At 50.6% G+C, this 118856-nt stretch overlaps 7 protein-coding genes across 15 annotated transcripts; 2 read left to right on the forward strand and 5 right to left on the reverse strand.

The window, feature by feature from the left end:
- Positions 1-18176: 18176 nt before the first annotated feature.
- On the forward strand, positions 18177-22234 carry MANEAL (mannosidase endo-alpha like). The gene is made up of 4 exons (XM_035120411.2): positions 18177-18749; positions 19740-19849; positions 20374-20450; positions 21037-22234. Exons 1-4 carry the CDS (start codon positions 18269-18271, stop codon positions 21671-21673), a joined length of 1305 nt encoding a protein of 434 aa, XP_034976302.2. The 5' UTR covers positions 18177-18268; the 3' UTR covers positions 21674-22234.
- Positions 22235-22662: 428 nt separating this feature from the next.
- On the reverse strand, positions 22663-26537 carry YRDC (yrdC N6-threonylcarbamoyltransferase domain containing). Its single transcript, XM_035120413.2, has 6 exons — positions 25734-26537; positions 25228-25342; positions 23968-24087; positions 23573-23715; positions 23170-23237; positions 22663-22920 (listed from the first exon to the last, which is right to left on the reverse strand). The coding sequence occupies exons 1-6, from the start codon at positions 26126-26128 to the stop codon at positions 22874-22876; spliced, it is 888 nt and encodes a 295-aa protein (XP_034976304.1). The 5' UTR covers positions 26129-26537; the 3' UTR covers positions 22663-22873.
- Positions 26538-27616: 1079 nt separating this feature from the next.
- On the reverse strand, positions 27617-43789 carry MTF1 (metal regulatory transcription factor 1). Of its 2 annotated transcripts, none has more exons than XM_035120073.2 (11): positions 43414-43789; positions 42261-42721; positions 38791-39029; positions 38122-38253; positions 36904-36977; positions 36336-36469; positions 35214-35291; positions 34850-34952; positions 34158-34669; positions 33908-33971; positions 27617-32213 (listed from the first exon to the last, which is right to left on the reverse strand). In XM_035120073.2, exons 2-11 carry the CDS (start codon positions 42669-42671, stop codon positions 31744-31746), a joined length of 2217 nt encoding a protein of 738 aa, XP_034975964.1. In that variant the 5' UTR covers positions 42672-42721; positions 43414-43789; the 3' UTR covers positions 27617-31743. The 2 variants fall into 2 exon arrangements, with proteins under 2 accessions (XP_034975964.1, XP_034975965.1); XM_035120074.2 differs by having other exon boundaries at positions 43531-43595.
- Positions 43790-45445: 1656 nt separating this feature from the next.
- On the reverse strand, positions 45446-67659 carry INPP5B (inositol polyphosphate-5-phosphatase B). Of its 6 annotated transcripts, none has more exons than XM_035119877.2 (22): positions 66916-67193; positions 66732-66802; positions 66283-66380; positions 65775-65804; positions 64869-64985; positions 59854-59968; positions 58493-58663; positions 57896-57997; positions 57054-57168; positions 56626-56742; positions 55521-55708; positions 54369-54480; positions 53764-53873; positions 51795-51930; positions 51098-51208; positions 50291-50453; positions 48049-48284; positions 47581-47697; positions 47166-47250; positions 46527-46654; positions 46294-46405; positions 45446-45941 (listed from the first exon to the last, which is right to left on the reverse strand). In XM_035119877.2, exons 1-22 carry the CDS (start codon positions 66970-66972, stop codon positions 45817-45819), a joined length of 2616 nt encoding a protein of 871 aa, XP_034975768.2. In that variant the 5' UTR covers positions 66973-67193; the 3' UTR covers positions 45446-45816. The 6 variants fall into 6 exon arrangements, with proteins under 6 accessions (XP_034975768.2, XP_034975769.2, XP_034975770.2 ...); XM_035119878.2 differs by having other exon boundaries at positions 66701-66802; positions 66916-67191; XM_035119879.2 differs by lacking the exons at positions 66732-66802; positions 66916-67193 and adding an exon at positions 67383-67659.
- Positions 67660-68352: 693 nt separating this feature from the next.
- On the reverse strand, positions 68353-73849 carry LOC118086767 (uncharacterized). The gene is made up of 7 exons (XM_035118759.2): positions 73810-73849; positions 72807-72910; positions 72339-72437; positions 71343-71508; positions 70998-71062; positions 70409-70504; positions 68353-68886 (listed from the first exon to the last, which is right to left on the reverse strand). The coding sequence occupies exons 1-7, from the start codon at positions 73847-73849 to the stop codon at positions 68620-68622; spliced, it is 837 nt and encodes a 278-aa protein (XP_034974650.1). The 3' UTR covers positions 68353-68619.
- Positions 73850-80025: 6176 nt separating this feature from the next.
- SF3A3 (splicing factor 3a subunit 3) lies at positions 80026-88340 on the reverse strand. The gene is made up of 17 exons (XM_035120575.2): positions 88155-88340; positions 87988-88035; positions 87309-87361; positions 86923-87028; positions 85614-85686; positions 85280-85371; positions 84793-84875; positions 84358-84496; positions 83858-83926; positions 83410-83477; positions 82782-82889; positions 82469-82538; positions 82203-82367; positions 81985-82095; positions 81598-81688; positions 81168-81223; positions 80026-80280 (listed from the first exon to the last, which is right to left on the reverse strand). The coding sequence occupies exons 1-17, from the start codon at positions 88248-88250 to the stop codon at positions 80203-80205; spliced, it is 1506 nt and encodes a 501-aa protein (XP_034976466.1). The 5' UTR covers positions 88251-88340; the 3' UTR covers positions 80026-80202.
- Positions 88341-92449: 4109 nt separating this feature from the next.
- On the forward strand, positions 92450-115622 carry FHL3 (four and a half LIM domains 3). Of its 3 annotated transcripts, none has more exons than XM_035119866.2 (6): positions 92450-92543; positions 111302-111489; positions 112529-112703; positions 112877-113046; positions 114068-114254; positions 114381-115622. In XM_035119866.2, exons 2-6 carry the CDS (start codon positions 111334-111336, stop codon positions 114530-114532), a joined length of 840 nt encoding a protein of 279 aa, XP_034975757.1. In that variant the 5' UTR covers positions 92450-92543; positions 111302-111333; the 3' UTR covers positions 114533-115622. The 3 variants fall into 3 exon arrangements, with proteins under 3 accessions (XP_034975757.1, XP_060131867.1, XP_060131866.1); XM_060275884.1 differs by having other exon boundaries at positions 92456-92539; XM_060275883.1 differs by lacking the exon at positions 92450-92543 and adding an exon at positions 92595-93021.
- Positions 115623-118856: the final 3234 nt, after the last annotated feature.

A 118856-nucleotide genomic window follows, 5' to 3' on the forward strand; every position in this document is an offset into this window, starting at 1 on the left:
ATCAGGGCTGGCTCTAGGTAGACCCCCAGTGGCGCGGTGCGCCAGGGCGCCGGGCCAGTAGGCCCGGCGCCGTGCGGCGAAGCCGCACGGAAACCATGCTGTGCCCTGCGAGGGCGGGGGCACCTGAGCGATCTCCGCCCCTCAGCACCAGGGCGCGCGACCTGCTCGAGACTGCCCTGAAAAGGATGCAGGCATTTTTAGATCCCCTCAGATCTAACAGAACAAATAACTCAGACCAGAATAATAAATTAAATTGGGACAAGGCAAAGAGCATCCAAAACATATTGGGAGGCCTCTCAGTGCTACAGATCCAAGGTGTATATGGAGCCTGGATTAAGCTTCCAGAGAGATCCAGATTTTTCTCGGAATTTTTGGTGTTCATGCCCCATTTTCACTTACTAGGGAGTTGCCTTGTGTTCTCCACCTGTTGTAGCTGCATCCATCCCAAAATAAGACTCAGACTTTTTTCTCCCTGGGCAAATGGCTGACTGGTGCTGCTTCTGATGAATCAGCGCTGATTGAAATGAAGAGAATAAACCTCTCTGGGAAGCTCTTTGCCCTAAGAGACATGAGACAATGGAATCCCCAGACAGGTAATTGGTATCTGAGAAAAAATTGACAGGGATTAGGGGTAAACAAAGGGAATCAATTATCTGATAAGAGGGTTTTTAGGTGCTGACACTCAATGGAATCAAAATTATCTGTGTCATGGATCAAAGAGAGAATTCCGTCCTTACCTGAGACAGCTCCTGCCCGCCCAGTATTGCAGAAAGCAAGAGGAAGGAGTTATCCGTCAGAAACTGGTACCCTGACTGTTGCCTTATGGGACTATTATCAGGAAAGACAAAATAAAGTCCTTCTTCATGCTGTGTGTGTAGTTAAGCTATGAAACTGCCTCCCGCAGGAGGTAGTGGTGGGCACCAACCAAGATGGCTTGAAAAGAGAATTGGACAAATTCATGGAGGAGAGGGCTATCAATGGTTACTAGCCATGCTGGCTATGCTTTGCCTCCACAGTGGGAGGCAGCAATGTTTCTGAATACCCAGTCGCTGGAAACCACAGGAGGGGAGAGGGCTCTTGTGAGAGGGTGCTGCTTGTATGTTTCCCATTGGGGCATCGGATTCGCCACTGTGAGAAGAGGGTGCTGGACTAGATGGGCCAAAGGCTTGAGCCCACAGGCTCGTCTTGTGTTCTTAAGACTAACACAATTTAGACAGGAGCTGGGATTCTGGGCTACAGAACTCTCTCTCTCTCTCTCTCTCTCTCTCTCTCTCTCTCTCTCTCTCTCTCTCTCTCTCTCTCTCTCTCTCTCTCCCAGCCTATACAAGACACCTGTGGGGACCATAGCTTAAGAGGGATCTGCCCCATGTCCCTACAGCTAGTGACCTTAAGGCTCCCTCCCAAAAGCAACTTATTGCAGTTCTACATCTTATTGGGATAACAAATTTAAAGGGCAGGGAGATCATGAAGCACAATTGCAATTGCTTCCTGGAATTACCAGTTGATGGTTGTAAGGATTTCCCCCCTCAAATTGTCTTTCCAAATTTCAGGTGAACCTAACCTGTTGAATGTCAAGGGATAGTGATGGGCATTCCCCACTGAACACTGGGGGGTGCAGACACTACCTTAAACTGAGCCGGGCCATCAGTCCATCCAGTGTAGTAATGTCTATTCTCACTGGCAGCAGATATCCAGGATTTCAGATGGAGCCATTCCCAGTCCTACCTGGGGATGCCAGGGATTAAATGAGGAACCTTCTGCATACAGAACAGGTGAGATACGACAGCCCTTTCCCAGTTAAGCTTTCTCAGCATCTGAAAAGTCAGCCTGCGGCAGGCATTGTGACCTAGAGGGATGGGAGGGGGGTCCCTAAGCAGCAGACAGCCCCAGTGGATGCCTAATGAAGAGAAATAATTAGCACCCGCACTTCCTAGGTCTGGTGGGCCTTCCTCCCTTCCCTTCCAAGAGGCTGTATTTACATTGCCTTTGCATTCCTTTGAATCTTCCTTCCTGTATGTCTGTGAGTTAGGAAGCCTGTGGCAGGTTCGAATGGTGGTTTTGCAAATATAATGCTAATTGCTAGCTTTTGCAATGAGAAGTGCAGCGCGCAGCAGTACTTATGTGCCCAGCTGAGCTGCTTCCTACAGGACTCTTGCTGGAGCTGTAAACACTTGGAGCCTGAATGGTGTTTGTTGGCACAAAAAGACCCAGGAGAGGGGGGCTGAGCACCATTGGCTTTGATAGCATCAGACAGAGCACAACCCAGGCTAAAAGGAAAGTCAGTGTTGGGGCAAATCAAGGGGAGCAGCCTAGGGGTGGGGTGGGCCAGGGGGGCATTTGATGTGTGCATATAAAACACATAATTAAAGACATTGCGGCAAGAGCAGTATTGCCAGAATTTGTCCCAAGGTAAAGGCAAATGGACCCAGGTGGCGCTGTGGGTTAAACCACAGAGTCTAGGGCTTGCTGATCAGAAGGTCGGTGGTTCGAATCCCTGCAACAGGGTGAGCTCCCGTTGCTCGGTCCCAGCTCCTGCCCACCTAGCAGTTCGAAAGCACATCAAAGTGCAAGTAGATAAATAGGGGCCACTCCGGTGGGAAGGTAAACGGCGTTTCCATGCGCTGCTCTGGTTTGCCAGAAGCAGCTTTGTCATGCTGGCCACATGACCCGGAAGCTGTCTGCGGACAAACGCTGGCTCCCTCGGCCTATAGAGCGAGATGAGCGCCACAACCCCAGAGTCAGACACGACTGGACCTGATGGTCAGGGGCCCCTTTACCTTTATCTAAAGGCAAATGACAACAGCAGACCTAGAATGAGGGGAGGGCTCTGATTCCTCATGCCCTCATCCAGGTAGCTCTCCAGGAATCAGCAAAGGGACCTTGGCAGGTCGGCAAGTGAGCCTGCCCCTGGGCAAAGACTTGCTTCTTCACTATGGCTACAATTCCACCAGAAACAGCAGAAGGGTGACTTTAGGGAGATACAGTTTCCCTCCACCACCTATAGGCCTGGACCACATCCACCTGCAGCTGAAGCATGGAGCATCTGCCTGGAGTGACAACAGGGCACAGGGTACCCAAGCAATCAGGCAGGTCCCTCTCTCTCTGAAACCTTCATAAGAACATAAGGAGAGCCTGCTGGATCAGGCCAATGATTCATCTAGTCCAGCATCTTCTCCTCACAGTGGCAAACCAGATGCCCATTATGGAAAACCCACAAGTGGGATCCGAACATAAAAGCAACTTTCCCCTCCTGTAGTTTCCAGCAACTGGCATTCAGAAGCACTGCTGCTTCCAGCTGTGGAGATAAAGAGTAGCTATCATGGCTAGCAGCCATCAATATCCCTCTCCTCCATGAATTCATCTACTGTAATCCTCTTTTAAAGCCATCTGAGTTTAGGGCCATCATTGCCTCCTGCGGGAGCAAGTTCCACAGTTTAACTCTCTGTTGCATAAAGAAGTCTTTTATTTTGTGTGTCCTGAATCTTCCAACATCCAGTTCATTGGATGTTCATGAGTTCTAGTGTTATCGGGGGGGGGGGCCTTTTCTCTTTCTGCTTTCTCCATGCCATGAGTAATTTTATAAAATGCTGCCTCTTAGTCACCTTTTCTCTAAAAGTGCTGTAACCTTTCTTCATAGGGGAGTGGCTCCACTCCCTTAATCATTTTGGTTGCCCCTTTCTGAATCTTCTCCAACTCTACAATATCCTTCTTGAGGTGAGGGGGCCAGAACTGTACACACTTTTCCAAATGCAGTCACACCCCATAGATTTGTAGAATGGCATTATGGCATTGGCAGTTTTATTTCCAATTCCTTTCCTAATGATCCCTAGCATGGAACATGCTTTTTTTCACATCCACTGCACACTGCGTCGACATCTTCACTGAACTACCCACACTGACCCGAAGGTCTCCAGCTCCTTCAGCTGCATTTTATTGTTTTATATAGCATTTTTCTTTTTTCTTTCCTTTTTACCAGGTTATGTAATATGAATCCTTTGTTGCAATGGCCTGTAGGCCACGCAAATAAATAAAGTTTTACTACTTACTCCTTCAGCTGTTGCCTCCTCCTTCCTTCTCACCTGCAGCCACCTTTAGGCCGATGAAACCCTCAGGAGGGCAAAATCCAGTGAGGCGCTGCAAAAGTGACATGATCTGAGAGCTGAGTTTTTTTCTTTCTCCCTGCTTTGCCAACTGGGAGATGATCCAGTTTTTTAAGCCTGCAAAAGAGATAGTAATTAACAAGTCTCTTTCTTCACTCGCAAGGGATGTCAAGGAGGTTGGAGGAAAAGCGGGAGTATCGGTGATGTTCTCCGCAGGAAGGCAAAGGTCAAGAGACGGGGCCAGGGAGCTGAGCTCTTCCTCCCCAAGAGGAACCATTTGCTCAGCTCTCTCCTTCAGAGATGAGAGGCTGAGTTTGACTTTCAACATCTGAAAGCCAAACCAAGGGAAATGTTCCACATTAATGCATTAAATCCAGAGAAAGTTTTGCTAATCTGTGCACACTCCGGAGCTGAGCAATGTTGCTGTGGAGCCACAAGTCTCGGAGCTGATTTCTTTATTTAAAACATTCATTGCCCTACCTTTCCTCAATGAACCCAAGGTGACTAGCTGCATACCTTAAAACAATCACTTTATCTTTCTAGCTACATGCTTCTCATTTTTTTAAAAAAGCATTCCTTACTATTTGTTTGCATGTGGGGTTTTTTGGGGGGGGGGCGGGTTGCCTGTTTGGGTGCCTTTTTGTTTTCCTCATTTGGGCCAGACTCTCATTTGGTTTTGGAAGGAAGCCTTCTTGCCTCTAATGACTTCTTTGATTGGTATCTTCGCGGCCTGGTTGTCCCCTTCCTGATCTGAGGTTTACATTCCAGCTGAGATTGTAATATTGTGTATGTATGTATGCATGTATTTTTATAAAATAAAACTCCCAAGCGCTTTTGAGTTATTTGACCCTCTTGACTTGGCCTTTCAGCTTCCTTTTCAGGAATCCACTCAGTTTTGAGAAGCTTAGTTGTTTACAGCAGTGAATTGCAAAGCAATGCCTGAGTTATTTATATTTACTATAAAAAGAGGTCCTGTGACATTTAGTTAGTTAGTTAGTTAGTAACAGTATTTATGGCCCACTCTTAATTGTATGTTTTCAATCCCAGGGTGGGGAGGAAAATAAAAAGATAAACAAACAGAGAATGTACAAAAATTACAAAATTGTATAAACAGGATTAAGAAACAGCAAAATGATTCTGTCATATGCTAAGCAAGCAAAACTACAGCAGCAAAAATTAATATTTCAAATTTAACCAAATACCCAGGTAACAACAAAAAAGATTCACGCAAATTGAAATAGATTAAACAACCCCATGGGTTTGGGAACCGTTCCTACTGGAGGATGTATTATTACTAGAGCAGTCAAGTACATCATTTTCCTGCTGCCTAGAATGGACACACAGGAGAATGTGGCTCCAGACAGGGAGGACTTCCTGTCATACCTGCTCTGGAGCTTCCTCCCCTTTTTGTGACCAGGTAGATGGGTGTGACCCTAGCTGACCAAATAAAAGGGCTAGCCGCTAGCCACACAACCAACTCTCTCTTGGTCTTGGATTTTCGCTCTCCTGGCTCTTAGCCTGCGCATGGCTCAACCTTCACATAGGATGGAGCCCACAAGGAGAAAGTCTGAGATGCAGCTCAGACTTCTTTTCACTGTTACCACAAGATAAAGCCTGCCTTCAGATTACTGCTGTGAACTGAATGTGAGAATTTTTTAAAACTTGATTCTTACTTTTAAAGAAGACTGTGGTGTGTTGTTATTATTTTAAGAGGGAAATAAAAGGGAAACTTACCTGGAACAAGCCAGAGTGGACAAGCCAGACCAGATCGCTTAATTACAGTATCCTAACAAATCATCAACTTGCTTCCAGTAAGTTGCAAAGGGAATGTGCTCTGCTGTTTACTCACTGGCATGAGTGAGGAGGGATCATATCAAAACAATACATCCTCTCCTACCTTCCTTAACATGCCCACACCTAGCCCATATTTCACTTATGGCAGACAGAGTTCCTCCCTCTCTGTAGCAACAGAGCAAAAAACATATGCAAAGGAAAAGAGGGGCTGTCAGGGGGAAGACAAAACTAAAAGCCTTGCACCTAGCTCCTTCTCTGTCTCTTTCTCTCGGAACATTATTTTCTGGTGCCAAAAAAAGAGCACCATCAGTCTCCTCCCCCAAATGAGAAAGCAAATAAGAAGGAATAGCTTTGTTCCAGGCAGCCTTTTGGGTGCCAGAACACCCCAAATTCATGCAAAAATGTGGGTTTAACTAATTTGTCCTGCGCCCCTTCTCCGCATATTGCAGTCTTGGGGTAACAGCCATGACCCAGGGGGCTCTTTCTTCTTGGCACAGGGCAATAGGACCAGGTTGTGGCGTGGGGTGGGGTGGGGGCATGTTAATCCATTTTGCTCTGCTCCCTTTCCTTTGCTAAGCTCTTAATCCCCTCCCTGGCTCTGCTACCTCTGATAGCTGCTCAAGATGCCAAGATGATGGAAAGTCACTCCCCTCTTGGGATCCCTGCCTAAGCCAGCACCGGATGCTTTGCCCTTTGAATCTCCTGCCACTTGGAGGGGATTAGATGCAATGGCTCGCCAAGCCCTTTGGATATCCTCCCAGACTGAAGCTGGCAAACCCAGCAGCACCAGCCCCACCATCAGCCCGGACAGGGAGAGTCTGCCAGTCCTTTCCCTGCTGCTGAAGGAGACGTCAGGCAGCCTCTACCTTGTGACCCCCACTTCAGAGCAGCTGCCAGATAGAGGAGCTGAAGCAAAAGGCAGGAACAGGAGAGGGGTGGGGAGGCCCTTCATAGCCAGCTTTTGTGGGGGACCCAGGAGGGGGACATCATCAGAAGCAGAATACTGTATAGACAAATCCAGTGAGGAAAGCTTTTCCACACATGCCAATATGATATGAGAGCCATCTCTTCAAATAGTTCCAGGGTTACCACATGGAAGATGAAGCAAGCTTGTTTTCTGCTGCTCCAGAGAGGAGGACCCGAACCCATGAATTCAAACAAAATAAAAAAAATTCCTTCCAGCAGCACCTTAAAGACCAACTAAGTTTATTATTTTGGTATGAGCTTTCGTGTGCATGCACACTTCTTCAGAATTCAAGTTACAAGAAAGAATTCAAGTTACAAGAAAGGAGATTCAGACTAAACATCAGGAAGAACTTTCTGATGGTAAGTTTGACAGTGGAGGTTTTTAAGCAGTGTTTGAATGGCTATTGGCCAGGGATTCTTCAGCTGTGATTCCTGTACTGCAAGGAATTGGGCTAGATGAGTCTTGAAGGTCCTTTCCAACTCTACAATTCTATGGTATTATGAGATGCAGAAAGAGGAGGAAACAGCCACTGTGGAATTCCTGCTTTGCTTTTTATTATAATCACTCAATTTTAAAAAAAATGTTTTTTTACACTATTCTGACAGGTTACCATTAAAACACACACATACACACCTGCAACAACAACATCTAGTCATTATAGAAAACAACTCAGCCTAATAAAACATTACATAGACTCATTTCAGTTTGGTTTCAGACGTGGTTTGTGGACCAAATCAGCCTTTGGGATATCTTTATTGGGAGAGGGACAGGGGGAGGGGTGACTTTGCTGCTTCTGCTTGATCTCTCCATGGTCAGGGAGTCCTCCAGAAATGGCTCATTTTCAGATGTCGAACCCTGTTTTACAGTGGTTGCAGTCCTACCTGTAGTGTCAGTTCCAGACAGTGGAATTTGGAAATGTTCCTTATCTCCCTGGCATTTCTGCCTAAATCTGCAGCTATACCATTTTATTCAGCATATGCAAATGTTATGTAAATTTATGTCCTCTTCTTTTGCCAATGCGTGGGAAGAAGCCAACCTGATCTCAGGAGGTGCTGGGGCCAGGGTGGAGAGTCCAGCATTCAAGGCCCTGATCCTGATTCCTGTGCTCCAGATCATGACAGTTCAGTGCTCAAACACCCTCTACCCAAAGGCATGAAAGCTCAGCAGAATTGGTCCCTTGGTGCTTCACACATCCTCTTCCTTCACCCCTCTAATGCCTGTCTTGTGATACTAATGAATTGACTTCCCTTCTGCAATAATCCATTAACAGACAACAGCTAAAAGTGAGGCTGGCAAGAATTATTGTTGTGCAAGAACAGCTCCAAAAGGGGCTTTGGGGAGCAGGAATTTTAATGGGGTATTGACTGACAATATCCCACCTGATATGCCAAACTGGATCGGGAATGCCTCCATGATAACTCTCTCTCTCTCTCTCTCTCTCTCTCTCTCTCTCTCTCTCTCTCTCTCTCACACACACACACACACACACACACACACACTTGTTCCACCTTTATTAAAGACAGCTGCAATCAACTGCTCAGCTGAACGCTTTAGATTTCAATTAATTTCCATTAGGGGATATATTTGCTTCCCAGAGACAATAATGCTGCACAATACATTCCGCTTTTCCATTACATTTAAACAGAAATTCTACAGCCAATTGGAAGAGCCATCTCTTCCTTAGAATGGCAGAGTTGGAAGGATTATCTAGTCCTACCTTCCCTACTCAATTTGAAACCATACCGGACCCTAGCTAGCTTAAACATGCTAGCAGTTTTATTGCTGCACCACAAAGATCTTACTGTTTTGAACCCATTAAATTAATGAATGTCCGAATCTAGCTAATATTTGGGATATATTCAGAGTGGTAAATACAAAAGGAGATTGTGAGGAAGGAACTCTCCAAACTATGTAACTTCTTATAGCTGATGTATAACAATCCCACCTGGTGGTCATTCAAGTAAAAATTCTGTAGCTTATTTTAGCACTTGGGCAGGTTCATACAGGTGATGTGGTTGCTCTGTGCTTCTGCAAAAAGTGCTATTGCTCTCACACACTCATGTGATAATTCTGATAGCAGCAGGAAGCCCTGGAAAAGTGGTGAGCTGGCAATTTGGACAACCAGGTCAGTCGGATGTAGACCTTTGAAGATCTTCGCTGAGGACTTCATGATTCATTCATGAAGCTATGCAAAACCTGCTTCGTCCATTCAGCAGCTGTTCCCATTTTGCTGCATGTCTCCCCTGGAAGTCTGAATAAACCACTTGCCAGCACAATGCCTGCCCACAGTGCATTACATAAGAACAGAGGAAGAGTCTGCTGGGACAGGCCAATGACCCATCTAGACCAGCATCCTGCTCCCACCACAAGATGCCCCAAAGGGATGTCCACAAGCAGGGTTTCCATCAACTGGTATTCAGAAGCATTGCTGCTTCCAACTGTGGAGGCAGAGCACCACCATAATGGCTAGCAGCCATCAATAGCCCTCTTCTCCATGAATTTGTCATTGCAAGCCATCCGGGTTGGTGACCATCATGGCCTCCTCTGGGAACAAGTTCCATAGTTTAACCATGCACATGCACAGCCTGAGAACTGGTGAGCACGGCCTCCTGCGAGGTCTCACCCACCCTTCTGTTGCCCCATCGCTTTCACCCAAGAAAACACTGTTTTTCACTGAATCAGACCAAACGTCATTTGGGTTTTCTCGGGATTTATGTTTGCTCCTATTTAGTAGTAAAGAATGGCTTTTCCAGGGGAAAGCATTGAGAGCAAAGGCAAAACTGCTCAGACCATGCCTAGAAAATATGGGGCAAGCATGCGACCACTCACACCCATGCATGGGAAAGGCCTTCAATTTTCAGGGGCTCCATAAGGGAGAAGGAAAATCCACCTTCCCCTCCTTTAGACTCATCATCTTTCCTGACTGGTTGGGAATATTATATGAATCACTAATTCCTAATACCTTGAAAACTGTGCAATGGGCTTTGGATAAGAACAGATTGATGTTTCAGAAGCAATTCATGATCTAAATTACCAAGTATAAATCACATCTCTGCGATGCGGACAGACTTTTAACAATCATCAACAGCTCTCAGAGGACTGCAGCAGACTTCTGGATTCATATGGAGGCCGAGGAAACTAGGCACAGTGCAGAGCACAGAGACAAATGGTGCACTCGCAGCCCACCTCCCAGCACCAGCAGACCCCACTACCTGCCACCTCAAAAGGACACAAGAGCTGCCAGGCTGGGCAATTTACTACCACCAGCAAACTTGGCTGCCTCATTGCTCATTCCTTACTCCAAATGGTTTATGAACAAGCCGAAAAGTCATTTTACAGTACATTGGTACCTTGATTCTCAAACGCTTGGTACTCAAACAATTTGGAACCCAAACACTGCAAACCCAGAAGTGTTCTGGTTTGCGAACTTTTTTCGGAAAACAAACATGCTCCGTTTTGAGTGTTACGCTTCCGATTTGAGTGCCACACTTCTGTTTGAGTGTTACACTGAGGTCTGTCTATTTTTGCTATTTATCTTGCGTTTTTGTTTTTGCGGCTTTTTTGTTTTGTTTTTGTGACTGTGGAACCCAGTTCCGCTACTGTTTGATTGATTGTATGACTGCAGCACATTGTTTATTGCTTTGATTTTATGTATCAATGGCCTCGTTAGATAGTAAAATTCATGTTAAATTGCTGTTTTGGGGGTGGTTTTTAAAGTTTGGAATGGATTAATCCATTTTGCATTACTTTCTATGGGTAAGCATGCCTTGGATTTGGAACCCTTTGGTTTTGGAATGGAGTTCCGGAACGAATTAAGTTTGAGAACCAAGGTACCACTGTAATGGGCTGCCAGGTGCTCCTATGGAGTCTCCAAGAAGAGCAGAGCCATTCTCTGGTGCTTGCCTCCAGAGATGCAAAATCAGAAGTGCCTCTGAACAGAGGGTCCCATGTGGTCCTCATGGGTCACGGCTGCTGAGGGGCCCTATCCTGCATGAACAGATGTGGGGACTAGAAGCCATGAAGACAGCCCTCACCTTGGCCCCAGAGCAGGCCTCCTTCAGATGTGAGCTGTAGGTGCTGTGAAAAAGAAACCCCATTTTCCTTTACCTGGGAATGTGGACCTTGCATGGCTCTGAAGAGCCACCTGGGCAAAAATGCCTGTTCCTAGCATCTCCAAACTGAGATTTCCATAACTGTCCTCTGTTGAACCAGGCGTATAAACATTAATTAATTCTAGGGCAAGTAATTAAAAGATGCAAAATATGACCAACACAATTAGATTAGGTGCTCCTACCCCCCAACAGCCTCTAAAAATTAGATGACAGACCTGCCAGGCACAATCAGCAGCAGCCGAGGCCACGAGCCCGTTTTGATGCTTGTCCACCTTTGGCGAAAGTCCCAACCTGCTGGTTTTGCACTACTAATTGCTAATCAAGCAATTTCTCCAAGTTTCTTTTGGAAGAAAGTTCCTGCGGCAACTTAGCCTGGAGCTCACAAGGGCCTCACTTGGCCAACAGTCAATTAGTTACAGGCTGTGGTAGATAGATGAAGACAGAGGCCTCCGTTGCATGGGAAGTGATGCTTCCAACCATGCAACATGCCAAAATGTGGGCACAGGAACCAAGGAAGGGGTTTTTATAAGGCCTTTGCGCTGTGGCCTCTCTGAATTGAGTGAATGGGCGGTAAAATGGCAAATGAGCCTCAACAGAAACAAGTGTGAAGTGATGCATGTTGGGGCAAGTAGTAGTAGTAGTAGTAGTAGTAGTAGTAATTTCCCATATACCTCATGAAATCTGAACTGGTGGTGGTAGATCAGAAAAAAGGCCTTGGAACTGTAGTGGGTAGCTTGATAAAAGATGTTGAGCCAGTGTGCAGCAGTTGTGGCAAAGGCAGATTCCATGCTAGGGATCATTAGGAAAGGGGTTGAAAATTAAACTGCTGGTATCTAATGCCATTATAGAAACCTGTGGTGTGACCACACATGGAATACTGTGTACAGTTCTGGTTGCCTCTGAAAGAGCTGGAAAAGGTCCAGCAACTAAAATGATCAGGAAGAAGAAGAAGAGGAGGAGTTTGGATTTGATATCCCGCTTTATCACTACCCGAAGGAGTCTCAAAGCGGCTAACATTCTCCTTTCCCTTCCTCCCCCACAACAGACACCCTGTGAGGTGAGTGGGGCTGAGAGACTTCAAAGAAGTGTGACTAACCCAAGGTCACCCAGCAGCTGCATGTGGAGGAGCGGAGACACGAACCCGGTTCCCCAAATTACGAGTCTACCGCTCTTAACCACTACACCACACTGGCTCTCAGGAAGTTGATGCAAGTCCCCTTAAAAGGAGAGGAGACAGCATTTGGGGGAGTTTTTAGTTTAGAGGGGGGAAAGGGAATGAGAAGTTAGAGAACATGATGGATTAAACTATAGATTATGTGGAGACACTGGACTGAGAGAAGTTTCCCCATGTCTTTTCATAATGCTGGAACTTGGGACCATGCAATGAAGCTGTACGTTGGCAGATTTAGGACAAAAGAAAGAACTTATTCACACAACAATGGAACTCTCTCCCACAGGAGGCAGTGATGGCCACCAACTTGGGCGGCTTTAAAAGAGGATTAGACAAATTCATGAAGGATAAGGCTATCTGTGGCCACTAACCAGGATGGCTACAATCTCCCTCCATTGTCACGGTGCCTCTGAATACTGGTTATTTATTAATTTCCAGTTGCTGGGAGCTGTAAGAGATGCACTGAGGTCCTGCTCACAGGCTTCCCTTTGGAGCATCTGTCTGGCCACTGTGAGACCAGGAGGCTGGACTAGATGAGGCCCCCTTGGCCTGTTTCTTATGTTCTTAATATAGATTGCTGCGGAAAGCTTCATTCATCTCTGATGTGCCTTTAGAAGAACATCTGTCAAATGAAACTCAATTAACTACAGTGTAATTATGCTTCCATTGTGCGCGTGCTCATTCTTATCACTTGGCTAATAGCTCTGATCCCCATGTTGGAAGTGAGTATCCTTAGAGAGCTTATTTGAGCCACTGAGCAGAGAGAGGAGGGGGAAGCAGCCTGGCCAAATTCAGGGAGGGGGAAGCAGCACACAGAGAAAAAGACATTCCATACCCTCCTCCTCTGGTGATGTGGCCTTTGCCACACCATCACTCCTGGATCAGTACCACGCAGAGCTGGAGGGTATCTTGTAGGTCAGATTGAGAGCGATGCAGCTCACTGTTCGATGCAGGAGTAGCCCCAGCTGGGTGGCTGTCCCTTCCCTCTTAGGAGCCCTCTAGACTAGAGGGAGAGAGGGGTCCACACTAGGAAGGTAAGGACCTGTCATTTGTGGATCTCTTAGTTTCTCCTTTTTCCAGTCGTAAATTCAGCAACAATCTTTTGCACTGCCCCTTGTATCAGACAATTCAATCTACAGTAAATTCATTAAAGTTGTTTGTTAGTAGGGAGTGGCAGTCAGATGACTGTAAGGTGGCCTTTCTAACGTTTAACCGGGATGGGGATAAGATGAAGACAGTAGCCAGGTGAGGATTTGTGAATGTTATATACAACAGTATTTCGATTGTTACATTCAGGTTTTGATTGCATTGTTTTATTGTACCGAACCTTTCAGGATTTTGTCTATATGCTGATAAAGGGTTGAGATTGGAATTGAAGTTCAGAAAGACGAGTTGTGGGGCAGGCTTGGATGGAGCATTTAAAGAGTGCTTCAAAAACATCAGTCCAAAATTTGGGTGCCGGGGGGGCACCCCCACCATAAGTGGCAAAATGTCCCCCCCCCCTACTGTAACTGAGCTACAATGTGGGGGGCCTCTTTGATGTCATATGAGGCAGCTGCCCAGGATTGGAAAGCAATTTGTGAGCCCTCCAGGAGCAGGCAGGCAAGACATTTCCCATTAAAATGTAAATGCAGTTAAGTTGCATTGGCTTCTCTTTCCCTCCACAGAAAAAAGAAAATGAGCAGGGAAGTGCTGGTTTCTCTCCAGCTCCCATCAATGCGATCTCCTTTCCTGTCCTACGCTAACTAGCAAAGGCCACCTTGGAGGTGCCTCCTGACAATTAACCTCAGATTGATGCTGACAGTGGGATGGCTGAGCAGCCAGCTTAGTTAAGAGGAGTCATTTCCAAAGGGAGCAGAGCCGCCTCTGCCTCCAGCCCCAGGGCACTCCATCCCTGCCATTGCAAGGGATCAAAGCAAAGTGATTCTCAGGATTACTCCTCCTTCCTTGAGCTGCACCCAGCTGCTTGCTTACAGAATCTGGACCCCACAGACACCAGCAGTCCCCGGAAGCACAGCAAGCGGTCCACACAGGCCTCTTTGCTTGCCCCACAGCCTTTTATTCCATCCCTATCAGGTGGAAAAGGAGATGACAAAGGAGTGGGGGCATGGGGGGGAGATGGGCAGTGTGGTGCAGTGGTTAGAGTGTCAGACTCTGGGAAGCCAGGGTTTGAAATTCCACTCAGCCATAAAGCTCACTGGGTAACCTTGGGCCAGTCACTGCCTTTTGCCCTGACCTACCTCACAGGGTTGTTGTAGGGATTAAATGGGGAGACTGAGATCCACATACACCACCTTGCGCTCCTTGAGGGAGGGAAAGGAGGGTGTAAATAATAATTTCCTGGAGTTGTAGGCTCCTCCAAGGTCTTTCTCCCATTCCTTCACTTTAAAGAAAATGAAAAGAAACCCTAAGCAGTCTGACGAATAGTTCTGTGTGATTCCAAGGCTCTAATTCACATAAGCCACTTTTAATAAAGTTACTACTTTACTTTCCCTACAGTCACCATACAAAAGATGCAGAATTTCCAAGCTGTTGAAGAGGTCAGGCTCCCAGAAGTCAGCCAGATGCAAACCTGCCCTGCTCTTCCTTACCTTAATGAAGGCAGAAGCCCAAGCAAGAGAAGCATCCTTCTCCCCACCTATCTCCTCCTGCATCTGACTACAGAGAGAGCAAGCCATTGGGGTCAGGGGCTTGGTACCTCCAAATGAAGGCATTTGGGAGCTTTGAGGTGAGGGGAATGGCAACTGTAGTGATCTGTGGACAGTTTGACATTCCTGTGTTTTATATATATAGATCCATCAATTACATGTGGTGCTGGAGGGAGGAGATCCCACAAGCTAGCTGCTCGCTCCCCACCTTTGCTCCATGGGCCCAGTTTATACCTCCCTTATTCACAAAGGCTCACAGATGCCCTCCCATCTCATCTCTTACTCATACCAGGATGAATGTAAGCCAAGCAGACTCCGAGTCAGAAATGAAATAAAATGTAGTCAACCTTAGCTTAGACAAGGGGAGAGAATGCAACTTTCCTGCAAAGGGGAACAGGGGTCAAGTGCCTGCACATGCTGTGATTTCCTCCATAAAAGCAGGCAGAGGTATTATGGTAACTCTTCCCAAATCCTAGATTAATTCTGTGGCAACCCCTTCCTCTGATGTGACCTTGATGAGCAAAGTGTCAGAGAGGAGTTGTGGGCTGGTTGCATTTAGGATAGCAAGCATTAATCTAGATTAATTTTCCTGTAGCTGATGGTTAAAAGTTGTTAACTTGGGGGCACCGAATACACACACATTTGTGCTCCCCCATACTCTACACAATCACAATTTGACAAGCACTTTCTTGAGGAGAGGAGGGTGCCTGGGTGGCAGCTGACTTTTCACTCACTCTGTGAGGAGAGTATGAGGCGAGCTAAGCTGAGCTGAAGAAGCAATGCAGGTGCATTGAGGCCCCGTGAAAGCTAGTATTTGCAGAATGGCCCAGTGCCAGCTGGAGGATGCAGTGATTCATTAATCTGTGCATCTTTGGGGAATCATAGAATTGTAGAGTTGGAAGGTACCCCTAGAGCCATCTAGTCTCAACCCCCTGCAATGCAGGAATCGAACCTGCAACCTTGGCATTATCAGCGCCACACTCTAATCAACTGAGCTAACTAGAGTTTCTCACTAGTCAAGAGAGTCTCAGGCTCGCCCCCTTCCTGCTTCTCATTATGCAGCAAATGGAAAGGCTGTATTCCACTTCTAGAAAGTTCTAGAAAGAGTTGAACATCTTCTTGATGTGCCTCTTGCGGGACAGCACTCTGGAGGGAGGGGCAGCAAGGCATTCAATGAGGAAGCAGAATCCCTGGCAATGGGGGGGGGGGTTGCTTTTTCCTGTCTTCTCTCCCCACAGTGGCAAAGTGCCACCTGCTGCCCAGCTACCCAACTGCAGCCAACAGGAAGATATGCCTCCACCGGCATCTACTGTACTGTCTTTTGTCTACTGCAGTGGCAAAGGGGGCTGCCTAAGGGGATTTTAAAAGGAAGGGGGTCAGGTTCATTAACTTCATTGAATTATTTAAACTAAATAGTTTTAATTGGATTTTGAATAAATGTGCAATTGTTACTGCTTTAAATTGTGATCACACTGTTGATTTCCTTAGTAGGTTGTGCTTGTGCAAACCACCATTCAGAACGCTTTTTTATAGGGAGGGTAGCAGGTACTGGGGGGTGGGGGTGGAATTATGGAACCAAGGAAGCAATGACCTGAAAATGTTTGGGAGCCACTAATCTGGTGAACTCTGCTAATCATGTAAAGTGAGGTCCAGAACTAGAGGAACAATGGAGTAGGCAGAAGATGTGCAACAGCGTCACCCAGCAGACATTAATCTGGCAGGGAATCCCTTGTGAGAACAGAACAGAGCCCCACTGCACACAGAATGGCAATAGTAAGGCCCAGGTTTCCCTGGCCACCAGCCTCAAAGGGAGTGGCCAGTGAGAGAGACCTGTGTAGAAGATTCCCACTATAGCAGACCTGTATCACAAGATCCGGCAGACGATGTCCTCTCCAATATCATGCAGGGAAACTGATAGGGTGTGTGCCTCCCAGCAGTCCAGCTCCAATTCACTTTCCTCCTCTGGCATCTCCAGTTCTCTGCATGCAATGCAAGGCTGCCAGGGCACTCATTCAGCTGAGTCCAAGCACCACACCTAGTAATTCATCCCTGGAAAGACCCAGACTGAAACCTTGCTCCTCCTCAGCCCAAGCAATTCATATTTCTTCAGAGGACCTCATCACCCCTGGAGTGGAAGGAACTCCTCTTTATATGAAGACACTCTCTGCTAATCTCTTGTAGGGGCAACTAACATGGGGCAGGTGTGGGGGACAACTAGCAGCACTCCTCAGTGACTGGACAGGGATTTAAAGGTTCCAGTGGTCTTCAAGTTACTCTAAGCTGAAGTATAACCATGCAACGAAATAGAACCTATGGGCAGACAGTGTTGATATTTTTGTAGAGGGGTCACACCTGCTGTCCACTGGCTGCTCGCCAGCAATCCAGCCACTGCATTCTGCACCAGTTAGAACTTTAGGACCAGACTCCAGGTGGTGCCAGAAGGAACAGGCAGCGTCGGACCACATGCCCACGCAACACCGGGTGTGAGGCACAGAGGGCACCCTCCACGTGCCACAGTTCAGCATGTGCCACAGTTCAGGGTTAGGAGTGGGGCGGAAAAGTTGCTTCCTTGCAGCGGGGGTGGGGTGGGGTGGCGGCGGCAGCATTGTCGTTGGCTCTCCTGCTCTCCTCCCCCAGGTAAGGCCTGACCTGGGGGGCGGAGCTGCACCAGGGCTGGGAACAAGAGATTTGCTATCCTGTTGTCCGTCAATGCAATGTCCAAGGCAGAGGAGCTCTCCAACAGCTGCAGAATTGACTGGCAAACCTGTACTGTACTTGTGTTTTGCCCTCTTAGAATCTCTTGTTTCCCCGCTTTTTTAAAAAAGCATGTTCTTGAGAAGAGCGAGCTGCACCTATCTCTCGCTTAAGCAGCGCACCCACGTGAATCCAGAAGGCCCAGGTAGGGATAGGGAGCACCTGTCAGCCAGCACCACCAAGACTGAGCTAGATGGCTCAACGGCAGAAAGAGGCTTGCTGGGCTCCTCTGGCGACATACCGGTAGCAGCCGAATAGGGCTTATACAGTTCTAATGGGTATCCTTACTGGTGCAAGGGAGCTGTCTGTTCAGCATTTCGGTCATCGCTGCAATAACTGCCATCAGCCCTTCTTTCCGAGGCTCGCGGCCTGCCCGGTCCTGTCGCTCGGGCGCCCTGCCCATCCTTTCCTGAAAAAAGCTGCCCGTGCCTGGAATAGGAGCTGCCGTGCCTTAACCCAGGCCCAGCGAAACAGTCTGGCTGGACAATGAAAGGTTAATGCCGGCCTCCTCCCACCCCGCCCCTATTCATGGACCGTACCATCCAACGGCCGGGAGCGGGGGGGAGAGTACGCGTCGCTCGGCCTGCCGCCCGTTGGGCTCTTCCACCTGGGAGGGCAGGGCGGGAGGCAGTCGGGCCCAAGTGCCGCGCCGGCGCCTCGCCTGGGCCGTTAGCGGGGAGGCTGCCCGTCCGGGCCGGCGGCAGCTGGGGCTCAGGGCCGGGATGGTGCGCCTGCGCCGCCGCGCCTGCCTGGCGCTCTTCCTCTGCGCGCTCTTTGTCCTGGGGGCCCTCCTGGCGCTGCGCACCCTCAAGCCCCCCCTCGACGACCCCCGGCGCCGCCGCTTCCCGGGGCCCTGGCCCGAGGAGAAAGAGGCCAAGGAGACCCCCGCCCAAACCGACTCCCCCGCACCCCCAGTTGGGGCGCAGCATACGCCCAACCTGGACCCCCTGCCCGTCTCCTCCTCGCTGCACGTCTTCTACTACACGTGGTACGGGACGCCGCGCTTCGACAGCCGCTACCTCCACTGGGACCACGTGCTGGTGCCCCACTGGGACCCCCAGCTCGCGGGCAGCTACCCGAAAGGCCGCCACAGCCCCCCCGAGGACATCGGAGCCAGCTACTACCCGGCCCTCGGGCCCTACAGTTCCCGCGACCCGGCCGTCCTGGAGGAGCACATGCGCCAGCTCCGCGCCGCCGCCATCGGTCAGTGAGAGCGCGTCCCCAACCGACCGCGGGTTAGGGGTGCGGAGAGGAATGAGGCCGGGGGAGGGGTGGCAGACTGGCCGCGCTGGCGAGGGCGATCGAGAGACCGAGCACCCCTACAAAACCCCGACCCCCGCTCAGAAGCTGCCCCATAAAGCCTCTCGCTGCCCCTTGAATTAGGGGCTGCTGAAATCTCTGGGAGCATCCAAGGCCGCAAAATATCCCTCATATCACAAAGGGGAAGCTCCTCAAAGGATAACAGCCTTCCCTGCCAGCAACTGGTCTGGCTTTGGCCGGTGGGAGGTGGGGTTGGAAATGCCACATCTGCGCTAGCGGCATCCAAAGCCAAAGACCTCCCCCCCCCCTCTGGGGTTTCCAGGCAACCCCGATAGGCTGGAGTCTGAAATTTTAGCATCTGGACCTCAGATGAAATTTCAGCACCGCCTTGTCCTGGACAGCTCCCCCTCCTCCCCCCATCACCACTTTTGCTGCAGAGGCCAAATGTCTTGCTATTGACAGGCACGGAACAAGGGATCAGGAAAGAGACCCAAACATCCTGTTCTCACAAGAGCCAATAATATGCCTGTGGGAAACTGCAAGCAGGATTCGGGGGCAACTGCTATACTGGACAACCGCTATAGGCAAGCATTGCTTGCCTCCAGCTGTGATGGCACAGCATAGCCTCCATGGCTAGCAATCAATAACCTTCTCCCTGAATTTGTCTCAACCTCTTTTAAAGCCATTCAAGTTGGTCACCATCACTGCATCCTGTGGGAGGGAGTTCCATAGTTTCTATGCGTCAAGTGAAGAAAGGGAAGGTTAGTTATTTGAGGGCTGGTAGGTGCAATGGTTTTGACTATCTTTTTGGCCTAACAGGCTTTCAGCATCCATATTTAAGGGGGGCATCATCATCTTCAGATTGTAAAGCGGCCAGATGTTGAAGGCAGTCTTAGCTCCTGCAGGTGGGCACAACCCTCTCTGTCTCTGCAGGAGTCGTGGTTCTGTCCTGGTACCCCCCTGGCCTAGCAGATGACCACGGTGAGCCCTCTGAGAGCCTGGTGCCCTTCATATTGGACGCCGCACACAGATACGCAATCCAGGTGCCTGTTGTTGCCACTGCTTGGGGCTATTAGGCGAGTTTTATGACAGCTGCTTCCAACTATGTGGCAGCCAGGGTTGGCGGGGGTTCCATTCATGAGCAGTCATCCACAGTGCAAAGTGGAACTACAGGGGGTCCCTGTTAATTGGTTAGCTTCTCCCTGATTGAAGCCTTGTAATGGAGTGGGGAAATCTGGAAGTTCATGGAATAAAAATAGTATTACAGAGCCATGCCTGCCTGTGACAGTTCAGTCTCTTCTCTCTCCACCCCCAAAACTGATTTTGATACATAAGGAGGAACAAAGAATGAATCTTACATGACAGGTGGCTGTCCAACTTCTGTTTAAAAATCTCCAGTGAAGGAGAGTCTACCACCTTCCTTTAACAACTTTTAACTGTTGTGGTGAAGGGATAGGACTTATGTAGGTGGGAGCAGGGGTGGGAGATTACTCCTGCAGTTGCTGCTGCCCACTGTGTGGCTGGGGGTGCCACATAACTGCTGCTGCCCCGTGTTCCTTTTCTGCAGGTCACCTTCCACATACAGCCATATAAAGGGCGTGACGACAACACTCTGCACAGCAACGTGAAATATATCATAGACAAGTAAGTATTCAGAGGCCCAAAGATGACAACAGCCAGAGTCCAAATGACAAGAAAGTGGCCAGTTTGGAAAGCAAATGGTTAAAAAGATAGGTGAGGCCATTCCTACCCTTGAGAGGCTTGCATAGAACAAAGGGCCACTTTTGCCTGTGTGAAACCCAAGAACTCAGCGCTGAAGATGAGCGTTGCTTATTTAATAAATAAAGAGGGTTTAAACTGCAAGTTTTAAATGCTACTTATTGAATTTGTGGCAATCTGCTCTTTTGGTTGGAGAAAAAAGGCCCTCTCATATGAAAACCTAAAAACCTTCAGATATTGATGCAGGCTGGCTGGAAGGGGGAGAAGCTGGCTCTTTGCTCAGTCTTCCTGTCAAAGGACCCCAGTGCCGGAGCTCAGCTTTCACTGGGTATCTGTTGGCAGACAGAGAATCAGAGAAACTGGAAGGGAAGAGGGTATTGATGCAACATTTAGAGCAGGGAAATACCAGGCAACCTGCCTTCTCTGTTAAGAGCAGGACCAAGTTTCTCTAGGCTGCTTGTGGACTTATAAAGCCAAATGTGGGGCATTAAACAGCCTGTTATCTTGGCAGGTATGGAACACACGATGCTTTCTACAGATACAAGACCAGCATGGCCCAGAGGCTGCCTTTATTTTATATTTATGACTCGTACCTTACACCACCTGAAGCATGGGCAAACCTGCTCACCCCTTCCGGCTCCCACTCTCTGCGCAACACCCCCTACGATGCCGTCTTCATCGCCCTGCTGGTGGAGGAGGGGCACAAGCATGACATCCTGTCCGCCGGCTACGACGGGCTCTACACCTACTTTGCCTCCAACGGCTTCTCCTACGGCTCCTCCCACCAGAACTGGAAAGCCATCAAGGCCTTCTGTGACTCCAACAACCTCCTCTTCATCCCCAGCGTGGGCCCTGGTTACATTGACACCAGCATCCGTGCCTGGAACAAACACAACACACGGCACAGGGTAAACGGCAAGTACTACGAGACGGCCCTGGAGGCCGCCCTCATGGTGCGCCCTGAGATAGTCTCTATCACGTCCTTCAATGAATGGCACGAAGGCACCCAGATCGAGAAGGCCATACCCAAGAAGACCCTGACCCGGCTCTACTTGGACTACTTGCCCCGCCAGCCGGACATGTACCTGGAACTAACCCGTAGGTGGGCAGAGCACTACAGCAAAGAGAAAGAGCAGTGGCTCATGTGAGCAAGCTGTGAAGGGTTGATTCTCCAGGGCATGAAGAGGCCCAGAGAGAAGCTAGTAGCCATTCAGGTGGAGGAAGCTGCTCTCAGAGCTGTAAGTTTCTGGAACCTGGGTGAAGAGGGATGAGCTGTGTTTCATGTTGAAATACCTCTTGAGAGGTTTGCTATGCTCCTGCAGGGCAGCACACCGATATACAACTGTGCAAAACTCCCCAGATATAGTTGGGCTAGTGCACTTGCAATCCTCCTCACTCCAAGCCCTCAGCTTTCCTTAAAATAATAAATATCTTTGCCTGTTGCAAGCCAAGAGGACAATTCATTTCAAATCTGAGTTCTGCAGGGGGTGCTAAACTGAACAGCACATCCCTGTTGCTATTCAGTTCCAGGGATATTTATTCCTTCTCTGCTGCCACTGCTACTTAGACCTCTACCCTGTTGCTGCTCCCAGCAAACATAACCTAATGGAGCCCTACCCTTATTAAAAAAAAAAAACCTAGACAATTTGTGTGTGCATGAAAGTTCTCAGAAACCACATGCTGTATTATGTCTTTGGAATTCCAATGATCAAAAATGCCATAAAACAACAACCTCACTGGTGTTGGCATTTATTCCTTCAAGACAGGCAGCAAGAAGAGAAAAAGTGATGCCCCGGTGACCTAATGGGGCGTGGAGTTTTGGCGTTTGCTTCCAATGGAGACTGCTCCTTAATATCTTGTTGCAGACTCTACTCCAGCCTATGAATAGTTTGGGGGCTGGGCTGGAAAGACGAGCAAGTGTGCTGTTTGGGCCCCTTGCCTGCAGTTCAGGCAAAGTTACTAAGGGAGCTCTACAGTGGTTGCATGGGGAAAATGAGCTAGATTCTCATTTTGCCATTAATCCTACACCACTATGATTATCAATACTGCATGTCACCCTCCAATAGGTAATTTCCCCCCAGTCTTAGAATTCCCCCCCCCCCGGCATACTAAAAAACATGGAGGCCAACATGCACCAGGTTTCCATTTTAATGATATTGGTCAAAAACGCAGCCTGTTGCTTGCCCATTAGTGGCTGGTCTGGTCTTTGTTTTCAGTAGAGCTGGGTTCAAGGCAGCTTGGTCCCCCCAGTCACAGGCAAGCTCCACCTACGAGGATCCCTCAAAATGCATCTTCCTGCTTTTCTATACACTCCATGATTGTCAGCTGCACTGTCTTGTTCAAATGCTTCAACCCCTCCAGGCCAAGTGTTCAAGGGATAGAGAGGACAGACTTCCTAAAAGAGAGGGATACTTAGGCACAGAACTGTGTGTCCCTCCCTAAATCCAAAAGGAAATGCCAGGAAGGAGAAAATACTTCACCCCCAGCAGGGCCAGATCCTTCTGGAGTCACATATGTCAACTGGGAAAGAGGCTCCCTTTGCATCCAAGAAGGGCAGAGTTATACTTTCCAGAACAAGGCTCTTGCAAACAGCTTCCTGATATGCCACACACCATTTACTTGCCCAGAGACTGTGTGAGTTTACCACATATAGGCAGCTCAGTTGTCAGGCCATACTTGACTGCCAGGATCTCAACGGTCTGAATAAGTGCACTGCAGAAAAGAAAAGAAGGAGTAAGATGTTGGGGACAAAATCTGCATTGTTTGCACCTTAATATTCTCGAAGGCTAATTTAGCATCATCTGTTTGGTAAATGCAAAGTCAAAATAGGAGGTTTGACCCAATTGATAAGGCACTCCACCTGCAGGAGTAAGCAGGTGTGCTTCTGGGAATCATTTGCAGGAGGAGCCCACCTCCTTTAAGACCACCACCACACACACCCCAAAGACCTTTGTCCTGGGACTAAATAGTTCCATCCTATTCAGAGGAAGACAACTCTGCAGCCTACAAATGCCACTCAGGTGGAGAGGAGGCTGTCTGAGGCTTACCATCCTCCCCGGATGATCTTGAACTTTCCAGGAACAGAAAGGTCAATCACGGTAGAGCCTAGGCGGGACTCTGGTCTATGGATGTCCCCAGTGGGGCCCCCATCAATTATAAGTGACAGGTGAGGCCAGAGCTCTTGGAACTCCTGTAATACAAAAGAAGAAGAGCATAAGAGCTCAGCAGGCTCCTGAGCCAGTGTGCGCCACAAGATGCTAATAGCCAATAGCCACAGAGAAGAGGGTACCATTAGCTCCTGCTTACACACAAAGTGGCTTTACCCTCTGAGGGGAGCAAGCCAATTAGAACAAAATGGAACATAATGCCCTTCCCTGGGGACTTAGAGAGCCACCCAGGCTCACATTATCATCCCGTCCTGGAGTTTTCAAGCAGCCCTTACCGTGACTGTGAGGGAGCTCTCCCCCTGACTGATGTTTGCGCTTGTTAAGGCCAGAGGACCAGCACACTCCCTGGCCAGCTCCCTGATGAAACAGTGACTGGGGATGCGGACACCAACTAACTGTGACAAAAGCAGGGTGGGGGAGAGGAAGAGATGAATGAGTACCACTACTTACTTTTAGCTTTTATGTATATATACTTTTAAAAGGTAGGATATTTATACATGCATGTATATGAAAGCATGCATACATATACAGTATATGCCCCACTTTCCACTGCACATACAGCATTCAGGATAGCTTATAGTGAAGTCCAAAACAAGTTAAATTCAGTAAAAAAAACACTAAGAGGGCAGGTGCAGCAAATAAGACAAGACGTTCACCTACCAAAACACAGGGAAACCCTTAGCACACCAAATTAAATGCCTGCTGGAATAATGATATAAAAGGCTAGGCAACAGAAAGGGGGATCAAGACATTTCCTAAGGCACAGGCACAGAGAAAATCCTAACTAGTCAGGCGTCCACTACCACCAGGTCATGAAGAGCATCCCTAGCAGATCTTGTGCGCAGGTTGGTATGGAGATTTCCCCACTCTGCACTGCGAGAACAACTCGCATACACCCCCGCTCATTTGGATAGGACAGGAAGAAGGAGTCTGTTGCACCTTTATCCCACCCATCTCAGAATGCAGCCACCCCTCCCAGGCCACATAACTTAGTGAAACTAAAACAGGAAAAGAAGCAGCCATGCTTAGCTTCAGACTTGCAGTCCTGCAATAGCTTTAAAAAAATAATCACGAGGAAAATAAAAATCTCCATTAATATTCCCAACTAATCAGATTTGCCTTTTAGCCTGGAGTGGAGGAAGGTCCACTCTGATGTCAACCTAAGAGCACAAGCACAACACCCAACTGGTAAGCACCCTATTGGGAAACTGAGCTCTCCAAAAGGTAAAAGGGTCTCTATAGAATTTGGACAGATCGTGAAGCTGAGGCTCCAATACTTTGGCCACCTCATGAGAAGAGAAGACTCCCTGGAAAAGACCCTGAGGTTGGGAAAGATTGAGGGCACTAGGAGAAGGGGACGACAGAGGACGAGATGGTTGGACAGTGTTCTCGAAGCTACGAACATGAGTTTGACCAAAATGTGGGAGGCAGTGGAAGACAGTGCCTGGTGTGCTCTGGTCCATGGGGTCACGAAGAGTCGGACACGACTAAACGACTAAACAACAACAACATAGAATTTGCTAGCCAAGACTCACTGGGGTGAAGGGGTTCAAGTCTTTATTGAGGGTGTCCGAGCGCTCCAGAACCAGCGTCACTGGCCCAGGAAGGAGTTCCTGCAGCAGCTTGTCAGGCACGCAGACGTTGCAGTACCTACAGAAGGGGAAGGAGAAGAAAGTATGCACAAGGTGAGCCCATCCCGTGTCACGCAGCCAAAGGCAAGCAGCAAAACAAAGGGGTGGGCTGCCAGACTAATACTTAACTGGAGGCGCTCGTTATTTACTCTGAAGGAAATAAAATCAGCGCTTGTGTTTTTTAACTTAAAAAGCCGCTGGAAATAAAAAGATTCATCAGCTGATACACCTTAATGCCAAAAGGTGTGGGGGCCTTGCCTAGGTTTCTGCCTTCCTGGAAGGGGCAGAAGCGATCGGGGGCCCTATCCACCGACTTCCCTGCTTCGCCAAAGGAAGGAGGAGGAGAGGCGGAGGGAGGGCCACCCCCCTCAATTGCAAGCCCCCCACCTCCTTCGCCGACCCCGCCGCACCTGTAGACGTGCTCGACGTCGGCGAGACAGATAGCGAGGGGCTTACTGGCGGCGCGGCCCTTCAGGCGGTAAACGGCTCCCAGCGCCCGCGAGTCCTGCGCCAGGCAGGCCACGCCGTAGACCGTGTCGGTGGGCAGCGCCACCAGGCCGCCCTCGCGCAGCGCGGACGCTGCCGCCAACAGCGCCGACTGACGGTCCGGCCCGGAAGCCGGCAGAGGCATCGGCAGGGGGACCCTCGCCATGTCCGGCAGCCCAGGAGAGGAAGGTGCGCCCTCCTCAGAAGGAGCAGCAGCCCCGCCGCCGCCGCGCCAAGGTCTGACCGGGAAGGACGAGGAGGAGGAGCAGCACCAGCAACGCCGGAGCCTCAGACCGAGCAGGAGAGGCGCTCTGTACATGCGCAGAAGGAAGGGCGGCGGCGGACCCTCTCCGCCCAGCGGCTCAGCCAGTCAAGCGAACACGACGACGCTCGCCGCTTCGCCGATCCCCTCCATTCGCCTGGCGCTGCTGTCCCGCACGGGGACCATGGCCATGACGCAACTTTTGCACCGCGCCGGCTTTCGGGGCGGAAGGACTTGCGCCGCCTTCCAGGACAAAGCCAAGAGAGGCGATAGCCCTAGAGAGTCCCGGGCAAGCACTGCTTCCGCTCCTTACAGGAAGTTTAGGCTCCCGGACGCCAATTGCAGATCATAGGTGTGTGAAGTGGTAGAGTGATCTCGCCTCGGCTTTCCCATGGGGCGGAGTCCGCCTATGTGTCTCGTTGCCCGATGCGTGCTAAGGGGCTCGCCACTTTGCGGCTGCGCAGTTGCTTTCTTCTCCTGCTAGCCTGGTGAAGCTCCGAGAACCGGACCGAGTTGGGGGGCGGCGGAGGCACGACCCCTCCACACGCGTCATCCTGGACAGAGGGGGTGGGGGGACGTGGAACCGTCTGAGACACACCCGCGCCCCAAGCGGCCGTTGTAATTAGTAACATAATAGTTGCTATAAATAAGAGGAGGAGGATGCTCGGTCGCAGCCTAACACCCCAACATTTGCAGTTGTGATTAACTATTATTATTAGTAGGTGCTAAGAATATAAGTACTATTGTTATTAATATTAATAGTTATTAATATAATCATAAGTGTCCAAAGGAGAGAGCAGCCAAGCACCTTCCATAAACAAGCAGCAACGGAGGCAGCTGAGAGAAGCGTTTGCCCCCTTGGGCTCATCCTAGTGCTTGGGCAAAGCGTCCCCCCCCTCAGTTTCACCCAGGTTCCTCCTAAGCACTAGTCAACCAGGAGGGAGAGGGAGCATTCTCTAATTGGGGCGCCACGCCACCACAGAGAAGGCTCCACCCTGTCTCATCGACTGATTAGGTTTGCCTTCGCAGGACACAGTGAAAATTAAGAGCCCATCTAGTCCGGCATCCTCTTCTCACAATGGCCAGCCAGGTGCCTGTGGAAGAAGCCCTCTACAATACATTACAGTAGCCCAGTCAGCAGCTTTCCAGGGCATGGGGCATTGTGGATGCACTAACCCTGTCCACAAACTAAAGATGGAATGCCTCACTTGGGGCAATGTCACTCTTCTTCAGCTAATTATTGAATTAAATCCCCAGCTACCACTTCCTCCTAGCTCAGGCAGAATGGAGCACTGCATTCTTGCCTTCTCCAGTAGATTGAAACACAAGTAGCTGCATTATTCCAAGTCATACTTTTGGTCCATTTAGCTCAATATTGTCTAAGTGGGTCTTCGGAATCTCAGGGAAGCCTTTACTTAACTTCACCTGAAAATACCAGAAATCGAACACCAGGGACCTTCTGCATACCCACTGCATGGGTGTCACTAAGCTAACACCCATTGAAAATAATTCCCATCACCTCCAGAAATGATTCCTCCAAAGGCACCAGATTTAAATAAGCATTTAATTAGGATCCCAGTGGTATTAATATTGCTTTCAATTAAAAAATTAATTTCCACTTCCTTGCAGGTATTTCAAAGTACAATATTAATTTATACAAAATGGAGCAGTTAAGCAAACACGGTTATTTCACATTTTACATTCTTCAAAAATACAAATTCATGTTTATGCTTCTGGGGTTTTGGAGAGGCTCTTCCTTTGGAAGTACTGTACCTGTAACATCTTCACATCACTCAATGCAAGGACATTTGTTCCCATGTTTCAGTTAAGTTAAATTTGTTTAAACACAAAACACATACTCCTGAGAGAACCTGGCAACTTCAAATGATCTCCGCTTCACTCCTTGCATAGCTCTGGAGTGGAGCCATAGCAATGCCATGTGTTGTTGTGGAGGAAATCCAGGCTAGGAGGGGAGACCCAGAAAGGCACTTTGCAAAAGTTACCCGAGAGCCTTTGGGGGCCTCCAATTACATCGCTCTAGGGCACAAGCCCACACCACATGTGGGAAGGTGGCAGTTATGGGAAAGGGGCTTGAAATTCCCCCTTGTGCAAGGTTCCCCCCCCCCCCGCCCACACACCTCTATCTCACACATGCAGTGTTACAGATGGTGACGTCTCCCCCTACCCGCAATGACTGGGAAAGAGGCAGCCTAAACCCTCTCTCAGGTACCCCAGGAACCTTAACTTCTGTCTCCGCCAGAATGAATAGCAGCTCCTTCCCATTTCCCCACAAAAAAAGAGCATTTGGAAAGACGCAACACTGCAGAGCAAAGGAATGAGCCATTTCTATTAACAGATTGCAGAAGAAGAAAAATTAAAATATCTCCCTGGGCTTTACCAGTGAAGTTCATATGAGGGGAACAAAAAGCCAAAACACCCATTTGTTAAGGAAAGTAGAAACTGCATTTCCTTGAAAGTGTCCACTGCATAGAAACCATTTTTGGCCAGCATGCATACGACGAAGAAGACAGTGTGGGCTACACACTGTTTCCATAGACAGACAAACACACACACACACACACACACACACACACACACCCTACATAAATATCCAGTTTCCTTGGCATATCTCAGTGCAGAACCAGAGTCCAAACCTCCAAATGAAACAATGTAAGATGCAAAAAGTTGAAAGGTCAGCCCTCAACCCAGCTGCACTGGATGCTTATTTAAACAACAAAAACCCAAAACCGGAGACACAATTTCTAAAAGACATAAAGGAGAAATAATACTCTGATAAAAAAGAAAGAAAAATCCAGAGTGTGTAAGGTTAAAGAGAACAAGCTTTTCCTTTTGTGGTTTTGCAGAGGGTAGCTAGCAGGCAATGCAGCTGCCTCCTTCTGTGTCTTATTTCTCAATAGTAGGTTTTCTCGTTGGCACCTTTAGCATTTTGAATAGCTCACTTCTGCAGATCAATCACTAGCAATGTGCTTGGAGAAGGTGCCAGAGGAAAATACCAATCCTTTTTGGGAAATGAAGGGTTTTTCCAGTTCTGCAGTAGAGACCCTTGCAGTGCAGTAAGGCAGGAATGTGACATCCACCCTAGAAGGTGCTACATGCCAATGTAAGGACGGCTTGCATCTGCCTCCCTGCCCTCCACTTCCCTCTCTGGGGCATTCAGAAGACGAGGATGGCAGCTGCGACCCAATGAATGTATCCAACTATAACTAAAGTCACCTCGGAATGAGTGAGTGACCCAACCTGATTCCATTCAGTTCAGGCTCCTAGTGGAAGTTTTGCATAGACTGGACATTTGCTTAAAACATGCATAAGTCTGAAGGGGGCAGAGCACACAGCTTAGCCAGTTCCCACATCAATTCTGTTAATCTCACACGCACGCACATGGACACGCATTGGACGCACACATAACGAGCGTACGAGGACGCCACGCCTAGCTACACATATTGCACGGAGGTTAAGTGCTCTTTTTGCGTAACCACATTTAACTTTTACTCAGAGGGGGTAAAGGGGGGAAGAACTGTAATAACTTTGTGAAAAGTTATTTACAAAAGAAAATTGCAGCAGTCGGTTTAAAGAGAACTAAAGTGCATTTTAGAGCCCAGCATGTTAGTGTCATTGGAGGAGCCCCAGCAAAATGTTTCCTTCTCTAGACTCCAGCAGTACCGTAGCAGCAGCTTCCAGCAAATGCAGCAGACTCCACCCCCAGTAGGGTCTCTATAGGGGTCAGAAATAAGTCCTCAGTTGCTCCCTGGTTCCTTCGCCTGACCAAGCCACCCAACCCTGAGCCTCCCTGTAGGCCTGGAAGCCACAGAGGGTCAACAGCCCAGGGGTTGAGCTGTGCAAAGCCCAGTTCTTGACTGCCCAGCCTGGCACCCTCCCCACGCCTGAATATGGGGTACCTCGGGCTCTGCAACCCTCATCAGCACAGGAAGAGGAGGGGAGGGATTCAAAAGTCTCCGGTCTGTATGGTCAATTTAAGAACAACAACAACAACAACAACACAATAAATAAATAAAGGAACAGAACCCCAAGGGCTGTCCTGTTCTCCACCACCGTGTGCAGCCCTCCCAGAGACACCCAAGCAGGGCAGCAGTGCCAGACCAAGTCTGCCTAAAGCGGCCTGCAAGACAGGACAGGCTGCTGTCACAGGCAGCTCTCCAGGCTCTGCTCACCCAAGTCCCCAGCTGTTTGCTAAAGTGAGAAGCCCTGCAAAGAGTACCAAGTCCCGCCACACCTGGAGCTCTAGGACAAGCAGTCTCCTACGCCCTATGGCCAAGAGGCAGCAGGCCAACCAACTGTTGCAGCCAAAAGATCTCCAGCCCAAGGACAGTCTCTGCCCTGCTACTGCCTAGGGGATGCTTGAGAGCAGATGATCCTTCTGTTACCCATCAACACACCTAAGCCTACCCTTGAGACTGGGTGGCCAGGTGGGCTGCTCACACACCTTCAACAGTTGTGGAGAAGAGGGGATTTCAGCAGAGGTAGCTTGTCACTGAAGCTAGACAAACACACACTCAAGTCCCTTCTTCTCTGCAACTCCTGTTGGTGTTCCTGTCCAGCCTGCCATCACCCCGCAGCCATTGTCTACCAGGCAAATATTCCGCCTACATGATGAATGAAGTCTCGCTTAGAACCCAAGGAGGCTGGCTACCAAACTGAAGAACACTATGAATGGCACCTATTTTTAAAAAGTAACAATGGCATATAAATAAAACATTTCCGAGGCGACTTAATGAAACCTTAGAAGCTTTTGGAGAGGGAGGGGCAGTCCGTGTTAGGATTTTACCCTGAGTTAGTTAGAAGAAAGGATGCCCCTTCCAATGCACAGGTTGTGGGCAGGACTGGGAAGGCTGAACAGCGAAGAGGAAACCTTGGGGGGCGGGACCGGAGGGTTGGGAGGACTGGCCAGCTTAGCACCAGCACTTTCATGACATGACGTAGCCATGAGACATTCAGGGCATGGGCTTTGCCAGAACTAGCTGGGTGGGTCCTAAGTGGCAGAAGCAGCCCCCTCCCCGGCTAGCCGAGTCTTCTACAGGCACCTCTGCCAATCCACCTTTGCAAAGGCCTGACAAGCTTCCACAGGGGCCTTTTCAGCCCCAGAAGCTGCTGTGCTGGGTGACTGTTTCTGATCAAGCTGCCAACAGTGCAAATCCTCTCAGCCCCTGAACTTGTGCAAACCCCCAAGCAGCCCACCCGGAGAGAGGCAGCAGCACTTGCCCTTCCAAGCAGGTAATCTGTCAAAAGATGTGGGAACCACAGGGCCCCTACTCTGGAGCAAGCTGACTGAGTTAAATGTGCAAATTCTGGAGAGATGATGAAGATGATGATGATGATGTGCCTGGCCTGCATTTCAGCACTTGAGTCTCCACGCCCACTACTTTGCCAAAGTGCAGCTGCCTCTACAGCAAGAGATCGCCTCGCAGTCTTGCTCCTCCCTCACAAACATTTCTTCTCTCTCCCCCTCCCCCCATAATAGTGCACACTTAGTAGTAAAGGCACCCCCAAGGAGCTGTAACAAGAACCTCCCGTGCCCCTGGCAAGGTGCAACCAGAGAGCAGCCAGCCCTCAAAACTCGCTCAGAGTGACTCTGATGCTTGGGTTCATGTCACAACGAGCCAACGTAATAAAGAGACAGGACTGCCTTCGCCTTTTCACTTGAGGAAGCTACCACCACGGCCTCCGCCCAGGGCAAGCTCCTCCTCCCCTTGTAGCAGGGCTTCAATTGGAATCAGTGGGGAGGAGGCGGAGGCCTCGGGGCTCTGGAGAGAGAGGAAGTCCGAGACATCCATGGCACTTAGGGAGTGGTTCTGTGAGTCTGAGGGGTTCCCTGCCAGAGTGCTTTGCTCGCAAGGAGGCAACGTGGAAGAGAGGGTGGTGGCGGCAACAGTAGGAGCAGAGGAGGTGCTGGCAGCCAAGTTGATGGGAAAGGGTTGAGGCAGAGGCCCTGGTGCTGACACAGGAGGCTCCCCTGATGCCTTGGAGCCCTGTGAGGAGCAGTTCTGCTTCTTGCTGCTGGCTTTGTCCTTGGCTGAGTCCCGGCAGGCACACTGGCACTGACAGGCTTCCTCCTGCTTGATGATGATCACGGGCACACTCAGGCCAATCTGCTGCACAGAGCTCCCTGGAGACAAACAACAGTCAGTTCAGAGGCACCAGCACTCCCCTGTGCCTGTCCGTCTCAGGGCTTCCCAACAGAAATGCAAATGGGAAGAAATGCACCTTTTGCCACCCACCACTGCTGCCAGCCTGTTCTCACATGACATGATTCCCCCACATTCCCTCTCTCCCTCTGCATGCCTGACACCAGGTGCAAAGCTTGGGTGCTGCTGGGGTCAAGTATGCCCATTCCTGGCCCGAGGCTGAGGCAACAGGAAGTAGCTCAGGTGATGGAACAAACCTGGATGAATCAGAAACCAAACAGGGTGACACAGACTCTCTAACAGCCGACCTGGCTTCAGGGTTTTGTCACCCAGTAACCATTTTCTGCTCAGAGAGGGATGAATCATTCTCTCCGGCTCAACTGTTAGTCCATAACCTGGGGTTAAAGTTCACATGGCCCAGTCACTCATAGCTAAAAGGTGCTCTCACAATTCGTCTTCCAGGTTGACTAACTGACTGCTGTGCCACCTAGCTATTGTACAGTATGGCAACAGATTGTATCATTTCACTCCTCAGGCCATTGCATGAGCCACTAAGCCCAATTTAAGGGGTTAATATGAATGTATAGAACCAATTAACTGAAAGAGTGCCATCCAGTGATCTGGGGAAAGAGGCCCCTCATTAGGAGTAGCAGTGCAAACGACAGGCACCTGAGACACAGGGAATTTTTGGTGGCACCTCCACAGCTATGGAACTCCCTCCCAAGAGAAATCAGAACCCCCCCCCCTCTTTACTTGCATTCAGGAAACATATAATTATTTTATTTATCCAGGCATTTGGCCAATAGTTTTATGAAACTTGTACATGGCTGGTTTTATTTGCTTTCTGTAATATTCTAACAATGCTAACAATGATTTTATGTCATTTTATTATTGTGAGCTGGGCTGGGCTCCCTTTGGAATTTATATGATTTATTCACGAAGAATAAATAAATTTGAAATAATATGACAGGGATGCACACAGGTCAAGTACATGGGAAGGTGGTGATTTCCCTTGATTTCACTCACTGAGAGAAGCAGAGGGAAGCAGATGCCCTGGGGTGAGGATTTATCCCTCACTGAGTGCTAATACACCCCAAAGAAGAAAGCTAATGGCAAGTTCCTCAACGGCCCCCTCCCTGGTGGGTCCTCCTTGCCTGCGTGACATGACACAAGCTCCAGCCCAGAAATAAACAGTAAATTGCAAGAACTCAGGCCAGGAGGAAGATGAATTTCAAGCAAGTTTTCAAAAGGTTTTATTTATGTAATGATAGGATGAGTTCAAATAGGAATCAATTCCAGCAATGTTTTAATGGTCAGAGTGTTTGCTGCAAACAGTCTGACCTAGCAAGGCAAACATACTTGGTACACTCTGACCATTAAAACATTGCTGATGAATAATTGGCGAAACAGGGCCTTGTCCTGGGATTTTTTCACTGGAATCAATTTTTTATTTGCCTCACTATCATACTGGAATTGATTCCTATTTGAATTTATCCTATCATTACATAAATAAAACCTTTTGAAGACTTACTTGAAATTCATCTTCCACCTGGCCCGAGTTCTTGCAATTTACTGTTTATTTCTGGACTTCAACAAGCTCCAGCCCATTCAGCACCTGCCCTTGTGAGTGTCAGTGATAAAAGGGAAGACTGTGATCCCTGGATGTGTCACTTACCTGCATTACCAGCAACAGGAAGGGCAGTGGTAAAGAAGACCTTTTCCAGCACTGGAGCCTGTGGCTTTGGCATAAGGAAAGAAAAGAGACTTTTGAAAGCAAGGGCCAAGTCCAGAAATCAACAAACAGTATATTAGTACCCCAGCCCACTCTGGAAACAGGGCAGTACCAGCTCTGCCCCACCTGCTGGAGCCCTCAATCCCTCTTCATAGCACATCCTGGGCTGGAGCATGGGATTCAGGTCACTCACCATTTGTTCTTGGTTCTGGGAGGTCCTGCTGGCACCATTCAAAATCCACTGGAGGTTTTGCTCTCCCATGACAATGCTGGACTGCAGAATGGCTGCACTTTGTGATGGGGTGATGGTGATGGTTGGGCTGCCAGCCAGCACAGAGTTCCCTCCAACAGGCACAGTCTGAACCCCACTGGGGAGGACCTCAGCAACACTCGGTGCTGCTGCTGGGACAGGGGGATTCCCAACAGGCTGCGGAGATGCCTGAATGTGCTGTAGGAAGTCCTGGGGGTTGGGTGCAAGGAGTGTGCTATTAGGAGCAGGCACTTCTGGAGACTGGAGGACAGCGGCAGGGGTTCCGTAGGCAGCTTGCTGAGTGCCAGTGGAGGCAGGAAGCAGTGCTGGTGGGGAAGGCTCAGAGATGCCAAGCTGAAGAACAAGTGGCAGAGACAAAGGAGCAGCTTCTCCGAGGGGTGGCTGGGTGGCAGGGGCTGGGTCTGCACCACCACCAAGATCTTTAACCAAGGCGTCTGCAAAAAGAGAAGCATATGGTGAGAAAGCTCTAGTAGGATCCTGAAAAGCACTTTGTGCAGGATCCCAGCTGTGGCCAGGACACGTCTGGATGATAGCCCAGGCAGAAACAGCACCAGCTTTTATATCAAGATCTAATGATCTATGGAGCAAATGAAAGAGAAGATGCAGACTTGTACCTGTGTGCTGAGAGTCTTCCTGATTTACAGGAGGCTCCGGACTCTGGAACATGGACTCAAAAATGCTTGCTGGTGAGATTGTACTCAGGTCTTGTCCATGCATCTGGGAAAAGGAGGAAGCAGTGAGGCATGCAAAGTCAACTGGTCTGTGGTTGAGCCTGGTGGCGATGCCACCAATACACTCAGGCTGCATTGCTCAGAACAGACATCCCTGAAGCACCTGGCTCAGGGAGATACAAGGAGCCTGCTTGCTTTCAGCCACACCACAGAAGTCCACCACGGGAATGGGGGAAGGTGAGCTCTTTAAAAAATGGCAGAAGGCTGCTTCTATGGCCCACACTGTGCTGTCAGAAGAGATACTTACTGGATTTGAATTATCCCGCAGTTCTGAATCTGTGGACATGAGGCTCAAGTCACTGAGACAGAGTGAGTGGTTTGTATCCTGCAGAGGTGGAGAGGAAGCCTACATTAAGCAATGCAGCAGTTGCAACTATGAGCTTGGTTAGCCCCACAATGCCAGTCTTTTCGAGAGCACCAGTCCTTGACTTAAGAACAGTGAGGGTGATCAGAGACTTTGGCCCAAATACATTTTCTATCTCTTTCTTTAAATTTTTTATGTGAAACGTCACAGATCACTCACTGAAAAAGGCAGCTGGTAGCAGAAGGAAACTACAACAAAGGCCATTTATCTCCAAGGATTCACAAAGGCCCTCACTATGGCTGTTGGGATGACACAGGAAAAGAGGAAACTGCCTTGTACTGAGCCATGCCCTTGATCAATAGTTCAGCACTGTCTATGTGGTTAACAGTGATTCTCTGGGATTACAGACAGGGGCTTTTCTGACACTGTGTCTACAAGTCTGAGCTACGTATCTGTGCCCATCTTTGATGACCTGCCCCTCATATTTCTTAGACATGCTTTTTCATTTTTTGAACTCCTTACAAAGATTGTTGTGCAGCTGCATTCATTTTCTTAGAGGTTTCCCATTTCTCTGTCTCACTGGGATTTTTTGTGATTCCACTCCTTTTTCGGGAATTCTATCTAACCCTTCTTGGGCTACTTTCCCCCATCAGTTTCTCTAGTCTGCATTTATATTCAGTTTCCCTATCTAGCATTTCCCTGAACCTAATAAATCAGCATTCCTGAAATCTGTTACACATCTAACTAAGCTCATCTTTAACCTTCCATAAGAACAAGAACTCCAGCATTACGATTATAGCATTAGCATAAAAACATATTTTACCAATATGGACAGTGTTGCTCATATCAAGCCATCAATCTCTTTCAGTGGCAGAGAGTTCCACAGCACAATGCACTGTGTGAAAAAGCAGATTACCTTTCTGCATGCCACAATCTGTAATTTCACCTGCAAAGGTACCAAAGGAGAGTCCACAAGAGTCCTGGATACTGACAGGCACTCACCAAGGCACACCATGCTATCTAGTACACCAATAACGACATTTTCTCTGAGAAAAAGGCACCCACCTCATTGATGCTGTTGTTGGACAGCATAGCATAGGAGGGCCCCTTCTCGTGTCCCTTCATGTGACTCTTGAGGCTGTATTGTGTGCTGAAAGTCTTCTCACAGCCATTACTGGGACAGAAGAAAGGTCTTTCACCTAGAACGGCAAAAAAATATGTATTTGTACACATCCAACACCCTCTGGGTTCCTTGTTGCTCAGCAGCTCCAGGATCTCTAAAACTGAGCCAGAGACTAAATCACACTCCCATGCTCAGTGTGTGTAAGGGGTGGGGGGTGTCCAGGAACCCACTGTACGAGATCCTGGTGTAGCAGGCTTCAACACAAAATAACGTGGCCTGACTGTCACCTCATAAAGTGCTCCCTTCTCCTTCCCAATAAGTCCTGGACTGCTTTCAGCAAGGTTGAGTTTATTAAACTTTTAACTAGTCTTTTATTTTGAGTCAGCATCGTCTAACGACTCAGACCTATCAGGCAAGCTGGGCCAAACATCTCCTCCATGAGGCAGCATCTAGGCTGCAGCTGCTTAGCATTAAGGAAGCAGGAAAGAGATTCAATAGACCCAGCCTTACCGGTGTGGGTCCTGACATGCGTCTTTAGGTGGTGGCTTGCAGCAAAGGCTTTTCCACAGCCATCATGATCACACCTACAGGAGAGGGATGGAGAAAACAGTAAGGAGCTTCATGCAGAAACCAGTTCCAATCATACCTCTTGCTTCCCAGCAGCCTCAGGCCATGCATTAATCTGCACACAGGGTAGTGGAAAGTTCTGCAGAATGGAAGCCCTGCTCTTGAACATGGTATTATAACTTAGGGAAGACTTAAAGAGAGCAAGCAGAACATCCACAAATGCAGTCTCACAATCCCACTGAGACGGAGCTCAGTGGTTGACCAGGGCACCATCAGCCTGGGACGGAGCTCCTGGACCTTTGAGGACCTGCAATTAGAGAAAACCCTGCACCAGTAACTTCTCCCACCACTGCAGTGCTGGGACTGCTGCTGAAATTCTCCCTCCAAAGCAGCAAAGTGGTGGGGTGGGGACCCCCAGGTGTTGCTACATGACAACTCTCCTCACTTGACCCTTGGCCACACAAGCTGGGGCTGGTGGAAGTGGAGTCCAACAACATCTAGAGGGCCACCAGTTCCCCACGTGGACTACACACAGGACAACAAAAATACTGGGTGGACGATGATGTATTTGAAAGGCTATATGGGTCCTGCCAGGACGCGGGTGGCGCTGTGGGTTAAACTACTGAGCCTAGGGCTTGCCGATCAGAAGGTCGGCAGTTTGAATCCTCACGACGGGGTGAGCTTCCATTGCTTGGTCCCAGCTCCTGCCAACCTAGCAGTTCAAAAACACGCCAAAGTGCAAGTTGATAAATAGGTACCGCTACAGCGGGAAGGTAAACGGCGTTTCCGTGTGCTGCTCTGGTTCGCCAGAAGTGGCTTTGTCATGCTGGCTACATGACCTGGAAGCTGTACGCTGGCTCCCTCGGCCAATATCGCGAGATGAGTGCCGCAACCCCCAGGGTCGGTCACAACTAGACCTAATGGTCAGGGGTCCCTTTACCTTTATGGGTCCTGCCAGACACACAGGACATTCACTAGAGGTGGACCCAGGGCGAGAAAGCCTCAAGACCAACACTTTGTAGGCCCATGTGGGTCAAGAGTAAGAGTCCAAACCCCCCATGTAGGGGCAGAGAGGAAGCTAGGAGAAACCAGGACTGTTCTATAGCAGAGGGCTTGACAAAGGACCCAGGATTCACCAGGGCCTGCAGCCAGGTGGCTCACCTGAATGGCTTCTCTCCAGTGTGGGTCCGAATGTGTTTCCGCAGGTCACTGAGTGTGGTGAAGTACTTACTGCAACCCTCTGATTCACAGTTAAATGTTTTTCCCGTGTGAAGCCTCTGATGGGCTTTTAACCTACAAGAAGGAAAGAAGTGGGCTCCGTTAACACAGACCTCTTTCTTCTGAGCCTCACCAACAAGGGAGGCACAGGGAAACAGCAGCTTCTATCTGAGAAGCAAAATCGGCCCACCTTCCTGGAAGTCAAGTAGGCTCCTCTCCAAAACCCTTGCAGGCAGCTTAGAACAGCAGCCACTCAATTGGAAACTAGACTTTGAGAAATAAACTTCAGAGGTGCTAACAAGAACTGGTGAGTGTGTGTGAGAGAGATTTCTGCAAGGAAAATAGTATTTCCCCCAGCAAACATGTTTCACTTAATGCATGGGTGGCTAACTTGTAGGTCCCTCTCTGGATGTTGCTGGGCTACAACTCTCATCACCCCTGAACTTTGGCCATGCTGGGGCTTACTTGGAGTTGGAGGTCCAACAACATTCAGAGAGCCACAACTTAGTTGCCCTTGGCTTAACATTGTGGTTACATCTTTGACATTTCATGTATGTGTGTATAATAAGGCACTGTCTTGAGATAGGGAGGAAGAAACGCTCCTGCTCTTACCTGTACAGTGTATTGAAGGCTTTTTCACAACCCTGGACATCACACTCAAAAGGTTTCTCCTTGGTGTGGACTCGAACATGGATTTTGAGACTATAGGATGTTAGGAAGGCCTTTCCACACCCCTCTTGGTTGCACACAAAGGTGTACTCCCCGCGGTGTGTCTTCTGGTGGGTGCGCAGGTTACCTGCGGTGCTGTAGGTACGAGGGCAGCCCTCAAACGTGCACTGGTAACGCTTCACCTGCCAGAAACATGATGTACTTTAAGTCTCCATACTTGATCAAAGAATCGTAAAGGGTTCCACCTTAACTTCAAGAGCTTCTCATAACAACAGCTCTGCTAGATCAAGCTAAAGGCCCATCATGAATACTGACTGCAAAAAAAAAGACCCTGTAGGGGAAGGTTTTAAAGATGTTCCCTCTATAGGTAAAAGAAGAAAGCATGCAAAATGTATCAAAAGTGAGAAAGAGAAGGAAAGCTAGTTATAAGAAGAAAACAAATGAGCACTAGGGATTATGTAGTCTGTGTGTTTGCGCATGCAAAATTTTAGAACCTAAAGAGACTCCTGAAATGGTTGCAGATGGTTAAAATTATTAGAAAAGAGACTAGAGCAGGCATGTCAAACATGCGGCCCTCCAGATGTTTTGGACTACAATTCCCATCTTCCCCAACCACTGGTCCTGCTAGCTAGGGATCATGGGAGTTGTAGGCCAAAACATCTGGAGGGCCGCATGTTTGACATGCCTGGACTAGAGGTTCCTTCCTAGCTTTGAGAGGCCCAAGGCAGAGAAGTGCACCCCCCCAATTCCCTGCAAAGCCCTCCCCAACTCCCTCTTCACAGATGTTGCCGCTACTCCTTCTGGTTGAGCTGCTATCATTCCCTTGTGGACTGTGCTGTTCCCAAGGAGAGAAGCCCCTGCTATGCTGCTGCCACTGTTGTCCCTTTCTCAGAGGACCCTGGATTGTCGTCCGTGCTTGAGGCTCGGGTATTTCATCCAGCTCTTCAGACTTTGCCCAGTTTGGTGCCACTTACAAACAGGGACAACCGCAGAATGTAACCTTTCTGGATACCTGAAGGGTCAGACACCATTTTTGGCAACTAATGCAACATGACTAATTTCAGTGACTTAACTTGGTTTTTTGTCAAGGTTGCCGTGTGCTGCTCCTGTACTCCCATTGCCAGCTGTGGGGTTGATGACCAGACTTTGTGGTTCTGGCCAGGTTCCCAAAGCAGTCAGCAGCACAACTTGCAAAGGAAGCTCCCTTTGGCACAGGGTGAACTTGTTCTCCATGTGCAGGTCTGAGCTGGTTGACAACAGAATGTGCAATTAATTGTGCACATGACTCTTCTGTGGCACACGGGAACACATGGGACTCTGACAAAGGGGCATACGCATCAAATCAAGTTTCCCATTGATACTAATTCATATATTTCCCAAACAGTGGCTTCTAAGTTATGTTAATTTACAACTAAACAAAGTATTATTCACACCGGGGTGGGTGGGAAACACCTGTGTGGTGGACTCTAATTTCCAGCAGCCAGCCTGCTCAATGGCCAGGGGTGACATGGGAGTTGGGAGTCCACCAGCATGGAGAGGGCCCTGTCATAATCAAATGTGAACAGTAGTTTTCCTTCAGGATAAGTTATTAACTGCTGCCCCCTTCTGTAATTCTCAGACATACACAAATATGTATTCTTCCTCCATCATTTCCCAAGCAGCTGCTTTCAATCATAACATAAGAACATAAGAAGCTCCTGACAGATTTTGTCCTCCGTAAGAGCAGCAGAAAGAGATAGTTATTCTATTATACCTGAAGTTAAGTCAGTCTCAATATTCCTTAAAAAAATTGAGAAGGGAAAAGGTATATCAAAGGAACTTTCAGCCCTTCTCTAAATCTGCAGAAGTACTGTGCTTACATACGGCTGAAGTCATCAAACCACACTGTGGCAGTCATATTGAAACCAAAAGAGCAGCTTTAAGATCTGCGGACTTAAAACTGCAACCTACGATTTCAAAGGGCCAGAAACAATCTGCTGAAACCACTTTCTCAGGATTCTGTTTGTGCAAAGTTTCAATCTACTTCCTTATAAGAGAAGTTCTACTTCTCCTTTACATTTGTGGGTACAGCAGTGGATGTGCTTGGTAACGGTCTAGATGAGAACCAATAAACCGAAGCGCAATCCAGATAAGACGCACCATTAGTGGGTGGTTCCCTTGACTGGATGTATGAGAACTGATTTAAATGCCAGGCAAAAATGATTCTTTTTCACTAGGACTTTGGCTCTTAATTATCTGTAGCCTTGAGTGGCTGTAATGTTTAAATCCTGCCTTTTAAAAATAGAACTTTCTGTTTTTTAAATCTTATGCCAGTTTCAATGTATGTGCTTGCTTGTTTATAAATTGAACAAAAAAAAATAAAACACCCTTAAATTCAAGATAGATTAATTCATAAAAAATAAAGCTTGAGGAATTTTCTTCATTATCAGCAACTAAAGGCCCTCTCCATTATTTTGTGAGTCATTCCAAGATTTAAGTCAAGAAGTATCTCTTAGCTGCCTCTCAAAAGCATACACCCTCCTGCTAATCCAGAAATCCAAACTGAGATAGTTCAGAGCTTCTTTCTGTTATTGTTTGTCTCACCTATGCACAGGGTTGACTATACATTATTACAGGATGTGGCACTCAGCGCAAACCTGAATAATGTATATTGGTCATAGATTTTTGTTTTTTCTATCCTAGTGCAGAACCTTTTAATTAAAAATCACACATGACACACACAGCCCTAGCGATAATGTTTTACTATTGTGAAAACTCCCGAGACAGGGCGCATAGCATGAAAAAGTAGCAAAAGCTTCCCTTCAACCATGCATTGCTTAGTACGGAAAGTAGGCAAGTCTATATGCCAGCTATATAAGGGAAACTACTGATCTCTCTCACTCCCAAAACCTGAGAAGCTCTGCTCACCCTTTTCCTAAAGATTCTTGGAAGTGTTAACAGTGCATTTTTGTATTATAAAAACCTGCCTTGAAGAGCAACATGTGAAAACATCCAGGATCAGCTTAGGCACAGCCTCTCTGACACATGTGTGGGAAAAGGCCAAACACTACAGAATCAGGAAATTTGTTTTCTTGGGCGTTTTCTGATTATGATGTTTCCAAAAGTAACCCCGTGAGTTTTGAATGCGACACAAAAAGCAACACAGTGGTACCTCGGATTACAGACGCTTCAGTTACAAACTCCGCTAACCCAGAAATAGTACCATGGGTTAAGAACTTTGCTTCAGGATGAGAACAGAAATTGTGCCCCATTAGGTAAAGTGGTACCTTAGGTTAAGAACAGTTTCAGGTTAAGAACGGACCTCCAGAATGAATTAAGTTCTTAACCCAAGTTACCACTGTGCAGGCTTCCATACAGCCACATGACAGGCCTCCCAATAGAGGAGCAGGATTAAATTAGAGTCTGCTACTTACTTCTTTCAGTTTCGTCTCAGGGCACTCTGACTGCAAAGTAAGGGTGGCTCCTTCAATGTTTCGTGGCATAGGAGTTGAGCCAGGATTGATCGTCAGATGGATCTGATCTGGAGAAATAATGTGCTGAACATAACCCTGGGACATTCCTTCATGGTCAGCTATCAAAGGAAACCTGTCCTCGTGACCATCAGGTAGAAAAGGCAAGTGATCCCCACACTGCCCTTCATCCTCCTCGTCCTCCAATGGCCCTCGGTCTTGTTCAATGAGGACTGTTGTTCTGTCATACACTGTCCTGGATGAGGATGGGACAAGGCCATTCTTGTCCACAAACCACAACAGTTTATCATCCTGGGCCAAGTCATCTTCCTCCACTTTGTAATAGATGACATTCTCAGGACTGTTTTCCCCCATGGTTTAGTGGCATTCCAGAAGGGTCACAGAATGAACATAAGACAGCTCACCTGTAAAAAGATCAAGTAGAACAGGGCAGTCAAAACTCAGGAACATTCAGTAAGTAGTACTCTTTTCCATGTGACACCCAATTCACTGTCTTAGGATTTCTTTATTGCATAGATGCTTCAGTTCTTCATGCTTTACAAGGTATTTAAAGTGCGGTGAAGCAAGCACCCTTCTATTTTCTACAGATAACTCCCTGCAGAAGACTCACTTGAGTGAAAATGTGTCGTGCTAATGTCACAAAAAACATGCATCTTTTAAGTCTTACTTCTCCCTCTCCCCCCCCCCAGCATTGGAGACTTGCTGGGTTTTGCACGGATCCTTCTGGCTTTTTAAGGAGACAAGCCAAGGATATACGTGTATATACATCGACTGCTTGTAAAATAGTCCCCGCTTAATACTGAAAGAGTCGCAGGAGGAGGAGGCTGAAGAGAGCCTCAGCCGAAGGAGGGCTCTGTCGCCCCAACAAGCTCCGCTTCGCCTTCGACAATCCCAAGGAGCTGCCGCCGCCGCCGCACCCGGGGGGGGGGAGGAGATCGCGGCCCCGCTTCACCTCCACCCCCGACAGTGACCCGCGAGTCGCCGCGAGAGGGCGGCTCTCTGACAGGGAGGAGGACGACAGGGCCAGCCTCGGGGCAGCCCGAGCACCAGGCTCGCTTCGCTCCAGGGCCGCCTGTCCGCCCCGCGCGCATCTCACCGGCCGCGTCCAGCTCCAGCTCCAGCTCCAGGCCGGCCCGTGTCAGTGCCATGGCGCCTGCCCGGCTGCCACGCGCAGCCCGAGCGCCAGCACTCGCTCGCTCGCTTGCTTGCCCACCCGTCAGTCCGCTCGGCTCGCTCGGCCCGTCCGTCCGAGGTTTCCTCAGACATTCGCGCTTCCGCTTCCGAGCAGCGTGTGGCAGGCCGGGAAAGCACCTCTTCCGGCCACGCCCCCTCCTACCACAGATGGAGAAAGGCTAGAGCGGTGCCTCATCGGAAGGGACGGATGCCTTCAAACCCACAAGGAGTCGGAGTGTCGGCGAGGCGGGTCTTAATTGCAGGGCTGTTGTGAATCATCCGAGAGCCTGGCAAGGCCGACCTAGCAGCCTCCCTCCCCTCAAGGAGAGCGAAAAGCCTCTTTTGGCACCGAATCCTGGCTGCATCTGTTTTGCGGAAAGTGGACGGGAAGATGCCGGGGCTGGAGGCAGGACGCAGTGCGCAGCTGGAGTTGAAACGGTTTTTTTGCCCACCCAAAAAAGGCTCGGGCGGCTTGGAAATTGGCGAGGAAATGCACTGGAAAAGAGTGGCGTGGATGAATGGTTTAGAGGTGTTTTAAAAACATGAAGAACGCAGGACGAATTGCTCCTTGGCATATCTATTTTATAGACCTCTATTTCATTTGAGGGACGCGGGTGGTGCTGTGAGTTAAACCGCAGAGCCTAGGGCTTGTTGATCAGAAGGTCGGCGGTGAGCTCCCGTTGCTCGGTCCCAGCTCCTGCCAACCTAGCAGTTTGAAAGCATGTCAAAGTGCAAGTAGATAAATAGGTACCGCTACAGGCGTTTCCATGTGCTGCTCTGGTTTGCCAGAAGCGGCTTAGTCATGCTGGCCACATGACCCAGAAGCTGTACGCCGGCACCCTCGGCCAATAACACAAGATGACCGCTGCAACCCCAGAGTCTGTCACAACTGAACCTAATTGTCAGGGGTCCCTTTACATTTACTTCATTTGAAAACAATACTGTAATGTCAAAGCAGTTTATATAAGCATCCCAGGATGAGCAAGTACAATTGAAGTCAGGGATAAGGCTCAGTAATTTAGAAGCTTGCTAATTAAAAGGCTCGTTAATTAGCAGGTTGCCTGGAGGGGCCCCAAGTGGGCATAAGGGGGGGGTCTCCTGCCTGCCTACTCTACTCCCTGTCACTCCAATCTCAGTGTAGGTGATAACCCAGTTAATCAAGGCTGCTCTTTACTTGAAAGAACTTAGCAGGTGCCCCATCACCACACCAGGGGAGCAGGGCAGAAACATACGGCCAAAATAATTAAGCAGTTGGCTTGCAACAATTGAAGACTTAAGAACGAGGTAATGAAAGGGACACAATAGCTTAGTGTGTAGAAAATGGAGAGAAATGTTTCTCTCACTTCTTACGGGGCTTGTACACACACCACACACTTCCTTTCAATTTATGAAGGGCTGTGTGTTCTATGAACCCTCCACTGTGGTTGTTAGAGGGGCACAGGAAACTGTTTCTAGGCTAGGAGGGCCAGTGGGTAAGCCCACTAATAGGAGGAAGACAGGACTGAAAAGGAGGAAGTGAGAACTTCCCCTGCAGTTACAGCATCAAACGTTTCTAGTCAGGGCAGCAAATCCTGGCTGTGATGGAGGTATACCTCGTAAGAACACAAAGTGTGATCACAGTCCTGGGTCTCCATCCCCATAGAAACAACAGACTCCCACCAGTCAAAAGAGTGAACCAGGCTCCCAGCAAGTGGCATGAACTAAACATGAAGGCAATGTGGCTTTTGAGTGGCCATAGATTTAGCTTCAAGCCAGCTTTGTGCACACTCCTGATCTCTATCCAACAGAGGGCTATCAAAGCCTACTAGCCATGATGGCTATGCTCATCATGGCCCATTGCCTGATGCAGCAGACTCTATGCTCTTATGTTAAGATCCCAAAGGCGCCCCTCAGGTGTTGCTGCTGCCAAGCCAGACATCTCCTTGGATTAACAATGAGAGCAAGTAGCATGGACGTTAAGTTAATGTGTTTAATTATATTTATGTTACATTCTTTGCTTATAAAAGTAGCTGATTTAGGTTATCAAAGATTAAGCATTAAGGCAATGGCAGATAAAGTCATTGTTTTGTCACAAAACATGACATACCACAGTCAAGATCCAGTGTGCAGACTGACTGCTAGTTTAATATAAAAACTCACTGTGCTTTATAGTGCTGCTAACACAGTAGCAGCTGCTTCTTCCCACCTGATCTGTGCTCCAGAATTAAAAAGTATGTACACGTCTTTACATTTTAAAAAAAAACAATTACTGCAAAATCTAATTTTCTGAATATACAAAACTATTTTTTTTACAGAAGCCCTGCCTATAGTTACAAGTCCTTGGCCTTCACAGTGTGATCTCTTCCCGCAAGAGGAACTGCTGGATGAATTGCTGAACTTTCCGCTTCTCGGCAGTGCCTGGCATGGTGTGACCAGGAGGGGGACGGAGCAGTAGCCCCCCGAATATGCTACCTGCACAGGAAACATAATAAAAAAATCCATTAGTGTTTGCATACAGAAATGGCATCTGAGTTCCATGTAAGGAGTTATCAAAGGGGATGACTGACTGTCCTCAAGGCCCACCGCACCAGCAGATTTTTTTTGGCATGGTGTCCCAAATGATTAAATGCACAGGAGTTGAGATGCCAGCTCACCACCTCCACTTGGCTCAACCTATGTTTTAAAACAAGCTGCTCCAGGGCAAAATTAAATGAGCTGCATTCCTGTCAGGTGTGTGACATGCCAAAACATTTAAATCAAATAGGTCACGACCCCATTTATCCCAGTTCACTCATCCTACCACAAAGCCAGGATCAGTTCTCACCAAGAATATTCACATCCAAGTGGTTTTTCACAGAGTGCTGCAGTAGTTCCCGCAGAAATGCTATCAGATAACTGAAGACATTCTTATGACACTTGGGCAGCGTGGAAACCACCTGGGAACAACAGAGAAGGAAGCTGTCGCACGCATGCAAACACACTTCCCCCACCAAGGGACCAGGCAGCCCCTTTGCATTACACGTCTCCCATATTGGCAGCCAGCCTCTACTGCCTCACCTGATTGCTCAGCACATGGCTGTCAGCAGCCTCCAAGCACTTGTCGTACAGTGTGTAGCAGATGACCGGCTCGGGGAGACTCTCCAAGAAGAGCAGCAAAGCTTCCGCCACCGAGTGGTTGCTGCCATCTGGCCAGTGATGTTTAAGGAACAGGCAGTCACCAAGATGGGGCAAGTACCAGCTACACTGCTGAGACCCTGGGAAAGCCCACTTGCCTGTAAGGAGGCCCCAGCGTAGGGGGCCACACTACCACAGAGGCAGTAAAAAAATGCCTCATCTGGCGCAGAAACCCTGCTCATAGGTAGCTGGGATGGGGATCGGGTTGGCTGAACTGCTAAGGGAGGGAGGGAATAAACATGTACTTTGCAGAGGGGATCAGCAGACTCCACAAGGTAATGCAGTACCATTGCATCTTATGCAGGAGTTATGTTCCAGAAACACCAGAAGGCTTTCCCAGTGTGGCAAGAGCATTTAAGCCCTCTGCCTTGCTTGCATTTAACTTGTAGAATTTCAACCAGCCTGCCTCCAACGGCATATGATTGAAATCATGCACAATATGCAATTGTACTGAATTGCAAGGGGTGGGAGAGAGAAAGATAATTCCAGTCCCTCTTTCAAACACACTTCCTCCAAAGATACTGAGCGTATCCATCATCCCTGTGTCCAGGCAATCGCGGATCTGTTCAAACTCAGTCCTCAGGCCCGGCTGCTGGAAGAGGTCCTCCTGCAAACATGAGCAGCCACAGTGAAAGGCAAGGAAGGCAAAAAAAAAATTATCAGTTTCACTTTGCTAGATCTGCTGGAAGTGCCTTCCTGTGGAGCTGCACCCATGAATACAATCATACATTCCAAGGGCACAATGAACCCATCGCAGCCAAACTCCAGGGCCCCCTTGTTAGTTAGCAAGCACCATAGATACCATTCGTTCCCCAGCATTTAATGAGCACTCCTGCCCCTGCTGGGCTTTCCCAAAGCTAAGCTCCTATCCTGCCCTCTTCCCATAACAAGGCCAAGCACACAAAAGGAAGTTCACATCCAGGGGCATCTTTCTAACCTGCTGGCAAGCATTCCGGTACAGGTGGTCAACCATCATCCACAACTCCTTAGGAATGTCCAATGGCTTCTCGGGCCAGGAGGCATCATCGTCACTTGACCACAATGGCAGCAGAACCTGGAAGGGAGCAACAGGGTTGGAGAAAGGCCATAATCTCAGTGGTAGAGCACCTGCTCTACATGCAGAAGACTCCAAAGCTCAATTCCCTATGGCATCTCCAGGTAGGACAGGGAATTCCCCCCCCCCTGCCTGAAGAGCTATAGCCAGTCAGTGTGAACAGTCCTGCATTGGAAGGACTGTTTAGTCTAAGGCAGCATCCTCTGCAAAGCAGCATTACACATGAAGCAGAGTTGGAAGGTCCCCAAAGAGTCACCTAGTGCAACCGCCTGCAGTCCTCATCCCAAGCCAACTCCCCCAAAATGTCTTTGGGATGAAGGGCAGTAGCCTTGGTTGGCCATAAGAACTCACTAGCTTCCTGATGGCCTCTGGCGACATCTCTTGAATGGGCTCCCTCATGTGGCAGAGGGTCTGCAGGGGGCACCCGAAGCAGCTGGGCAGGTAGTTCCCTGACACAGACAAGAAGTAATCTTTGCCCCGGTCGAGGTGCAGCACCAGGATGTCCTCCAGCTGTTCCTCTCCAGAGTTCAAGCGCGTTACTGTTGACTTGTTCACAAACAGTTCCAACTCGACAGTCACCTCGGCATCTTCAGGGAGAAGGAAGATGGACAGTTTGACAACACCAAGCCTCAAAGCTTCTCACAACCTCATGTAGTTTGTGGGGTGGGGAGAAAGAGGAGGAAAGATGGATCCCTACAAGGAAGGTCCCTGATGGAAGATGAGCAGGCTCCTGCTGAAAGAAACATTCCGGAGCAAACCCACAAAATGCTCGCCCAGCCCTACTGTCAACACACACCAGGATCCACAGTGTCAAAGGCCTCAAAGGATAAATTGAGAGCTAGTGTGGTGTAGTGGTTAGAACGCTGGACTAGGACTTGGGAGAGACCAAGGTTTGAATCTCCACTTGGCCACCAAGTTCACCAGGCAACCTTGGGCCAATCAGCCCAACCCACCTCACAGGGTTGTTGCTGTGGGGATTAAATGAGGAAGGGGAGAAAACCATCTGGTACGCAGGCTGAGACCCTATCTGCCCGCAGACTGTCTCGCCAGAGTGGTGCATGCTCTGGTTATCTCTCGCTTGGACTACTGCAATGCTACCTTTGAAGGTGACCCGGAAACTACAACTAATACAGAATGTGGCAGCTAGACTGGTGACTGGGAGCGGCCGCTGAGACCACATAACACCGGGGTCTTGAAAGACCTTCATTGGCTCCTAGTACAGTGGTACCTCTACTTACGAATTTAATGCGTTCCGAACGCACATTCGTAAGTAGAAAAAAATTGTAAGTCGAATCCCATAGGAATGCATTGGGAGAAAAAGCAACCCTATCTAAAAATTCGTAAGTAGAAAAAATCCTATCTAAACCGCATCCAAGATGGCGGACGGAGCTCCATTCGTAAGTAGAGTTATTTGTAAGTAGAGGTACCACTGTACGTTTCCAAGCGCAATTCAAAGTGTTGGTGCTGACCTTTAAAGCCCTAAACCAGGCATCCCCAAACTGCGGACCTCCAGATGTTTTGGCCTTCAACTCCCATGATCCCTAGCTAACAGAACCAGTGGTCAGGGATGATGGGAATTGTAGTCCAAAACATCTGGAGGGCCGAAGTTTGGGGATGCCTGCCCTAAACAGCCTTGGTCCAGTATACCTGAAGGAGCGTCTCCACCCCCATCATTCTACCCGGATACTGAGGTCCAGCACCGAGGGCCTTCTGGCAGTTCCCTCACTGAGAGAAGCCAAGTTACAGGGAACCAGGCAGAGGGTCTTCTTGGTAGTGGCCCCTGCCCTGTGAAACGCCCTACCACCAGATGTCAAAGAGAACAATAACTACCAGACTTCTAGAAGGCATCTGAAGACAGCCCTGTTTAAGGAAGCTTTTAATGTTTGGACTACTGTGTTGGAGTATTTGTTGGAAGCTGCCCAGAGTGGCTGGGGAAACCCAGCCAGATGGGCGGGGTATAAATAAATTATTATTATTATTATTATTATTATTATTATTATTATTATTATTATGTACACCACTCTAGAGCTCCTTGGAGAAAAAGGCAGGATATAAATGCAAACAAATAAATGCAAACTGAGGGGCCTGGAGCTGCTCACTTGTCAACATCTCCAAGAAAAGAGGAGGGGTGGCTGCTTTGTGAGTCCAAAGAGCTGCAGGCAGAAGACTGTCTGGGTCCTTGGATGAGGCATTGACAGCCCAAGCAAACAGAGTCTGCTCATGGATACCCAGAGCCCTCTCTGCCCTGACAGCTGGTAAAATGCAAAAGGTACTTCGTGTCGCAATAAATCTGTCTTTAATTTTTTGCTGGACTTTTGCTGTTCTTGCTACAAACATGGCTGTTCTCCAGATCAATGAAGTGATATTTTAATTTGTGAGCAACTGTGGCTATTAGGGCTCTGAACCAGATTTGTCCGAAGCCTGAATCAAGCTGAGCATATTTGGAGGGCCTTAGATGGGTCAGGTGCACACAGCCATGGGATGCGGAATCAGGTTGGGTTGGCCAAGAGCAATCTGTGGCTGTCACCCGGAGGGAGGATCAGGCAGGAAGAGTGGTAAAACCCCATGAAAAGACAGAGACATCCCAGCTCACCAGGTAACAGAAAGCCCTTGTTGGGTTTTGCCATCAGCCATGGCTTGCAGTAGGCCTCTTCATCCAGCTTGTTGATGAACTCAAACTGGCAAGGAACGGGCCCATTGTGGATGGTGAAGGACGCCACCTGGAGCTGCATGTACTTCACGTCCTTGAAGAGGAACTGTGGGTGGGGAAAGAACCACAAACACGGAGGAGGAAGGTGGGAAGGGAAAGGGGAGTTGTACATATGTAGCCTGGAGAAGAGACTGAGAGGGGGTAGGAAAGCCATCTTCAAATAACTGAAGAGCTGTCTCCATGGAAGATGGAGCAAGCTTGTTTTCTCCTGCTCCAGAGGGGAGGACCTGAACCAATGGACTCAAGTGACAAGGAAGGGGATTCCTATTAAAGGTTAGGAAGAACTTTCTGAGGTTAAGAGCCATTCGGCAGTGCAACAGAGTCCCTCGGAAGGTAGTGCAGTCTCCTTCATTGGGGGGTTTCCAACAGAAGTCAGACAGACAGCTGTCATGGATTCTGTAGCTGTGATTCCTGCATGCCAGAGGTTGGACCCTAAATTACCCTTGAGGTCCCTTCAGACTCTACAATTCTATGAACCAAGAGCTTGACCCCAACTCCACTGAACATCCAGGTCCCAGTGGCAAGCTTGGAAAAGAGGTCTGCTGGGAGGCTCGTTCTGTGGAATGCCTCGAGCTTGCCATGCCCCATACCTGCCCTTGAGCCAGCAGGCCCAGTGGGGCTGTATCTCCAGAAACAAGCCTCTTGATGCTCCCCAATGGCCAGGGCAGCAGCAGCAGCAGCATATCCTACCTCCCTCTTGGAGAGGGTGACCGATGGGATGCTGGCATTCTCCATCTTGTCCAAGGAGCGCACTATGTCTTCGAAGGATCTGCGGTAGAGCTCCTTGTCCACCACCTTCACCTGAATGGAACATGCAGCAACAGAAGGGTCATTGGGGGGAGAAGGGAGAGAAAGAGGGGAGGAGGTTCCCCCTCCCGGGAGTCCTCAGCATCACCTGCCATATTAACTAAGCACCCAACATGCCAGCTGCAGAGAAAGCTGGCTGTCAAGCACAACCCAAGGAGTGCAAGCCCCGCAAGTGATCAAGGTTCCTGCAATCCCACTCCTCTGGCTTACACCAGCCACAATCCACCCCATTATTGTTCCAGCCCTTCACCCCTGGATTGTATAAGCAAAGCTGACAAGGATGTCACCTGGTGCCCAGGAATGACCTACAGAAAGGAGGTCCAAGATTTTTTATTTTTTGCAGGGGCAGAGCGGGGAAGGTGGAAAATGCAGCATTTGCTTGGGCAGCACAGTGTCTGGCCAGCCTCAGAGCTGGCCAAGGTAGCTGTGGTTCCTGCATTGCAGGGGGTTGGACTAGATGACCCTTGGGGGTACCCTTCCAACTCTATGATTCTGTGGAAGAGGAGAAGGTAGCAAAAAGGAGAGAGCCAGAGTGATGGGAGCCCACCACCAGCCGGGCTAGAGGGAGATGGATGCCTACCCCAATGTCAAAGGTGGCACTGACTGGCTTGTGGTCACTGCCCCTCAAGGCCATGTGGCTCTGGTAGCTTAGCTGAGAGATATTCTTCCCTCTCCACAGGATCCGGTCACACCAGGCTGGCGTGCGGCATTTCTCACTGCATGGGAGGCAAAGCAAGGAGAAGAACAGTCATTTCGGCCACCAGACTTGGTGCGGGAGCTCTTGCCCATTCTGCTGTTGCTGTCGGGAGGAGAGCATACAAAGACTGTGGAAACAGCAGACAGCGTCTGCAATACCCTGAGAGATGGGAGACTTCACTCACTCCATACCCAAAACCAAAGGAGTCCCTGCCAGAAGAAAACTAGCATGTCAGACATGTTGATTCCAGCTTAGCCTTCTCCTCAATATGCTAGTTTTATAATGTGGGGATCTAATGTGTAGAGGAACATTTTGCTATGGGTGTACCAGCTATCTTCAACCCAAGAACAAAGCCTTGCCATCTTCTGAGATGTAGGAGGCATTGGCAGCTCACAATTGAAGTCTGCAGGGGAATGTTTCTAGAGATGTCCTAGGAATGGTGGTCTGCATTGCTCCATTAGCTTCCCCATACTCCACACGGATGTTCCTGTTCTATTAATTCAGCTGCTCTGGAGAGTGAGTGGACTGGCCCCAGACTTAAGAGCCACATGGGATGAGCCTGGAAAGAGAATAGTGCACCCCCCCCCCCCTGGAAACCTCCCAAAAGGGAAATATGTACCTGCCAAATAAAATTACAAGGCTTCTGTAAACTATATCAGGGGAGGTTAGCTTCCTAAGTCCAGGGACAATATTGTTGTTGTTGTTGTTTAATTTATTACCCACCCTTCACTCCAAGATCTCAGTATGGACTGCAACAATTTAAAATACAACATTAAAAACTATTTTTTTTAAAAAACAAACCTTAGTTTAAAAATACAACCACCAAAAAAAATCTCATCAAAATAACAGTAACATGTAATAAAAAGTAACCGAAAGTTCATACAGTTGCTTATTTTTAGATCTGCAGTCTTTCTGCATTAGAAATCTCCAAGGCCTCTTTCTAAACAGAGATGACTTTTCCCAAGTCGTGGGATGCATCCAGTAAAAGACGGCCTCTCATGCCATTTTAAAGTCCAACTACTAACCAAAAGTGGCAGCTTTCAAAGTGCTGCCACACCCCCTTGGTGGCATTAAGGCAGACTTTTAGAAGACATCTGAAGGCAGCCCTGTTTAGGGAAGCTTTTAATGTTTAACAGACCATTGTATTTTAATATTTTGTTGGAAGCCGCCCAGAGTGGCTGGGGAAACCCAGGCAGATGTGTGGGGTATAAATATTATATTATATTATATTATATTATATTATATTATATTATATTATATTATATTATATTATATTATATTATTATTATTATTATTATTGGATCATTTTGCTTGTGCTTTCCCCCAGTTTGTAAGCCCTCCAATGTGGGGCCATCACCAGCTTGTATACAGTCATACCTCGGTTTGCGACTGCCTCCATTTGCAACCGCTTTGGTTTCCGACCACCGCGGACCCCGGAAGTGTTTACATCTGGGTTCCACGGCGCTCGGATGCGTAGAAGTGCTCTATCAGCGCTTCACGCACGTGCAGAAGCATGCATTGGGAAGCAACCGATTCGGAGAGCGACCGGCTCCCTGGAACAAATTGCAGTTGCAAACCGAGGTATGACTGTACTTCAGGGTTTTTCTCCAAAGCAGCATTCTAAGAGCTTCTAACTGGATGTTAAAAAACACAAAACAAAGCAGAAGTTCCCAGGTTGAAATGGCTTTGCATGTGTGTGGTTTTTTGGTCTGGTCTTGTGCAGATGCTACAGAGAAACATCTGCACAAGGAAGCCTCTGACTGTTCTGGACCATCACCATTTCCCTGGTAGAGATGGTGACATGCAAAGAACAGAGTACCCAAAATGGCTGTGACGCTCCAGACAAGCCTACCTGGTGTCCCAGTCATCAGACCCAGTGTTGTATTTGTACGTTGGCTGGAAGGAAATCTCTCCCTCCAGGAAGCCTTCAAAGACCACCTTGGCCTCCATCTGCTTTTTCAGCTGAGAAGGAAAGAGAGCGGAGAGGTGAAACTGAGCAGCAAAGCATCTTTCGAACCCAAGCCTCCCTCGGGACTGTCCACACCTCCCTTCCTGCTTTCTTGCGGCAAATCCTGCCTCTTGATGCAGGCCAACCACGTCCATTAGAACGCCTGACTTGATAGAGCAAAATAGTTGATTGGTTATGCTACCGGTACATGTCTTAAGGCTCCTTTGGAACTCACCGGGACTGTTTTCAGTCTTGATGGAATAGCAGTCCAGTTGTGTTTTGTTAAATTTGCTTACAGATTTCTCAATAATTTAATGAAAACATTTATTCAAAGGAGAGAGAAAAAGGACTCTAGCCACTTTCTGGAACCAGCTGCAGCAACAGAGCAGCATTCCCCAACACCTGCCCTGTCCCCATGAATGTCGCAAGAGCTCTGCACTCTCTCTTTGGAAGGTTGACCCTTGTTGGAAGGCAGATCTTGCCTGCCTACTGAAAGCTCCCTCACATACTTGGTCATGCTGATAAAGGGTGGCGAAATCGTGGGCCTCCACCAGCTTCTTCACCCGCTCCACATCCTGCTCCTCCAGTCTGTAGTTCAAGTCTCCCAGCCACAAGACCACACTGCAAGGGAGAGGTTGGCGTAAGGAAACGGCTCCAGAACCATTGGGGCTCTTCACAGCTGCTATTCGCAGCCACATAGCCCCAAGATGCACAGTGTCACCCCAGCATATGAAGAGATGTTCCCAGCTCCTTGCCCACCCACAACCTCCTACTAACTTGGAAGCAAATCAGTGACCACCAGAAGGTCTGGGAAATAGATGATCCTTCACACAAGCCCGAGACTTGAAGCCAGCTCACATAGCTAGAAGGTGGAAGACAGGCAGCAGACTACAGTGCTGGCAAAGAGAGCTGCTTTGAGGCTGGTGGTGATTTCCCCAAATAAATATGTAGCCCTCCAGTTGGATTCCAAATCCCACTAGTACAGCCAAGGCCAGGGATGATGGGAACTGTAGTCCAGAGGACTCCCATCACTGGCAAACTGTCTTGGCTGATGAAACAAGCAGTACAAGCAAACTATAGATTACACAGCAGATACATGCAACTGTCTCTGGGGGAGGCATTTTCCAAAAGCAAATGAAAAGCAACTATAGAAGTCTACGAGCACAAGGAGGGAGAGCTGCTCTTGCTGAATTCCTTTCCTTCCAGCTGTTTCTCCATCCAAAACGCCCTCCTTCATGGGAGAAAGGCACTCTGCAAGATGGGGTGGGGTTGTACTTTGAAAGGGAAAATCGCAGGAAGGAATGGGGTTAAGCAGCCACTCCCCAAACTGCTTTTCATTTTGAAAAGAGAAAGAAATGGTAGGCAATAGACTCAAATCTACGTGAAGCCAAACAAATATTAAAAATTAGGGAAATGGAGTGAGGTGGGGGTGGGGGAGAAGAGAAGAGAAGAGAAGAGACAAGGCCCTGAGGAGACATACCCTAAGAAGACAACAAAAAACACAGTTCAGATGGGTGGGATACAAATAATAAAATTATTATTATTATTATTATTATTATTATTCCCAAACCCATAAAGCCAAGTTTCCATATTTGCTCCACAACTTCACAGCAGAGGCTGGATCCTTTCCCACTTGCTTCCCTCCCCCTGCCCCCACTTACTCGTGCTTGCCAATGGTGAGGGGTGGGAGGCCTGGCTCTGGCGGGCAGAACTGCATGCGTCCACAGATATCCCGGAAGTCTTGGTTCCGCCGCTCATACTCCTCGGTGTGGGCTGCCAGGTGGGCATTCACAAAGCAGATGGTGGTGTTGTGGAACCGGAATCGGATGGCCACTCCCCCCTTGTTGCCCTTCGTTCGCAGCAGAAGCAGCAGAGGAGGAGCCGGGGGAGAGAGACAAGGTGGCGACTCTATTCCCTGCCTGCTATGGAAGAAGCAGGCAGAACAGACCCCAAAACAACCAGCCAAGACCTCTCTGAAGCAAGCAGGAAGGTGCAAAGGCAGGGCCTATGAAGCAGAGGCTGGCTAACCTTTTGGGGGCCAAGGGGCTAAAGCGAAACTATGCAATAGCGGGCATGACCAAGTTTTAATTAAAGGAGACATTTCGGTGACTCACAAAAACTTTTGGGCATCACAGAATTGTTGCAGAGGACCCACAAGAGCAGATAGTGCAGAGTGGTGTAGTGGTTATAGTGTCGGACTAGGATCGGGGAGAAACCAGGGTTTGAATCCCCACTCAGCCACGAAGTCTATTGGATGACTTTGGGCCAGTCACTGCCTCTCAGCCGCTCTAACCTATCTCACAGGGTGATTGGGAAGATAAAATGCAAAGGAGAAGTGTGCACACCACACTGAACTCTTTGCAGAAAAAATGGTATATAAATGCAATAATAGTAACAACTTTTTAAAAAATGCTTTTTTAGAAAAAAAAGTTTGGCAAATTGTGGAGGTGGGGTTGAGTTGGGACCCCCTCAAAACCTTTTGAGGGTCCAGATGCAGCCCACGTTCTGCAGGGGAGCTTGGTACCCAGGCCAAACAAAGCGCAGAGGCCCCCTCATGTCCACCTCCTGCAAGAGTAGATGCGATGCTGGTGACAGCAGTTAAACCTGAATATCAACAGGCAGCCCACAGCAGCCTCGTCACACCCTAGAAAGGATGAGGGGGCACCACCTTGCAAGGCTCTCACAGAGAGAGGTCTGGGTGGCCCCAGAATGGCAACAGCAGACTCTCCCCTGCCCACCCCCAGATTGAGGGTGATGAATACTCACCATCCTCCCCATGATGCCCGTGCCAACAGTCTCAGCCTCCACCTCAGAAACATGCACAGCGAGCTCAGTCCTGATGTAGAATAGCATCAAGATCCCAACAAGCCGGATAAGCTTTATCTGCATGTTAACCAGGGAAACAAAGAGACAAAGGCTATAGAATAATAGGTCTGTAGGGAAATGACCTTGTGGGGCCGGTTAGTTCACACCCCTGCAATGCAGGAATCCTGTGGACTTGGAGAAGGCATGAGCCTCTTTTAAAGTCCTTCACAGGGAAGCGGAGTCCCCTTGTCCCCAACCCCTGCCATTAACCTCTTCTGCTGAACATCCCACCCCCAAATACACACACAGAGGGCTGCATGAAGGGGCAGAAGAGCCTCAGGCAGAAAGAGGAGGCCACTGGGCCGCCTCGGCAGCTGAAGCCAGCTCACCTTGGCATACTTGGCTTCCGGGTGAAGGCTCTCGGTCACAGCTTTGAACCATTCCTCTTCTTTTGGCGTGTCGTTGAAGAAAAAGGCCTCTTTGCTCAGGTCAAGCTCCTGGAAGCTGCATTCAAGAGAGCAAACCATGAGCTAGGGGCATACCCTCCCTCCATGGAGAAGACCCCAAGAAGAACCTGCTGGATCGGGTCAATGGCCCATACAGTCCCGCATCCTCTTTTCACAGTGGCCAACCAGATGCCCTCATGGAAAGTCCTCAAGCAGGAATTGAGCGCAAGAACAGCACTCTCTCCTCCTGTGGTTTCCAGCAAATGGTATTCAGAAGACTGCTGTGTCTGTGGGGAAGGCAAAGCCTAGCCATTGTAAGCTAATAGCCATCGGTAACCCTCTCCATGAATTTGTCCAATCCTCTTTTAAAGCAGTCTGGGTTGGTGGCCAACACTGTCTCCTGTGGCCGCAAGGCACTGCAGGAGCAAGAGACCTCCTCTACCTAGTGAAGTAGAAAGATGAAGGGTCATTAAACCAGACGGCATCCAAGTGTTCAAGAGAGCTGCTCACACTGTGTATCCAAGTGGGCAATGCTCATCAAAAGGAGGAGGAGGAGGAGGACTAGGGCAGGAGGAGCTGGCAGGTGCAAATCCCTCCCACCCAGCTCACCAGGTGACCTGAGAGTGAGTCCCTGCCTCTCAGGCTCGCCTACCTCAGGTCACATGGCTGATGTACAGACAGAATGCGGAGGAGATGACCCATGCATGTTACTTTTGCTCCTTGGAGAAGATAAAAGGTGGACGGAAAACATAACAATAAATGGATAAGAAGCACCCCACACGTACCCCACGCAGTAAATGTCTGGGGGCTCAGCATCATGGCTCAGCCAGGGCTGGAGAGTCTCCTTGGGCGACTGGCCATTCACGTTGTATGTGCCCACGAAAAACCTGCCAGAAAACACACAAAATCTTGCTCTGGATCTTGGCAACAACCTCTGCCCCACCAGCACAGGAGGAGGAGGAAACCCACTGCCATTGCTACACCCAGGCCCAGCTGCCCTGGCACCTAAGTGAGAGCCAGCGTAGTGCAATGATTAAAGTGTTCATCTAGGACCTGGGAAACCAATGTTTGAATCCCCTCTCAGCCATGAAACTGAGACCTTGGGGGCCAGTCACTGCTTCTCAGCAAACCCTACCTCACAAGGTTGTTGTGGGGATTGAATGAAGAAGGGGAGAAACACGCACCTATGCCACCTTGAGCTCACCGGAGAAAAAGGTGGAGTATGAATGCAATAAATAAATAAAATTAGTAGGCAAATAGCCAAGGGGCTTGTGCATTTGTGGTGGAAAAGGCTCAGCGTCATTCAAGGAATCCCACTGGGGGAAGCGTGAAGCTCCCTTTGCCACACACCCTCGGCACTGCTCTCTCAGAATCACCCGTACCTGAAGCCCTGGAGGTATGTGTATTCATCCTCCTTCTGCAGGAGCTGAGACTTGATGATGGTGTCTCTCAGCCCAAAGGTCTGCATGGACAAGCCCCGCATCTCCTCTGACACCAGCACATTGGAGGACCGGACCATCTCACTGGTGATGTCATTCTTGGGCTTGTTGGGCCTGGAAATGAGAGGAAAGGGTAGAGGGAGGGAGGGAGATTGGGGAGGGGGACAGGGGTTGGTTTATTTCAGGTGTTGTTGCTATCAACAGAAAGCAAAGAGAAGCCAGGAGCCCCACGCTGGCACAAGGAGGGCCAGAGTGGGGCTGCAACACTAGCCCACATGCCTCCCCCTCACTGCCTTGAGTCAATGCCAGGAGGAAAAGTCCACTTTGTTCTACATTTACAAGTGTTGCATCTTCAAGACAGGACCACTGCCCCCCTTACAGGTCTGCAAGAGGACAGGTGAGGACTGTTCCCCCATTTGATACAGGGTCTTACCTGGCACTTTGGACTGGCCCAGCTGTGGGCCCAATCCAATTTGGGAGCCTTGTACAAGCACACGGTAGGGGTTATCCTTTGCTTCTAAATTGCTATAGTACATGTCAGGCAGGTTACTCTTTAAAACAGCGGTTCCCAAAGTGGTGCCCTCTGAGGGGCTGTGGGATTCCTTGCATAGGGGTGCTAAGAGGCGGGGGAGGGGAGTGCTGCAGGTGCAAATGAATATCAGACTTAGAAAAGTTGGCAACACTAGATCAAGTTCATTCATTTTGTTGAATTAAACCAATTAGTTCTAATTGGATTATGGATAAATATGCAATTGTTACTGCGTGTTATTATTATGATATTATCTTACTTAGTGGGACATGCAAACCACAATTCTGAATAATGCCTTTTATAGAACCAAGGGCCACTGTTCCGAAAAGGTTTGGGAACCACTGCTATAAAGCTCCTGTTAACTTATGGAAGGCCACCTGAGAAAAAGACACTCTCGAAACTGCAATCCAAGCCCCTCAACCCCAGAAGCAAAAGGCACAGAGGCACTCTGACCCCATTACATTACATGTTTCCAAGGCTGGCTGTGGCTGTCATGTTCAACTTACTTGGGGACACCGAACAGTGAAGTCAACGATGTGTTTTTTGTGGAGGCCCTAGAAAACTCTCATTTTGATTCTTCCTGACAAAGGACTGAACTTTGGTTGAACTGCTTCTGAGGTTGCCTGATTTTCTTCTTCTTCAGGGACTGCAGATTTGTCTACACTGCCTAACCATCTTTTATAAAGTCTGTATTTGTGTAATTTTTGTAAGATTTTTTTACTGCATGTAGAATAAGCAGCAGCAACAAAAAGCAAAAACAAAAAACAAAACTTACCTGGGGACAGCAGCAGCAGGACTGGCACCACTTGTGCTGCCCATCTGGTTCATAGCTGGTGGCTGTTTCCCTTTCCCTTTCCCTTTCTGCTTTGGGTCCTCATTCCCAGCAACTCCTGGAAGCAAAAGGAAGCCCATGAAAGCTGTCTGTCTCTGACCAGTGCCTGGGAAATCTCAGCTTGCCCAAGGCTGACTCTCAGAGAAGGAGGAGGTTTCTCCTTATCTCGGCTACACCATTCCTTGGGGTGGGGGTGGGGGCAGGCTGCCAGAATGCTGCGCTCCTCACAGTTGGTCTCAGGGATGGCCAAGAGGAAAAAGATGAACATAGCAAGATGGAGAACTTGGGAGTAAAGCAAGCAAGCTGCCTTTTAGCACAGATCAGAGCCACGGGCCACAATGAGAGCAGAAGCAGCGAGCCCTTTGGGCTAGGGAAGAGCATCCAGCATAGCCAATGGCAGCCTCCCAGAACCAAATTCCCGCTCCTGCCTTCTCCAAGGGATTAATGTAATGGTCCTACACAAAAGCCACCCTTTCTCTGCCACCCCTTACTTGTCTGAAAAGCAGGCAGCAGGACAATCCCGTGCCCCAGAGAAATGGCAAGGTCATCTGTGCTTCACGTTACTGGTTTTTTAGACTACTTAATTACAAGTGGTCTTTGACTTCACCTGCAAAAGCACACTCCTCCATAAGCTCCCAAGACATACAGATGCCAACCGTGTTATTAGCAGATTATCTAAATGCCAATGGTGTTATAAGCAGTTTTTCACATTATGTTTCTTCCAGGCCAGAAGTAGAGTATTAAAATCACGGGGTGCAGGCAAAGCTGCCCATTTTGCAACCCTCTCTGCACCAGATAAGCCTGCCTGAGCAAAGCCAGAAACATCTAAAGTGATTCAGCAGCATGGAGTGGGGGTGTGAGGTTGAGTCCACAAATAGCACACGGACACACCAATCACTCACAATCTCTTACATTCCTAGATACTGAGCTTTTGATGGTGCTGTATTTTTGTTTTGTTTTTAAGTCACATTTCAAAGCTCAAAGAACCAATGGATCCACATATGGGATGGGGGGGGGAGTCCCAGCCCCACCCATAACAGTCTTCCAGGGGACTGAAAAAGATGTGCAACCACAGCCACAATTTAGCAAACCTTCAAACTTCAAGAAGTTTGAATATCTGAAACTGAGTTCTGATTAATGCTTTAGGAACCTTGAACATTTCTAAACAGCAGGTTTAGCTCCCTCCTAAAGCCCAACATCCCAGTGTCCAAAATGAGGTATACTGTCTGTAAAGAATTTTCTTTTGGTGGACTACATGTCAAGTGTTTGTGAGTAAGCTCCACTTTCGACATCTCTATATTCTTTTGGCTGAAACAGCAACATCCGCTCCTGTTGGTAATCCACTTTCCGCAGGATGAGGAAAGGAAGAGGCACTGGGGTGGAGGGAGAGAAACCAGCTGAACTCTGAGGCCAGAAACAGCCCAACCGCTGCTGCCCTTGCAGACAAGCCCAGGCCAGGCAGTAGCATCGGGTGGGGTGGGGGATTGCACCACCCCCACCCACCAGGAAAGCCTGAAGCCAGTCGTGCCTGTGACTGGAGGAAAGAGCCTTGAAATTGCAACATTGCAAAGAGCTCTAGAAGGCGCTTCCTGCCTCCACATGGAGCATCGCCAGGCAGCAGGTGGGGGCTGCTCGGGCAGAGAAAGAAAGTGTTGGAGGGGGCACCCCTTAGCCCTGAAGCCCACCACGCCCAGAGAGCATTTTCCCCACAGGCGGAATGGGCTCCCAGCCAGGAACCAGCAGGTGCTGCTGCTACAGGAGCAACCAGGGACCCGAGGCGGGCAGGCCTGCTGAGGGCCGGATCTCTCCCGACCCCTCCCTGCAGAGGAGCCCGGCTCTCCCCATCCCTCCAGGCTCCAGGCCGGGCAAAAGCCGCTTTGGGGGTGTGGAAAATGCAGCCAAAGTACAAGGGCGAAATCCTCCTGAGTAGTTGCCTGCGCGGAAGAAACGCCAGCCGAGGAAAAGGCGGGTAGCCCGGAGCAGCAGGAAGAGGGCGCGCCCCGGGGCAGCCTCCGCCCAGCCAGCACCTGCAGGGCTGGCCTAGGGCTGCAGCGCGCGTCGGGGAAGGGGCCCAGCATCTTCCTTCCCTTAACCGGGCTCTAGTATGGGCGGGACCTGCTGCCGCCTCTCCAGGCTACGCAAGTGGCGGCGGCCCTGCTTCCCTCACAACGGCCCTGCGAAGTAGGGCACAGCCTGGGGAACCCCCCGCTCCAGGGAGCTTCCCGCCAATAGGCTAGCCGGCCGGCTGGCCGGACACCACAGGCAACGGCGGGCCATCTCTTCCTCCCGAGTCGGGATCAAGCGCCTAGTCCTCAGCGCGCGCCTCTTCCTACCTGCGCGCCGCCGCCAAGAAGCGCACATCTCCCGGTCTGAATCCCAGGAGCGGCTGCCCACCAGGCCACACCCTTCGCTCGGCTCAGCCAATCACAGTGGGGTTCGCCTCCAGAAACGCCCCCGCCCGAGGGTGGGGCGGATCCAGATTAGCCCAGCAGAGCTCAGCAGCGCCCCCACAGGAGGGATGGCAAGATGCGGACTCCCTCGCCTCGCGCTGCCGCGGCTAAAAATGCCTTGCGTTGATGGTCATGTATCATCACAATGAGCATTTTCTCGCATTGCAAGCGGACCACCGGCCCCCTCATGCTTTGGGAAGCTCCGTGTGCGCTGACGACCCGCCACACATAATACTGGTCGTCCCAGCAGCTCTACTCCATCCCGCTGGCGGAACATTAAGGGGCGATGGGAGAGAGGAAAGGCTGAAAGAGAGATGCTAGCTAATGGCAAGTCCGATCAAGTGCGCTTGAGCGTCACCGCAGTTGGGAGTGACAGGCTAAGGTTTTTGGGAAAGTGGGGAGGGGGAGAGATTTATGGACGAGGGAGAGAAAAGTGGCAGCCCCTTGGACTTCTGGGCAGAAAAGGGGGCAGTCACTTAAGGCATAAGTTCAAGGTTAAGTTCAATGGGTTATTTTTAGGATATAAGGCCCTTAACACATTGGGACCAGTTTACCTATGAGATTGCCTCACCTCCTGTTCACCCACTCAACCGCTCCAATCTGCAGAACTGGCACTATTACAGATGCCTCATAATAATACCCATTCCACATTTGTAAGAATTCAATATTTTAGTGTGGCAGCATCTACACTCTGGAACTCCCTGCCTATTGATATCAGGCAGGCGCCTTCACCCTACTATGTTCAGCACTTGCTAAAAACATTTCTGTTTAGACTAGCCTACCTAGATATTTATGAAGCTAATGTGAGTTTGAATCTGTTTTTGTTAATAGTTATTTTTATTTCTATTAAGTCTTAAATTATAGTTGTTAATGCTTCCTATTTATAATATTATCCTGGTTTGCTTGTTTTTTGTAAATCTTCTGCTTTAAGGTTGTTTGCAATCAAGCAGTGTGTAAATTTTATGAAATTAATAAATTAGGTAGGAGGAGGACCCCATTAATGGAAGGAGAGGGGTAGAAAGACCCACTGTGCTGCACTGGGATATATTTCGGAGGCTCTCTTTCTGGTTAGTCTTTCCACTCAACTACAACAGCACATAGGCAGAGTTTGGATTCTTCCTTCTTGTTGTCTTGTCTGTTGCTGTCTGAAGGCATCTCAAGGCAGCCCTGTTTAGGGAAGCTTTTAATATTTGATGGATTTCTGTATTTTAGTGTTTTGTTGGAAGCCGCCCAGAGTGGCTGGGGAAACCCGGCCAGATGGGCGGGGTATAAATAATAAATTGTTGTTGTTGTTGTTGTTGTTGTTGTTGTTGTTGCCTCCTGCCCTAGAGTGACGCGGGAGAATGACTTTTCGAGTCTGGTGGAGACCCCATTGCACTAGCAAACAAGCACCGGATCTGTCCGCCATGACAAATGCATCTTGCTCACTTGCTCTCTCCACGTCATCCTCTCACAGGCAGAGGATTTAATTGTTTATTTAATATTCTGGTTTATACTCCCAGTGCAGGACCCAAGGCAGCTCACAGCATAAATTAAAACAAATACGGTATAACTAAGCACAAACAATCAATACAGACATTAAAAACTAACCCTATTACAAACAGGACTGAAACCACTTAAAACCATTTAAAACCACACACACACCACCATCCCTCAGAAACCCTACCACAACAGCCAGTTAGTGGCCAAAGGCCTGTCAAAGCAAAAAAGGTTTTTGACTGCTGGCTAAATGAAAGCTAGCCTCCACCATCTGGGAGCAATCACTAAGAAGGCCCTCTCTCATGTCCTCACCAAACATGCCTGTGAAAGTCGTGAGACCGAGAGAAAGGCCTTCCTAGGAGATCTCAAAGCCCAGGTATGTTAATTTGGTGAGATCCAGTCCTCCAGATAGCCTGGACCCAAGCCATATAGGGTTTTATGGTCACAACCAATATTTTGAACTGCAAACAACCAGGCAGCCTTGCAACAACAGTGGAGCTGTTGTAGCAAGGAGGATACAAACTACGTCCTTGCCAGCATCAGGGACCAAGATACTTCCGGCTGTTCCTCAGTGGGTTGTTAGCAGGGCCGTCTCAAGCAGGTCGGGCACCCTGGCGCTGAGGCGCGGAGATCGCTCCGGCGCCCCCACCCTCACAGTGCGGCTTCCGCACGGCTTTTCCGCGAGCGCCCCCCCCTGCCGGCCCCGCACCACCGGGACTACACCTAGAGCCGGGCCTGGTTGTTAGACTACTTGCACAACATAGGCTCCTCTAACCTTGCCAAGCTCTGTGACCAAGGGAAGCCCAAGGCTTGGAAGCCCAGACAATATTTCTTATCATGAAATGCTGCACTGGAACGTATCAGTGACAATCAAGTATCTGGTGGTTTGAAGCCTTTTAAAGAATTGGTCACTGTGGTAAGCTCCCATACAAGCCGCAGGACTTCAACACTGACCCCCACTCCAGTCTTTTGCCAAATTAAATGTAGCCCAAACTTCAAGGCCCTCCCATCAGCAACAGAGTCTCGTACCTGCTAGGCTGCAGCGCTTCCTGACCTCTGTCAGGAAAGTCTGTGTCTGGGAGCCAAAAGGCAGCTGCACTAGCAAGTTGGCGTCACTTGAGATGATCTGGACAGTGACATCAGAGCCTATAGGAGAAGGAGAGAGGAGAGCGGCATGAGCAACTTTGTGGGCTGACCTTGGGAGAAGCATTTCTGGAGAATAAGCTCCTATTGCTGCCCCACCACACAGCAGCATCCACAAAACTGGGCACAGCTAAAGCTGCCCAGAAGCAAATGGCTGCATCATTCTTGTTCCCCATAAGCGACCATGGAATATCTGTATTGAAGGACACCATGCACACTTATAAAATGAACAATATACATATGGATGCAGCGGTGGGGATCAGTGGCAGCACCTGCAGGCAAAGCTCCACATGTGTGCCTGGTACACAACAGCAAGGCAAGTTTTAATCTTTCAAAAAGCAATATTCCAGCCCACACGGGTTACAGAGATTGGCTTTGAAGTGTGTGGTTGGTGAAGTTTCAGAATTCAGAGAGGGTGGGGCTGGGCACCCAGGATTTGCTCTGTGGACTGCAGGAGCTACTCTGGGAGGAAGGCAGGAGGCAGGAAGGGAGAGACAAAGTAAATAAGAAACAAAGACTTAGTGGAAGCAGAACGAAGCAAGCAGAGGAGCTCATCTCAGTGGGAACTGTCTGGCCTGGGCATGTGTGTTGCCCAGTCAGTGAATGCTGTAGCATTTCCCAGGTACAACAATTTGGTTATTTGTGTAGTGTGGAGAACAATCCATGGCGCCGTTGGTGCTGCTCACAGCTCTGCTTGCCAGGGAGTGAGTGAAGCAATCCCAGAAGTGAGGGGCAGGCACCAATCACACTTCTGGGGAATCATTGTTTACAAGAACCACAGCAAATGCTTACCTACAATGTGCAGGTCATTCTCCCAGGCGACTGTCAAAGGAAAAATTATTATTTTTATTATTTTAGTTATTTATTTGTATCCTGCAATCTTCCTAGCCCAGGACTCAAGGCGGTTTACACAAATTAAAGCAACACAGATAAAATATAGAAAGCTAAAAACATACAAAAGATCATTTAAAAGCTGCCTGGCCAGGGGCTGGTGGAAATGCCACCAAATGGGTTCCCCTAAGCTCCTCCCCCGAAAGGCCCGGTCAATGATTATTCATTATCTGGGGGTGGGGGTGGCCAAGGGACAGAAACACGGGTGACAACGTTCCCCAAAGAGTGCATCCAGTACCTGACTTTTTGGGGATCATTCGTCCTGGATTCCTCCCTCCTATTCAAGTGGGTCAACGGGAATCATTTAAAGTGCCCCGAGTCGCGGGGGAGGAGGGGGAAGGAGGCAGCGGAGCTTTCTCTGCTGCAGGGGAATGTGGCAACGAAGTCAATAAGGCAGGAAGGCCCTCACCTTCTTCCACAGCAAAGCCTTCCTGCAGGAGCAGGACCCTCTCCAGGCGCACGTCCTCGGCGGTGATGGCCATGCGCCGGTGGCTGTACAGGCAGATCCTGCGGAGACAGAGCCGGGAGAGACCGCGCCCTCCCCATCAGAGACCAAGATCGTGGCCCAAGCACCTCGACCACCACGTCTCAGCACTCCGGAGATGCTGCTGTCCCAAGCTCTCTCCTCCCACCGCAGCCCACCTCCCCCGGCCCCCTCCTAGGATCCCCAGCGCCCCCTTCCGCTCGCTCCCGGGAACCTGCTCCTCTCCGGGGCCGGAGGAGCCGGGAAAGGAGGAGCAGCAGCCGGAGCCGCACGGAGGGCGGGGAGGAAGAAAGAGACCCGCCTCCTCCATTCCACGCCCGGCTCCTGCCCTCACCTGTCTCACCTGTCCCATCTGCCGGGAGCGGCGGACTTACATTGCTTTGCCGTGGCTCTCCACCAGGCCCAGCAGCCGGCTCTCCCCACCATCCACGAGCCCCTGCACCGCCTGCAGTCGGAGGTCAAGGAAGGGGCCAGAAAGTGCCGGAGTGGCGAGCGACCCCCGCCTCGCCCTGCTCGCCCTCCCGATGGGTCCTTCCCTGGGCGGCCCCCAAAGGATACGACCAGGCAAATCTCCCCCGCCGAGAGCGCTTCCTGGATGGGCACCGACTGATCCATCCTGCGCGGACGACGGAGCAGGCGGCACTCCCCGCTGCTGCTGCAGGAGGGAGAGGGTCGCCAGGACCCGGGAGCCCCTGCCGCAACCGGGGAGCGTCAGGAACCGAACCGAGGAGGAAGCGGCGGCGCTGGATCCTGCAGGCCTCTTTCCTTGAGCACGGCGGGGCGGGGGGAGAAGACGGGTCCCGCCTCCGGCCTGGCCGCGGCTGCCTTGGCGGCTCCGGCCTCCCGGGCGGGAGCAGGAAGGCGAGAGGAGGAGGCCGCCGACGTATCGGCGCTCCCAGGCCCCGACGAGGCGCTGGAAGGGCGGCTCCGGGCTCCTGCCACCAGCCTTCCCACCACGGAGCAGCTACTGCCCGGTCTGCAAACCCTTTCCTTGCTCGACGGACTCGCCGAAGCTAGACACTCACCCGCTCCGTCTGCTGCCAGTTGAGCAAGGCAGCGCAGCTTGCCAGGCTGCCACTTCCACAAAATGTTGCTGCCAGCTCCCCCTGGAATGTGCAGGCCGCACCCCCGTCCCTCAGTACGTAGAGTGGCCGCCTGAGAAGGCCCAGGACGGCAGGCGACCTTGGAAAAGCAAGGAGGCGCCCAGGGCCAGACCCCCTTGCGGCAACAGCCGCTGTTCTTGGCGGTTACCTGTTGCAGTGATTGCAAAGTACCCTTCGGTGTTTTTTCTGCCACTGTGGAGCAGACACGGTGCGTGCCCAGGGCAGAGACATGGACTTTAAACACACACACACACACACACACACACACACACACACACACACACACACACTCTGCTCATCTAGTTAAATAGATTTATTTGCAATTTTTAGACAAGAGAAACATTTCTGATACTAGGAGTGGGGCGGTGGGTGGGGAACGACAGGCAACCCAGTGAGAAAGTGGGTCCCTCATTAAAGGCAGCAGCTAAGATCAGCCATGGCAGCAAGGACCTTCAGGGGGAATAAGCAAAGCTTCTTCCCCCCCCCCCCCGCCCATCACCCCTGCAGAGCCAGAAGGGGGTTCACAGAGCCAGCTAGCAGGAAGCCAGGAGAGAGCAGGGTCTAGTTTAAAGAACAAGGTGTGTGCGGGCTCTCCCCCTTTCCTTCACCTCCCTACCCTGATAAGAGGCTCCCTGTACAGTCTTTGGGACTCTGCCAAATAACAGGAGGCAACCTTCAGCTTTCTGCAAACCTGGAATGGCCTCCAAACAGTTAAATAGCTGCTCCTGGATAGATACCAACCAAGGACACAGCCCCCCTCCCCCAATTTAATCCAAAAGAGAATTCCTGTCGCTTCTGTCACTTGCCCCCTGGATCAGGCTTGTGACCTGCTGGCTCCAGGTCAGATCTCCTGCCATCTTTCAGGCCAGGGAAGAGGGAAGGAAAGTGGCTCTTGATTATGTAGGTCTGAGCTAAATTATTGTTATTATTTATTCAATTTATATATCACCCTTTATTGCAAGCTCACATGGCCAAAAGGTTCATAAATCACTTGGCCCTGAAAGAAAAAGGAGGGGAGGGGGGGAGGCATTTGCTGGATGCCTTATGAGAAAGGCCCAGACCAAGTGGACTCCCCAAGGCATAGAGAGAGACAGACAGACAGAGAAGGGAGAGTTGCTTTTTTGCCACCACCTAAGGACCCGAACAGGCCAGCTCAGCTTCAGTTGTGCCCGGCTGAGAACAGGAGAGCATAGTTCAGGCTGAGGACGGCCACACACAACAGCAGCTGGAGCAGGGGGGTGAGGGCTGCCACCTGCTTGGCCCCGTTGAAGTGCACTTTGCCATCCAGCTTCAGGCAGCTGGTCTTGGGCATCGCCGGGCAGCACTCCTGGTAGCAGGGCACCTTGGACCCCGCAGAGCAGGGCGGGCCGGCCGTTTTGCAGACTTTGCTGCATCCAGCCACAAAGTGGGGGCCGGTTTTCTTCATCTGGAAAGAGAGAAAGGAGCAGGCATTGGCCCACACAAGTAGCAGATGCAAGAACCAGCTTGGCTGCTGTTTCAGGCGTTGGTGCTGTGTGGGGGCCCAGGATCAAGCAGGGTGCCTGCAGAGGGCAGCTGGCACTCAGGGCTGCCGATGGGGATTTGGTGGGCCTCCCCCTTTTTCCCTCAGACTTCAGGTCTCTTGTCCTTAACAGTACCCTTCCATTGGATCATGGAGAGATCATTAGGGGGTTTGGGCTGGGTGTTCCTCAGTATGCGGATGATACCCAGCTCTACCTCTCTTTCAAATCCGAACCAGTGAAGGCGGTGAATGTCCTATGTGAGTGCTTGGAGGCGGTTGGAGGATGGATGGCGGCTAACAGATTGAGATTGAATCCTGACAAGACAGAAACACTGTTTGTGGGGGACAGGAGGTGGGCAGGTGTGGAGGACTCCCTGGTCCTGAATGGGGTAACTGTGCCCTTGAAGGACCAGGTGCACAGCCTGGGAGTCATTTTGGACTCACAGCTGTCCATGGAGGCGCAGGTCAATTCTGTGTCCAGGGCAGCTGTTTATCAGCTCCATCTGGTACGCAGGCTGAGACCCTACCTGCCTGTGGACTGTCTTGCCAGAGTGGTGCATGCTCTAGTTATCTCTCGCTTGGACTACTGCAATGCGCTCTACGTGGAGCTACCTTTGAAGGTGACCCGGAAACTACAACTAACCCAGAATGCAGCAGCTAGACTGGTGACTGGGAGCGGCCGCCAAGACCACATAACACCGGTCCTGAAAGACCTACATTGGCTCCCAGTACGTTTCCGAGCACAATTCAAAGTGTTGGTGCTGACCTTTAAAGCCCTAAACAGCCTCGGTCCAGTATACCTGAAGGAGCGTCTCCTACCCCATCGTTCTGCCCGGACACTGAGGTCCAGCGCCGAGGGCCTTCTGGCAGTTCCCTCGTTACGAGAAGCCAAGTTACAGGGAACCAGGCAGAGGGCCTTCTCGGTAGTGGCGCCCACCCTGTGGAATGCCCTCCCACCAGAGGTCAAAGAGAATAACAATTACCAGACCTTTAGAAGGCATCTCAAGGCTGCCCTGTTTAGGGAAGCTTTTAATGTTTGATGGATTTCTGTATTTTAATATTTTGTTGGAAGCCGCCCAGAGTGGCTGGGGGAACCCAGCCAGATGGGTGGGGTATAAAAAATAAATTATTATTATTATTATTATTATTATTATTAGATGCTCCAGCACCCATTTAGCTAACTATTCTCATTTCAGAATCCTCACGACAGCTATCAGGGTGTGCACTTGGCCACTGCCCACCCCCTTCCACTTTGCCTTTTAGCACTTGCTGCTCTCTTCAGGCACACAGCTCCTGCTGGTTTATAAGGAGCTTACATGCCTCAAGCTGCATTCTAAGGCACTGCAGCAATACTTCAGGCCCCTGCCCTGTGGAAGGGCTCCATTCAGAGGGCAGAGCAAGGGCTTGGGCGTTTGGATGAGGGGTGTTATCATTTCAGAAACGGTACCTCACAAAAATTAAAGCCCACGATGCAGCCGGCTGCGTGCTTCTGTCCCTTGTAGCATCCTTCTCCATGGCAGGTGAAACTTGAGCACACTTTCCCCTACAGAGGGAGGGAGCGAGGGAGGAAAGAGAGGCAAGCCATTGAATTGTGGACACCAGGACTGTGCACTGGATTCAGCCAAATCCCCAGACAAATCAGGACTGTTCAGAAGGACGCAGGCATTTGTCAAGTTGGGTTCAGACAGCCACACATCTCTGCAGGTTGGACAGGGTGGCCCAGAGCCATCCAGGAAGGAAGGAGAGGCAGGCAAGGCAGACAAACCCCACAAAAAAGCCCAGACTCTTCTGGGAGGAGGTGGGCCCAACTTCTTTCCTGCCCCCAGGGATCTCCCCCTCTGCTCAACAGCTCTTCAATTAAATGATTGATCCAATGGGTGTGGGTGTGTGGGTGCACCCTTGGTGTTGGGCAGGAGGGAGGACATAGGAAAAGAACCAGGATCCCATTTCCCACTCATCCACCCACCCACTCTGGGGATGCCACTTGCCCCACCAGCAAACAAGCCATCCCTGCCAGAACATGAAGTAACACCTACATTTTTGGGGGGTGCTTTGGTGGTGGTGGTGGTGGGTGCCGGCGTAGTGGTGGGCGGCAGGTCACCTAGAACAGACATGAGAGATGGAGGAGCTGGCTGAGGCCCCCAGGACCTCTTGACGGATGGGAGAAGCTGTCGTGCCAGACTGGCAGGTCAGAGAGAGGCTGGCTGCGGGCTGAAATCCTGCCCTTCAGCTGCGCCAGGGACCGAGTCTCCACAGCCAGGAAAGGCCTCTCTGAGAAGGCAGCTCTGCCCAGATGCCCCACAGGTCAGGTCAGCCTCCCCAGGGAGAAGGAATCCTGCCAAGCAGAGCATCCTAAGAGGCCTCCCATTGGGGGAGCTTACCGTAGGCTGTAGCATTGAGGAGCAGGCAGTTTGGGGAGCTGCAGCACTCCATTGAACACAGGTTCATGCCGATGGTGCCATTCTGCATGCACATGTCGGTGCCATTGATTCCCCCACACTCACTGCTGCACCGGGCTGTGTAGCTGGTCGTGTTGAGGCGGAAGAGCTGCAAGAGCAAGACCCACCAAAGGGTTAGCAGGGGAAGGCTGACAACTGACCATTACTGCATTATGATCCATGCAGAGAAGTAGGAGTGGCTGGACCCCACAAGCCCCACCTAAGCTGATCCCCCCCCAACACACTTGTAAGGACACAGTCCAGGACGGAAGCCAAGGCCACCCACAGTCCTTTACTGCCTCTTCTAGGGGGGCTTTATTTATTTATTCTTGGTTTATATACCACCCTTCAAGATCTTATGATGGTTCACAGGATAAAAATACAAGGTACAAACACAAGTCAATAGTTAAAACAAAAACATCAGAACAATACCTCCCAAACACATTTTAAAAGGCTGTAGAGTACTGTATTAATCAACTTTATAAAACCAATAAATACAAATACAAATTGACATATAACACTTAAAGGTAAAAGGACCTCTGACCGTTAAGTCCAGTCGCGGACGACTCTGGGGTTGCAGCACTCATCTTGCTTTACTGGCCGAGGGAGCCGGCGTACAGCTTCCAGGTCATGTGGCCAGCATGACTAAGCTTCTTCTGGCAAACCAGAGCAGCGCACGGAAATGCCATTTACCTTCCCGCCGGAGTGGTACCTATTTATCTACTTGCACTTTGACGTGCTTTCGAACTGCTAGGTTGGCAGGAGCTGGGACTGAGCAACGGGAGCTCCCTCTGTCGCAGGGATTCGAACCGCCAACCTTCCGATCGGCAAGCCCTAGGCTCTGTGGTTAAACCCACAGCGCCACCCGTGTCCTATATAACACTTAAGAACCATTTAAAACAACCCTGTTCAAATAAGCAACACCTCCGCACTCCCTACCTCGCAGTGTGTTGCGTTGTGGCAGGTCTCTGTGTTGTTCCCATGAGCTTCGTCATGGTAGCATCGCTCCCCGGAACACTGGAAACTCTGGCATGTGAGCTGCAGAGGGAGATGGAGATGGAGCTGAACCTCCATGGCAAGAAAACTAGACAGCTGGCCTGCCCAGATCAAGCATCCTCTGCCCTAGTAGCACCTCTCACCTGAGACCTGGACCTGGCCTGCCACCTCCACTTGGGCCTCCCAATTGAATCATTTCCTGGTTCATCTCTCTCACATACAAGCCTGCCCAATGAATACTTCCATCTGCAGGATGTCCCTTCTCACCAAAGGGCTGCAGCCAGCCAGGAGCAGACACTCCTTGCCTGCCCCCCACCCAGACATTCCCATCCCATCACCTCCAACTGGGAAGTGCCCAACACACACACACACCACCCCCCACAGCAGCGCCATCCTGGGTCAGTTTCTTACGTTCATCATGCCTGTGCTGTTTGCTGAGCTGAGCTGCTGGGGATGTGGGGTGCTGTTTGCTGAGCTGCTGGGGATGTGGGGTGCTCCTGAAATGGGCCCAGGCTCTGAAAGAGGAAGAAAGAGGTTAGTAAATCCCTTGGTGTGCGAGCCAAGGAAGTCTCTGCTCCTGCTAATAGTTTTCTGAGTGGAGCAGAAGCCTTGACTGCAACTGAAGCCATGCTTATATTTCAGGAGGTGCATAGAGAAAAGTGGCAGGAAGTTCCAAGGATCCACCACTTCCTCATCCTGTCCCCCAGGGGCCTCCCTACACTGAACTTTCCCCTTCCCAGCACATAGTCAGCCAGCCAGCCCTCTCACCTGCCAGTATACAAGAGGTCCAAGTGCTGAAGTGCAGAGCAACCCAGAGGAGAAAGATGCCTGCAGATGGAAAAAAAAGAAAGACCATGTTTGTTTGTTTGTTTGTTTGTTTGTTTGTTTGTTTGTTTCTTGAAAGGAAAGAGAAAAGGCACCTCTGTCACCCACAGCTCACTGTAGGGGACCATCAGACAATGTCACATCAAGGCTTTGATGGATACCATGGCAGACCTCTGTTCTTTAGGGCAGTGGCGGAGCTTCATGCTCCAGCACCGGGGGCAGAGAGCAGGCAGGAGCGTGGCTGGCGTGTGTCCCGGGGCCGTGGTGTGCCGCCTGCAGGGGTGTGGCGGCCAGCGTGGGGGGCGGCAGCCGCGATGGCACCCCACCAGGATCATGGTGCCGGGGGCGGTGCACTCCCCCTGCCCCCTCTCCCTCTGCCAGTGCTTTAGGGTGGGGCTCTTGTTCTTTTACCAGACTGTTGGGCAAGCAGAAATCCAACAAACAGCCACTCCCCAATACTATCCCGGTTCCTCTGACTCGCTCAGGAGACACTCTGTGCCTTCCAAATAAAATATCACCTTCACCAAGGAGCAAGTCACTGTCAGGCTGTCACCTCTGCCAGAAATTCCACCACAATGAAGCCTCTTACCCTGGGCTGGGAGAAACCGGTGGTTGTTGGGACTTGCCATCTCGAGCCAAGGGGATCTAATCCTGTAGGACCCTGCAGAATGGGCAACAGGGAAGGAACATATGCATGCATTTCTCAGATTTCTCAGCACACACGCCCCGAGCACAAGGAGGCAATGCAAGCAACCCCTAAACTCAAGACAAAGCTGTAGAAAGGATCCTAAACAGCGTCTTGGCAGGACCTATCTCAGTTCACTAGGAGCAATGGGTCGAATGAAGCAGGGGCCCTTTGCACATTCCTCTGTTTTGGTCTTCTCATCCAGGTAATGAGGCTGGGCAGTCACTGGCTAGGAATCTGAGCACGGCATCAGCTGTGCCCACAATAGTCAGGAAGGCAGTTGCCAGTGGGCTCTTGAAAAGTGGCTCTCTCAAGGAGAAAAGGCAGAAGGAGATGCTTTGGAGCGTCAAGCCATTTCTCCACCTGGCTAGTATAGCTGGAGCCAGCTGGATCACCCCAGTGCAGAGCATCTGGATCTGGATCTGGATCTGAACCCAGTCTGCAAGGACAGAACTTGAGCTGCCCCAAGTAACATCCATTGGAGGGAGTCAGAAGACATTACCCCTGCCTTCCTGGGGAAAGTCAGCTGGGTCTTTCTCTATGAGAGTGATTGTGCACATGCTGCTGTTACCCCCACCCCAACAGCTTCTCTGCCTCAGGCTGTTGCTAGATCCCAGCCCTCCCAGAACAGATGCTGCCAATTTTGAACCATGAAGTGCTAAACAAACCCAGCAAAAGGAGAAGACCGGCAGGGAAGACCGCCCCGCTCCCCATTATTTCTGTGTGGTGCCATCTGTGTGCCTGATGCTTTATGGGGGTACAGGAAGGCAGCACCTTGCCTTGATGAGCTTCCAGTCTTAAATATGACCACAGAGGAAGATCAGAGGAAGCAAGCATCCATTTTGCCTCCATTTTGGCTGCATGGCCTTGGGCTTTATTGCAGAAAGGCAGGGGGGGGGTTTCGCAGGTAGGCATCCTGGGAGGCAGTTCCAGGCATGCAAGAGGAGCTGCTGGAGGGAGGAGACCTTGGGATGGCTGAAGGCTGTGGAAAGAAGGTCACAGGCAGAGAGACCTTTAGATATGAGAGCAGCAAAGAGAGAAGGCCATGCCAGGCTCTGCAGGGGGGCCCATCCTGGATCTGGAGCAGACAGAGAGCCAGTGTAGGGATGGGTGGAGGAGTGTCACATTTTGGTAGTCAGAGTGACAAGGTGAATGTTTAGTTGGCAGTGTGCTAGAGACGAAGCGGGGACAAGATGAGAGTTGACACTGGGGGGATACATCACAGGAGTCATAGGAGTTGCAGAGAAGCTGAATGAATTATTTGCAGCTCTCTTCACAGCAGATAGTGTAGGGCAGTTCCCAGTGCCTGAACTAACCTTTGCGGCAGGCAAGTCTAATAAACTAAGACAGATAGTGGTGACGAGAGATGAAGATCTCTCATCACAAAATGAAAACTGCTGGACTAGATGGGCCATTGGCCTAATCCAGCAGGCTCTTACGTGGTTTTGCTATGTTTTAAAGGAAAAGGCACAGTTACCTCAACCTAAGGAGCTTTCTTGACAAAACAAGGTGAGTTCCAATTTGGAGCATCAAGTAGTGCACATTGAGGTGCGTTTTTAGTAACTGCCAATCTTTCGTTGCTCAGAGACTCAGCAAAACCTAACACTGAGCAAGTCTTAGAGAAAGTCTGGCTGCCTTTGATTGCAAACTGATGGATGGGGGTGGGGTGAGCAGCTGCAGCTCTGGATCGCTTTATCTATTGCAGGGGGTTGGATTAGGTGACCCTTGAGGTCTTTCCAACTCTACAATTATATAATTCTATGATTCTCTTGTGTCTCCTACAATTAGCCTCATGCATCTTATTCTGTGTGAAGCTTATTCTGGATTCCAAGAGGACAGGAAGTGCCATTATGGGTTGTTGCTGGTATAGGCTTTTCCTGCAGTGTTGGCAGACACCCCCAACCTCCTCTTCGGGAAATCTTGCAATGTCTTCTTAATTAAAGCAAGTCATTAAAACAGTTAATATATGTACACCAGCTTTATAAACTACCCTAAATGGGATAATGTTTATTGGTAACACTTCCATTAAAGGGTAATAATTTTATGTCTCAATTCAATACTTACTTTGTTTTGAAGACACATACGGTAGCATGACTATTCCCAGGGGGCTTAGCAACAAATACAAAGGATTTAACAAGCAAACCCCAAGAAAAATAGGGGGGGGACACCAGCAGGACAGAATACATACTTAATGCAGAAAAATAGAAAAATCTAACAAGCAGAGTCAGTAAGTCAAAGGCAGAATGAGAAAGTCTCTGACTGGTGCAGAAAACACACCAATCAGCTACGGGCAAGCCGCCTCCAGGAGGTACATTCCTGTAACCAGAAGTTGCCCCTGCTTCACCTCTGGGGCCTCCCCATTATCTGCGCTGAGCATATTGGCAGGTTTGCGCAGGATAAATTCAAGGAGTCCATACCACCTGAAGCTTCACTGGTCCACTGGGGGACCTTGACTTGTGCCACCAGTCAACATCCTTCAGAAGATTCCTACATTCCCGCATTGCAGGAGGTTGGATGAGATGACCCTTGAGGTCCCTTCCAACTCTACAATTCTATTATCTGTTCCCACCAGCAACAACAGCTCTTGCATTGAGCATTTGGCTGCTCTGTGTCTCATTCCCTGGTCAAATCTGCTTAGCCTTTAGCCTGATAACCCTCCAAGGCCTTGATCTCTTGTGGTGCTTAGTTAAGGCCATTACACCAGCTGCTGGTGAAGCGGCCAAAGGGGTAAGAGCACTTGCAGCAACAAGTACAAAGACCTATGAAGGCTATGGGCTGAGTTCCAGGAACCCCTGCAGGTCCCCAAGCAGTGGCTGCCATGGAGCCTGGAAAATGACACGCCCAGAGGCCCAGGGCTCCTCGCTAATGACATGTGCTGTTGGCCCAGCAACCCTGTGTTTGGTTGAGCCCCAGAGGAAAAATGGGAAAGCTGTAGACAGGCATCAAGGACAGAAACCCTCAAGAACAGAAGCCTATATCCTACCAGCACCTCCAGCAGCCAACCTACACCCAACAGTCAGCAAAAAACCTCATCAGCTCAGCCCTGGGTCATCCCCACCACTCTTGACAACCACTTTGGAAGCTTGGGGGACACAGCTGAGCCATTAGTTGAAAAAGCGGGGCCTGGGCTCTTCCCTAAAAGCATTGCATATCTGAGAAATCTACCAGTTTGGATGAAGAAGTGCAGCCCATTCACTTTCCCAAAACAGAGGCCTGTCAGAAAGGAACTGAACACAAAAGCTCACGACACAATGCTCTGTGTTCCTTTGCTTGGCTTCAACCCTCTTAGAACCTCAAGGAAGCGCTGCAAATTCAGGGGCGTCCTCAAGAACCAAAGCATGCGAGTTCTAATCCAGAAAAATGTATAGTCCACAGACCATCCTTCCAGCTAAGGAGCTGGAGCTTGGTAGGGTTTTGGGAATGTCTATTCTTTCAGAGGGCCTCCACGCCACCTGGTCGCTGCTCGTTCAGGATCCTATCATACGTTAAGGATGCAGGTTGAGGAGCCAACTCTGCTTCGTCCAGGAATGGATTGTCTCACTCAGAAGCCCAACTCGATACATTTAGAGGACCAGTCCCCTCTGTAGCAGGCAGGTGTCTCATACACACACACTCTCAAGCATACACCCCCCCTCCCGCCTTCCTTAGCTAGTCCCCCAAAGGAACCCACCAGCTGCGCTCACTTACCTCGCCCTAGAAGCCTGTCTGAGTAATGTCTTCCTTCTGTGCTGGCAGAAGAGGTGCCCCTTGGGGAGCCCTCCTCCCCGCCCAGGTGGAGATGGCACCAACCAGCAGGTAGAGTGGAGTGGTGGGAAAAAGGAGGGGTTTGCTTCCATGATGCTCTGGGCAACCGAGGGCTGCTCTCCCCACATGGGGCCCAGAACACATGGAGGGATGAGGCACAGTCACAAAGGCTGGCTTCAGGGAGTCTTTGAGTAAAGGCATCAGAGCACTTAAGTTAATCCTCATAAAAGATGGGGAAAGGAGATCCATCCTCCCCCCACCCAACAAAGACTGTATGCTGTTTACAATAAGGATCTGACAATTCAAGCTTTCCAGGCAGACCTCTGGTAACAGAAAGACCTGCCTGTGCCGCTCAACAGATGGAAGTTCCTCTCCACTACGAAATATCTTGGAATGGGACAAAAGGGTAGGCTGCTGTGGAGAGGGGCACTACTTGGGGGGCAGGCCCAGCATACTGATTGGCATAGACTGGTGTAGGTGTACAGAGATAAATTAAGGTGGTGGGTGATTGGGGTGGGGGGTCTCACCAGCAATGCAACAAAATGAAAAGGATGGGGCAGAGTGAAGGGGCAGGAGACCTGGGGTACTTGGGACCACCCCCCTCAAACTACACCTGGGGAGAGGGGGCTACGCTTTCTTTTAATTTAGAGTTGTCTAAGCTTGGAAGTCAATAGGATTCTATATTGTTCTGAGAGAAATGGCCAGGGAAGGCGTCTTTGGGATGGGAGAGGGGAGAAACTGCCAGCTTTCAGGATGGAGCAGCTGCCTTGCTGAAAGCCACAGCTAGGAGGAGGCAAAACCTACATCCCAGCCTTTCCTAGAGACCTCCTCACCTGGGCGATGCATTGCAGAAACAAAGTCCTTGCCAGCCAAAGTGCAGTGGCCACTTTGGGGATGATCGAGAGGGAGTTTCTCAAGGAAGAGAGTCTGGGTGTGTGTCTAAATGCTGCCAATACAGTTTATCAAGAAATGGAGTCTGTGTGACTGTATATAAATGCTGCTGTTCCATTACAAGTCGGTAACACAAGGCCTAGGGATGTTCCTCAAGTGAGATGGAATAGGTTCTGAATTTAGCCCCCCTCCCCTCCCCATGGCAGAACACCCCAAATTTCCCCCAACCAGGGTACCCAAGAACACAGCTCAGCTAAACTGCCCTTCTACCACTTCCATACTGCAGCCACCCCCAGGTGCTCATCAGGGCCTCGCCTTCCTGAGGCAATTACAGCGACAAATCCATCCCAATTAGGGTAATTAGCCACGCTCTCTGTTCCCGGCGGGTCTCTGGGGTCCTTGGGTAGCAGCAGAGAAATAACAAGAAAAAGAGGAACTAAACCCAGGGAGAAGAGAAACACGGAAAGCTGCCTTATACTGAATCAAGACCATTAATCCATCTAGCTCAGTACTGTCTGCACTGGCTGGCAGCAGCTCTTCAGGATTTCAGGTGGGAGTCTCTCCCAACACATCCGGGAGATGCTGCAGGAGACTGAACCTGGGATCATCTGCTTGCAAGGGAGATTCTCTAGCACTGAGGTATGGTCCTTCCCCAAACAGAGACTTCACAAGACACAGATGTTACATGTGGTGGGCCATGTTATGGTCTTCCCTCGTGGCTTGCCAGAGCAGCTGCCGCCACCACCACCACTGCAGCCACCTTGGATGGTTTTACTTCCTTTTCCAACTAGATTTCAACCCCCTTGTCCTATACACATGTGGGACCTGCAAGGGCATGCCTGTCCTTTCCACCGAGCAGCTCCCTGCCTCAAAGCCACAATAGCTGTTTTCCAAAGCAAATGGCCCTTAAGACAAGCGTTCTGCTCAGAGGGAAATGTGCCTGTAGGCATTAGGACCCAGGAGCTGGAAGCAGTAGCAGGATATTTACCAGCAGCTGCTGCAGTAGCAGGTGGGTTTGAGGAAACCCAGTGAACACAATTGCCTGTCACAACCAGGCCTTGAGTAGCTGCAAACAAAGGCACTTTCTTCTTTTCTTCCCCCCTCAACTGAAACAGAAGTGGGCCTAATGAACTACAAGGAGGGATAAAGGAACAACCCTAAAATCATAGACCAGTGGAGTTGGAAGGGACCCCAAAGGCTTGAGTTCAACCCCCACAATGCAGAAATTGCAGCTAAATAACCCCTGGCAGATAGCCATCCAATCTCTGCTTAAATATATCCAATGAAAGAGTCCACCAGCTTCTGAGGGAGTATTTTCTGCATCTTTAGGAAGGGAAAGTTCAACTCTGGCTCAAATCTGTGAGGGACTGAATCTCTGCCTTGTGTTCTACTTCTAGTGAACAAGGATGCATTATGTGTGAAAGAAGCTGGGAGGAAGCCTGAATGTGTCTTTCAAATAAAGCTGCAGACCACACCAGGTGCCCATTCTTTTTGCCTTTAAAACTAAGATTTATTTTTTTATGAAAAAATTGTTACAGGAATCATCACCCTGTGAGCTGTAAGTGTCCTTGAAGCACCTGCTCCCATGGAGGGGGGAAGAACAGGCACACAAGCAACATGGGAGGTCTGGGGTGGGGTGAGTCGGGCCAACATCTCCTCTGATCACAGCAGGCCTTGGCGCTTCAGATCTTCGTAGGTCTTCTTGTTGACCACGTTCCCACTGGAATCCTCGTATTCCTCCTAGGTTGACAGAGAAGCCTAAGTGTGGGGAAAACCAGGAAAGCAGTACCTGGGCCCCAATGCAAAGGTCTCCCCCACCATGGAGACAGCAAAGCGCTGAAAGCCAGAAGCTGCTGCCACAGGTGACAGAAGCCTCTGCAGGCACCCTGCCAGCCCTGCCACTGGGGGAGAAGTGGAGCGGCATATGCCTCAAGCGTCAAAATGGGATGCACTGCCTCTGCTGAGACTCTCTGAGGAGCCAATCTAGTCCAGCCTCCTTTGGCCAATCAGGTGCTTCTGGGAAGCCCTGAAGCAAGGCAGGAGAACAACAGAGAGCATTCCAGCACCCCTCTATGGTGTATCTGAATATAGAGGCTCCACTGAGCTATCATGGCCTGTTTCTGACATTCAGCCCTGAGTGCTGTTGCTTATGTGGCTGAAACAGCTTCACCCAAGCACAAAAGGGAGGAATCAGTAGCCCAGGGAGAAGCCAATGCACAGAAACATGTTTAGACCAATGAACCCCCCCCCCAGGCAGTTAACTACATGCTGGGAGTGGAGCAGGGACACACAAGAGACGCCTGTGTAGGTGGGGAAATAGGGTGGACAGTTATGGAGGAAACAGCCAATCTGGACATGGGAGGAGCTCCTCTCCACCCTGGGACATTTCAGGGCAGGCTCCCCTGGTCACATGACCAGTAACAACCGATAGTTCTTATCCCCCATGACTTCAGTGGGCTTTGCTATCCAGTGCCAGCCTTTGCATTCCCTTTGCTAAACATTGGGGATCTCGGTAGAATTTGGCACGGGGACCGGAGCTGAAGGCACACACACCACTAACCCCTGGCCTGGTCCTCCCAGTCCCATTCCCAACTGACAACTGCAAGGGATGTCCCAACCCAGCTTACTTCTGTGTCCGGCTGCCACCTCTCCGAAGCCTTCTGTTGCTTCAGCTTTGCCCACACTGTAAACACACAGGCGCAAACTGTCAGAGGTGACTGTCAACTGCTAGCTCCCAGTCACAACCCAAGATGCCCAGGTGGAGGGATAGCTGCTACTCTGCTTGGGGAAGCAACAGAAGCTCTGCACCCCTGCCCAACCAGGGGTAAAGGATCAGGCTCCTGCCACACCACGAGTTGCCCCCCTGAGAAGCTCCACCCACCCAGTTACTCTGCTGATCCTGGCACATCGGCAAAGAGGTAAATAAATCACACAACAAGCCAGCAGCTGACAGAGCAGGTCCACCACTCTGACAGGATGCCCCCCCCCACCCCCACAATGTGAAACTGGCAGCCACAGGCAAGCCCAGGGCCAGGAAGGCAACTTGTGGCCACTTACACGAAACAGCATCTTCAATCTGTGTGACGTTGGCAAAGTGAGCTGTGTTGGGGATGCCCAGGCATCGCATTCCATGGGCGTGGCGCCATTCCTATGGAACATAGAGGAACATCAAGGCATGGCCATGACAGAGAAGAGGCTGGCCTGTGCCACTGCCCTCCATACAGAACTGCCACACAATATGGGTCTCGGATAGAAGGCTAAGCTAAAAAGCAGCCAGTTGGGGTGTCCCCACACTGCACAGGGGGGCGTTCTGCAAGTGTTAAGATTCGAGGGCTGCTGCCTAGCAAGAGCCCTGAACCTCATGCAAGCTGATAATATGTTCCGAGGCCCAATCAAACACACACACTCCCCAAATAAATATTTTGGCACTTTCCAGTGTCCTACCGCAAAGTGTCGTTGGAAAGCTTTGGGCCCACGGTAGGTGTAGTTCCCACAGATCTCACAATTGTAGTTGATGTTCAGGCCGTGGAGCTTATATAGCCAATAAGGGATGGGCTGGAAGGCAAGGGGGGGGAGGAAGAGAGAGAGAATGAGCACACAAAGCAGTCGCTTTCTCCCATCCCCTGGGGTGTGCTGCGAGCCCCACAATGAGCCGGGCTTACTTTGCCATCCCACCCAAGGGGCAAGTTCTTGGGGTTGTAGATGATTTCATTGTCTTCATCCTCACTCTCGCTCTCACTGATCTGTTCCTCTTCCTCCTCCTCACGTTCCTCACCGGTCCGTGCCTGCTTGCGCTGCACATTTTCATGAGTCAGCTGCCGCTGCTCCTACAAGAAGTGGGGAAAAGAGCCAGTGAGTACAGTAGGAGGCCTACTGAACCACAACAGAACCCCAAAGGCTAGGGAGGAGGATAGGAGACAGAGCTTACCCCAAGAATCTCCACATGCTCATAGATCTGAGCCTCCAGGAAAGCCAAGTCCTTGTTCCTCTCAGTGTCCCTGTCAAGGAAACAGCTCGATGAAGGGATAAGGATACACACACCCCACAACACTTGCAGCGCCAGGAAGACCCACATGGGCCCCACAGCTCAGGTTGCTAGTCAACGCTAAGGCCAAGGACAGCATCTCTCCCACCCAGCCACTGGCAGAGAAGGAAGGAAGGAAGGAGCTGCCCCTCTGCCGGAAGGTGATTTGAGCAGGACATGATCAACTTCACCCCAGCCATACCCCCATGTGCCTCACCGCTTGCTCCCCTTTGTCTTTGGGTTCTTGGCAAAGAGAGAAGGGTCAAGGGCCTCCAGAGACTTGCCCTTGGTGCTGAACAGCCTCTGAGCACGTTCCTCTAGAGTCCTGGAGAGGAGGAAGAGAAGAAACGCATTACATGCTTACATCTCCAGATCTGGATAAACCCAGAGCTCATCCAAACAACCAGACCTCTCATGTAAGAACGTAAGAGCCTGCTGGATCAGGCCTGTGGCCCATCAAGTTCAACATCCTGTTCTCACAGTGGTCAACCAGATGCCCCAGTATGATGATCACAGGCAGGAATCAAGTACAAGAGCACTCTCCTTTCCTGTGGTTTCCAGCAAAGGGTACTCAGAAGCATCACTGCCTCCAACTGTGGAAATAGCCATCAACAGTCCTCTCCTCCGTGAATTTGTCTAACCCAATTTTAAAGCCACCTATGTTGGTGGCCATGACTGCCTCCTATGGGAGCAAGTTCCTTAGTTTAACTCTGTGCTGCATGAAGTAGTATTTTCTTTTATCTGCATTCAGCTTCTTTGGGTGTCATACACAGGGTCCAGCAGCAGCAGCAGCAACAACAACAACCCACCCCCCACAGCCAGCTCCAAACAAATGCTTTACTTACCCACCACATTTCAGTCCCAAAGCTAACAGTGCAGATTTCAGCCTGTCCAGTCCAAGGGAGGCCAATTCCTGTGGGAGAAGCACAAATGCACAGAGTTGACATGACTTGGCTATAAGTCAACCATCTCCTTTCCCTTGTATGGCCGGGCAATCGGTAGCAGGAAGCTGGCCAAAGTCCCTGCACAGCACAGAGAGCAAAGGCGGTGGCGGCAGCAGCAGCAGCAGCAGCAGCAGCAGCAGCAGCAGCAGCAGCAACTGTTCTGGAAAGTTCGGAAGCTGCCCCAGGGTTTCAGGCATAGAGTCTTTCCCAGCCCTAAACAGAGATGTCACTGGGGATCCAACCTGGCACCTTCTGCATGCAAAGTAGGTGTTCTGCCTCTGAGCCGCAGCCCTTCCCCTCTTGCTCCCTTCCCAGCATCAACAAGACAGGCTCAAAAAGGCAAACAAACCTCCCAGGAAGAAAAGGCTGACAGGTCCAGGTGGGCCCCAGCATGGGTGAGGGCGCTGCTGGTCTCTTTCTGCCAAGAGACAATGAGGGTTAGTGGCTCAAGAAGAGAAGAGGAGTTTGGATTTGATATCCTGCTTTATCACTACCCGAAGGAGTCTCAAAGCGGCTAACAATCTCCTTTCCCCTCCTCCCCCACAACAGATACCCTGTGAGATGGGTGGGGCTGAGAGACTTCAAAGAAGTGTGACTAGCCCAAGGTCACCCAGCAGCTGCATGTGGAGGAGCGGAGACACAAACCCGGTTCCCCAGATTACGAGCCTACCGCTCTTAACCACTACACCACACTGGCTCAAGATCCCCCCAAAACACAGTCCAGAGCTTCGGTGGCCAAATACTTGGAGCTCCTAAGGTGGTTCAAGGAGCCTGTCAGCAGAGACCTGCTCCAAGGGACTATGATCTTGCCAAACCTCCAGCTCCCACTCCATCCTGGGCACTGCTCACCGGCCAACCAGGGAAAGTGCCGTTCTCCCATTTCTTCTCAAATTCTGCCTGGATTTTGCCAAACAGCTCGTTCTGGTCCAGCAATGGCTTCACTCGGTCTGTATAATCCTGCAGGTATTCCAGGAGCATCTCCAGGTACCTATAACAATCATCAAGGGAAGAGAGGGAGGAGGTGACGGCCAACAGAGATCCTACACAGAAAGATGCCAAACAAGGTTTATGGTTCTTTCGGCTTGTTACTAAGCCCATGTAGGTGACAGAGAAAATCTGGTCACAATGGATTTTGGGGGGCATAAAACAACTTCACTTGAATGGCTTTAATAACTTTAGGAGCAGAACACAAAAAATAGGCCATACTGATAAAGATACACTAGAGGCTTTGGAAGAGTTTAATGACTGTTCTCTTCCACCCCAAAAAAAGTTCTGAGCTCCCACCTCCTGTATTCAGCATTTTTCCTCTCCTTAGGAATGTCAAAAAGCTGGTCAAAAGTGGACAGGTATGTGATATAATCCAATTTCTGCAGAGGAGAGGGAAAAAAGAGATAATTAACTGTGACTTCATGCAAGATCCCAATGCAGGCACTGAATAGTTTCCTGGATAATCCCTACTCCCTGCCGCTAACCCCCTTAGCTGCATTCCATTAGGCGGAAGAGGGAGACAGAAAGGCCAACTCTATTGGTTCAGCTGGGACCACCTGCCTCCATTTTGCTCTTCCCAGAACTGTCTCCCTGGTTATTAAATATTTGTGAAGCTATTAAGAATTAGTGCTTGAATGCCTGTTGCTTGTTCCTTCTCCATTCCTTTTTCCTTCTGTTTGCAATGTTATGGATGCTATACTTGTGGGTGGGCAGGACCATTTGGGTATAGAACAGAGGACAAGAAATACTTCCAAATCCTAAACAGCCTGGTTGGTAATCTCACCTCTGAGGACTTGAGGTTAATGTACTTGAGATAACAGTCATGCAGGTCCAAGTAGCGGCCATATCCTTCTTCATCAGTGAACTCCACAAGGTCTGAAGAAAACAGAGACAGACAACTTAGAACTAGCATAATGAAGAAGAGAGCTGAATCCCCAAGCCAAGAACCAATATAATTTCCTCTAGATTGGCTACACTGTAAATGAAGACAAGCAAGAAGCAACCTTGCAGCAATAGGTGCTCTGCCCATCTGTTCCAACTATCTGGAAAGTGTAATGGGCATCAGAATAGGAGGCCAAGCAAGGGGTTATGCCAAACAGGTTAGATTTAAAACTTACTCTGAGCCTCTTCACTGGGATTCTCCCGGGCCTTCAAGAGCTCCTCAAACTCCACCGACATCGGCACACAAATCTACAAGGGACAGATTACTACAGGTGCTTAGGATTAACAGGCCACATAAAGAACAGATAATAAATGCAGTGGGACCGGATCCAAAATACATTAGACTTTACACTAGTTGTTAGACAAGACATGAAGGAAGGAAATAAGAAGTTTGCAGGAGACAACAGAAGACTAAGGGAATCAAAAGTGGGTGGTATCGCCTCCTGGGGTGGGGTGGGGTTACTTAGGGGCTGCTGCAGATGTGCTTCCATAAGCATGTTTTTCGCTTATTTATGATTGACCAGGATAGAACCTAGAATGAAACACTTTCTTTGCTTCCCACTGCTTATCTCTTTTACTCTTATCACTTTTGAAGCAATTTCCTGCACTATTAACAATGGTTAAAAAGCTCCTTGTTGCATTTCCAACATCATATTTGATGGAATGTGATTTTGGTGTAGTCATCCAACTTCTCTCCAAGCAAAGAAATCAACTCCAGATTACGAAACATGGAGATTTAAGGCTCCTGCAAAGTGACTTTAAACCAGACATTGGGAAACAGATTTCATTTTACCAAGTCTGTCCATCACATTAAGAATTTACTGAATAGTAAAGTAGTTACTAAATGTGGTAATTAATAACCTTGCTAAATAACTATCAGACTTTGAAAAGCAAGTATTACTGGATCAAGTTAATAAATTCTGTTGAATTAAGATAAATAGTTTTAATTGGATTCTGAATAAGCATACAATTAATTGTTACTGTTTTGTATTTTATTGTGTTATTATCTTCTATACTGTAGTGAGTTGTGCAAACCACTATTCTGAATAATGTTTTTTTTGTAGGGTAAGGAGGCACTGGAGATGAATTTATGGAAACAAGGCGGAATTAGCTTGAAAAAGTTTGGGAACCACTGCACTACCAAATTTGGGAGGCAGACAAGGAAAGAAGTCGAACAACTGCCAAAAGGTTTTGGGAAGAAAAGCAGTGTATATTTGGTGCATAAAGGGACAGCATGAAAAGAGGTAGTGGAGATTGCTTTCTGTATGCATCTTTCCATACTAGAAGCAAAGTTCAAACTAGAAAATATAGCATATAAGCTACAGCACAGAGTCAAGTCACTTTCACAATACCAGAAGCAACCATGAAATCCCAGGGTCTTCAGGCCTAGCAGGGCAACCAGTCAGTGGTGCTACTCCTTGAGGATTCATTACACACACACACACACACACACACACACACACACACACACACACACAACCTCACCTCATTTGGGTGTTTCCTATGGAACTCTTTAATCTGCTTCAAACGATTGTAGAACTCAGCAAATTCATTGGGCCCTGAAATGGCACTGAGTTCTTCCTTCCGCAACCTGTAGAAAACAGGAGGAGGAAGCCTTTTCAGATTGGCTAGCAGGACTGCTTGCAGGAGAAAGAAATGAGGGCTCTGGCAACCCCAGGAAGCACAATCTGTTTCCACCTGATTGGTACTCCACATGGAACAAGGACAACAGCAGTCCGTGCTTTCTGGATTTTAAGTGCTCCCCTTCCCTTCCAGCACCCATTCAACCGGAGGCCTGTACCAGGTCCTGCCAGCTCAAAGTCTGCTGCCCCCTCCCCAAAGAAACTGCCAGGGAGGAAGACCCTTCTTACCCGTCTTTGTCGTCATACAAGTCTCTCAAGTTGCCGCTCACCTCCATGTACCTCTGGAAGGAAAAGAAGGGCAGCCATAACAACTCTGGTGGCGGTAGCAGCCTCCCCAAGCAAGAAGGGGCTGGGCTCCATGGTAAAACGGCAGCAGAGCTCCCCACCCGCTTTACCACATCAGCTGTCCCTTCTGCCTCTCTGGTTGTCTTGAGGCACTTGCTGCTTCTGCATCTTGTGTCACTGAATTATGCCTCCTACTTGCTTTCCAAGCTTTCTTAGTGCCACCTATGCCAATGTAACATCATTTGCTACAGGGGAGAGTCTGCTGGGACCATCAAGAAGCACCAGCTTTCCCACCTGCCTTGTCCCCTCCCAGCCCCACCTGGAACCCTTATAAGGCAAAGATGATGACTTAAGCATTCTTATCTCCTCTTAACATTTGTTTTAGGGAATACTCTTTTCCTTTTTGGCAGGAGCGTGGATATGTTCAGTTTTCAACCTTGCTGGAATCCTTTAGATTTGTTATCATTTGCATTCGCGTTGTTTTGGACTTGCTTTCTTGCATTTGTATGTACCTGTTTGTTCTTGGCAGCTGCCTTGGGAGCCTTCTTAGTTGAAAGGCGGCATATGAATAAACAGTAAGGTAACGCCCCCCTCCCCACAAGACAAGGCCCGGCCTACTCACATCCTGCATGGCCCGCGTGCGGTGGTCCGAGTTGATCTGGTCCCGAAGCTGCTCAGAGGGGGAGAGAGAGAGAGACAAAGAGGGATGAGGGGATGCGGGTCAATCGCGGGTGTGGGGCGATGCAGAACCGGCGCCCCCAGCCTCCCCTTTCCCTTCCCCCTCCTCACCGTGGTCTTCCGCGTGAGCATCTCCTTGACCATGACGTCCATCAGCCGCTCGCGCTCCTCGTGGTAGCGGCGCTGCTGCTCCAGGATGGTCTCCATGGCGGCAGCGGCGGCGGCGGCAGCAGAAGAGAAGGTCGGTCCTACGACTTCTGCTCGGCGGGACCGGAAGTGGCTAATCCTCAAAACCGGAAGCCGCCCTTCCAGCCGTCCCTCGCGGTTCTTTCCCCGGCGCAGTAGAGTTCCGGCGGAAACACTATGGCTATGGCTATGGGGCCGGCGCAGGAAGCGCAGAGGCGGATGGAGCTGCTCGGGGTTGGCGGCGGCGGGGGACGAACCGTCGCACCGCCCCTTCATCCGCGAGTGACATTAACCCTTGCAGAGCCGGGGGTGAGGGGACGGGGATCGTGCCCAGTTTTGTGACCATTCCGACACGCGAATGTCCCGTGAGAATGGAGCAAACTGTATCCCCGTGGGCGTGGAGGCTGAGAGAGTCGCCCATTGTTTTTATTTTTAAAGAGCTGGCTGTTTCGGCTTCTTCTGGTCCCGGAAGAAGCCCTCGTCGGGCCAGACGAGATAGAGGAGAGTGTGTTTTGGGGGCGCCTGACTAAGTGATGAGACAGGAAGCTCGTTGTGGGGATACCCCACTCCCCTACTTGCTGCGTGGCGATTGCTGGCGCCCAACGGGCCAGGAGCCCTTCAGGGCCACCCTGCCGGAGGACCTTCCCTTGCAGGCAGCAGGTGGGATGAGGTGGGGATGGGGTGCCTCAAATCAAGCTGTGCCCCGTGCTGGTCTTGGTGGAACACGGAGGGAAGTAGCGTCTTGGATTCGGCTATTGCCTTCAGTGGGAGGTCCATGACTTTCCCCGTCCCCAGCAGTGGGGCGCGAAGCTGCCCTGTCCCACCGGTTTAGCAACCCCCGGCCGCGGCGGAGGACGGGGGCGCGCGCGACCAATACAGAACCCGTGATCGCCCAAAGTTGTCTTCCAACTTTGTGCCACAGTAGTAGTGCCTTCCCCCCCCCTAATTACTTGTAAATGTCAGATACTTGCCTTATAGCAAGGAACATTTTTATTTATTTATTAGTCTGAGAGCTGCATATAAGTGCCCCATTCCTGGGCACTTATTGCTCACCCATATTTCTTCAGTGAGTGTGAAAGTAGCAGGGGGCATTTTGACTGTGAAGCTGAACTGGCTCATTCTCTGCCGCCACCCCCGTACCCCACAAAATGGCAAATTGGTCCCTTCCCCCACCTGGTAATGTTCTGACTAGGTTGCTTTTCTGACAAAAAGGGGCTGCAAAAAGGGGGCCAAGGCACATTCCCACACTTGTTTGTCCTGGAAGTAATAAATAGGGTCGACACATAAATCGTGTCCCATAAATAGGGACACAAAAGCTTTTTTGGGGGGGGGTAGAGAAAGTTGTTGAGTGAGGGCAGGATGTAAATTCGTACAATATTAATGATTAAATTAAAAAGGGATCCAAACCCTACAAAAAACACACCACCTGAACATTTCATTAATACGGTGGTGGAATAACTGGAAGGTCACTTTTGAGGGCTTAGAAGCTCCTGGACTTTCCACTGGAACTCTCTTTGCATAAGCTCTCTTCTCTCAGCAGTGGAGGCCAAACCACCCATCACTATGATGATAAAAAGCACAGTCACTCCCAGTCAGAACTCTCACCAACTTCCTGCTGAATGAAACAAGGTGCTGTCTGCAGCAAACCAACAACCTAGGCTCTTGTCCCCTCCCTTTGCTACATATGAGTAACAATGTTAGAAACTGAGATAAGAAAGCTAGGAGCTAAACAGAACCTTAAACCTACCGGTAGGTTATGAACGCAACAACAGAATGTCTAGGCACACTTTTTTTATATAAAGAAGAATACAAAGGTGAAAATGAATGAACTGCAGTTAATTTTTTTTTTTTCATTTTTCACATGGTGTAGTCCTTCCCCTGCCCATTCCCCTAATATTCTTAAGAGGGTCTCTTCTCTAGTCTTCAGGATGCTGCTGCCCAGCCATGAGAGTGACTGACCAAACACACCTTTCAAGGATCACTCCCCCACCCGTGTAAGCTGCAAGAGGGCAGGGTGTGTGGGTACACACACAGTCACTGCCATCTCCGCTCCCCTCCTAACTTGGGGTGGGAGTGGGAGAGGCTAAGTCATGAGCACAGCATTGTACCCAGGTGGCAAAATCTTCCTTCCCTCCCACTTCGCACACATTTAACAGTATGCTGGCTCAGGAACTGTGTGCTCCAGTTGCAATTCCTCCCTTCTGCGCTGTCCAGCAGAGAGGTTCACCCCATTACCCGCAGAAGTGGCTGAGATGCGCCTGCATGGGGTTTACCTCTTTGCTTTGTCTTTGGCAAGCGACATGACAGTTAAGGCAACATGTTAATGCATTCCTAGTATTGTTTGTAGGGGGAACACATTAATCCACTGCCCCAGGCTCAGATGCTCTCCTGGGATTCCTGACTGGGGCTCAGCAACTTCATTCCTGTGTCTTTGCTGCTCAGAATCGCCTCCATCCTGGATGCTACTCAGTAAAGGCTGTTAACTTCCATACTGTATTTGTTGATAGGGCATGATAGAGAGGGATTGGAGTCTGAAGGGCTCAGGCACTGTTAGGGGGCAGACCAATGCCCCACCCCCATGGCCCCATCTCTCGACCTATTCCCCTCCCTTTTAAAAACTTCATTTAAAAAACCCAAGTTTTCTTCCAGGGTGGCTGGGTGAATTGCAAAACACAATGCAGGTGAAACCACAACCATCCTCCTTAATTTGCCCAGAGGCTGTGGCTGTAGAGACTGGTGTGGGATAGACATGTTTTGTTGCAGCTGGGGTAGATGAAGGCGTCCAGTTGTGCTGCTGCAGATGCACCATGGTGATATTAAAATGTGTGGGTGTAATGGGTCTGTACCCCAGTCTTTTAAATACTTAGGGTTACTTCCTACTCTCCCCTCTCAGGTTCCCTGCAGGCTTCTCAAATCACTTGTGGAAAGCAATGAAGAGTCATGCTGAGATGCTGCCCAGCAGCGCTGGCCAATAGGGCAGAAGAGAAATTGGTCATGGGGTGGGGGGAGAGTGGTGGGCGAAATACAGGAGCCAGAAGATTGGTCTATGCCAGGCATCCCCAAACTTCAGCCCTCCAGATGTTTTGGACTACAATTCCCATCTTCCCAGCCCCAGGAGGGCTGTGGAATCCCTGTCCCCCGTTCCCCCTCTCTGTGTGGAGACAAACAGTAGCAAAGTATCAGCTGCCAGGCAGGTCTCTCTGGCATGGGTGTGTGTTATCTATTGTGGCAAGTTCACGTTTGTGTGTTGGCGTCATCATCAGGACCATCCCAAGTTGCCATGTTTTGTTTCTAGGGATGCTGTGAACATTCTTGTCTTTTTGTATTGAAAAGAGGATGACCCCTTTTGGAAAAATGGAAGCGGAGTTGCAGCGATTCTAGTTCCATCTTGAATCGGAGCAACGAGGATTGGGGGTCGCTAAATCTTTCGCGGTTTTTGTTTGTTTGTTTGTTTGTTTTGTAAAGCAGGAAAGCCTGGCTCGAGGGAATTCAACCCAGAGCAACAAAGAGGAGGGAGGCAGCAGAGGTCTGATGCGACCTATCAGGCTGAGCACGGGAAGAGCCCGCATTCAGGGTTGACCCAGCAGCATCAGAGCGGGGAGGGCTTCTATTTATGTTGGAGTCCACTGGAGTCGTCCCAGTGGATCGCGCTGCCTTAAACAGGACACAGCTGGAACTTTGGAACTTTACTTTTAGTATAATTTAAGCACGAGCAGTATAAGTTCAAAGCTGCAATCCTGTGCACACTTATTTGGACGTGAGCTCCATTTAAATTCGGGGTATAGGGGGGGCTCATTTCCAAGGAAACCCGCAGCGGAAGCCTCTTGCGTCTTGATCTGAATTAGCGCACCGTGACAATGGAACTGCGGGTTCCGGGACCAGCGATGCCGCGCCACCCGCCACCGCCTTGGGGCTGCTGTAAGCTTTGGTGCGTTTGCAGCTGTTCCAGGACAGGGCTGGCACCTTCGGGCCAGCGGAGCAGCCTTGATCCAGGATCAAGGGGGCGCCCGGCGAAGACTGCTGTTGCCCCTCCGGCCGGCCGGGGCCAGCCTGCCCCGCTCCAAGGAAGAAGCCGGCCAAGCCACGGCGAGGAGGCCTCTGGGTCGGCGGCAGGGGGCTTCTGCTGGGCGGGCCCTTTGGCGGCGGCGGCGGCCCCCTCCCCTCCCTAGTGGGCAGCGGCGGCGGCTCCGGCTCCGCCCCGCGAGGGCAGGCCAGGGAAGCAGGCGCGGCCGCCGCCACTTCGACTCGGGCAGGCGGAGAGAGGGACAAGCCCGAACGCCTCTGGCGGAGCCGCGGCTGGACAGGGCGCAGCAGGTGGGCGCGGCGGCGGCTGGAGGGAGCGACGCGGGGGGCGAGGGGGTGGTGGCACCCCCCCCCGGCTTTGTTTCCCGGCGCTCGCACCCTGGCCGGCTCCGCGTGGCGCGCGCCTGCCAGCGGGAACAGCTGTAGTAGGACGCGGCGAACCGGCGCGCGGCGCGACTCCTCGGCTGCCTGCGCGACGGAAGGAGGCGTCCTTTTTTTTCGGGGGTGCGCGCGCAAAAAGAGCTCAGACCCGTTTCTACCTCCCCCACGCCGGGCGCGGGCTGAGACCCTTTTTGACCCTCGGGCAAGCGGGTCCCCTCACCGGTCCCGGGAGGCAGCGAAAGTTTCCCCGTAGGGGAGCGCGCCCTGGAACTTCACCCCCGACGGCAAAGGCGGAGCTGCCGCTGCGTCCGGACGCGGTTGCCGGGGGGCTTGAAAACCGAGCTTGGCCGGCTTCGCGGTTAGAAGCGCGCTGTGCAGCCTCGCCCAGGTAGGGCAGAGGGGGTGGGGAGGACCGCCCCGTCCTGTGCAGCTTCCGACGCGCGGAGACAAAGCGCGCCGGCCCAGCAACGCCGGGGAGGGGGGTAACAAAACAGGCCCAGGGGTCTCCACGTCTCCGGAAGGCCTTTTCCCACCTGCACTCTTCACGTCGGAAGCAAATGTGTGAATGAGCGCCGGTGTGGGTCAGAGGATGCGGGAGAAATCTCGTGGCAGGAGAATTTGCGGAAAGTTGGAATAATACCTGGGGATTCCATGGCGCTTTGGTAGGGGGTGTCCCCCCCCGTTTAGTACCTGAGGCAGGAAGCCCAAATGGCGCTGACTCGTCCCTGCCGATGGTTACCACAGGAAACTCCGACGACCACTAAGAGTTTTGTGCTAAACAGCTGGTCTGGGGGGTACCCTCCAAAGGTTCCCCAAAATCTGCCGCTTGGGGCAGCTTGACCCTGTTTAACGGTAGGGTATGCCTGCCCTCAACATTCTCCAAGGTTTTGAGAGTAACACCAAGTTATAAAGACAAGAAATCCCTTGCTTTTCCCCAAGACCCCTTCCATTCTGACCTCCTGTTTTCCACTCCGTGTCTTGTGAGTGGCAAAGACCAGTTGAGAGCTGAGCTTGGGGGTCCGGGTTACACTCCCCCCCCCCGCCAGCTGCTGCATGTGGCTGTGTCCATCTTCAACACCAGCCCAATGTCGGTTGGATGTGTTACAGGATTTGCAGGGTGGGGGGAGCTCATACCCGCAGGTTCAGGTTGCTGCTTCTCGTGTTATGAGTGTTATGAATCTCCTCCCCCAAGAGAGGATTCTCTTTATGTGACTGCTGAACCCTTAACTGAGAGTTCTGGACACTCAAATAAATTTTTGGAGAGGGGGTTATATGTGGGAAATGAGCACAGCCAGATGTCCCTTCAGTTTTGGACAGAATGACGGTTTTGGTCAATGAGACAGAATGATTCAGTCAGGTTCTCTTCCATCCCAGTGCAGACCCTGTCCCAAATGGGTGTGCCCTAAATATGACCATGCTCTAATTGACAATCTTGGGAATGTAGGTGCTCCAATTACAGGGTTCGGAGGAGACAGCACGGCGAATATGACAAATAAGTTTTGTGCAGGCAGGGGAGCCAGCGGTGGCCACAAGGATCCCACGGTTGACTTGGCATAAGATATTGAGTTGAAGCATCAGGCTTCTTGATTGTTAATGTCTAAATAGCATTCCCACCCACCCACAACATTTGTAAACTGATTCATTCCAGCTCCTTTGTTTTTATGGCTACTGGCTTAAATGAACTCCCTGTGAACAGATGCTTTGTGCGTTGTTGTTTTTTTTGAAAAAGTGTGCTGGGTTTCAAGTTTCCAGGATTTCCAGATTCATTCCACTGCCACCATGCAGTGTGGTGTAGTGGTTAAGAGCGGAGGACTTGTAATCTGGTGAACTGGGTTTGGGTCCCCACTCCTCCACATGCAGCCTCACTCACCTCACAGAGTGTTTGTTGTGGGGGAGGAAGGGAAAGGAGATTGTTAGCCACTTTGAGACTCTTTAGGGTAGTGATAAAGCGGGATATCAAATCCATACTCCTCCTCCTCCTCTTCTTTTTCTTTTCTTTTACCCTGCCTTCCATGTTTGCTTTTCCTGAGGAAAGGGGAAGCCTGCCCTCTCTTCCTGCTGCTGCTGTGGGTGTCTCTGGGCTGTCCAGCTGTGGACAGTTCAGGGCTGGAGGAAAGGAAGGATGTGTTGTTGTCTGTCGTTGACAAGGAAATCCACTTTTCTGAGTTTGGGTTATGCCCCAAGGTGACTGGGCTCATCTCTGCAGCACATGGGGACACCTTTTCATCTTGAGTCAGCAGGGTGGCTGAGTAATATATTTCCTACATAGTTTTCTAAAATTAAAATATTTCATCCAAATGGCTTCCAATGTAGTTTAGTGTGTGTGTGTGTTCATACCAAATGCAATGCAGCAAAAACGACTGCCTTTGTACAAACAAGAAACTGATAGGAAATATGAAGCCTTGAGCCCCCGGGCTGCCTCCTATTTGGAGATTCAGACAAAAGGAAGTCCTTCCTTGCTCAGTGCATAGTTATATTATGGCATTCACTACCACAAGCTCTAGTGATGGTCACCAACTTGGATGGCTTTATAAGGTAATTAGATTAGTTCAGGGAGGATAAAGCTATGTTCTCCCTTCGCTGTCGGAATCTGTATGCCTCTGAAGTTGTTGGGAATCGTAGGTGGGGCGAGTAGATGTTATGCTCCAGTCCTGCTTATGGGCTTCCTACAGGCATTTGGTTAGTTTGCAGTGTTTCTCAAACTTGGGTTTCCAGCTGTTGTTGGACTACAACTCCCATCATCCCAAGCTAGCAGGACCAGTGATCAGGGATGATGGGAGTTGTAGTCCTACAACAGCTGGAGACCCAAGTTTGAGGAACACTTTGAACCCCACCGTTCCTCCAATGAGCTCAAGGTGTTGTAGTTCATGCTACTCCTTCTCCACATTTTGTCCTCACAACAATCTTGCAAGGTAGGTTAGGCTGTGAGACCGTGACTGGCTGGCCCAAGGTCAACTTGTGAGCTTCATGACCCAGTAGGGATTTGAACCCCAGTCTCCCATGTCCTAGTCCAACATTTTGCACCACACTGGCTGCTATGAGAACAAGATGCTGGACTAGTTGGGCCTTCAGCCTGATACAGATTCAGGGCCTTTCTCATGAGAAGCCACTGCTTTTAGCTTCACACTTGCAAATGCTCCTTGGCGGATTATGGCCTCCTTCCATCAAGGGATGCTTTCCATGCCTTCCAAAATCCACTTGAGGATCTCATTCTTGCTCTGCAGCAAAACATGGCAGGAGAAGATCTACTTTAGTAAGGCAGGAAGTTCTCATTTGGGCAGCTTGGCCAAACTCCTCTTGTAGGACTTCTGGTAAGCTTCCAAGGAGCCCAATGTGATTTCACTCTGGTTCAATGCTTGGGTGGAAGGGGATCTTCCTATGATGTGTGAATCCTCTTGTCTCTTGTTTGCTTAAAAGCAGCTGAAGCAAACTGTTAAAATGGGTGTACATGCCACCTAAGTTGCCCTCCTCTTGGTCTAGAACTGGAGACCTTGCTCTGGACTCATATTTTGTTATGGCAGCACTGAGCAAAAGGGACAGGTCTGTTTAGCTAAATGGGTGGCGTTTTAAGGAGCTGACAAACATGGGTGTTGCTGGCTCAAACCTGGCCAGCCCCCACAGGCTTGTGCAACCTGCTGGGTGCTGGGCCTTGCAGCTGGAAGTCAACGTGGTCTCTTTGCATAGATGCCTCATCATAGCTAGATTTTGATTCTCTTTCAGTTAGGGGAAGCCGGCTGGGGCTGAACACTTGGTTATACCCAGCCAGCCTGCGCTTTCTGTGCTGGAGGGCTCCTTGTCATTTTGGGCTAGGCTGGAGGCCGGGCTCCAAGGCTGCTGTTGCATCAGTGTTCTGGGGCAGCCTTGCCTTATCACGCCAAGAGATCCTCAGACAAAGGAATCCACTGCAGACGATAAACTGACTAATCTATTTGAGACGGTGCCAGCATCATATTGGAGATGCCAATCTGGCACCTCATCTGGTGACTCTTCCTCTGCTGCCAAGGCTGTGGGTGCCTTTCCTGGAAGAAGCATCTTTGAGCTTTGGGGCACTCAGAGCCTGCCTTGACCACAGGAGACCCAGCTTGTGGTGGTGGCAGTGGCATTTCATGCTCTCTCTCTCTCTTTAGTAGTATCACTTATCCAAAGACATATAACTGTGAGATAGATATTTGCACTCTGAAAGGAGAGGCATTGGAAAAAGATGAAGCTGCAGATACTGCTATCACCCTGATGCTTAGGGAAATGAGAGATAGGAAAATATGAAGCTACCTTTTACCAAGTCAGATCATTGGTCCAGCTAGTTCAGTATTGTCTACACTGACTGGCAGCAGTGGCTCTCCAAGCTTTCAGGCAGGAGTCTCTCCCAACCCTCCCTGGAGATGCCATTGGGGATTGAACCAGAGACCTTCTGCATGCAAAGCAGCTGATCAACCCTAAGCTCTTGAAACTGCTGGCTCTCCAAGGCTGGGAGGCAAGAACTGCTGAGTTTAGGCACCTGGCTCCCAAAGGAGAACCTGATACACAGTTTCTGTGCTGAGATGCCTCTTCCCCAGCAGGGTTTGGATTTTGGCAAGGATGGGCTCCTTCAGTGCTCAACCCTTCTTCATAGGGGGTTGAGTACCAGAACTCATGGGGGCTTCACGGTTGTGCTTATGCCTCATAGGGACCTCGGGGGCAGGATCCTGGGCCTTTCACACATGCTTGTGGGGCAGTCTGGTTGCTGGACAACTACTGAAAGCACAGAAAGAGTACAGTGGAACCTCTACTTACAACCATAATCTGTTCCTGAGGTCTGGTCATAACTAGAAATGTGCATAAGTAGAGGCTTACTTTTCTGTAGTAAGAAATGGAAAAGTGAATCGATCCGTTCTAGACTATGAAAAACACCCCCTAAAAGAGCAATTTAACACGGATTTTACTGTCTAACGAGACCATAGAGCCATAAAACGAAGGCAATAATCAATGTACTGTACTATAAAATAAATAAGACAGTATTGTAGATTTTAAAAAACATTTTTTTCCCTTACGTGCACTGAGGGTGGGTGGGCTTACCTGGCTACAAGCTGGGGGTGGGGCATGGGTCAGTAAAGAGCTGATTCACTTTGGCCAGGGTCACCTTTTTTTCTTGCCAGGCCAGGTTCTTCTCTGGACTTCCTCAGGTTTGTTCTTTGGCGGGGTTTGGAGCTGCAGTGCGCCCTGTTGTGCCTCTTGCAGGCGGCACCTCTTCCACAGCTTCAGGGGTGGGATGGGGGCCCTCTCCCCGGCAGCAGAGGCCTCTGCGCTGCCTCGCAGCCGGCTGGGTGAGCTCTGCGCTGCTGGCAAGGCCTCTGTTCGTATCTGGAGAAAGTTCATAAGTCGAAGCACCTACTGAAGGTCGTAACTGGAATTGTACGTAAGTAGAGCCGTACGTAAGTCGAGGTTCTACTGTATGTGTAAAAAGGAGGTGCTGTGTAGTATGGAGCACAGCTTAAATGGGGTGTCCCCAGAATGCAGTATAGGCTTGGTGGTGGCATTGGCACACATTTCGATGTTTAGCTTTGGAGTGTCAAAATCTGGTGCCTCCGAATCCTATTGTAAACCATTTCTTAGCTGTGTGCTTCATTATTATCGCAATTATGTCCCACCTTTGCTGCAAGGGTCCCAAGGTGGTGCACAAGGTTCTCCCCCTCATGTTATCCCCACAACAACCCTGTGAAGTAGGCGAGGCTGAGAGGCAGTGACTGGCCCAAGGTCACCCAGTGACCTTCATGGCCAAGTGGAGATTTGAACTCTAGTCTCCCAGGGCCTAGTCTGACATTCTGACCACAACACCTTGTTTCACGGCGTTGCTTGCACCCGAAACGAGGGGGACACAGCGATTCTGCGCAAGACGTGGAGAGGGCTGTCCGGTTGAGGGGCAAGGACAGGCTGCAGGTGGTTTTGGGGTTCTGCATCCTGCTTCTCCCCACATGGGAAGCCCTCCACAAGGCGGCTGGAATAAGGCAGCGGATGTGGGGCTTCCTGTTGTGGGAAATGTGTGAGGCGGAAGAAGCAGAGTGCAGACCCAGCCTCTGTTGGCTTCCTCATTTTTACTAATATTTATTTGTTCAGCTCTAAAGGGACTCGTGCTCAGTGACTCATTACAGAGTCAGGCTGGAGGTGACTGGGAGGAAGGTCCATACTTTGCTGGGCTGGCTGGCTGCTGCTTGCAGGCATTCAAAGAGCAGCAAAGACCTCTTCACGTAGTGCACCAAGTTAAAGGATGCAATCCACTCCTACTTGTTGTGATGGACACCATTATGGATGACTTTGGAAGAGGATTAGACGAAGGCTATTGATTCCCAGTTGCCACAATGGCCGTGCTCTGCCTCTGAATGCCAGTTGCTGGGAATCACAAGTCTCAGGTCTTGCTTGTGGGCTTCCGATTGGCTGCTGCGAGAACCTGCTGATCTGTTAGAGGGGCCTTTGTTATGATGCAGCTGAAGGGCTTTTCTTAGGTTCTCATGTTAAAGACAAACAAATGACTTGTTTTATTTATTCCTTTATTATTATATTATTGCATTAATATCCCACCTTTCCCCCACTGAGATCATAGAATCATAGAGCTGGAAGAGACCACAAGGGCCATCCAGTCCAACCCCCTGCCAAGCAGGAAACACCATCAAAGCATTCTTGACATATGGCTGTCAAGCCTCTGCTTAAAGACCTCCAAAGAAGGAGACTCCACCACACTCCTTGGCAGCAAATTCCACTGCAAATTACCTGCTTCCCCTCCCCGTTCTTATTTAATCTCCACAACAGCCCTGTGAGGTAGGTTAGGCTGAGAGCCTGTGACTGGTCCCCAAGGTCACTCAGAGACTTTCATGGCCAAGTGGGGATTCGAACCCTGGTCTCACCCAAGGCATAGGGCAACACCCTCACCACTGCACCACAGACTTGAATTGGCTGTAGGAACATCTCTGAGCTGTCTATCATCTTTGCAGGCACACTCCTTTTCTAAAATACCATATTTGATTCCCTGCAGCAGGAGACACTGGACTCTTCCAGTCCAGAACTCAAAAAATTCCAGTCAATGGTGTTTCTGCCCAGCAGCACTTGGGCAGGCCAGACAGACTTGCTTCCTCTCGGTGCACAGTGTGTTCTGAAAACCAGAACTAAGCCTGTGCTCAGTGTGCCACAAACAAGCTCTCCCGCCTGCCTGCCACCTTTCTATGGCAAGAGGGGAAATGGCTTGCTGAATCAGCCCCCCAGCAAGAGGATGTGGCACAGGAAATATCATGTCCAGTTGCAGCAAAGAGGAACCAGTGAAGGTGGAGTGAGTGTTGATGCCTCATAGCTGGAAAGGATGGTAGTTGTCCCATTGCTAACCATCACCCTGCCTGTCATTACAAGGCCAGCTGGCAGTGTGTCCCACCCCAGGAGCTTGGGATGACCATATTGCCCACTCTTTCCATGGGGCTCAGTCTGAGTGCCATCTGTGTTCAGTGCCAGGGCCCAGCCTGCAAATGGGTGCTCCTGTGGGCATGCAGGACATCCTTTGTCTGGATTGCTGCTCTGTAACTTGTAGCATGGACAGTCCCCACATACGGTAATCCAGATTTCCAATAGAAGGTGGAATTCCCAGTCATAGGCAGGCTGGCTTGAGCCAACAGCACTCCCCACCCCCTTTAAAACTTAAGCAGGACCTCTGGGAGGTGGGCACACGTCAGGCTTGTCAGATCTCCTTGTTCTTTTTACTAGAACTCCAAGATCTGCCAACCAGAGCCAGGTGCAAAGACACCGAATTAACACACTGGATTCCTCTGAGAACATTCTGAGCTCATTTTCCTTTCTCGGGTCTGTCTCTCTCACATACATCCAGCCCTGCCTACTCTAGGTAGGCAAAGTTGCTGTTGCTGCTGTCGTTTTCACACAGTTGTGAGTTAGAACCCTGTACCTAAGGAAGGAGAGTCCATCATCTTCCAAGAGATAGTAGTCTGTTCCAGTTCTTCCTAAAGTTTCACCGGAATCTCCTTGTCATTTAAATTCATTGCTGCATCATCCATGTAGCAGCCTTTCAGGTGTTTGAAGATGGCTCTCATATCACCTCTCAGTCTTCTCTTCACTAGGCTAAACAGTCCCAACTCCCTCATCTGTTCGTCTTTATTTCCAAAGCCTTGATTATCTTGGTCGCCCTCCACTGCAAATGCTCCACCTTGTCAATATCCTTGTGGTGCCCAGTCCAGAACTGGACACAGGCCTCCAGGGGGGTGGTCTGACCATGGCAGAATAGCAGCTCTTTTCCTTCTTTATTGGCTGCTCCTGCCTTGGTGGGAAGAAGCTGCCTTCCTTGTGTAGCTGGCTGGGGAGACATCCAAAAGGGTTAAACGTCTCTGAGCGCTAGGAAATCATTAATGAAGGTGGATCCAGGGGAGGGGGGAGTTTCCTCTCTGGAGCTAGTGCCTGGCTGGCCTCACATTGCCTGCACCTGAGTGATGATGGGGCCATAGGAGTCTTGCTGAGGGCAGGCTCTGTCGCTGTTTCTGTTGTGTTTGGGTGGAAGCTCTTCTGCTGCTGAGAGCACCTCCCTCTGGAGGAAAAAGGGCGTGTTGGGGCAGCTCAGGACTGTCTGGGTCTGCTGTGCTGCCGCAGCATACGTCTGTCTTTGGGGAACGAGGCTCCATAAACTGGCTGGGGCTGGATCTCCCCTGTGCTCGCCTTTCAAGGTGATGGGCAGTTCTGCTGCAATCTGGAGGTCATGTAAGGGGCCATGCTGGCTGGTTTTTCTCTGCACCTGGGAAGGTCAAAGGTGCCTCTTGAAGGGCTGCCTGAATTTATGCTCAGGGTTGAAACAGCCACTTTGGGAAATGACTTCAGTGTTGAAATTCATATGGAGGGTTCACAGAGTCCCTAAGAGGAATAGTGGCCAGGATTTCTTGCAGGGCCTGAAGAGCCTGGAGCGTCTGTGACCCTGGACAGCTCCTCAAGTTGGCCCCAGCCTCGGGCCCATGGCCCTTGGGGAGGTCTCCTCCTGGCTTCACCCAGTGCATGCCCAGGCCCACTCTGAGACCCCTAGGTTACCTTTGGCTGGCAATTATTCAGGCTGGTGAGGCAGCCACAACATCCACCCCCCCCTCCCGCAGTTTGACTCAGCAGCCTGGAATGTTCCTTCTCCAGCTCTCCTCCAGGGAACCATCACTCCTCCTTCCTCCCGGGAGACATCCTGGGTTCACAGGGATGGGGCATCTTTCATCAGAAGAAAGTTCCTTGTTGGGAGGACCCCATCTGGACCCAGAGGGTTTCCTGGTACAGCAAGGCTGTTGCCGTTCTGTTTTTCTCCCGGAAACTGGGGCTGCTTTGGGGTTTTTCCAGCCAAGCCAGGAGCTGCAAGCTTTGCCCTCTGCCCTGTTTCTATAGGCCATTCCAGCCATCCATCTGTTTTGAAAGCTCCTAAGCCCCCGAGAGAGCCCCTTCATGAGAGATCTGGCAGTGGAAGTCCAAATAGCCCTCTGGGCTCCTCCCAGCCTGGTCCCCTGGTGGCAATTGGGGCTCGGCCCTGCCTGGGATTTGGGCTTGTTCCAGGCATTTTCCACGCTGCGCAACAGAGGGGCCTGCTGGATGCCCTGGGTGAGGCGTGCTCTTTCTCTCTGCGTGTGACATTGGACACATCCTTTAGTGTTTGTGCACACATGTCTGCAGAACAGAGCTGAACCACATGAAAACCCTTTTTGACTGTCACAGCAGCCCCTGGGAATCGTAGCTGTGTGAGGGTGCTGGGAATGTTTTTACTCAATCCCCAGCCTCTCTGCAGAACTGGGTATCCCCAGAAGGAAAGTTTTAAGAGGCTTCAAACCGATCCAAAATCTGTACTTTATACATACTTCTGAAAAAGAGAGAAGAACCTCAGTATAGCTTGGAAAACCTTCATGCTGCTCTTGACAAAGTGTTTCTGGATGTTTGGACTGAGAGGTTCAAGGGACCTTTTTCATTGCATTGGTCCCTTGGGCTCCTTCACCCAACCCAGCACCCCTGCCCAGATACCCCCCTGGACCTGTGTCTTCTGCACCCATTTCTCAGCATGTCATGGGAAGGTTTGTGGTGGGAAATGGAGGCTTCTCCACTGCACAGAGGGTGCCTCTATGCAGCTTGAGTGTAATGTGGTGGCAGTTGCTTTTGGGGGACTCCGTCCTTCCAAAGCTGCCCAGGAATGGAAGTTTTTGGGCCTCCCAACTGGGGTGGCTTTACCTTCTGGGGCTGCAGCACCTCCTGCAAGCTCCGCATTTCTCTGGGGCGACTGATCCATCTCAGCACCTTCACAGCCTGGCGGGCGGGCGGTAGTGGCATTAGCCCTCCCAGGACACCCTCCCTGCCGCTCTGCTTTCTAGCTACAGCCTTGAGCCAAGAGCAGTTGCTGCCTCCAGGTCTCTAATCTCTCCCCGCCCTGCCACACACACTCTTTCATTGAATGTTTGGCATCTCCCAGACTAAAAATACAACTCCAGAATAGAGGCAGCTCTTGAAGAGGGGTCCCCCTTGTGCCCCGTCACATGGTCACACAAAATGTCAGAGACAGCTGCCCCCCTCTGTCTTGGTGCGTTCCCAATTTAAGAGCCTGCCCTTTCCCACCTGCTGCTTTCACCATCCTCGGGAGATGCCTCCCTATTCTTTTTTGAGCCTGGATCGTGCAGGGGCAAAAAATAGACTGGAGGATTTTCACATCTGCCTTCCTTGTCAACCTTCAGACCCCGAGGGCTCTGCATGGTGTCTGGAGAGATGAGGGGCCAAACTCCAGGAGAAATGGGTGGTGTGTGTGTGTGTGTGAGAGAGAGAGAGAGAGAGAGAGAGACCATCTCTGTTTGGTCTGATGGAGGGCTCAGGCACAGTTAGAGAGGCAAGGAGCCCCATTCTGGAGTGTGTGTATGGGGGGGGGGTCTTTGGCATCAATGGTTTTCCTTTCCTGTCACTGCTTTCTTTTGCCCCCCAGCTTTGTTTGTGATGTGTCACCTGCACCTCTCAGGCGCTGCTTGCTCACCTGCTGAGCTGCTGACATTGTCCACCTGGATGACCATTCTCTGGCACAGCCACCTCCCCCTTGACAAACCCACCAGGACCCTTTTTCATGGGTTTCTTATAGTGCCTCTTGTTCTCAGATAGGAGGCCTGAATCTCATCACTTACTGGATATGAAGGCCGTCTGCAGCAAAGGGCACTTGGGTATATTTTTCAGCACTTGGAAAGATACACGAGTGGGACTTGATGCTTCCCCAGTTGCCTGCTGCATCTAACTTAAAAGCGACAAACCATGGGAAACAAACATGTTCACACTTGGGACTGTGCGCACACACAGACATGCACACACACATCCTAGCTTGGCTTCCAGGACACTTGGAAGGAAGTCCTTCTTCAAGCAGGGCGTAGTTAAAATTATGGAACTTGCTCCTGCAGGAGGCAATGATGGTCACTAACTTGCATGGTTTTAAAAGAGGATTAGACAGATTCATGGAGGAGAAAGCCACCCATGGCTACTAGCCCCAATGGCTGTGCTCTCCCTCCACAGTTGGAGGAAGCCATGCTTTCGAATACCAGTTGCTGGGAACCAAAGGAGCCCTGTGGGTTATTGTGCTCAAATCCTGCTTGCAGGCTTTCCAGTAGGGCATCTAGTTGGCTACTGTGAGAAGAGGATGCTGGACTAGATGGGCCATTGGCCTGATCCAGCAGGCTCTTCTTACGTTTCGGTGAGAATGCATTCAGAACGTGCATTTGGAGAAGGAGGGCCATGTTCCTTGTCTCTCCTTGCGTCTCCCTACCCACAAAACAATGGGCTTTGCCTTATTTGTGTGCCAAAGGGGAAATCCAGGCCCCAGGGAGTCCTCCTGCCCAGCTGCATGGAGAGGAGAGCTTCTGCTTCTTTGGCTTCTGCTTTGGGCTGCTGCCTGCCGCCTCTTGCCTGCTCTCTCTCTCTCTCTCTCTCTCTCTCCCCCCCCCAAACCTCCTGCAGCAATGCTCTTAAGCAATCCTAGCGGAGAGCAGGACCTGGCAGCCGGAGGATGCTTACCTCACCCGACAAAAATGCTCTGTTACTCAGAAAATGAAAACTGTCTGAACTTTCTGGGCTGGGTGGAATTGCTGGTGGTATCTGTTTGAACCGCACCACGGCAGAGGTTAGAGAGCCTCCGCAAAGGGGTAATTTCATAGCTTCTCGAGCGCCACAGAGACTGTGAGCCAGCGACTCCCTGGCTGGGAGTCCAAAGGGACCTCGGCTCATGCTTCAGCCTCCTGCTTGGAGAGGTGCTAGAGGAAACCCAGAAAATGACTCATCAACTGTCAGGAGTCTGTGCTTGACTCGGGTTGCCTCCCAAATACGGGAGCCCCTTTCCAGTTGCTTCTGATAGCTGCGTGGGCCAGAGGAACAGCGAAGGTCAAGGCCTTCTAGTGGAAAGCAGACACCGCTATTATGAGCTTGATTGCCATTTGGATGTTGCCTGTGTCTGGGGTGTCATTGAGTGCTCTTGAGAAAAGGAGGGTTGAGCTGCCCGGGGGAAATGCCATCCCCACTGGCAATGGGCCCCAACAGGGCAGGGCCTTCTTCCATGTTGCCCTTGTGACAAGGGCATGTCGAGGGGCTTGCGTGTGCTGCAAAAAGCACTGGTGCCAGTGCTGCGTCCTCTTAACACCTGGCGCAAAAAGTAGGGCATCTGCTGGGGAGGAAGCAAGGGCTCCCTCTTCGAAGCCAGCGGGCGACATGTCCTTTTCAGTTATTTCCATTTTATGGTGCCTTCTGAATCGCCTAACCTTGGCAGGCCAGAAAAAGTGCTTGTGTGCTCAGCGAATGGAAATTGTGACCAAACAGCTTAGCATATAGGGAGACAAACGTCTTCCTTCCAGTGTTGCAAGCTGTGCCTGTGTGGGTGGGTTGGAGATGCCACTGCTCTGAGTGTGTGTTTCCTTTCAGTTGAGCAAACAGTCGCTGGCTTGTCTCTCTGCAGGTGGGTGAGGCAAAGCGACTCAACTCCAGCCTCTTCGACCCACCTGGCATGTGAGGCCCCTGTGCAGAATGTAGGCCCTTTGGTCCATGGCACTGCAGGGTGTGGGGCCCTCGTGGGCTCTTGGATCATGCCCACCCCCACCCCCGAGTCTGTAGCTCTTCCCGTGGGGGTGTGGTGGCATTTTTACCTTGCCTGCCTGTTGCTAGCAATTGTTTCCCTCAGCCCTTTCACAGTATCTGTCTCCATCAATTGCACACCCTACCCAAAATGTCACACATGGAGCTTGGGTGGAAGATTCTGTGTTGCACGTGTCAGCCAGCCTTCCTTTTCCACCAAGATTCGCCTGCCTGTAAGCAAACATTCCCTTTTCCAGTGGCAGAAGGCCTCCAAGAGGTAGTGATGGCTACCTGCTGTTGACTTGGATGGCTTTAAAAGAGAATTGGACAAGTTCATGGAGGGTGATCTGGGTCATGATGGCTGGGGTCAGGGCCTGCCCACCATCACCACCGCCAGAGAAGTGAGGAGAAGGGGTGGTGGCTTTCTGCAAGATCTCACAGAGCTCATGTGGGATCTCGCCAGAAGCTGCCACTACGCGATCCCAGTAAGCAGGGCTTTGGTGGGAAGGTTGCACCTTCTAGTTTCCCCTCTTGTGGGAAGACGGGACAGGGTGCCCCAGGCCATGGTCTTGCCTGCCCTGCCAGAGGTACAGTAGGAGGCCTTTGAGTACCATGGGCTACTTGGAATCGCAAGTGGGGATAGCCCTGCAAATTGCCCTGCTGGTGGCTTTCCAGAAGAGAGGCATCAGTCTGGCCCCTGTGAGAACAGAGTGCTGGACTAGACAGGCCCCCTTTGGCCTGATCCAGCAGCCAGGCTCTTCCCATGTTCAGTGGTCCTCAGTTCAAGAAACCCTCGCCCATTTTAGCAGCACAAGATCCCATCCGGCTCTGTAACTTGGTAGAAATCCTCGCCGGGTTTTGAAAAGGCCAGGGAGGAAGCCAGGCCTGTTTGACTAATGCAGACGAGAAACCCCAAAGGGGGCCAGGTGTGCAAAGGTAGCTTTTCCCCTCTTGTGCCTCGGCTGGGAAAGGCATCCTCTGGATTGTCCCTTTAAGACAGTGAGGTCCAGCCACTGGGTGCCTTGTCTTCTCTGGAGGCCTTCTTCAAGGAGGGTTTTCTAGGCTATTTCCACCAGTTTCTGGACTTTCTGATCTCTCCTCCTAAGAAAGCAGAGGGAATTCCCTGCAGCCTCGACCCTTCAGGCTGGGAGAAGCCAGACTTTTGCTCTCTGCAGTCCTGTCCAGTTGGTTTTGTGGGCAAGAGCCTGCTGTTTTCCACAGGTCATGCGGGCAGCGCCCTTTAGCCTGCTCCTAAGTGGATGGACTCAAGGCGGCCAGGTGTCAAAGTGCCTGTTGTTGAAAGAACACTCTGCTCCCAGCTCCGAGATCCCTTAATACCACCTGGTGCCCTGGCCAGCAGAGCCTGGAGCTGTGAGCCGCTTTCCTTCTGCAGGCTGTTCGGAGGAAGGAGTTGGCAAGGAAGGAGCCCTGGTCCCCATGGGGAGATTTTGCAATGGCAGAGACGGATTTGCAGTTAGCTCCGGCTTGTGCTGGGGCTGTAATTGATACCAGATGATGTGTGCGCGCGCCCACTCTCACCAGGTCTGGAAAATCTCAGCTGTGCAGATGGAAATTCAATCCACCTCTGCTCTGATGGGGGAAGAGGAAAAGGTGCTCCATGTTCCCCTCCTGCCTGCAGCATCACCCGCCCCCCCCCCAAGTCCACACTCTTGGAGACCCCTTTCCCATCCCCAAAGAGCTGCCGTTTGCATGCCTGCCCACGGCAGATGGCCTGGATTCCTATGCCTTCACGAGGAATGGTAAACTGAGTGACTTCCTGCTCATTAGGGTCTGGTGCTATTCCAGATTTTGAAGGGCTTGCCTGGTAGGGGGCAGGGGGAGGACTATGATTGTCTAATAGCCTGGAAAATGGATCAGGATTGGCCTCGGCTGTGCACTCTCCCCCCCTCCCTGCCATGGCTTCCCTTGAACTCTCACTGCGGTGATATCAGGCGCAACAGGACTCACACAGGAAAGCTGGCTATGCTGGAGCCCAAGAGCTGCCACTGTGCCTTCACTTTTGGATACCTGATTTATGTCCCTCCCGCTGGAAATAATTCCCTCCTAAGCTGCAGCTCTCCAAACAAAGAGCCACAGCGAGAGGGACTGTTTTGACCAAATTTGGATAAAACTTTCCTTGAGTTGTTGAGCAATATCAGCCTGTTGCCTCTGCCGGCCCCCTTCTTCTGCCACCAAGGAAACTCGGCTGCTCCTGCAGTAGCAGCAGGACGCCGCCATGTCCTGGGGGAGATAACCAAAGATGGAGGCTCAGCGAGGGACAGTTGTGGCACTCGATTCCCCTTTGGGTGCTTAGTAAATGCAGCAGAGCCCTTGCCAGAGAGACCTGCCGTACTGGGGGAGCACCAAACCACTGGTGTCTGCCCCTTTGTGCAAGGCTGAGACAGGGTGCCTCTGTTTCCATGGGAAGGCTCTGTTGCTTTGTGGGCAGCAGGCTTCAGGACCCTGAGAAGCCCCAGTTTCTGTGTTGTGCCTTCCGTGTAAAGCCTTGCAGCCTGTCCTGTTCTTTCCCCTTGTCCTGAAAAGCCACTTCCCACAATGCATCTTGCTTCTTGGGTGGCCATACGCAAGTCCTGCAGGAATTCTGGACCCTGGAGCTCAGCTGACCTTCAGGGCTTTCCGAAGCAAAGTTGTCCAGCTGGTACAAGCCTGGCGTGTGGGCCTGGGTTCCACAAATTGCCTTGCGGTAGCACTAGCAACCCTCTTAGGTGAGCAAGAGGAGGCAGATGGGGCTCTTCTAAATTCAGAAAGGAAGGTTGATCGGTGGTGTTGCCTGGGCTGGGCTTAAAGCTGCCTTGGCAGTTGCAGAGAGAGAGAGTTTCAGCTGGCAAAGGGACTGGCCTTCTCTGGCACAGAGTTGCCCCTCCTGTATCCCGTATCCAGGAAGTCAATTCTCCTCCTCCTCCCCATTCTTTGAAAATTGCTGCTGGCTTTGGGGCAAGGCCCCACGGCAAGAAGCTTCCTAAAGCAGCATGCCAGAGTTTGTGCTCTTTGGCTTTTATGTATGGCCAGGAGTGCATTTGCTTGAAAAAGAAAAGTTATTGTTTTTCGTTTTTCATTTCCAGACAGATACCACAAAGACAGAAAGATAACCAATAACAGAAAAGCATACAAATCTCCCTACAAAGGGGGTGGGGCTTGGATAAAGAGATATAAATGCATAGGTCTGATAATTTCTCTAATGGAAAGTTAATGCAAAATCATATGATATAAAAAAGCTATTTTGCATTAATTAATACATCTAATAAAACACTTTAGTAAGCTTGTCTGATTTTTAGAGGCCTTTTAGTACCCTGAGCTTTTGCATTAATTAATTTCTCAATCATTGCTGCTAGAGGCCCTTAATTACAATACCAATAATACTCCAGCGATAATAATACTCCCCTTTCGGTCTTTCCTGAGCTTTGCCAGAGCCAGGCGGCCGCCATCAGCAGATGGTTCACAAAGCTTTGCTCAGATTTTGGTTTGTGAAGAGTTTCACATGAGTCAATGGCAGGGTCCTGTTTGTGGGGAGGTGTGTAATTTTTCTCCAAAAATCAGGTTCCAAGACGGCCAGGCTGTGGGCAGAACCACAACCTAGAGCCGTAATTGCCAGGTTCTGTGCAGAGTTTCCGACATAAAGGCGTTAGGGCAAATTTGAGACAACCTCCCAGGAGTCGTGTCCCATCCCATCTATGCACACAAGCTTCAGCATGGCTTCTCTGACCTGGGTTGATACATGCCAGGTATTATTGCAGGAAGTCTCCCAGCTTGCCGTGATCAAAGCCTTTCATTGTTCTCTTGCCCTGTTCTGGGCTGTCTCCACTCTAAGAAGGGAAGTTTATATATATATATATATATATATATATATATATATATATATATATATATATACATACACACACACACACACACACACACACACACACACACACACACACACACACTTTTCTAAGGACATGTACAGAATCTGTGGCTGGAACCTGCTTTTCCCACCACTGGTCTAGCCATGTCATGAAGAGTTTCACCTGGTGAAGTTCTGCATGTCAGACGGCTGTTAAGAGGCACAGCTAATAGAACCTTTTTTTTTTGTAAACAACTTTGAGGTTTTTCTACAATCAAGCAACAGAGGCGGTTTTGAGAGATTTGAGAGCCCAAATTTCTCCACTGCAAGCAGTATATAATTCATTATTTTTGTTGTTGTTGTTTAGTCGTTTAGTCGTGTCCGACTCTTCTTTATTTTTTTTACAAAACAAATAGAATAAAACTGAAAGAAGTTGAGGATCCAAGATTGCAGTCCTAGTCTACTTTTACTGGAGAGCAAGCCCTGCTGCGTTCATGAGTCTGCAGCATTGGATTGGGCCAGATGTGGTCAAGTAACCCTTTTCCAGAAGATAATACTTGCTGGCTTCTCTACAGGAATGATAGACTGTATAGAATCATCTGTTGCGAGTACTAATACAATCATGCATATTTTTCTCAAAAAAGTAAACACCGCTGTGTTGGTGAGGCTTACTCTCACACAGGATTGCAGTGTCTCCCCCCCCCTCCACCAACCATTGTGTGCCCTGCCCTCTACCCCGTCCCATGGCCCGAATGGAGCTCAGGCAGGGGCTCCCATTTCAAAGCAGCAAAGTGCATTGCAGGGGGGCGGTGAGATTTGCCGCCTCCTCCTCCTCCTCCTCCTCCTCCTCCTCCTCCTCCTCCTCCTCCTCCTCCTCCTCCTCCTCCTCCTCCTCCTCCTTGTCTTTGGTTTGTTTCGAAAGGATTGAAATGTTGGAATTTCCTGGAGGCCAGGACTATGGCTCACCCTCCTCTGGTTCCAGGCCAGCTAGTCCAGGCACGCTGCAGGAGCTCCAATCTGGAGAGCAGCAGATGCCTGCCTTCCAAAGGTTCCTTGACCTCTTTGCTAGCACAGGAAACAGGCAGGAAGGGGCTGCAGGTTGCGGGGGCTGGGGGAATGCAGTGATTCCTTGGAAGGGGACTTTGCTCCTCCTCTGCAGGAGGGTTAGCAGAGCCTCCCCTCACTGCAAAAAGCTGGAGAGGCAACCTCGGTCCTCCTAAGCGCCTGATCTGCAGTGTATCAACCCAGGGCTCCTGGAATGTTTGCTGCTTCCAGAAAGGGGCAGATATAAGCGGACCCTAAATGACAGCCCTTGGTTGGTGTGTGTGTGTGTGTGAGAGAGAGAGAGGGGGGGGGAAGAGAGAGGAAGAAGTGACTGGATCTGTGAAACCAGAGTGGGACTTGTCATTCTCCTTTGCTACAGGGTTGAGTGGCTTCTCCATCCCTCCCCAGCAGCTGAACACATGCTCAGGAACAGCCTTGGCCCAGCTTTCTGTCACTGCCAACTGGGACTTTAACCCTTGTCAGGGCGAGGAGCTGCTGAGGGAGGTGTGTGGAGCTGTACTGGAAATTCGGGTGCATGCAATCCAGTACTTTTGGAATTGCCCTTTCTACCACAACAAGGGGTTAAAAGAAACAAGAGTTGAGTCTCTCTCGGTCCTGCTTGGGTGACCTTGCCAGTCTGCCAGCCAGCAAGACAGCAGTCCTCTCCTACTCTTCTCTGCCTGGGCAAGGAGACTAACAGCCACTCTCTTCCCTCTTCCCCCAGGACCCTTGTGCAGAGTCCCGGCCTGCAGCAGGATGACTGAAGGCTTTGACTGTGCCAGCTGCAAGGAATCCCTCTATGGGCGCAAATACATCCAGGTGGACGAGGGGCCCTTCTGCATCCCCTGCTATGATACCCACTTTGCCAACACCTGTGATGAGTGCAAGGAACCCATCGGGCACGACTGCAGGGTGAGGGGGCAAGGCGGGGGGAGGCCTCTGCTCAACTGACCCCGGGGGGCAGTGGCTGCTCCTTGTCTTCTTGGTGCCTTTGGCTCATGCATGACCTGGGAGCCTCCAAGCACAGGGTTTTTTTTTTGCAGCGCCCCTCCTGCATGTCAGGCACCTTTAGAAGTAACACCTAGTCCCATTGATGAAGCTGATCTTCCTCCCATTCCCCTCCCTTCCCAAGCATGTGCTAAAGGGGGGTGGAGGATCCTAAGAGGGGTGGGGGGTTCCCTCTTGGTAGGTCCTTCTGGCAACTAAAGCCAGTTCTCTAGCTCGTGAGTAGGGTGTGTGTGTGTCTGTGCAGCCTCCTGAAAGGGACCAGCTGTGATACAAGGAAAGGACAGGCTAGGAAAGGAGGACCTTTTTCCTCACTAGATAATGAGATTAATCCCCCCCCGGGAAAGGGGGGCCACCGCCTCTGCCCTGCTTGGGGGCTTCCCATTGGGGCATCTTGAGAAGAGGCTGCTGGGGCAGGTAGACCCACTTTGGCCTGACTGCACCCCCAAAACAGGTGGAAATGGGCCCACGCTTAGGGCTGCTTCTGTTTTGCTCACTGGTGACCTTTGGGGAATCATAGAATTGCGAGGGACCCCAGGGCCCATCTAGTCCAGCCCCCTATGATGCAGCAGTGCTTTGCTTCTTGGCCTCCCAGAGCCTCTTCCACAGAAAGATAGGTAAGAGAGAGCTACAAATTCCTCCTCCTCAAAGGTGTGTGTTTGCCTCTTCCCTCCACCCCAGGCATAGGCAACCTTTGGCCCTCCAGATGTTTTAGACTACAATTCCCATCATCTCTAACTACTGGTCCTGTTAGCTAGGGATCATGGGAGTTGAAGGGCAAAACATCTGGAGGGCCGAAGGTTGCCTATGTCTGCTCCACCCCATGAGCATAGCGTAAGGGTGCTGTTTTCTCAAACAAGCCCCCTCCCTCTGCCTGTCTCAGTTAGGCAGGGAGCCTCCACTGCAATTGCCCCCTGACCTCTCCTCTCCTGCATTCCAACTCCAGGAGCTCTACTACGAGGACCGGCATTACCACGAGGGCTGCTTCCGATGCTTCCGGTGCGACCGCTCCCTAGCCGACGAGCCCTTCACCTGCCAGGGCCAGGAGCTGCTCTGCAACGACTGCTATTGCCGGGAGTTCTCCTCCCAGTGTGTGGCCTGCCAGCAGGTGGTCATGCCAGGTGGGCTGCTTTGCCCCTTCCCCCCACGGCCACGAGGGAGGGGGGCAAGGGGAGACACCTCTGCAGCCAGGGTCACCACGGCCGGCACGGGTTCGCTAGAATCATAGTGCTGTCGAGTTGGGAGGGACCCCCAAAGGTCATCCAGTCCAACCCCCTGCAATGCCCCACCACAGGCTCCCGGAAGCTGGAGTACAACGGCCAGACGTGGCACGAGCACTGCTTCCTCTGCAGCGGCTGCCAGCAGCCCATCGGGGCTCGCTCCTTCATCCCCGAGCAGAAGGACTACTACTGCGTCCCGTGCTACGAGAGCAAGTTTGCCCCCCGCTGCACCCACTGCAAGAAGGTGGGGCCCTGTCTGCTTTTTTTAAAACTAGTGTGCAGGGGGAGGGGGGCAGCTGGGCAGGGTGCATCTCAGGCCCTGCAGGCTTGGGTTGGGTGGGTGGATAGGGGGCTCTGTGCATATTGCTCCTGTTCTTCCGGTTGTGCAATCAGAGGCAGCAATGCTGCTGGATATCAGTAGCTGGAAGGGAAAGTGCTGCTCTCATGCTGGAATTCCGCTTGCGGGTTTCCCACTGGAGCAGGGGCAGATCTACTATGAAACTAATTAAGCTGAAGCTTCACGGCCCCTAATCCCAGAGGGACCCTAGAAGCAATTTAGTCCACAATGCTGAACAATTTTGAGTCTAGTAGACCCAATAGGAATGGCACAACGCAAATTGATTATATTTTTGTTGTATAAAAGGTAAAGGTAAAGGGACCCCTGACCATTAGGTTCAGACGTGACCAACTCTGGGGTTGCGGCACTCATCTCACGTTATTGGCCGAGGGAGCCGGCGTACAGCTTCCAGGTCATGACATACAGGCATGACAAAGCCGCTTCTGGCAAACCGGAGCAGCACATCGAAACGCCGTTTACCTTCCCGCTTGGAGCAGTACCTATTTATCTACTTGCACGTTGACGTGCTTTCGAACTGCTAGGTTGGCAAGAGCTGGGACCAAGCAACGGGAACTCACCCCGTCGCAGGGATTTGAACCACCGACCTTCTGATCAGCAAGCCCTAGGCTCTGTGGTTTAACACACAGTTTCAACAATCCCAAAGTTTGACAGTCAGCAGCACAGACATTGTAAAGGTGTCGGGACAACCCTATTGAAGAAGCTAACAGTTGTGACCCAAACTTCATTGCTGGTTGCATAGGAGCCCCCATGACAGTTCCAGCTTCAGGGCCCCCATAATGTACTTGTTGTTTTCCTGCCATTGCACTGGAGGCATCCGATTGGCCAGTGCGAGGGCAAGATGCTGGACTGGAGGGGCAACCCATGGCCCGATCCAGCAACCAGACTCTTCTTCTGTTCTCCCTCTCAGTCGCTGACCAAGGGAGGCGTGACCTACCGGGATGAGCCCTGGCACAAGGAGTGCTTCGTCTGCACGAGCTGCCAGACCCCCCTGGCTGGGCAGCAGTTCACCTCTCAGGAAGACCAGCCCTACTGTGTCAAGTGCTTTGGGAGCCTCTACGCCAAGAAGTGCAGTGCCTGCACCAAGCCAATCACAGGTGAGATCGGGAGGAGGGCGGAGCCATGGAGGCCTCCTGAGGCTTCTGAGGGAGGAGTGCCCTGTTGCAAGTCCCAGCCGTGCCCACATCCCATTCTCCATCCTCCTCTCTTTCTCCCCCCCCCAGGCTTCGGAGGGGGCAAATACGTCTCCTTTGAGGACCGCCACTGGCACCACAACTGCTTCACCTGCTCCCGCTGTGCCGCCTCCCTCGTGGGCAAGGGCTTCATCCCGGAGAACGAGGAGATCCTCTGCCGCGACTGCGCTAGTGACCTCTGAGGCCGGGCCTGGTGCCGGTTGTCCTCCAGGCTTCCTGCATCCTGAAGCAGCAGCAGCAGCGGGGCAGAGAGGGTGCTCCCTCCTTGCTTCCCTTTCCCTGCCTCTCTGTGGCTGGGCCTCGGGGGCTTGATCCACCCTCCCCCATAACTTTGTCCCCAGAGGTTCTGCGGCGAGGTGGGAGGCCACTCTCTCCATCCCCTGTCTCCAGCTACTGCAGTCCAGCAAAGCCTGTCTATGCAAGGTCATCCCAGGATGGGATGCAGGGGGAATGTATGTCTGAAGCGGTTGCAGCCCCTCCAACCTCCCACCAACCCCTGCCCTGAGCCTCTAGGGAAGCGTCTCCAGTTTCTGGGGCTAGCAGCTCCAAGCTCTCCGCCCTTGCCAAGTGTCCCCCTTCTCAATTGCTTTTGAAGTGAGGGAGGTGGAAGCAGAGGCTGGAGGGAGGGCACCGCCCCACCCAACTCTTAGGAGCCTCTGAGGGAGGGTGCTGCTCCTCCCTGCCCCTCAGGGGTCCTGTAGCCACCCATCTTTTTCCCCCCAAGTGTTGTCTGCAGTGGTAGAAGGGGAGGATGAGTGGACCCAGGAGCAAACCTCTCAAAACAGGCAAGGCTCCAGGAGTTGGTCTCCCTTGCAGGGTGGGCGCTGAGGGTGCTCAGGACCCTTTGGGTGGGCCTTGGCACTCTCTCCACCCACAGTGACTTTGTGGCCTGCTCAGCACCAGCTGCTCTGCCTAGCAGGATCTTCAGAACGATACCAAAGTGACCCCCCCCCAATCTTCTCCAGCTGCAGGAAGCCACTTTCGGCTCCTATTCTCTATATTCTAAACTTTCTTCCTGGCTCCTTCTTTCTCCCCTCTTCCAAGGAATATTTTAACCCCATCCTGTTCATGTACTGTGTAGCCAGTTCCTTGGATATTTTGCAGTGGGGGAGTCAGTGTGTGTGTGCGTGTGGTTTTTTTTCTCTCTCTCTCTGCCTGTCGGAGGTGGTGGTGGGGGACTCCTCTTAGCCTTGCCCATACCTGGCCAGTGTCCACCCCCCTGCCTGCCCCCCCCCCGCTTTCTGGCTTTATATAATAAACCATGTTACTGGACCATGGATGTCGTTCTTAGCAACTTATGGGAGGGAGGGGGAAAATATTGCATTTGCCCCGTAAGGAATTTGCGCTCAATTTTCTCAATGAGCTCTACCCACATTCTGGGGGCGGCAATCAGTGCCTGTCTCTCCTCCACCCACCTCATCTCCCATTTGTGGCTTTCCGAGCAGGCTGAGAATATGCAAAACTTTGCCCCGTTGCTGCTTGGAAGGAAAATTGGATAATTCCACCCCTTCTGTGTTTGTCATAAGGACGGACACACACGCATTCTGGGATCCAAATCCGTCTGCATACAGCCTTCCTTGCAGCAGGGTGGGGGCTCCTTGGACTCTTGTAAACAGAAGACAAAATTTTCCCGCTCCCTGGACTTGCTGGGACATGGACCCAGGGCAGCTGATCTCTGGGCTGATGCAGTGGAACTGCTCCCGCTCTTGCAAACTTGGGCAATGAACTGTTGTGCATCTCTGGAAGAGCCCTTTTTCTTCTGAAAGCAGCTTCCCCCATCCAGCTCTGAGCCCTCCCCCCTCCCCCACAGATCCAGCTACCAGGCTTTTGTTACCTCTGGGCCCCTGGGATCCCCCTCGGCATGGCGTTCCTCTCCAAAAAAGGAAATGGCCCAGCTGCTTGTGGCCGGCAACATCTGGATCCCATCCCAACATGAATGGGTCACGACTTGCTTTGCCTGCCTGATTTATTTGTGGGGAGGGAGTGGGAGGGTGGTGAGGTAATGGGGCAAGGCTGGAAGGCGACGGTGGGGGTGGAAATGGCCTTGGATACAGGAGGCTCCTCTGGCTGGGGAACCACAGGGAGGGAAACTGCTGGGTTGGGTGACATGGCGGGGGGGGGGGAGCGTTGTGGCTCAGGCAGGGAAGGAGGCTTTGCAGGGCGGTCTGTGAGGCCCCAGACCTTTGCTTAGCTCTTGGGACAGTGCTAGATGTGTCTCTCCCTCACCCCACCCATTCATATTTAGGAGTTGCAGCGCACTCCTCCATGCTGACTTCGACATTTCCTTCCCTGGAACCCCAGTGTGGGCCACTGAAGGGTTTAAGTTGCAAAGCAAAAGTGCACACTCAGCAGTTCTTAAGGCCTTGCAAAAAGTGCCTTGCTGGATCAGGGAAAGGCCTGTGCTGCCAAGCAGAAGCTGCCCCCTGTGGGCCATGCTGGGCCTGCTTCACAGGGCTGGTTAGTTCTAGATGCCCACCACCTGTTCTGTCCAGGGAAGTCTCTCCAGGAGAGATGAGCTGGTCACTTGCTGGCTTGTTTGGACCTGTTTTCACCTGTGTGTGCTGGGACAGGGGGTGGGTACCCACTCCTCCTTCCTTTTGCCAGCTTCATAGTCTTGGAGTGAGAAAAGGCTTTTGAACACTGAAAGGAGAAGAATAGTACACATACCCACCATAGCTGCCAAGTTTTCCCTTTTCTCGCGAGGAAGCCTATTCAGCATAAGGGAATTTCCCTTAAAAAAAGGGAGAACTTGGCAGCTATGATACCCACGTGCCGTCATCAGCCATGCAATTGCCTGCTCCCTCCCTCCCTCCCTCAGCACCTGGCCCTGTTTATCTAAGTCTGCATGCCTTTCCTTTCCAAAAACGCCCCTTTAGTGCTGTCCAGGGCAGAGACACAAATCAGTTTCCACTGGCACTCTCCCATGTCCCAACAGGAAGAGCACTTTTTCTATGCTCCTGCCGCTGGTTCAGCCACTTGCACCCTGGACAGGACTATGGCTTAAGGTCCTCAGTCCCCACCAGCAGCAGCCTGGTCTTCCCTGGGGCAGTACTGTATCTAGTTTCAGAGGGAGGTGGGCTAGGACTCCCCCCAAGGGCTACTTGCAAAACCCACCACCACTGCCTTCTCCATGGGGGGAAAACTGGCATACTTCCTCCAAGGAGCTCAACTGGGCCCTGGGACTTGAAATTTCTGCAGTGTTGGGAAAAGAGTTTCCTGGATCAGGCCAGAGGGGGCCCATCTGGTCCAGCATTCTCACCATGGCTGGCTAACCATGTTCCTCTATCACAGGCACCCCCAAACTTTGGCCCTCCAGATGTTTTGGATTACAATTCCCATCATCCCTGACCACTGGTCCTGTTAGCTAGGGATCATGGGAGTTGTAGGCCAAAACATCTGGAGGGCTGCAGTTTGGGGATGCCTGCTCTATCAGAAGTCCACAAGCAGGACTCAGTGCAAATAGCAACTGCCTCCACCCAGGGGTGCCAGCCATGGTCCTGAGTGCCTCTGCAATTGCCTCCCGCCTCCCACTGTGAGGAGGCTACTTTGATGATGGGAAGGGGAAACATGGAAAGCTTAAGGCTTGTGCCCCACAGGTGGCTCTGCTGAGACAGGAAGCATGACAAGATTGTAGGGAGATGTGCAAATCAAAGTGCGCTGAGTTATAGAGACACGCACCACATTCTACCTGTCCGCGGGGACCCCCAGCAAGAGGAACAAGGGCTTTGTTTCTTACCAAAAGGGGCTCAATTAGCCTGCCCAACTTGAAGGTGAGTGCTGGCCTAAGGTATGTTGCTAGGCACTGATGAGCTTATGGGTTGATCTGACCCAAGGCTGAGAGTTGAATTCTCTATCCTCTGACATGTCACCTGGTGGACTCAGCCATCCCCTCCCAACCACAACAGGGCCTCAGCTCAAAGCCTCCAGGGAAAGGCTCTCTAGAACAGAGCCAGCCTCCCATCACCTTGCTCAAGGGGCTGCAGGCAGGCACTTGGGATATGGGCATGCAGGTGCTCAGCAACAGCAAGTCTGCACAAAGGAAGAGCCAGGGAATGTGGAGCCTAAGTGGCAACTGTGGGGCTGTTGCTGAGACCATGGTGGTTTAGTTCACTAGTTCCAAGAGCAAATGTCTCGATCCTCAGGCCCACGTTATTATTAATTTTATTTAGAGCATTTGGAAAGAAAGGATCTCAGGGCAGCCTAGGTACAATCAAGACAAGACAGGCTGACAATATAAAGAAAACTCAAAACATGACACACAAGGGAAAAGAGACAGGCAGGGAAGAGGAAAACCAAATTCCAAATTCAGGCACCAATTTCTGAACAGCTCCTATATTGGCCAGCTGGCTCAGTTCAGGGGGCAGGAGGTGCCTGATGGAGCTGGGCTTAAAGCTGATGAAATGAACCTTCTGCTTCCCATCTCTGCCATTGATGCAGTCTGATGTAATGGCTGTCCCCAGGATGACATGGAAGGGAGAAGAGACCTGATGGGGCTGGCCTGTCCCA

Source organism: Zootoca vivipara, chromosome 6 (assembly GCF_963506605.1).
Source record: "Zootoca vivipara chromosome 6, rZooViv1.1, whole genome shotgun sequence".
In the NCBI taxonomy this organism is placed as follows: Eukaryota; Metazoa; Chordata; class Lepidosauria; order Squamata; family Lacertidae; genus Zootoca; species Zootoca vivipara.

Bases quoted from the DNA above. Each gene is read 5' to 3' on its own strand.
- YRDC (XM_035120413.2), bottom strand. From the start codon at position 26,128: ATGTACAGAGCGCCTCTCCTGCTCGGTCTGAGGCTCCGGCGTTGCTGG. The intron at 25,343-25,733 runs GTGCGGCGGGGT...CCCCTTCTGTAG, and splicing joins GACGTCGAGCACGTCTACAG to GTACTGCAACGTCTGCGTGC. The intron at 23,238-23,572 runs GTAAGCCTCAGA...TCTTTTCTGCAG, and splicing joins AAGATCATCCGGGGAGGATG to TGCACTTATTCAGACCGTTG.
- LOC118086767 (XM_035118759.2), bottom strand. From the start codon at position 73,849: ATGGCAAGTCCCAACAACCACCGGTTTCTCCCAGCCCAGG. The intron at 71,063-71,342 runs GTAAGCTCCCCC...TGTCTGTTCTAG, and splicing joins CCTCAATGCTACAGCCTACG to GTGACCTGCCGCCCACCACT. The intron at 68,887-70,408 runs GTACCGTTTCTG...CTCTCTTTCCAG, and splicing joins TGGGCTTTAATTTTTGTGAG to ATGAAGAAAACCGGCCCCCA.
- INPP5B (XM_035119875.2), bottom strand. From the start codon at position 66,972: ATGGATCAGTCGGTGCCCATCCAGGAAGCGCTCTCGGCGGGGGAGATT. The intron at 57,169-57,895 runs GTACGTGTGGGG...TCTTGAATGCAG, and splicing joins CCAGACATTTACTGCGTGGG to CTTCCAGGAGCTTGACCTGA. The intron at 45,942-46,293 runs GTGAGAACTGAT...TTTCCTGTGCAG, and splicing joins CTTGGATGTGAATATTCTTG to GTAGCATATTCGGGGGGCTA.
- FHL3 (XM_035119866.2), top strand. From the start codon at position 111,334: ATGACTGAAGGCTTTGACTGTGCCAGCTGCAAGGAATCCCTCTATGGG. The intron at 112,704-112,876 runs GTGGGCTGCTTT...GCCCCACCACAG, and splicing joins CCAGCAGGTGGTCATGCCAG to GCTCCCGGAAGCTGGAGTAC. The intron at 114,255-114,380 runs GTGAGATCGGGA...TCCCCCCCCCAG, and splicing joins CTGCACCAAGCCAATCACAG to GCTTCGGAGGGGGCAAATAC.
- MTF1 (XM_035120073.2), bottom strand. From the start codon at position 42,671: ATGGGGGAAAACAGTCCTGAGAATGTCATCTATTACAAAGTGGAGGAA. The intron at 33,972-34,157 runs GTGAGTGACCTG...CTTATGCCAAAG, and splicing joins CCCAGAACCAAGAACAAATG to CCACAGGCTCCAGTGCTGGA. The intron at 32,214-33,907 runs GTAAGTGACACA...GTTTGTCTCCAG, and splicing joins TCCTGTTGCTGGTAATGCAG to GGAGCTCTGTGCAGCAGATT.
- SF3A3 (XM_035120575.2), bottom strand. From the start codon at position 88,250: ATGGAGACCATCCTGGAGCAGCAGCGCCGCTACCACGAGGAGCGCGAG. The intron at 85,372-85,613 runs GTAAGTTTTAAA...TGTTTTCTTCAG, and splicing joins TCCCAGTGAAGAGGCTCAGA to ACCTTGTGGAGTTCACTGAT. The intron at 84,876-85,279 runs GTGAGATTACCA...TCTCCTCTGCAG, and splicing joins TTAACCTCAAGTCCTCAGAG to AAATTGGATTATATCACATA.
- MANEAL (XM_035120411.2), top strand. From the start codon at position 18,269: ATGGTGCGCCTGCGCCGCCGCGCCTGCCTGGCGCTCTTCCTCTGCGCG. The intron at 19,850-20,373 runs GTGCCTGTTGTT...CCTTTTCTGCAG, and splicing joins CACACAGATACGCAATCCAG to GTCACCTTCCACATACAGCC. The intron at 20,451-21,036 runs GTAAGTATTCAG...TTATCTTGGCAG, and splicing joins GTGAAATATATCATAGACAA to GTATGGAACACACGATGCTT.